The 121896-nt window shown below is 55.7% G+C and overlaps 5 protein-coding genes across 17 annotated transcripts; 1 reads left to right on the top strand and 4 right to left on the bottom strand.

The window, feature by feature from the left end:
- Window positions 1–6111: 6111 nt before the first annotated feature.
- HDAC3 (histone deacetylase 3) lies at window positions 6112–21252 on the bottom strand. Of its 2 annotated transcripts, XM_075102285.1 has the most exons (15): window positions 21119–21252; window positions 20858–20940; window positions 15519–15661; window positions 14056–14137; window positions 13206–13262; window positions 13056–13111; window positions 10811–10944; window positions 10447–10527; window positions 10281–10354; window positions 9979–10043; window positions 9482–9571; window positions 9308–9366; window positions 8795–8874; window positions 8242–8399; window positions 6112–7365 (listed from the first exon to the last, which is right to left on the bottom strand). In XM_075102285.1, the coding sequence occupies exons 1-15, from the start codon at window positions 21171–21173 to the stop codon at window positions 7296–7298; spliced, it is 1287 nt and encodes a 428-aa protein (XP_074958386.1). In that variant the 5' UTR covers window positions 21174–21252; the 3' UTR covers window positions 6112–7295. The 2 variants fall into 2 exon arrangements, with proteins under 2 accessions (XP_074958386.1, XP_074958387.1); XM_075102286.1 differs by lacking the exons at window positions 20858–20940; window positions 21119–21252 and adding an exon at window positions 17027–19031.
- A 1731-nt stretch (window positions 21253–22983) lies between these two features.
- RELL2 (RELT like 2) lies at window positions 22984–36993 on the top strand. 3 transcript variants are annotated; one of them, XM_075102281.1, is made up of 8 exons: window positions 22992–23500; window positions 26781–26994; window positions 28654–28719; window positions 28797–28863; window positions 29178–29366; window positions 33457–34027; window positions 35946–35988; window positions 36299–36993. In XM_075102281.1, the coding sequence occupies exons 1-7, from the start codon at window positions 23462–23464 to the stop codon at window positions 35985–35987; spliced, it is 1188 nt and encodes a 395-aa protein (XP_074958382.1). In that variant the 5' UTR covers window positions 22992–23461; the 3' UTR covers window position 35988; window positions 36299–36993. The 3 variants fall into 3 exon arrangements, with proteins under 3 accessions (XP_074958384.1, XP_074958382.1, XP_074958383.1); XM_075102282.1 differs by lacking the exon at window positions 22992–23500 and adding an exon at window positions 25950–26035; XM_075102283.1 differs by lacking the exon at window positions 26781–26994 and having other exon boundaries at window positions 22984–23500.
- Window positions 36994–36996: 3 nt separating this feature from the next.
- FCHSD1 (FCH and double SH3 domains 1) lies at window positions 36997–42793 on the bottom strand. Its single transcript, XM_075102280.1, has 19 exons — window positions 42688–42793; window positions 42273–42370; window positions 41978–42023; window positions 41047–41120; window positions 40653–40797; window positions 40439–40575; window positions 40302–40365; window positions 40073–40201; window positions 39740–39862; window positions 39565–39660; window positions 39375–39482; window positions 39167–39271; window positions 38719–38949; window positions 38554–38637; window positions 38287–38443; window positions 37964–38169; window positions 37749–37845; window positions 37605–37672; window positions 36997–37452 (listed from the first exon to the last, which is right to left on the bottom strand). Exons 1-19 carry the CDS (start codon window positions 42706–42708, stop codon window positions 37387–37389), a joined length of 2055 nt encoding a protein of 684 aa, XP_074958381.1. The 5' UTR covers window positions 42709–42793; the 3' UTR covers window positions 36997–37386.
- Window positions 42794–43577: 784 nt separating this feature from the next.
- Window positions 43578–65473, bottom strand: ARAP3 (ArfGAP with RhoGAP domain, ankyrin repeat and PH domain 3). Of its 10 annotated transcripts, none has more exons than XM_075102274.1 (34): window positions 65262–65470; window positions 62280–63386; window positions 61568–61629; window positions 61160–61233; window positions 60855–60925; window positions 56162–56446; window positions 55836–55905; window positions 54876–54996; window positions 54468–54655; window positions 53460–53566; window positions 53154–53353; window positions 52915–53000; window positions 52561–52743; window positions 52165–52327; window positions 51742–51888; window positions 51515–51668; window positions 51254–51356; window positions 50829–51027; window positions 50677–50722; window positions 50192–50355; window positions 49823–50035; window positions 49555–49660; window positions 48878–49025; window positions 48616–48684; window positions 48249–48323; window positions 48013–48127; window positions 47721–47849; window positions 47398–47531; window positions 47166–47248; window positions 46896–46931; window positions 46032–46095; window positions 45788–45925; window positions 45445–45483; window positions 43578–44739 (listed from the first exon to the last, which is right to left on the bottom strand). In XM_075102274.1, the coding sequence occupies exons 2-34, from the start codon at window positions 63344–63346 to the stop codon at window positions 44185–44187; spliced, it is 5394 nt and encodes a 1797-aa protein (XP_074958375.1). In that variant the 5' UTR covers window positions 63347–63386; window positions 65262–65470; the 3' UTR covers window positions 43578–44184. The 10 variants fall into 10 exon arrangements, with proteins under 10 accessions (XP_074958375.1, XP_074958370.1, XP_074958373.1 ...); XM_075102269.1 differs by having other exon boundaries at window positions 50677–50740; window positions 65262–65469; XM_075102272.1 differs by having other exon boundaries at window positions 50677–50740; window positions 51742–51873; window positions 65262–65469.
- Window positions 65474–71214: 5741 nt separating this feature from the next.
- On the bottom strand, window positions 71215–76362 carry LOC142060759 (START domain-containing protein 10-like). The gene is made up of 6 exons (XM_075100997.1): window positions 76175–76362; window positions 72650–72797; window positions 72436–72539; window positions 72201–72318; window positions 71894–71946; window positions 71215–71625 (listed from the first exon to the last, which is right to left on the bottom strand). Exons 1-6 carry the CDS (start codon window positions 76337–76339, stop codon window positions 71413–71415), a joined length of 801 nt encoding a protein of 266 aa, XP_074957098.1. The 5' UTR covers window positions 76340–76362; the 3' UTR covers window positions 71215–71412.
- Window positions 76363–121896: the final 45534 nt, after the last annotated feature.

The raw sequence follows: 121896 nt of genomic DNA, 5'->3' as shown, positions 1-121896 counted from the left end.
AATTTTCTCTCTTGCAAAGAGGCATTTTCAAATATATCAAGAGATACCCAAAACATTCAGAATGCATCAAGGTTTTCTTCATAGTAAAAACTCTACTCTGAATAACAAAGAGCATTTTCAAGAACTTTCAAAAAGTTGTATTCAAAGAAAAAGATGCCATCACTGGCTCCAGAACTCCATAGATCCCCCTGTTCCTGTAAAATCAAGCTATGGAAGTTGGCCAAATGGTGAAACAAGGGACAGCTGAATCTTTACTGCAATTGAAGGTTGGCTTAATTACTACATGATTAACCACCTCCCTGAAAGATTCCTGCAAGGCTTCCATAACCAACCACATAAAGAACCGTGGAGTGTTACACTACCACCAGTAAGATTTAACACTTACTGTCTAGATATGTACATTTCATTCAACTTATTCAAAGGACTCTCTTTTAGGTCCTGTTTTAAATTAAGAAGCTTCTGGATTTTCTATTTAGAAGCCAGGTTGGATTTTTTTCATTGCAGCCACTGCGGAGCCTGAAGCGTCTCCTCCTGTTGACCCAAGAGGCAGCAGCAGTGAGGGTCAGGAATACTCACAGCATTGGATGCAAGTAACAGCACACCATCTCCCCTGGATCATCAAGTCATCCTCTTTCAAAGGCTGCTGCTTCTCCTTGCTCACGTTCATCTCGAGCTGCTGAAGAAAAGCACGCCGGTTTTTACACACCTACAGTCATGGAATGAGCAAGTTCAGCAAGCAAAGCACCATTTCCAACAAAAGCTATTACACAACTGTGGTGGCAAATACTACTACTATTAAGCTTATCAAATACTCATCGGATTTTAGTCTCAGGAAACTACAATCCACTCTGAGAGAAACAAGAGATGTGGCAAAACCTGCTCTCAGCCCACTGAGAAAAGTTTATTTTTCTCTTTTCTCTAAATCCTGTCCTAAACAAATTGCTCCTCCTAAGCTGTTTACCAGGTTTCAAAGAAAGGGACATGTAGTTCACGTCCCATTAAACAAAAACACAAAGATATTCAGAGCTAAGAATGGAAAATATTTACAAGACACTGTAAAGGCAAATTAACCAAATAGCAAACACCAACGGGAAAACCCAGGAGCAGAATTAGAAAGCAAAGTTGTCCTCAGCAGTTCAGCTTACACCAAGGACCAAAAACCCTGAGGCTGATGACAGCTCGTAAATGAGTTTTTCCCTGCTCCAGATACCTCTCAGTAGCCCAGGCTGAGATCAAAAAAGGAAAAAGCAACACATTTCAAAGACATACAGATCTAGCTAAAGGCAATTTTTGATTTCGGTAAATGAACTGCCTGGACAGTTGTAATACCTGCTTACAGGACACCGACTTCATCCACCTCCACCCAGAAGTTTTGCCATGCTGAGTAAGAGTGGAGTCTTGTGGACTAATCAGGGGATCGGTTTGATGACCTGCGTACAATTACGCATGACTCTTGAGCTGCCCAAAAGCGTCCATGCCCTTGCTGCTGCAGGTACTTGCTCTGTGTAGGCAGAAAGGAAGGCGTTTCTGGTTATTTATTCTTTTAAACTGGTAAAGCACAGCAGGGTATACCATTTGTGACCTGCTGGAGATTATCCCCCAGGCAGACCAGGAACAATGGCAGAGCTTGTATATTTAAGAGGCATATGAGTTAAGTTACCATTAAACATATGTTAAATATTTCACTAGGCTGAAGGCTGACAATAGTCTGCAAGGACAGTTTTTTTCTGAACATCTAATCCTCAGGTAGAAATCCTAGATAAATTCCTTTATTTTAGTCCAGAAAATGCTACCTATGTTATTAACAGAAAACCGAAGAGCTACAATGACCTTTTAAAACACAGCACAGCAAATAAAAAGCAATTAAACAAAACTGAGATACCCCAGGTGAACCCCTAAGACACTAAAGAGGAATGAAAGGTCTCCCTTCAGTCCAAGCTCAATGAAAGGGACAAGAAGGAGAACAAGAAGGATGACAGAGTGACACCAGGGTCATGAAGGGCTGCTGGGGCTGAATGAAGCCAGGAGACCAAAGCTCTCCTGACATCACTGCACCCCTTGAGGCTTGCACAGACCCCTGAGTACCCCAGCCCCTCTCACCTCTGCTTGTGCAGCTGTAAGGGAAGGGCATCACCTAGCACAAACATTACTTAAAGGGTCTGCAATAGGAAAAGGTGCATTTTTAACACCTATTGGCCAAGCATGCTTAAAATGTGCCTTCCCCCACCACTGACACCACCTAATGGGGGTGTGTTTTGGCTGGAAGAGCTTGAGTTTGTTTTCCACATCCTGAAAAATGAAATTAGGAAAGAAGGAGGAAACCTGTCTTCCAGCCCATGTTAGGCTGCAGAGTGGAGACACAGAAAAATCCTCCCCCAGGTAGGAGTTGTGGCCCACATCAAAGGCTTCTGAGTGAGAGGGGAAAAAAAAAAAAGGCCGCATCCTTTGTCTGCATGCTGTTAGGAAAATTTACTCTGTAATGGTTAGCTTTTGTCCAATCCAGCAGTATCAGGGACTGGGAGGGAGATTTTACCATCTCAGTCATACACTCCAGAATCAATAAAAGCCATGGCACTCCCCAAATTCTGCACATGCCATCCAAGTTCAGGAGTCATGACCCTTGTGGGAAGACGATAATATTACTAGTAGTATCATTAATAGTAATATCATTAATAGTAATAATAATAGCAGCAAAGAAAAAACTCCTGCAAGAGATAGATATTTTCTCACTAATTAACAGGCCGAAAAGGAGACTACGGGAGATAAGACATTAACATTTCTTCCTCTCCTCAGAGGGGACAAAGGTTTAACAGTCAGCGCTGCCTGGAAAATCAGCAGCTTCAAAACAGGCTCATTAACTCTGAAAGCCCAACGCCTACGGGACAGCAAGAAGCACAAAGAAACCACAGACCTGTAATCAGGACCCTGCTTAGTCCTCGCTGAGCCAGGCTTTGCCTCTCCCTTTCCATCACAGAGGAGCTCCTGAAAGGCTTTGGATTACACACGCGGCCGTCCATCCACCAAACCCTGAAAATAGATGACGTTATTTGATTACCAAAATGAACAACTTCATGTACTACACGCACTCTGAGCATCATTTTGGATTTTTATGAACTCACAGGGGCAGATTTTCACCCCAACCATCAGCCGGGTGCTATAACAGGAGCATAAACTTATGTGCACAGAGCCTTGGGACCCCGGGCTGAGGTGTTAACGCAAACCAAGCAACACCGAGGACTAAATTCAATATTTTTGGAGCCTCCTGAAAATGCAAAATTAAAGGGTAAAAATTAAAACACATAATGGAAATATACGGGTTGGTTGTTGTTTTTTTTTTTTTCCAGAAAGGAAAGCGGCGCCACAGTTTGATAAGCCCCGGGGACCTGCATCAAGCACCCAAGAAGCAACTAAACCTGAACTAGCCCCCACAAACAGTACAATAAGTGCTTTTACATCGATCAGCGATAATTTAGGGGAAAAAGGTTATGTTAACTGCTCTAAAAGCTGGAAGCACAGGAGGAGAGGGCGGGACGGCCCGGCTGTGCCCGCCGCGCCGGGAGCCCGCGGCGGAGCGACCGCGACCCCGGGGCCCCCCCGGCCCCGCCCCCCGCGCTTACCGGCGCCGCGAGCCCGCCCAGGCAGCGTCAGACAGAACATGAATATTCATAAGCCCCCACTTCCGGCCCCGCCCACCCCGTCATGCGCTCCGCCCCCCGGACAGGGAGCGCATCTCCGGCGCCTCTCCCGGGCGTGCCCTGCCGCGGGCAGGAGCTCTTAGGGGGACTGTGGGCTGGGCTGCGGACAATGAAAAAAAGGCAAGAAAAAAAGAACAGCAAGAGAGCAAAAAACACGTTCTAACACCCAAAATCTCCTTCACCCTCCCCTGGCCCCTGCTGCACCTCTATCACTGCTACTCAGGGCAGTCCTGCACCCTAGAATCTACCCTTGCAGTACAGAGTGGTACAGGCGTGTGTTCTCAAACACTTTCTATGGGTAATTAAAATCAGGAGTAATTTAATTTCAGTTGTTGACAGCCTATCCACTGTTTTAGGGAGTAGCCTACCAATCCTTTGGCATCAGCTACGGATCATGACCCACTGGCCAGGAGGTGCAGGTTTGCCATCTCATCTGGGGTAACCGGGTTGGTGCAGGGGGTGGCAGGCTCACCCCGGTCTTACCCCTGCACCAGGCGTCCATGACTGGGTGATGCTAAGGGTAAACGCTGGTCCAATGCAGCACCAGCAGCCCTGCAAACACTGGACTGCAAGTGTTACTTGTTGGATTATGCAAGTTGAATAGCACAAAAGTGTTACCTTTGACAGCTCTGCTGCAGTGCAAAAATACAACTACAAGGTGGAAAAAAAAACTCCCTATAGACTGAACTTGTTTTCTAAAAGCAAACCAAATCCACCTTTAGAGACCCAGGTAAGATGACACTCCAGATTCCCAGCCCTGTTTCAAAACACAGGACACAGCAGGGCTCTGAAAAAAGAAAGCTAGGACAGCACTGAGGGGAAGAACTGGCTGGGAGGGCTGCCAATTCCCATCTTCACAGGTAAGAAAATTACAAAAGGAGGAATTCCTTCCACCCCCCCCCCAAAGCAAACACTGCCTGCTACCCAAGGTGGGAGCCTGAATTCCCCCTATAAATCACTTTTGCTACAGGGGGCAATGACAACAGCAGAGGGAAGGAGCCAGCTCTCTGACAGCAGGTGAGATGGCAAGCCAGAATAAAACAAGTTTATTTTCTATTTGGACACAAGCGTTTCTTTTTCACAAGTCTGGCTAGTGACTAGAGCAGCATTTTGTGACTTCTGATTTGCAAAGAACATTTTCTTGGCTGCAGAATACTAGAAACAAACACAGCTGACCATTGTCAGCTAGTGCCCACTCTGCAGCAGCCAAATAGCAAATGCAGGGATGGTACAAGCACAAAGTAAGCACAAAGCAATACTTCTGCAGAGTATTCACCCAGTCACCCAGAGTGTCTTTGTATTAACCACCTTAATTTCCCCCCCACCCCAGTCCCTTTTTGAAACCTCATTCACAGTAGCTGGCGGCAAAAGCTCGCACGGCTCAACTAGGTGCAGGCAAAGCAACCTCCTTTCTTTCGAGCTGGCCCCTTGTGAGTTTCATTTGATGCTCCTCTAATATCTACATATTTGGAGAAACCCTGTCAGACACTTGTGGTTTTATAGACCTTACAAATCCTTTCCCAGCTGAGGTCGGTCTCTCCAGCTGAAGAATCCTCATCCATCAAGTCATTCCTCATACAGGAGCAGCATCCTCCACACCTAGTCTAATTCTACCATAACTTATTTCTCTGGGCATGTAGTGGGATTAACACTGACTTACTGCCCACTTCATGCTGTAGTTACATGAACTGTAGCTCACTTGTGGCTAGGTTTCACCTCCTCCCCACAAAGCTGAAGCCTTGGGCTGCTGGTTGTGTAAATGCCCTAACAAGTACTGCCTGTGAACACAACAGACCTTGTCGGGTTGGTGTCTCCCTCTGGCCCTCACCTGCCATGTTAGATCGCTTTGGTTCAATACTTTTTTTCTTGGTTTTCTGCAGGTTTATTGATGGAGACTAGACCCAAGAAGAACGTCAATCCACACAGACTGGCATAAGCTTATTTGATAAAGGACAAGTCTCATGGACCTGGGGAAGGGGACTGAAGAGGGAGACAGCGTCTGGTCTGAAAAATGAAGAAAAACAGACACTAATACGGGCTTTAGGAAAGTCAGACTGTAAAGAGGAGACTCTTATGGAAACTACAACTCAAAGAAACCATGTTTAAAACATTGTAGGAGAGGTTTCTTGAATCAGCTCTGCAACTTTCTGCAAAGCTTCTACTGGAATCAGAGGCATAAAGCAGGAGTGTCCACCAGCCCACATGTCCTCTTGTAAGGGAATTCAGGGCTCTCTCCTCATTTTGCACTGATGCTCACAACTCACCAGCATACACTCTAAGGAGCTGAATGCCCTCCATTCATTCAGACAGGTCAGATGGCAGAGGACGCTACCCTGCCAGGGATGATATGCACATTCTCAATCCTTGGGAGGACAGGAGCCAAAAAGGTGTGAGTATTAAACAGATAAACAACAGGTCAGGTAAGAAAAATACTGCCTCTTCATTTAATGTTTAAAGACACCAGTAAACAAACAGAACAGTACAGACAGTCAGAGGCTAAACCCCTCCCGCCTCCCCAAATGGCACACTCCAAACCAAGCCAGGTACCAGGTGATGACTTGGGAGAAGGAGCAGCAAAGCCTGGGATTTAAGGGATGGCTGAGAGAAATCTCTGCTGTGTGAGGGCAAGATGACAGGACTTGGGAGGAAGCAGCTTCCCTCACTCACGAGCAGAGTGACGTCTCCTGGGTACAGTCAAGAGGGAATGGTTTCCGAGCAAGCAGCCCTAATCTCTAGCTAACACACAGAAGAGCCATGTGTGAACTTGGAAAACACAGCTGGAAGCTACATTAGAGGTGCAAGACACACTATATACTGACCTTGGCAGCCAAACCTCTGTTCCACAGCGATTTTAGCCTCTTGAAGAATAAAGAAAACAGGGGAGTTAGGTCCAACTCGGCAAAGTGTCACAGTACTCTTATGAACGCAAAACTGAGTACAGGGGGAATGAACAAGACTATGCTCTGCATACATTCTTCCATCCTGCTCCACCAAGCTGCTCCCTCCTCCGGGGACACTCCCGACCCCTATCCCACAACTGGCCTTGTCTTCTTGAATGGTTTTCCTTGAGCTGTGGAGTGTCAGATGGTTAGAAGGGACATCAGGAAGCCACCCTCAGTGCGGGCTTCAGAGGACAATTGACTGGGTACCTGAGTGGAGGGCCAGGGAGAACAGGATGTATCAGGTGTTGCTGCTGAAGAGAGGCAGAGATTGTAGGCACAACTGCTCTGGCTCCCACCTTGCCGGCAGAAGCCTGCATGGGAGTTAGGGGGGTGACTGAAGCAGCACAGGACAGGCTCTGAAGGCAGTTGCATGGCGGCCGGCCAGTACACAGCACAGATCTGAGCGTTACTTGAATTCCCATTTTCCAGATGCAGTGACAGCTGGAACTGTGACATGTGGTGGAAAGTAAGGAACACATGTCACTGCTCTCTGCCTCTCCAGGTAGCAGAAGCCTGCAGTGGTGTTGTTTCTGCTGCCACTGCATGCAGTCAAATACAAAGGGAGGGCTAACTGGCTTCTACGTGGCCCAGTTATCTGCTCCAAGTGCTCATGTCCAATGTGGGATCCCCCATAGTCCAGAGCTCAACACCAGAGCCCTCAGATCTCGACGTCACTCTCTTTGTCGTTATCGTGGTCACCATCATAAAACTCATTGGCAGCTTCAGGCCTGGGGGAAAGACAATCACCATCAGCAAGGAGACCCCTGGTACCCTTGGGGCCAGAGAAGAATGGTTAGGTCACACTGCTCAAGGTCACAAGATGCCCTGCTGTCAAGGTTTTAGCTGGGATAGAGTTAATTTTCTTCACTGTATCTGGCATAGTGCTGTGTTTTGGACTTAGCATGAGAATAATATTGATAACACACTGATGTTTTAGTTGTTGCTAGGTAGTGCTTGTACTAGCCAAGGACTTTTCGAGCCTCTCATGCTCTGCCAGGTGCACAAGAAGCTGGGAGCGGAGGGGACACAGCGAAGAGAGCTGATCCAAACTGACCAAAGGGGTATTCCATATCATACGACATCATGCACAGTATATCAACTGGGGGACTTGACCAGGGGAAGCAGCGATTGCAGCTCAGTGAACAGCAGCATCAGGTGGGTAGTGAGTGGTTGCATCACTTGTTATTTGGGTTTTTCCGCTCCTCCCAAGGTTTCACCTCTCTTTCATTATTTTCCTTTTCATTATATTACTACTATTATTATTATTGCTATTACTGTTTTATTTTAATTATTAAACTGTTCTTATCTCAACCCACAAGTTTCCTTACTTTTGTCCTTCTGATTCTCTCCCCCATCCCACAGAGGTGGAGGGAGTCAGTGAGTGGCTGGGTGATGTTTAGTTGCTGACCGGGGCTAAACCATGACAGCCCATGAAATGTTACGTGAGGAGACCACACATTTCTAGAGAAAGCCTCCCAGAATAAAACCAGGGACACAGAAATGACCTACTATGTGTTCTAGGAAACAGTCTCCAGTATAAAACCTGCTCATCCTAGCACAGATGAAAAGGGAAGCCCATTTCTCCAGAACAAGAGAGCTGGTACCTGCTGTAGTTTTCCTCAGAGCCTCTTTCCTCTGGATCAGGCTCATCTGTGCGATCATAGCTGAGCAAGTCAGAAGGGACATCATGTATCTGCACACTGGGAGCATGGTTCAGCATTTTCAGATTCTCAAATATTGTCTGCCTGATCTGATCCAAGTACTACATAATAAAAAAACAGAGAGGGATCACTGCAGTAAGATATGGCAGTTTGCAGAGTCAAAACTGTCAGCGTTGCTTCTTGCCTGCATCATCTATGTGGTGGCCATGAAAAACACATTTGTGCAAAAAGCTATTTATCAGAGCAGAGGAGGTGGGAGAATTAAATTAATCATTGACAATCAAGCACATAGAAAACAGTAAAACAACCCAGCAAGGTTCTCTAATGCTATGAGACTTTCTGACATCACAGAGGAAAGGCTCTGCTTGCTCTTCGTCAGCTTTCTGACCCACAAAAATTCCTTGCCTGGGCTCTACCTAGTTTCTCAGGACAGAGCAGCAACCACAGGGTTTTGCAAGTACATAGCTGATATTGCAATAAGGCTGCAAGCACTTACCTGCCTGGAGTTCTGATTTTCAATCCTCGTACTGACATCAGGATGAAGGGTGAAGTCTGGAGCAAAGTATTCAAAGTACTCTGTGACAGAATGAGCAAAAGAGTTACAGCACAGAGGCAAAGGGAGCCCAGCCAACAGCTGCTCTGCTCTGCAGGGAAGCAGAGCTCACCCTCCCACCACGCTATGGATGACCAGATCTTAAAAAGCACAGTGATGTACAGCTCTGCAACCACAAGGAATTATATGAAACAACAAAGCGAGCAAAAGTAACCCTCAGGTCACTGAATAGGAAACAATCCAAATTAAATGATATATGACACAGTAAGGGTGTGTCTGCTCAGCAAAGCCTACAAGTGGGTGGTAGGAGATGGCTAAGACCACCTCTAAGATCAGAAAGTGCTGTCACTTTGGCCCTGGTCTTATCTCTGCTCAATGCAGAACAGAAGTATTCTTCAGCCAATACCACAAATACTTTAGATCAGCTAATGAGGAAAAAACAGAACTCCAACTCACCACTGTACGGGAGCTCTTCACTAATTGCTTCATCTACAAGCAATGACGTTTCATAAGTCCTGAAAACATGGAATAATATGACCTCAGTCCACAGAAAGCTACATGGTGAATGCAGGGACAAAGACCACAGCAACTGCTAACCAGTGACCTTCAACAAGCAGAGAAGAGACTCACCAGCATCGTGCCACATTGCGGACTGTGTAACCACCTCCTCCCAGTACTAGCAAGGGGATGTTGAAGCTCTTTACATACTCCACACACTCCCTAGAAACCCCAAACAAAAAAATGCCACAGATGTTAACTGCATCACACATTCACGTCAGAAATGCCACCATACACTCAAACACCACCACAGCTGGTGTGATACACCTGGAGTTCAGAGCTTCCACCCAGAGATCCTGAACCATGTGTAACTCTGAACTACCACACTCTACAGTGCCTTGTACAAAGCCTCATTCTGAGATGCCCTCCTATCACACAAGAGATTTTTCTAAAAAAAAAAAACCAATCAAACCAAAACAAAACCCCCCGAAACAAACAAAAAATCCTGCTGGTGCTGCTGGAAGACCAAAGTCAAAGGTCAAGCCTCACAGCAGAAGAGTCATTAGAGCCCTTCAGACTAAAGGATGGTCTTTCAACTAACTGCCCTGCCCCAGCCCCACTGTACTTACCCATGTCCTCTTATACTGAGGTTAAAACAACCTAAACGGTCACAACCCAGAGAATCAGCACCACACTGGGGAACAGAAAAAACACAACTGAGTTTTTTGCTATGGAGGTACTGTTTTCCAGACACACATCAGCATCCCCACCCCTTGGCCACCTTCATTCACCAGAAGGTACAGACAGAAACTCAGCTAGGACACACCAACCCTGATACCCTGGGAACAGAAGGTAACACGTTGATAGCACACCCCTCCAACCTACAGTCTCTGAAAGGGATGGACATGTGCACAGAGGCTTGCTCTCTTACCTGCAGTACTATGCAGGTGGGCTGATAGTAATCTACCACCTGGTTAATGACTGGCTGGAAGAGGTGTTTATAACCTTTGGAGAGAAAGGCAGATTAGTCATGGCTCTGGAGCAGAAGGACGAGCAAATGTCTGGGCAAGGAGAAATGGCAAGAAACACCTACTTACTTTGGTCATCAATGCCATCTCGTAGAGGCACGTTGAGACAGTAATAGCGACCGCTCTCTGCACCAACTTCATACATGTCACCTGGCCAGAGAAAGACAGGAGAGTCACAACAGCTCTGAGACTTCAGAGCTGGTGTGGAAAGGCCAGATCTGGTCTGGGTTGAGATCTCTGTTAACCTAGCTAGGACCCCTCTGTCTTACAAATCACTATACTTCCGTTCCCCTCTAACTGCTTTTCCATGCCAGTTTTTCCATCATTTCTCCCCGCAGCCCTGATTTTGTGATTTCACACTTTTATACTCCAGCAGAGCTTTCAAAGGATTCTGAAGTAAGGCCATGTTCACACTGTAAGGGAAAATACATACCTGTACCAGGAAAGAAATAGTTCCCATATTTATGAAATGACACTGTCATGACACGGTCCGTCAAGTAGAAAGCCTCCTGCACGCCATCTCCATGATGGATATCAATATCAATATACAGAACACGGGGGTGATATCTATTGAATACAGAAGGAAAAAACAGCATTACTGTCTGCAGCGCAGCCAACCTCACTATTCCCCACATGCCTCCGTATCACCTAGGGCTCTGAAAACCACCACTGACATCTACCTGCAAGCCCATTTGCCAAAAGAACTCACCTGTCCCACCCCAGTCGTATCAAATGGCTTTAGATACGTGAGATTTGTATACAGTCAGACACACCCCCAACTAAAATATTTTCTTCTGATGTGCTCAGAAAGAGATGCTAGAATGAAAGGTTTTCACATGGGGTGAGAAATATCTTAGAAAGCACATGATAAAAAGAACCTATTTTAACCACCTGGGGGTTAGAAAGTTGTGGGGTTTTTGTTTCTTCTACAAACAACCTGATGTTAGATAATCTTTAAGAGCTCCAATGATTTTTAACCGTACATGTAAGTGAAAAGTAATCTAGCAAAGAAGGAGGTAGGAACACTTACTTCCTTCATATGCCAGATTACTGGCAGGATTATGTCTCAGCTGGCTACCACCAAGAACACCAGGCTGGACTAAATTTACTGGAGAAGCCGCCTGCTGGGTCACAAAGACAGAGGGTGAAGAAGGGGAGATCATCACAAGTAAATACATTGGGGTAATGGTCAAAGCTGACATGCTATCAAGCATTGGATACATGGCCCTAAGCCATCCCTGCCTTCCAGCTCTAAAGCTCCTGGCTGGAGAGAACTTCCACTTTTTGCAAGGAAACACTGCATCTGATCAATCCCCAAAGAACAGGGCATCTGGCATCCATGCCAAAATCCTAGGGGACTGGAAAGGGACATAAAAAAAAAACAGGACAATACCGAAAGCAGAGAAGAGGGGCATGTGGTTTGTGCCTTCTGCATTGGAACCATGGCCTTAAGCATGTCTGCAGTGATCTGATCAACTAGTTGGTTGATGGTGCTGACCCATGCTGGTTAGCAAACCAGTACTTGCCTCAGTCTCTCAAGAGATACATAAACTATTTAAAACAGCCTAGATTATTAGTCCCATAGACAAAAGACATCAAGGCGAAAAAGGGGATGTATACACACAGCCCTTGCACACTGGTAAAGGGAGAAAGGGACCTTCTAAAAGCAGGAACACCACATTACTCCCATGGTGGGAAGCAAACCCATGTATGCAGCTGCAGAAATGGTTCCTGAAAACAGTGAACAAAAGAATAGGGACATATTACAATCTCCCATGAAGGGTAACTGGGCTGTATTTGAAGCCTCTGGCATACGGGACTCATGAGAGACTAGAAAATGGGTGTGCAGTGATATACAGTGAAGACAAACACAAAGCAAGGGAGAATGGCAGAAAGGTACAAGAAACCCCAGTACATCCTGTAAATTTGACTTTGAGAGCAAGTAAGCTTGCCACCAGTCATGTAACTATTGTCTGGTCAGCCCCAAATCTTTTATAATTCCACAACATCTTGTCTCAGATTCAGTGACAAGGAGGGCATTTGAGAGTATTAAAAAAAAAAATAAATAACATCACAGATTAATCCAAGAAACAGAAGGCATTTCTGTAACTCTTCCTCCCATTCTGAATTCACTTTTCATTTTCTTAAAAAAACCAAATGAAACAAAAAAAACCAACACAAAAACCAAAATCAAACACCAACCAACAAAAACAACAACACTTGATGCTTTTCTACTCAAAGCACGTGTCCTTTGATCATCCATGTATTGCTCAAGTCCTGTTCTTAAGCCACTCAAGCAAATCAAGAAAGATTCAAGTCATTTAACTGCCTCCAGTGAACCATAATTTGTGTCTACCTACAAAAGGCTCACTGTGGCAAAAACTCTGAGACTCAAGAGACCCTGAAATGAGTATTTCACAGATGGACGAGAAATGGAATTGGAGAACTCTTCTGTATCCCTTAAGCTGCATGCCACAAAACAGGAGTCAGATATTCCAATTCTCAAGCCCCACTTCTTGTGCCTAAAGAAGAGTCCAGGCCAAAAATCAAGATGCTGGCCTACCTGGACTCTAGAAAGGCAAACAAGGAGGGTGAGACAGAGAGAGAGAGAACAGTGAAGTAGCAGAGGGAAACCACACATCAGCCAGGACAGTATTACACTTGCCCCATGCCCTTACTTGAGCAGCTCCAGGATGCCGATAACAATGTCATTAACATAACAAAACCCAGAAGCCTGCAAGACAGAGAAAACCAAACAGCATTAGAAGAGATCAACACAGAGCTTGGGCCTCAAAAAGACATAGGAATAAGCAGATTTGCCTCATTACCTCAAACTTTTTGGCATGATGCAGGCCCCCTGCCCAGTTTATTGCAATATCACAGATCTAATAAAGGAGAGATAAATTAATTTAAGGTGACAGCATGGTAACAACCTTGCACCCAACTCCCCAGTGCACCCACTTCAACCTGCCCAGCCCTATGGCCCACAAACACCCTTCTGGCCTTTCCTTCTCCTACAGAGGCCTTTCCAAAGCTCCATCTTGGTCATTAGCCCAGCCAACAGTTTTGGTTACATCATGTCCACACTGGATTAGTCCTGTGCTCTACATTCCCTGTTAGACCAGAAAAGACTGTCTTCCACCATTCCACTACCACTGCTCCCCCTCCAGCCAGCAGCAGTCAGAGCACCTGGCACACACAGTTTGTTCCTGTAGTTGTTCTTTACACTCATTAGGTCTCTAAAAGACTCAAACCTCTGTAGTTTGTTTTTGTTTTTTTTAATACCCTCTCGAGGGACCACCTTCTTCAGACCCTCAGCATGGTCTTGTTGAGTGCATTTCCACAGCAGAGACTCAGCAGCAATCCCAAGGTCTCCCAGCTGCCAGTTTCACTGAAGACTCAGGTCTCTTCTATGGTACTGAGAGTACTTTGTAACTTTAGTACGTGCAACATTAGTATCCTCTGACTCCCTCTGGATTAAACATATACTAAATGGCTGCCTCTGACAGTACAGGAATGGTCTCAAGCTTACTAGTCCTACAGCACTAGGCATTTACACTGCAACACAGCAGCACTTACCATGTTGTTTTACAAAACAAATCCATTAAGTTCTCCTTAAATTGAAAACCATTTGGCTTATGCCTGTGTTTCAAAAGATAAGCATATCAGCTCAGTTACCTTGTTGTTCAGCTGTGTTGCTCCCTGCAGAGAGGCCCCAGTATAGCGAGAGCAAAATTCAAAGAGGCCTGGAAACACTGGGCTGAAAAAGAAACCATGCTTCAAACACAGAAAATCTCATTCCTCCCGAGCAAAGTCAGGAATAAAACTGTCCCTGAACATTACCTGAGCAAGATCAAAACCCATTCTCTGTGAAAGAGTTAATTCAGGATCACACTGACCCCGGTTGTAACACACTGAGTACGAGCAGGCGAGCAATCTGTCTGCAGACACAATGGGAAACTGAGTGAATTTGGTAATGATTACCAAGGCTTCCAAGCTAGTCCCAAAAAGGCTCCCCTGCTCACAATGTGTGCCCGCATCTGCCCTGCAGCCCTGCTGACATGTGCTCAGAGTTAGGACATGATGTGAGACATGGCATCAGGAGAGGGGAGGCCTGGTCTGCTCCTGCACTATCTTCCCCTGGCTTTATCTGGAAGATCCTGCCCCACCTCTGCTTCCAAGCTCACAGCCCAGCATGCGGTGAACAGCAACCGGAGATGAACGCTGCTAAGACAGTGCTGAGGTCTGATCCATCCCACCATGCAGAGCCAGCCTCTCTCCATCAGAAACACAGGATGTGGAGCCCCTGTGTTACCAGCTTGCTGGCATCATGTCATGCATTTCATTCGTGGACAAGCAATGGCTTAAAGACTGTGGGGTTTTATTTCCCCTTTCGTTTCTGGTATGAAAATGGCGTCTGATCATGAGAGCAGAAAGATTACAGAACAGTCTTCTGATTCTCAGCCTGAATATCAAAAACCAGGCTATACTAGTATCTTCTTGGGATAACACTGTTCTCTAGCTAACATTAACTCCTCCCATACTAGTACTTACAGCCTTCCTCTCCACAGAACATGTAAGAATAATCTTGCTCTCTGACAGCCCTTACAATCCTCAACCAGACAAGGCATATTGCTGTTTCCTCACAGAGGCCTTCCACACATTTCTTTTGTTTCATCTCTCATGAGCACTGAAGACTGGAATGGAATATTCTCAGCAAGATCTCACATAGTTTTGTACAGAAGGATGAGTAACTCCTTAGTTCTACCTGAAAATCAGGCTCTCAAAGCTCTCTTGAATTTAACATGCACATATTAAGGTAGCTAAAATGGCAGGCAATTATTTAAAAAAAATAGTTAGCATGTTCCAGAAGAACTGGAGGCTCTACAAGAACAAGTACAGATACAGTCTCTAACCCAACAAGCTTACAGCCTAAATACAGATCTAAAAAGGAGGACTGCAAGACCTGAAGAGAAGGGAAGGAATCAAAAAGGTTCCAGTAATATACACAGGAGGGACACACACCTCATTTTGGTTAAAAACAAATACGGAATGGGACATTCTAAAAGAGGTCTCTGGACACGAGCAATGCAGGATCACTCTTTCTGACTGCAGGTTTACAGGCAGCAAACAGCACTCACCAGTCATCGCCCACATTGAAGGCATTGAGGCTCTTGGTGAATCCCTGCATGTTGTTGGGACTCACTCTCTGCAGGAAGTCTATGTAGTCCTCAGAGTGGAACCGGCACATGTCATGCTGGGATGCCTGGTACGGTTTGAAAACCTTAAGAGAAAAAGGCAAGAATTATTTCCCATCCAACTCATGTTTGCTGTGGCTGTAAGAAATATCAAGCTAATTGACAAATGAACTGCATGAGGTATATAAAAAAATATTCCAATACACTGGGTTCCTGAATTTTGTGTTCATTTAATTTCAGGAAGTTGCTCCAAGAAGCCTGCTTTCCTAACAATTTTTCTTTCAGCCATAAATCCATCTCCTGCCTCTCATAATAACTGCAGCTCTTGCCACATACTCTCTGATGCCTTCCTTCCCCCATTGCACACACACCCCTACTTGGGCAAGCCAGCAAAACAAAACTGCTGAGTTCAAACTACAGCTTTTTCTTCACTTGGGGCCACTATTCCCTTATCAGTCACCAGCTTTCATACAATATTAAGACCCTGATATAGGGGTCATTTCAGTCACTCTGTCAGATTTGCCTGTGATGGGCTGACAGGTTCAAAAGTTATTTGGAAGCTCACAAACAGATGGAAGAGTTGCATAAGCTTTGTTTCCTTTGGAAAAGTGGCAAAAAAATGGTCAGTGAACTGGATGGATTCAGATTAAAGATCTTGTGACAATACAGGCTTGCCAGTTGGGCACTTAACAAACATACCCCAAAATACAGAAAGTTAAAAATTAACACCACATACTTGGCGAGAGGAAATTAAAGTTGCACTGAAATCAATAACTTTTTTTGTGTTTTCCAATTTATATTAAAGCATGTACTTTGTACAAAAAGTGGAACATGAGAAAAACAGTCAGATGCACAAGCTTATCTCCAAAGGGAAAATTTATCCGGGCAATGCACCAACAGGCCTGTTTCCTGGGATAAGCAGGGAGCATGTTAATTTTCAGAGACACAATATACCCTAACAAACATGTCACCTCCTTTCCTGAATTGGTCTGCATGTGGTATGCTGTTTTCCACATGGATGAATGGGGCTCAGTGTTTCTCAGAGGCTGCTGCCTCTGACAACTCAAACAAGGAGGATGAGGTGACTCAAAACATGAGCCATTATTTCAGCTGCTAAAGGTGAAGGCAAGACCTTTTCCCCGTGAGGGCTCTGCATAAGTAACTCCCAGGAATCCAGATGGCTGATTAACTCAAACAAGACAAAAAACAATGCTAGAGAGTCACCATGGAAAAGAAATAGCTTTCACAGGATATCCAAAGGTTCTCTCGGACAACAAAAAGTAGGGACCCATGATTCAAAACAGAAAGGGAGGAAATAGAGACCAAAAGCCTCAAAATTGACTCAGCTGCTGGCAGAAGAAGAAATCTGCCTCTTTCCACCCTTCACCCTACGTCCAGCAATCCCACCCACCTTCCTAAGCAAGCTCTGGCACTCAGCCCCCTCTACTCACTGCCTCGTTTTGCTGGCTCTGCAGAAAACTATTTCAGCTTTCCTGAGTTATTCAGTTGCATCAGTTCATGCAGGTATCCAACAGCTTCCAGACACAGCACAAGAAAGGCAGCTGGAAGACGCAGCAGAGGAGCAGGGAAGGTAAGCAGCAGGACAACACTCTTTCAGCAACACTGAGCCTTGACTCACCACATTCTTCTGTGACACACAAGCTGGGAAAGGTGCGAAGAGGCAAACCCAGCTTGACAGGATAACAGCCTTTTATTTGGAGGAGGCAGAGATCGTGGATAATGTAACAACACAGAGTTAACAGGACCTTTTACAGTCACAACTGACCATAATCCCTGTTTTTATTTGCTCGTAACTTTGACAGTCACTGACTGTTCAGGATGAAGTTTCCTCTGTGGTTTTCAGCTTCATGATGGCATCTTGTAGAAAATATAACCCCCAGAAAAGGATTTCAAGACTAAAAATATGGCAAAGTGTACAGCTCTGCCTACTGCCTCGTTCACATGGATTTGACATTTAGAAGTATTATGTCAGAACATACTTTTTGTTGTTTCTGCAAGAAAAATCCCAACCCTAGGGAAGTTATTCATAGAAGTTCATACATTTACAGTAAAAATATGAAAGATAAATTCTGCAAAGATTTCATGTGCCCTGAGTGTACTCCAGCTGCATCCCCCCCGTGAGCACAACTGCAGGTCACCGCAGCTGGATGTGACTGTACTAGGGAATTATATTAATTACACAGGGAAGCTTTTCTAATGTTTAAATATATCAATTTATATATTGCATCAAGGAACTGTTCCAGTGGTCCATTTTAGCACCTTCCTTTAAAAATGGCTATTGTGCTTTAGCACAGCTTATTTTCTATCTGCTTTTGCTCAGTCTGCAAGTCTCCACCACAGAAGCCGATATGCTGGCAGTGGAGGAGCTTGAACTTGAGCCCCTGCCAAAGGCCAGGCACTTGTATAGTGCTAGAGGTAACAACAAAGTTGTGCACCATGACAGGCAGGTACAAAGCAGTCAAGATCTAGCTTTTCCCTCTGCCCCACCTGTATCAGTTTGGCTGTTTAGACTTTGCCCTCAAAAAATAAAAAGCACGATAACTATATTGCTATCACACTTGTAAGAATTTTGCACTTAGCCCTGCCCATATATTGGAGAAGACGCTGTAAACATGCCAAAATTAAAACCACTGGTCTAATCCTGCTCTCTTGTGCTCACAGTGATACAACTTTGATTTTAACATCACCCAGTTCTGAAGTGCTTGAGAAGCACCCTTAACGGCAGGCTTTTTTTGGTACCACAACAACAAAATATTTAGTCAGGTCTTTGAGGGCGCAAAGTTGGTTATGGTTATGCTTAATGTCTAATGGTGGGATGAGGGAATTTGGGAAGCTAATCTTAGTCTGGAGAAGTGCCTGGTCTAGCTGGAGAAGGACTGGAATTTGCATGTTTCTGTCTGACAGCTCTGCACAATCACCATGCTTTCACAGCAGCTCATGATTTATCCCTAGAGCATACTGCAGGTGTGAAAGCACATCACTGAGACGCTGATCACACTTTCTTCTCCGCAGCCTCAAAATAAGCCCAACTCTATTACCAGTCACTTGCAATCATCCGCAACTGCAAGCAGCAATCTATGATTGAGTTCTACAATAATTCTGAGATCATGTGCCTTTAAGTAACCTGCAGCATCATCCAGTTCAGGCTCACAAGTAACAGGGGAAGCAGCTGGTTTGCAGTGTGTCACATGGAGCAGAGCCTGATTGCAGAAGGGTGAGGAATGCACTTGGGATGCACGAGCGCAAAGAGGAAGTATGGGGAAAAGTCACAACATCCCTCACAGATTGGAGCAATGATGATTTTGTACCTGTTTTTCATCTCCCCTCCCTGTTTGCTAGTGATGCACGATGATCACTGTGATAGAAGCGCTCTTCACCTCTTTTAAAAACAAGGTAATTCCCATGAAAAGACACCATAAATGCATGTATGTCCCTATATGTACATATATAAATATATACATATATGCACATAAAACCAGAAGTGCCTGGAGCTGTAGCCTGCAATGCTTAGAATAACATTCTGGGTAAAGGCCTTTTCCCAGGGTACATCAAACAGATCACAGGCTGTGGAGACAATAGGCAACAGCTACACCTGGCCTCTGGATCAGATAGCACTACCTGGAACCAGGCCAGCCAGCCTAGGAATTAAATCGCTCAATGGACCGAAACAGCTTGAAGCAATCCCACTGCACTGAAAGCGAGACTGAGCCAACAGGAAACAAAACAAGTTGCCCCAAAATGATCGGCAGCTGCAGACGGCACGTTCTTCAAGTCAAAATGGGCAAAAGCCAACTCAAAAGGGTAGAAGATTTTTACCATTCCTGCCTTATCTTGTATCGTGAGGCATTAAGTAAGTTACATAAGTTACACTAAGAGGCATTAAGCCCCTGTGCTCCTGAGAACTTTTCATATGTGCCGCAAGAACAGGCAGAAAAGTGAAAAAGGATTCTAGGGAAAGGAGCATGGTTCAATCCCACTTGCATCAGGTGAAATAAAATACTTCAGAAGAAGGGTACCACACATGCGTAGTGATATTCCATCATCCCTAAACCAGTTCATTTCTTGAAAGATTAAAAAATTGTATGAGGAGCAGCTAAAGTCACTCGGTTTGTTCAGCCTAGAGGAGACTGAGGGGAGCCCTCATCGTGGTCTACAGCTTCCTCACAAGGGGAAGAGGAGGGGCAGGTGCTGATCTCCTCTCTGGTGATCAATGATAGGACCTGAAGGAATGGCAGGAAGATGTGCCAGGAGAGGTTTAGACTGGCTATTAGGAAAAGGTTCGTCACCCAGAGGGTGGTGGAGCACTGGAACAGGCTCCCCAGGGAGGCAGTCATGGCACCAAGCCTGACGCTATTCAAGAAGCACCTGGACAACACCCTCAGACAGATGGTGTGAATTTGGGGTTGTCCTGTGCAGGGACAGGAGTTGGACTTGATGATCCTTGTAGGTCCCTTCCAACTCAGGACATTCTATGATTTAAGTTTTCTTTTTGATTATTGCTACGTGCTGATCATGTTTTACAAGGTTTACACAGGCTAGACTTTAGGAAGAGAAAAATCTTTCTAACAATAACAACTGGAGTGCACTGAACTAGGCTGCTTGAGCTTGCTGGGCAACAAAGACCTCGAAAAGCAGGTTGGACAACCATTTATCAGGTATGATTAGTGGATTAGTGGACCCTGTTAAGGCATCAAGGTGAATTTGCAAGCCTTTTGACGTTTGACTTTTTTTTTTTTCCCCAGCTTTACTATTTTATGATCACACTGTCCATAGTGGTCACTGGGTCCTTCCTAGAAGGGGCAACAGAGACAGAAATTTCACATGTGGTCCCCAGCAGCACTGCTGCAGCTCCAGGCACAGCACGGTACACACAAGTTTGAACAAGACACTGACGGCCAACAACAGTGCCTTTCAAATCAGGTCTGGGTGGTACGGTGGGGGCTCAGGCTGAATGCCTGGGACTGCTTAAAGCCTTATCCGTAACAACTCTGTTATCTGCTATGCCAAAAGTGGCACTGAATGAGAGACAGCAACACAAGAATTCTATGAAGAACCTACTAGCACAGTCCGAGCCTTAATATGGAGGCCACGACTGAAGTCAGCAGGGCAGTGCACAGGTCTCCGGCACCTTTCACACATGCCGAAGCCTAAAACGACCACTCTGGCGGCTGCCCGCCCAAAGCCACCAGCCACAGCCCCCTCTTCCCCCGCCGCCTGGGTGGGGGGGGGCCCCGCCGGAACCCCGCAGAAGGGCAGCTTACGATCATCTTCTTGTAGAGCCCATAGTGCAGGACCAGGCTGTGGGTCAGCGCCAGGCGATGCGGCTTCATGGGGTGCCCCGCTCCTGGAAGGGAAACGACACGGGGAGTCATTGGGGGCGGGAGGGGGACCCCAGCCGCCCCCTCCGTGGGACCGGGCCCCGCCACACCGCCCCCCACAGGCCCGCACGGCCCCAGGGAGCGGTGAGGGGACCGTCCCCGGGCCCAGCCGCCTCGGTTCGCCCCCAGCACCGCCGCCCGCACCGTAGTGGAAGTTGCCCACGTCCGGGTCGTAGAAATAGGCCACGGTCTTCGCCATGGCGGAGAGGCCGGGACCCGCCGCGCGCTCCTACTGACGTCATCGCGCCACGACACGAACCCACGCCTGCGTGGCGCCGCCACCGACTGCGAACGACTGACGGCGCCGGGGGGCGTGGCCGAGGGCGGGACGATTGCCGCTGCGGCGCGCCCGCGGTCCTACTGCTCGCGCCAGCACCCCGGGCCGACCCCAGTTACCTCGATTCACACCCCGGTCACCTCTCGCCGCCCCCCAGCTACCTCCAGCTGTACCCCAGCCACCCCTAGTCATCCCCAGCTGCCCCCATTACTCCCAGCTGCTCCCAGTTTCCCACTGGATTCCCTCCCATAACCCTACATCTGCTCCCCAATCACCCTCAGCCGCCCCAGTCACTACTCTCTGCTCCTCACCTACCCCCAGTCACCCCCAGCTGCCCCCAGTTACTCATAGTTGTCCACTGGATTCTCTGCTGTAACTCTACAGCTGCCCCCCAGTCACCCCCAGTAGCCCCCCAGCTGCTGCAACCCACCTGCCGAGGGCACAGGGGATGGGGCAGTGGGGTCCCCGTAGGGCACCCACACTTTGCTGGGACTCGTCCCCTTCCGAGGAGCAGCCTCCTGAGCTGTGAAGGACAGGGACCACCACCACTGACTCTCACCTGGCCAAACAGCCCTCCCAGGTCCCACCCTGCCAGGGTGCAGGTCTTCCTGACCTCTGGCAGCCTCCAAAAATAACCTGCTGGGGTTGGCAGGGAGCAGGGACAGGGAGGCACCGCCAGGCAGGCAAAGAACAAAAGCCAGGTGGAAAATTGCCATGTATGAAAAAGCAGCCATGGAGAACAGGGGAAAAATCCTGAGCCTCACCTGGAGCTGGCGAGTGACAGGGATGGGGCTGTGCCACGGGTGACACCGGTGGCAAAAACCTGTTCCCTGTGGGCTGGAAAGAAGAAAGGATGACAGGAGCAGGTAGTCTTGCCCAAAGGCTTGGAAAATAATTTAGCCAAAATTGGTGCTTGGTAAGGACCTGGTCCTGCAAGCCTCCTGCCTGATTGCTTCCCGGATGCAGCAGGTGGGAGGTGAAGGATGCGTGCTGGAGGCAGGCTGCCCAAAATACCTGCAATAAAACAGGGTCTCATAGAGGAGGAGGCAAAGCGCAAGGACCCCCAAGGGGCATGCCAAGAGCCGGCTGAGGATGGGGACCATGGTAGGTTGGCACCTGAATTTTGGTGCTGGGTAATAAAAGTATGGGAGGGAAACCCCTTGGCATGCAGCAAGGGGAGCTTCAGGCATGGATGGCCCAGAGTGTGTGGGATACAGCTGGTGGGGTGGTAAGGCAACGGCAGGATGGTACAGGATTTTGGGTGCTGTGCTTGCCACAAGCAGGTGAGAGAACTAGTGTCAAGATGTGATTAAATTGTGAGATTATTAAATGGCTGGCTCTGCCACTTACTACTGGGATGCTGCTCTCTCCACACTGATCCTTGTGCATGTTTCCCTTTAGGATGCCAGCTCCCGAGCACACAGTGAGGATGCTCTGGTGGATGCTGGAATCCTCTGACTGTGACCCCACAGGGCACAGCTGTGGTTGGGGATGCTCAGAACTGCGATCTCTGGCACAGTATGCACTGAGCCCAGCACCCACCATCTTAGATAAATAGGCTTTAAACGTGCTGAACAACAAGGGTGTAGCAGCAAATGCATTGAGTGTGCTGACGTCTCAGTGAGGGCTGTTCACTCAGCATGACGACTGCCCGGTTGCTGCTCTGCAAGGTGCTGCCACCAGATAGCGTCTGGCTGGGGCCACCAAGCCACCTGAGGGGCACAGCCAAGCTGCCTGGCTGGGGGGAAGGGGCAAGAAGGGGAGAAACGTGTCCCTGCCTCCAGTGGGATTCACTTTGCTGGCTGAGCTTGCTCTCTGGAAGCTGGTTGCTGCTCTGGGCATCTTCACAGATCTTGGAGCAGTGCAAAGAAAGCATTGTAGAGAGATAGTTTTAGATGCTCTTTGTGCTCAGAGAGCAAAAACATGCTGTGGTTTGAAGGCCATAAGCTTGCTGGGATGTTTGAAAAACTTAAATAAGGGCTTAAGATTCACAGAGATGTTTGACATGATGGAATGTAGCATTTTTTCAGAGATTATGGCAGTTTTTGGGCCAAGCGTCGTAGTGGAGACCCCAGGAAGAGCCTGCCCATGGGACTACTGGAGCTGGGCAATCTGGCCTGTTTAGCTGCCACGTGGACAACCAGCGGGGCTGGGGCAGATGACCCCTGAGTGGGTGCGTTTGCATCGTTCGTGGGGTGACGTCTGTTGTAATGGCTGTGGAGGAGGCACCAGAAGAAAGCGGGCAAGAGGTAACGTGGCAATATGCTGGGACTGGAGCTGGTTGTGGGGTGGTGCGAGGGGGGACCGTGCTGTCCCTCCACCCTCTGCTTGCTTGCTCCGTCCCTTCCCTCCCCAGCCACCTCTTGGCCCGGCAGCTTAAAATTCAAGGGCTTCCAGGCAATGTCATGAGAAGTAGCAAAGCCTCCAAGGTCCCTCCAGGACTCACACCTGCACCTACTGAGGACCCCTGAGTGGGAGACCTGGAGAGGAAAGGCAAGGGGATGGCAGCAGCGAGTGGAGCAGGCAGGCAGGGAGTGAGTGGGCAGCTGCCTGTCCCAGAGCTGTGGCTGGGTTGCTGTTGTGTCTCAGCTTATGCTGCCTTGGCTGCTGGTGTTGCACAGGATGGGGACAGGAGCTGGGACAAGGTCAGGAGGGGACAGAGGATGCAGAACCCAGCCTCTGGAAGTGCCATGAACATCCAGTCCCAGAGCCATGTTTTCACCTCCCCAGCACAGTGTGGGGTTTAGCCCCATGTGGGGACCATCCCCACTGGTCAGGATGGACACGGCCAGCATATTTGGGAGGGAGAGCTTATCTGTGTGGATTTGTACCTGCAATGCTTGCTGGTCTCAGGGCAGAGAGGAGCTGTGGCCTCTTTTTTGGGTCACCTGTGAGGCACTTTGTGGGACGAGGCCATGGTCTGGCCATAAAAGTGCTAACAGGGTCCCACAGTGGGACAAGGACAGAGCAGCCTGGAGGGATGCTGAGGCTGGGGTGGTGGAAGCAGGATGGAGACTGGCGGCATGCAATGTCCAGGGAAAGCACTGGGAGGAGAAGTGTGATCAGCTGAGATAACCCAGCTGAAGAGCCAGGTGGGAGCATCTTGATGGTAATGGAGTCCCCTCCTCATCTTGGTTCACTCTATGCAGGGCCAGGATTTGTTCCCAGGTGGGCTCATATGCCATCCTCCCTCTCCCTGTCCTGTGCCCCCTGGGGTGTGGAAATGCTTTGACACCAGAGGCCATGGGAAAATGGGAATCTTCCCTCAAAGCAGGGAGGGCTGAGTGACCCGGGCTAGTTTCACCCAGCACGGCTGAAGGCTGGAAGGTGGGTAGGTTGCAGCAATGCATTGGGTGGGTGTGAATGCCTGGGGGGAGAAAGAGCAATTGATTGTGCAGGACAGAATGTGTGGGCACGAGGCAAAATGGGAATAAACTCACCATGACTGTATCTTCTTGAGGCTCCGCAGGAAACCAGACCTGCAAGGTCCCTCTCTTTGAAGAAACAAGGGCAAGGAGTAAACTGCCTTTATGGTCTTGATCAGCTGAGACTTGCATGATGTTGCAGTTTGTTGGTCCAGCACTAGGAGACCTGTCCTCTCCTGCAGCCCTAGCAATGCATGGCAGGAGCAATAAGTCTTGCTGCCCATGGTCTTTTCTTGCCATAGTTGGTCCACCTTAGGTCATGTCTCCCTGCTAGGACAGCAGACAGATGGGTGGCACCTGTGATATGGTGAACTCCTGAAGTCAGAGTCACAGTGGAGAGTCCTGGGGTCCTAAGAGATAACTCTTGGTCACTTGTGGAAAGTGGCAGGAGCCCTCATCATCATATAGTTGAAAGCCTGGAGGAGTTGCAGGTTGTCTCATGGCAACATGGACTGTGGTGGGATAATTCCCACAGATGAATGTTTATAGATAGACAGTTCAGTAGAGATGGGGTGGGAGGGATTTCAAGGGTTGCCTGGGCTTTTCAAGGTCTGGGTGGAAGACTGGCCACTGGTTGAAGGACCAAGAGGAGCAAGACTAATTTGCAGTAGCAAAGGAAGGTTGGGTGAAGCCTCCCAGAGTGAGGAAATTGTGGCAGAGAAAGAGGAGGTTTTAAATGGCTTATCCATAGCTGGAGATTTTAAATGGCTTATCCACACTTTTTTCAGCCAGGAGGGAGAGGCAGTTGGCCTGGGGCAGGGTGTTGGGCTGCGGAGTCTCCTGGGACCCTTTTTCCACCATCTCCTTGGTGCTGTGGTCACTATGCAGGTGCCTGCAGCCTTCTCCCCCTGCACACGCTGGTGTGGGAACGGTGCTGGTCTTGCTGAGACCCACTTCCACCCCTCTGCCCTCCCATTGCCACAGCTCAGTGCTTTAAAAATTGCCAAGAGCTTTAGAAAGGAGGGTGCCAGGGGAAATCGGGGCTGGCTTGCATTTGGGTGAGGTTATTCTCCCTGGGGTGGGCAGCAGCTTGCCAGTGCTGGCTTCCCTGAGTAGCACTCCTGCTTGCTCCCCACTGCAGCTGCCAGCATTCCCCTGAGCTTCTCTCTGCACCCTCATCTGCTGAAACTGCTTCGGAGAGATTTTTCCGGGGTTGGGACAGGCAGGTGCTCTTGCTGGCAGACAGCGGCACGCTGCCGCGGCAGCCAGAAGCAGCTTGGCTCCTTCCAGAGGAAGGAAGGCAGCCGGGAGCTGGGGGGCCGGAGGCTGCTCGCCACGGTCCCCAGCTGCAGGGATGCCGGGTTGCTAGGAGGCAGGTGAAGGTGAAGAGGAGAGCGCTGCAGAGGACCACAGGCCCAGGTACCGCTGCTGCAGCGGGGACAAGGGACAGCTTGGGGAGACCCTTCCTGTGCTGGGAAGCAGAGCCGAAGAGCGGGTGGCTGAGCACTGAGCCCCCGGGAAGGCAGATGGGAAAGCCCAAGGGAGCCGGGGCGGAGGGAGTGAGCTCGGTTCTGTGGGCGGACAATGCGGGAGCTGCCGGCCGGCTCGGCCCTCTGCCAGCCCGGCTGCCGCGGCTCCCTGCCTGCCCTGCCTTTGCCTTTGCCGGCGGAGGCCCTCGGCCGTGAGTAGCGAGGGATGCAGGGGGAGCGGGCTGGCATGGCTTGGGGAGGATGCTCATCCCCCCACAAGGGCAAGTGCGTTGATGCTGCCCGCTGCAGAGCCCGGGGGAGGCCGGGGAACCGGTGCCCTTGGGAAAGTCGCCTGCAAGGGACAGGGGAGCACCGCAGCCTGGGGCCGGGCGGGCCTGTGGGGATGCTGCTGCTGCCACCACTGCCCTTGGGATGCCTCTTGCTGGGTACGTGTGGGGCAGCGGTGTCCTTGGGAGACTGTGCTGAGCTGCCTACAGCCTGCTCTCACCTCAGTGGGGCTCCCCGTCATGCTGGACCTTGTGGGGTGAGAGATGAGTCGTTGGCAGCCCCCCCCTCAAGCTGGGAACTGGCTCTAGCCCAAGGTGGATGGGAAGAAGAGGAGGAAGAGGATGGGCATGGGGAGCCTGGTGGGGGTGAGCACTGGGGTCTCTGATCTGCCTTCCCCCTTCTTCTAGATCCGCATGTCAGACCAGAACAGCACCAACGATGGGGAGTCAGACCCCCAGCACAGCCTGTCTATGGTCTTTCTCCTTGTCCTTGTCTTCTTCATCATGGGGCTGGTGGGTTTCCTGATCTGCCATGTCCTGAAGAAGAAGGGTTACCGGTGCCGGACTTTTCGGGATGAGCTCGACCCAGATAACAAAGATGTGCTGGCGGAGCTCCAGGCCAGTGAGTGCTGGGGCGATGCGGGCTCAGATGCTACCTTTTGTTGGTGTGGACCAATGCTCCGTAAACACGCTTTTGGGATGTGGGCTATGTTGGAAGGAAGAGATGGGGCAGAGAGAGCAGCACGACATTCCCCAGGGACTAGAAGCATGCAGCCCAGAGACCCCTCTGATCTGCTGGCTCTGCAGGCTGGTGAAGACTGGTAGGAGCCAGAATCTGGCCCTTCCCAAAGTGGTGTTATCACCAAAAGATAATTGTGATCAACATCCAGGACCTGCTGAATCCCCAGTGCCTGAATTATAAACCATGTCCCCTACAAGGAAGGCATCCCCAGCCAGGGCATGAGCTGTCCCTCTGCCCCTTGGTGTTAGGAGGTTTGGCATGGGACCAGCATGGTGTTTGCTATCAGTCATGTGCTCTTCTAGTCCCTGTTGTGCTCATGCAGGCCAGAGGAATAGGGGTGTTTTCTTGGGATCTCTGCCCCATGCAGGAAGGGGACGTTTAGGGGTTTTTCCATCACTTCAGACCATTGTAAGTGGCTCTTGGTTAGTAGGATTGGGAAGTCACTACAGCATGGAGTATGTGTGCAAGTCAGAGCTCTGCCATTTAGTGTTTTCATGGGTCTCTGCTGAAATGGAGAAGACATGTTCCTCTGGCTGCTTCCTTGCCTGAAAACAGCCTAATGGTGCTGCATAACTCCTCTTGCTCCTCCATGCCATTGGTGGTGCTCAGGAGGGTCAGCACCTCCTGTTGCCACTTCTTGTGCATGGGAGGGAAACACATCTCCCTCAGCTTGCCCACAGATGGAGCAGGAGCTTCCAGGCATCCTTGGATATGCTCCTCTACTTCAATGACTTGACTGCACATGACATGGAGACACTGTCTGAACCTTCCAGAACTGGCTTTGCCCGCTGGAGTTGCCACAGCCCAGGGAAACATCTCTGTGGACTTCCAGGAGCGCAGCAGCAGTCCACGACCATGTCCTTTGAGGCAGCTGCCCACCAGACCACAACTCTGACCTGCTCACAGGAACATATGGCACTGCAGAGTGGGCTGAAGGTCCAGTCAGCCAAACCTCTTGCCTCTAACAGTGGCCAGAAGCAGGTTGCAATGAATGCTGTGGATCATGTCTCATCACAATGGACAGAGACGTGGTGTCTCATCCACAATGGAGCAGACTGAGCCAAGTTTCCCCAGCATGCGCTTTTAAGCTTCTAATAGCGTGTAGCCCTGGGGTTTTCTCCTTCAGAGATGGTTTCTCTGTATTTAATAGGCCCCAGATGGTTTCTTTTCTGTGAACTTGTCCTGTTTACTCTTGGGGACTTTTAGCACCTGCAGCATCCTGCACGCAGGGGCTCCAGGGCTGGACTGTCCCCACGAGAAGCCTTCTTTTTCAACCTGTTTCAAACCTGCTTCCCACTTGTTTCATGTGATGGTCCCCAATTCTGAAGGAGCTACCCCCCTCTCCCTGCACACATGGCTGCTCTTTTAGCCATTTCTTTTCCGGGGCGAAGGGTCTGGTGTTCCCCAGGGGCTTCCCAGGGTGATGGGGGACACAAGGCTTCTCTGACCTCTCTCTGTTGATATGGCTGCTCCTGGGGAGGGACTGGGAAGCTGAGTGGCTTGAATCCCAGCCCTCAGTGCCACATTTTCTCTTTTCAGATGAAGAGGAGGAGCTGAATGAGGACACTGTGGAGAAGATTGTGAGATGCATCATCCAAAATGAAGGTGAGCATTTCCTAGGGCTGTCCCGGAGACTTGCTGACTGTTTTGGTTAACACATTCCCTTTTTTCTCTCTCTTCAGCAAATGCAGAGGCCCTCAAGGAGATGCTGGGGGACAATGAAGGGGACATCCCAGTGCCAGTGCCCAGGTGAGGGAAGTGTATACCAGCTCTTGAAGAGTAAGGTAGAAGCAGCCTCGTGTATCACCTTGATCTGCAGACTCTGCAGGCAGCCCCCTTCCAACTTGTTATAAAGCATCTTTCCAACAAGAAATCCTGCTCCCCTGAGGGCTGTGACGAGTGCCTCACCCCACTGTCAAAGGGAATAGCCCTTCTCACTCCTGTCCTCACAGGAATTCCCCTCCAGAGCTGCTGCTTCTCAGGGCTTGCCGCAGTTAGGCTGTATCAAGCTTGGGAAGGCTCCTGCAGATAACATGACCCATCATGTCCTTCTCCTATTGCAGCCTTTGTCCTCATCGTAACAGCCAGGACGGGGGCCCACCACATCACCACACAGTGCATCTGGGCTCCACGCAGGCCCCCTGCATCCACTGCAGCAAGAGAAAGAGGCACCCACTGCATCGGCAAGGACGGTCCAAGGATGGCAAAGGCAGGATGCATCCTGGAGAGACCACCGTCTTCTCAGTGGGCAGGTACTTAAATGAGCTTTGCCAGATATGGCCCATGTGCTCTGATGGACCAAGCATTGCGGAGAGTCTTTCTCAGTTCCCCTATTCCCTTCCTGTTCCCCACTTGCCCCACACCAGGCACCTTCTTGCTCTTCCCTGTTTAGAAGCCCCAGTAGTAGCTCTGCAGCTGGGAGTCCTGAGGACCAAGGTGCCTCTTGCACCTGGAAATGACTGTGGTATGTGGCAGGCCGTGACACACCGGTGACCTCCCTCCTTATCCAGGAAGGTGACTCAAGCCTGGCTTGTCCTGCTGACTCAGTGCTGGGCAGAGCCCCAAATACACACCCCTTAGAAGCCTACTGTCCCAGCTACATGCAAGCAGGGGTCTTGCTGCCCAACAGGGGCAGTGACCTCAATTTTAGGGATCTTGATAGGTGGGGGAGGAGGTGACAGCAGGTCCCTGGTACAAGTTAGCAGCCACCGCCTTCAGAGTGAAAGAGTGGCTATGCTCCTTCAGGTTGCCTCCAATGATGACTGTAATTAGATGCCACAGGAGGAATATAAGAATAGGGGAGTGTACCCAATACTTCCCACAAACAGTCTCCAAGTCCACACCTGGTCTCACCTCAGGGGAATTCCTGAGTTGCCTGTGGTTTCTGTGTAGTCAGTAACCTTTAGTACAATCTGCAGGCTTGCCCATGTTGTCCCATTCCCCAGCAGAAAGCATGCACAAGACCTTTAGCCAGGTCTTCCAGGGCTCAGCTCTGTACCACCATGGTGACCAGGGCAGGGTGACCAAGCAACTGCTGGTCCTTGGATGGCCAGTCTGGCAAGACACAAAGCTCTACTGTGCTCAGATCCTGCAGCAGGTCTTCATGAAGTCCCTAAGCCTTGTTGAAGCTCCATGTTGTGTTCTAGAAAGACAGTCCTTTCAACAGTGATGTTGAGCCAGAGTGGGCATCAGGGGGTATGGGTTTTTCCAGCATCACAGCTAGGAGTCTCAGTAGGGAGGTGAACTGGGGGCTTTATGGGGAGATGGTAAATGGGAGAGACATGCTGGACCACCCCTTGCTGAACTCCAGCTAAGATCACACCTTCTGGAGACCAACAGCTTCTGGCTTCCTCTTTGCCCATTGCTGTCAGCTGTCCTTGTTTTAAGGGGTGGTGTTTGGCAAACCAGATCTCTGCACATGTGCCTATTCATGGTTAATCTCATTCCCTGACTGGCACCCAGCTCCATCCACTCCTCTATGCCCTTCGTCTATGTTCTTCTCAGGCTCCTCTCACTCACTTCTGAATGCTGGAGAAGGCACTTTCCCTCAAATCTTGGTTTCTTCTCTTTACACGTAATATCCCATATCACATCAGCCTTCTCCACTTGACAGTCACTACATTTTTCCAAGGTTATATTTTAAAAGTTTCTGCTTCCCAAATCTCCTTGGTGTGAGGTCCAACTGCCACGGGGCCTATGTGCCCATGAGGTACAAAACTACCTCCAAATTCTCATTCTCATTTCCCTCCCTTTGAAAGAGCAAAGCTTCCCCCTTTGCCATTTCAGATCCTGGATGACTTTTCTGGGACTGCCCTTGCTGTGTCTTATTTACTGTGATCATACATACATCTGATACATACCTAGAAAAGCTCATTTAACCCAGCTCTTCTGTTGCAACCCTTAGGTCTTGTTCTTTTCTATTTTTTGCTGTTCCTTTTGTTTTGGACACAGTGGTTGAGAGTCCATCCCCCACCCCTGTTACCTCCAGCTCATTGAGTGAGGCTGGTGCCCAGCTGGTAGGCATGGGCTCATTGGAAAAGGAGTGAGATTGGTGGAGGTCCACTAAGATCATCAGGGGCTGAAGCATGTGGCATGTGATGAGCTGCTGAGGCAACCGGGTTTCTTTAGCCTGGAGAAGTCTAAAGGGGGGGGTGGGGATCTAATTGCTCTGTAAAACTACTCAAAGGGGTAGGGGGAGTTTAAATTAACATAGAGCTAGGCTCTTCTCAGAGGTGCACAGGGAAGGGCAAGAGGGAATGGCCGCAAATTGCAACAAGAGAAATTTGGGTAAGACTTAAGGAAAAACTATCATCCTGAGAATGGTGCAGCCCTAGGACAGGACCCAGAGGAGAGGAGGGATCTCCATCCTTGGAGACTTCCAAAACCTGACTGGACAGGGACCTAGGCAACCTGATTGAGTGTGGGAGGTGGCCCAGTTTCGAGGAGAGGGTTGGACTGGAGACCTCCCAGGGGCTCTTCCCACCTAAAATATTCTATACTTCTGAGGTAATCAGGGTTATTAGCTGTACTTTCATATTATTGAATGATTTACCATCTATCTTAGGGCTTTCCCTAAACTAGTTGTCAGTGGCAGAGCTTGTCCACCAAAGCATCTGCATCCTTAGTCTCATCAGCTGCAGCGTGTCACGTCCTGTTGAACTAAACGCCTTAGCGATGCTGATCAGGCAGACAGCCAATGCTCTCCTGCCTTTCCCCTCATGATCCAGAGGTTTGTTATATTACCTCTTGTGCCCCCTCCAGTCCGAACCCTGTCTGCTCCTTTGAATCCATTCCTGGCTCATCCAGGCTGGCATTGCTCAATAGCATTACCACTATCCTGCCACTCATGCCTCCTCCCCATCCCTCTTCGGAACTGGAATGTTCTCTGGTCTTCCTGAATTGCAGTGCTGGTGCTATGTCTCCAAATATCTGGATAGACCTGAAAGGTCACATTCACTGCTGCTTGGCCTGACCCAAGCAGTCCTGTGGGTACCCTGTCCAGAGCTGGAACACTTATCTTCTTGACCCTTCCAGTCATGAGCAGCACTTCTGACTGCAATGCTAAGGGGTCTGTATTGTCCACGGAATGCAGCCCAGTTCTCAGTCTGGTGGTGGTCTCCTTCATCTCTGGCTTTTCATCTGGGATCTGTTCTTATCTCTTGGACTTTTCTTCTCAGCTTTTTCCTTCAGGTTGGTCATACTGCCATTTGCTTGACCTTTGAGCCTTGTTCTTCTTTCAGCCCCCGCAGTGCTGAAATTGCAGCTGAACCTGAGCAGAGCCAGGGCCATCTGCAGCTTTTTTGTGTGTGACTCAAGCACAGGGAGAGTGGTTGCTGGGTCAGTCATGGGATGCATGAAGTATCTGTGGTGGGATCTGTGTTCTATGGCTGCTGGACACCAGCTCACCATGGGAGAGATTTCCCGTCTGCTGGTCCAGCAGAGGCTTGCATTGCTTACAAAGAGGAATTGCAGCATTATTTACAACCAGCTCACTTGCAAATCAGTCTTTTAGGCTTTGCCTGCACATAACCCCTCACAAATCCTGAAGTTATGGTAGATCCCTAATTTCTCTCTTCTCCTCAGGTGCAATATTGCATCACCTCCCATTATAAATGCACCCTTTGTGCGTGTCAGACCAACTTCTGCAGTTATTTTCCTGCCTACCCTGGAGATCTGAGCTGTTACCTGGTACATAGTGGACCCCTAGTGAACCACCTAGGTACCATCCATCACTGCAGCGGACGGTGCGCAGGTGCTCTGGCAGATTTTAGCCAAACAATCCTTCCTGGCTTTTGATCCCTGTACCCAAATACAGCTTGCCCTACCAAAACCCCCTCCCTGCCTTCACTTAGGGTGCACTGCCTGCCAAAAACACTGGCTCCTGTTCCCCTGATGGTGGTTGCTCACTGGGCACAACATCCATATGGCTCTGCACAGTCATCCCTTCCTCACCAGGCTCAGACTGTTTGCATTTCACCTTCTGAATCAACACCTGAGTTTCTCCTGTTCGTCCAGGTTGCATCTCAGAACATTTCTAAAAGCTGCGACCCATCTTGCTGCATGGAGGACAGGCTGGCAGGGTCTGCACCAGCCAACATCTGGATTGACATTTTCATCCTTCTCTTTCTGTTTGTTTTGCCAAAAATGAAGGGAGAAATGGGGTTAAATAGTGGGCGCATGGCTAGAGTGGGGATCAGTGGTGTTGAATGTGTCTGAAAGGTTGGAGATCAGCACCAGTCCATGGCAAAGAGAGGAGTACTGAGGCTGGAGGTGCAGGCAAGCTGAAAATACAGCTGAGAGAGAGGAGGGAAGGGATTTTGATCCATCCTGTCCCCATTCCAGGTTTCGTGTCACACACATCGGGAAGAAACCCACTTTCCATGAGCAACAGGACAGTCCCCTGCCTGATGGCAGCAGGGAGCCAAGCATGGAGGAGCTGGAGCACAGCAGCGACAGGCTCCAGCGGGAGCGGGCTCACAATGGGACTGTCCCTGCAAGTGGCCTGCAGAATGGAGATGTCCAGAAGGGTGCCCAAAGCAGCAAGGGTGGGGAGCAGAGCCACTCCACCACCCCAGCCCTGAACACACCAGCCAGCTCCGGCACTCGCAACAGCAGGCGGGCGGGGAAGGGGTCTGGCGTGGCAGGCTCACTGCAGGATGCTGGCACTGCTCCTGGGAGTGCAAGCCGCCAGAGGAAGCTCCTGAGCCATCAGGTGCTGGGAGGGTCAAGTCCTAGCATCCCAAGAGAGCTGGTACAGGAAGAAGCCAGCATCTGCCTGGAGGAGACTGGACTGGGGTCAGCAGATGAAGTGTCTGATATTCACGGGAGCCTGAGTCTGCATGAACAGGCTGATGAGTTGGGAAGAGATGACAGCAGCAGAAAACAGCCTGGAGTGGAGGACATGGGGCAGCAGGTAGGTTCCTCTTCTTCCTTGTCCCTGTGTGGTCCCCTGGGACAGAGGGTTTGAAGGGTTGCGGCACAGCAACCCAAGTCCTGCTGCTGACAAGATCAACCAGCCCAAGCGCAGTGGAATGAGCTGTGCAGTGGGGACAGGTGAGCTGAGGCTTGCTCCTGCCCACCCTGTTTCTGCTTACCTTTTCTGATTGCATTTTCCTACCTGTTTTCTAATGTCTGGGGCATGTGGAATCACTGTGACAGTTCCCACCCTGCCAGTACCTGCGCTGCGGGGGAAAAGGCAGGTTACTGGTTGACTTGAATGGGGGATGCTGCAGACTCACTGCCGGCTGCCCCTTGAACAAGGGATGCATTTTCTTTTGTGGTTGGGCTCTTTGGTGACACCCATTGGGATCACTTTTTCTTGACCTGCTGGAGCTCTGCCACTGCACATAGCTCAGTCTCTCCAAAACTATAGCATCGCTTCAGTGATGGGGCTCAACCTGGCCAGCAGTGTACAGGCAGGGACAGATGTCTCCAGGAGCCTTTCTTGCCTTGAATTCTAGGAAATGGTGAAGCCAACTGGTTATTTCTTGGTTGTTCTTCCTTGCTCCAGAGGGGCTGGTGCTGGCTGTGCTCAGAAAGAAGGACAGCCCACCCTGGCTGGAGCTCCCAGCACCCTGTTATCTCCCAACCTTCCCACCTGACTACCTTGCTGGAGGTGCCAGAGAGCTCCAGGGCAGCACTGGCGAGGACATGATTTGCTTGGCCATTGATGGCCCCCAGTTAGGGGGATTTGCTCCTTGCCACTCTCTCCGGGATCTTACCACTAAGCAAATGATGCTGTTGGTGGTAGTAGCAGACACTCAACACGTTCACTCACTCACGGGCTCACCCATGGTTCTGCAGTTGGGGAAAGATGATTTTCATGGAAGGGATATGGGGGAAGGCACCTGGTGCAATGTCACCCCACTGGGGCTGCCTGCATTGAGCAGCCCCAAGAGCTGGCCTCAGCTCACCCCACAAAACCAGCACTGGGGCACGTGTGGCAAAGCCCACGGAAGAAAAAGGAAGCAAACCATCTGGGTAAAAATCCCTGCGTGATTCAAAGCCAGGGACATTATCTGGGACTGGCTTTGCTGGAGCTCCATGGGCCAGGCACTGCGCATGCCGGCAGCCCTCAGCAGGGAAGTGGGATGAGGCAGGACTGGGTCAGTGTGGGAGAGCCTGGGGAAAGGTGCCTAGCTGAACATAGGCTAATGAAAAGGCAGTAACCTGCTGTGTTTATTGTTTCCCTCTTTGCTTTCTGGTGGCTGGGCTGGAAGGTTTGAGCCATTTTGTGGAGAAGGGCAGCTCAAGCCAGCCATGCAGGACAGAGTTGATGGGCTGTAGCCCTTCTCTAGAGACCTGGTGAGAGGTCCTCCTTCCTCCTATGGCCCACTATGCCTTGGGTGACAGCTGTAGTCCCTCTGATCACTGGGGAAGCAGTTACGTGCAGGGCAAGCCCAGGGACATGGTGATATTTTCTCTTCATCTGTCCCCTCTGTGGCAGCAGGCTCTTGACTCAGACCCTGCACCAGCCTTTGGCGTGTTTTTTTGCTTTGGTGTGCTCGATGACATGGGGTCCCAGGAGAACAGTGATGGAACCTCACTGGGATGTTTGTCATCACACCCTGGCATTACTCAGACACTCCCTCATCCCCTAGGTCCCAGCCGGGGCCCCCATGAAGGCTGTTAGCTGCTGCTTAACATGTCTTGCAGGTGATGGGGAAAGGTAGAGGGATGGCACTTGGCCTGTAGTCAGCTCCTGGAGCCTCAGCGGGGTTCTGCCCACTGGCCCATGGGTCACTGCTATGGCCAACAGAGACCCAACCCCCCACCACAGCACTCTGCTTCTGCCAGAGTGCTGACATCCACATCCCTCCTCCTTTCCACAGGAGCCCAGCATCACAGTGCAGGACCGAGGAGCAACCGTGTGACGTGAGTGCTTGTCCCCAGCCACTGGGGCGATGTCCGGGGTGGGGTGGGAAGTACTGGCAGTATCCCTGCCCTGGCTGGCCACAGCCTGATGATGGAGAGAGGGTAAACCCCTTCTCCAGGAGGGTTGGTTCCCAATGCATCGGGTCCTGCACAGGCAGGTCCTCTTGCCCGCATGCCCAGCCACAGACAGTGATGCCTGTGGGCATCTGTGCCAGCTCTGGCCAGACATGGGGTCAGGACAGCCTGGTCACAGCTGGTGGGGGATGCCACAACTGTGGGCACAAGCCCCATCCTGCCCCTCTCCCTGCAGCTCTCTCCGCTCCTGGCTGGAGCATGGATGGGAGGCTCGTGGACCCCAGGCCCCATGCTGGACTGGGGGCTCTACTGTGGGGGGACCACAGGGCAGCCAGCCCCGGGCAAGCAGCTACGTGCTTGGCATGGCCAGAGCGACGCGCCGACGTTACAGACAACCACACTCGGCGCCAGACCTCATCCCATTGGCAATAGGTACCAGACTCCCACCCACCACACCTGCCCCAGAGACCCTCCTGGGAGACATTCGGGCCTGCAAGAGGCAGGACCGCACCCAGTCCCTGCTGCCCACCCGGTCCCCACAGCCCCCTGGCACCAGGGGAAGGATGCATCAGAGGGGGCTGCAGTGAGGGGCAGGGACAGAGGCAGCGGCTCAAGCCCCCTGGGGATAGGGACAGCACCCCCCACCCACCCGGCACGTTCACTGCAGAGCACAGTCCCCTGGGCACACCCGCCACAGAGTGGTCATGGGCACAAATCCTACACCGGCGAGGGACCTGCAGGTCCCCAGGAGATGCTGGCGGAGAGAGAAGCGTCCAATCCTGTTCAGGCACAGGAAGGGCCAGAGCCTGGCTCTGGGGGCACAATCGCACCCTGCCTGTGCCAGTGGGCAGCCCTGGTGCCCACGGGGAGCTTTGGTGTGTACTGCACTGTACATAGACAAGCTAAAACCATTAAAGCTGCTGAACCCCTCGGCAGAGTCAAGTGGCTTTATTGGGGCACAGTCCCCACCTGCCCACTCCTGCCTGCAAGGAGATGCCTGGGGGACAGGCAGGGCCCTGGGGCTGAGCCCTCCAGCGAACCAGGACTGCACCAGGGGTGCACAGGCAATGCCAGGCAGAAGGCTGGGTGAGATGGGGGATGAGGCATGACCATGGCACTGAGCACCCCAATAAAGGGGCTGCCAGAATGCCCTGTGCTCTATAGGAATGCAAGCAGTGCTGGGCGGGATGCAGCCCCTGGAGAGACCAGCTTGGGGCACAGGGCAGCGTCAGCCCCTGCTGCCAGGACAGTAGCCCGTGGGGGTGCAACGGTTTGCTCGGGTGAAGCTTCTTGGGAGTGGGGGTGGATAGGGCACCCACAGCGTCAGCTGAAGTGCAGCTCGGGGTTGGGCTCAGGGGCTCTGCCGGGCGGCGGGGGCGGGGCACGGAGCTGCGAAGACAGGAGAGGAGATGCTATGCTGACACGCCAGGCTGCTCACCCCTCTCCAGACCCTCTCAAAGCACATGGGTGGCATTGTTCCCAGTTACGGGTGGGCTGGGGGCAGGTTTGGGGGGACACAGCATTACTGTGATGGGGCTTACCGGCCGGAGGCGGGTGGCTGCCATGTCTGGAGAGCTCTGCCCACTGTCCATGCTGTCCTGCCTACGACCTGGAAGGACCTGGCAGCTCAGCCCAGCTCTCCACCTGTGCCCACAGCCCCTTTCCCAGTGCACCCTGGCACTCACCTCCAAGTGACATTTCGGGAGAGGGGCTGGGGGCCAGGCTGGTCCCAGGCACAAGGCCGGGAGGGGAGAAGGGCGGTGGGGAGGGTGATGGCAGCTCCTGTGAAGACAGAGACAAGACGGGTGAGAACAACAGGGAGGGCACCCACCAGCAGCCATGGCACAAGACGGGGAGCTGCCCCACACTGAGGGGATGCAGTGACCCCCCTACCACCAACCTGCCCGGCTGCCCCCTGGCCCCCAGTGAGCTCCTCCACCACCAGGGAGGGGAAGACGCCGATGCGGCCATCGAAGTCGCCTGTCCAGAAGCCATCGTCCACCTCACCGGGGGCGTGGGGCAGCACCCGGATGATGGCCCCCTCAGGAAAGCTCAGCTCCTCAGGGCTCTGCCCCTCATAGTCGTACAGGGCTCGCACCAGCCAGGCTGCGGGGAGAATGGGGCAGGGGGCTTAGCACCCCCCAGTGCTGCTGCTGCAGGGGCTCAGCATCCCCATGGCACATCTGTCCCCCTCCCCAGGGAAGGTGACACTCCAGCACCCACCTCCGGGCTCCAGCACCAGCTCTGCAGCCATGATGCTGGAGAGCTGGCGGTGCAGGGCAGAGGGTCCTGGGGGGCCAGCCCCAGCCCCCGGCTCGCTGCCCAGGGACAGCAGGTACTTTTCAGGGACATAACCGACCTGGCCCATCTTGTTCCGAGCCTGAAAGGGCAGAAACCGTGTGACTGTCCCAGCCCGCAGGGCAGGGACAGCCCTAGGGACCTCTGAAAAGTGTCTCCCCCAGCCTGGAGGCGGGGTCCACCCCATCCCACCTTCACCCACTCCTCTGCATCACCGTCCTCGATGACCTCCAGCTCCTCGCCCTGGGTGATGGACAGCTCGTCCGCCTGGCAGCCCTGCAGGGTACAAAGTGGCAGGGAGGCTGGGGGTGCTGGCACTGGGCAAGTGGGGTGAGGGGCAGGCAGCTGTGGCTGTACCTGGTACCTGAAGATCACCCGGCAGGTGTAGGGGTAGGTGCGGGCAGTGGGACCGGGCTCATCACCCTCATCCGGCTCATCGCTGTCCTCGTAGTCATCGAACTCGGCCAGATCCAGACCTGCAGGTGCCTCTTTGCCTGTCCCCACTATGGCCCCTGACAACCAAGCATCTACATCCAGCCCTGCTGCCCGCAGCAGTGCGAGCCGTGCCTCTGCCTTCACCCGGCTGACCTGGGGGAGCCGGGGGAAACATTGTCAAGGCCTAAGGGGACACCTGTGTGGTGGGGGGACAGCCCAGCCAGCGTGTCGCCCTGGTCCCCAATGAGGTTGCCACAGTGGCAGAGCATTCCCAGCATCCCCAGCCACCATACCTTCCCATCCCTGCATCCCCCACCCCAGGGGTGACAGACCTTGAGGCCACCCTGAGCCTCCTGCTTGGGGGACCCACCTCTGCCTTCCGGATGTTTTCCCTTGCTTCTTCCATCCGTCGCTCCATGGTGGCCACCTCTGTCTCTGGGACTTGCTGCCGCCTGGCCTCCAGCTGCTGCAGCACCTGGTGGGTACCCGCAGGTCAGTGGGGTGGTGGGAGCTGGGAGGGGCAGGGGAATCCCCTGCTTGAGCCCTCCCTGTGCTCCATGGGGGAGGACAGCAACCACCTCCTCACTGTGCGCCTTGTTCTTGCAGTCCCGAGCCACCCGTGTAGCCCAACGCCGTGCCTCCTTCTCCAGGCTGGCGCCATCGTCCCCTGGTGGCAGCAGGCACACCTGGGTGAGGACAGGGTGGCTAAGAAGGGGCTACGTGAGGGTGTGGACCACGACCTCTGTTGTAATGTTCCCCCCCACCTACCTCCTCCACCCCGGCAAGCTGGAAGCACTGCTCAGGGGCCAGGGCGAAGGTGGGGTGGTCCTGCAGGAAGAGGAGGAGATCCTGCTCCCGGCACACCTGCAGCATGGGAACAGTGTGGGGCCAGGTGGCTCTGTCATCCCTTCCTGCCCCCCACTCCTGGGATGGGTGCCATTACCTGCATGGATGCCTCTGCAACACCCTGGAACCAGTCCCGCGTGGCCTGGCAGGTCTCCACCTCTGTCCGGCTGGCCACTGACAAGTGCTCCCGCAGCCTCTCATAGAGGTCACCATCCAGCGCCTGGGGGAAAGTGAGGGGGAAAGCAGGTGGGAACCCCTCCCCTGGCACTGTCTGCATCCCATGGGGGAGCACCCCTGACCCCCCAGGGCAGCCAGTCCTGACCCCACACCAGTAGAACCCTCCCTGCTGTATCCCCTTGCTGCAGCACAGGGAAGATGCTTCTAGTAGGACCCCAGGGAGGGGATGCAGGGGGTTCTGGGCAGCTCCTACCTGCATGGCGGTGGGCAGCTCTACCCGCTGGTAATGCTCCAGGTGGGCAGTGGCAGACACCAGGGCAAAGGCATACTCATTCTGCACCCCTGCAAGCTGTCTCGAGTGCTCGGCCAACTGCGCTGAGAACTGTGGGGTCAGGAAGAGCAGGGCTTGGCAACAAGATAGGGGCCACCAACCCCCTGCATCCCTGTGCTTGGGGACCCCACCGGTCCCCTGCACTGCTGACCTTGGCACTGAGTTTTTGCAGGCTGGCCTTGGTGTGAAATATCCTTCGGTCGCTCTTCCGAAGCCTGTGGAGAATGGAGGGGGGATGTGAGACCAACCCGTGGCCACAGCAGTCCCACTGCCATCCCCTCTGCTCACCGAGCCTCTACATCGGCTGCCTTGTCCTTGGCCACCTCAATGCTCCGCTGGAGGTGAGTGAACTGCTTCTTTGCCTTGTCCAGCTCCTTCACTGTCTCCAGCAGCTCCGCCTGTGCCTTCTGCAGCCGCTCGGTGCTCTGCAGGGAGTGTCAGCTGCACGGGGACAGCCTGTCCCCACTGCCTGGACACAGGGGACATGTCCTTGCCCCAGTACCTTCTTGAGCATCCGCTCCTTGGAGAGGCGGGTGGTCCGGGTGGCCTCCGTGGCAAGGGCACGGTAGCTCTCTGAGGCAGCAACATGGAGCTGCCCTGCATGTGCAGTCCCCTCAATGATGCCCTTCCAGACAGCAACGGTGCTCCTGCAGGTGTGGGGTTAAGACAGGGCAGGGTATTCTCCTGCTTCCCTGCTTTCAGAGTTGCCAGCAGGACCACCAGCACCCCCAGCCACTGTGGTCCCCTCCAAGGTACATCCCTGGGGGCATCCCACCCAGAATTGCATCCCCAGGACACCCAAATCCTGACTGGCATTAGGCATCTCCCAGCTGGGAGGGACACAGATGGACGTAGCCAGCCCCAGCCCCTTGTCCCCATCCCTGTTCCTAGCCCACCTCGTGTCGCTGGCCTCGCCGCGGCCCCGCTGCCAGTCTCTCTTCACGAACTGGCTTGCCAGTCTCTGCAGTGCCTGCAGACAGACCCGTGATCACCAGCACCTCCCAACCCTACCAGGCACCCCAGCACCCCACTGTCCTGCTCTGGGACTGAAACTGGGCTCCCCGACACCAGCTGCCCACCCTATGGGTGTTCCCAGAGCAGGACACACATACACTCCACAGTGGCTCAGTGTCAGCAGGGCATCACCCTCCTCAGTGGAAAACCTTTTCGGGGAGCAGCTACCACCATGAGAGGACACCCACCCTCCCCCACTGTGGCTTTTGGGACAGAGGACTGTCAAGGGGACACCAGTGATGGACACTAGCTGCAGAGATCGAGTAGAGGACCCCCCCAGCAAAGCCAAACACAGCATGACCCCAACCCTGGGGGGATGGTCCCCCCCAGCCTGAGGGGGGAAAAGGGAGCGGGGTGGCATGGTGCCCAGCTGCAGGAAGGGGGGATGCATCTCTGCTGCAGGGTGTCCCCAAAGGACGCTGCAGGGATGTCTCATGGAGCAAAACTGGGCTCTGACATTTAATAGCAGAATCCTGCGATGACCCAGCAGACAGCAGAGCTGAGCAGTTTTCTCCCCTTGCAGGGTTTTCCCTCTGGGTCCCCACAACACCCGAGGTTCAGGCCATGCTGTGCCCAGCAAAGCACTCCAGTGGGTGCCCTAAGGTGGCCATCCCCTGCAGCAGGGAAGATGTTGAGCCCATCCGCCAGTGGCCTGAGCGGCCAGCACCGAGCAGCCAAGCCCCACTTTACTCATGCTGCCCATCATCTCCGTGGGGCTAGGTCCCACTCAGAAACACTCAATGTGGGACGGACAGGGCATGGTACTCGTGCCTCCCCAAGCCATTGGTTCTGAAACCGGCAGCACCTCCTTACCTGCCCATACTCCCTGTCAATGGTGGCCCTCTGCTTGCTGTAGGACCTGTGGGGAGAGGGCATGCAGGGCAGGCAAGGGCCCATGCAGGGGGGGAGGGACAGACCACCCTTGCCATCATCCCCTGCCACCACCCTGCACTGGGATGTCCCCATCTGGCCACCCCAGCGGGTGATGGAGCCTGCGACCTCATGCAGCAGGCTCAAGGTTGAGCTGGTCCTGGCAGGCTGGCCCCCGCCCCATGCGTGGGGATGAGCTGGCCAGTCTCAGTGGGGGGTACACGCGTGGGGCCCCTACCTGATGTCCTCCAGCAGCTCGGCGTCCCGCTGCTGCCTGCCCTGCAGGCCAGAGAGCTGCTCGAGGAGGTGGACCCGCACCTCCTGGGTGAGCTTCACCTGCGGGACGGCACCGCTCAGCGCCCGAGGACCGCGGCGGCTCCGGCCGGGCTGGGATGCGGGGGGCGTGCGCTGCCCCCGCCGGCCCGGGACCGGTCCCCGCTGGTCCCCCGTCCCCGGTGCCACTGCAGGTGCCGGCGGCCACCGCCCAGCAGCGGTCCTGCTTCCCCAGCCCCGGTCCAGGTCCGCCGGGGGCGACTCCCGATCTCCGATGCAGGACCCGGTCCCGGTCCGCCGGCACCGATGGAAGGACCCGGTCCCGATCGCTCGTCCCGCTGACGGCACCCGCCGGGATGCCTCCGCAGCCCCACACCCACCTTGCGAGGCGGCGGCTGCATGGCTGCACTCCCTCCCAGCACCGCTCCCAGTGCCCAGTGTCCAGCCCCCTGTCACCGGTCCCTGCCACCGCCCCTCTCGAACGGAGCCCGGAACTGCCAGGACCGGCCCCGCCCCGCCCTCCGCTCGGCCCCGCCCCGGCAAGCCCCGCCCCGGCAGAGGCACGGCCCTCTCTCCCCGCCCCTTCCCCTCGCGTCGCCCAAGCACCGCCCACCGCGCCAGGTAAGCCCCGCCCGCCGCGGTGCCCCGCGCACCCCCTAGTGGCCGGTGCTGGTCCTCCCTCCCGGTGTCCGTCCGCTGCCGCACCTCCGGCGACGTGCTGCTCTGCGTCCGCTGCACGCGGGGGGCTGCGGGGTGCCACAGTGTCGCCTGCACCCGTTACACCCAGGCCCTGGCGCTCGGCGCCTTCAACAACTGCTTCGATTCCTTCGTCTGCTTCTGCGCCTCCTGGGATTTTCGGGGCTGGGAGCGGGATGCAGGCAGCTGCTGCCCAGTGGGGCTCGAGACGTGGTGGGGAGGGCCTCGGAGAAGGCAGCCCTGCCCCTGAGGTCCAGCGAGCAGAGCCAGCTGTAGGCAGGGCTGAGGGGTACCAGGTGCTGTCCCCCTGCCCTGGCGAGGGGATTTCCTGCAGCTTGGTGCCCAGCACGAAGGGCCGCATGGTCCCAGGCTGCCAGCAGGATTGGGCAGAAAATCCCGCCCTGGATCTAAGGTTCGCTGGGACTTTGCCTCAGTTTTGCAGTTCCTCCGATGCTGCCAGTGCTTTCCCCATCCCATGGGCTCCCCAACTGGGTGCCTGGTCCTGGCACCCCCAGCTCCCTGCCCACCGGACTGTGGCATCCCTCACAGTTCCTCCTGCAGTAACCAAACCCTCCAGAGTACAAATAAACCTTTATTTCTCCCTGCTGGTGGCAGGAACAGGTATAAAAACCCCAGCTGAGCAGGACCTGTCCTCCATCGCCAGGACTACACTCTGGGCACACATGGCCAGCCCTGCTCCTGTGACCCCCCCCAAATATGCCATGGTAGATGCAAGAATGGAAGTGGGGAATGGCTTGGGTGTCCTGACCTTGCCTCATAGGCCCAGCGGTGGGGAGGGGGCACTGCGCTGTGTTCCTCTGTTCTGGCAGGCACCGTGTGCCCCCCCACTGGATACTGTGCCGTGCTGCTGAAACACACAGGCTGTCATTTCCCTTTTACTTGCTTTCCTTGGCACTGGGCCTGATGGCAGATGTGCCACCCATGAGTGAGAGCACATGTAGCAGTATCCTCAGCTCTCCTGAGAGGGGGTACTGTTCCTCAGCATCCCGGTCCCCACTAGTCCCCTGGTGCCCACCAGTCCCCACTCCCAGCCCAGCTCCAGGGTCAGAAGGAGGAGGAGGGCAAGGGCTTCATGGTGTGGGAGTGTGGGGTATCCATCGTCACTGACGCTGGGCATGACTTGACCCCCAGGTCGTTGGGCACCCCTTCAGCATGGCGAGTCATGTCACTGGCTGGCCTGGCCCTGGTGGCTGGCTCTCGTTCTTCCTGAGGATGACACTGCTGAGCTCCTGGATGAGTTTGTTGTTGATGTCTGAAGAAGTCTGCATGCTCTTCTTCCTGGGGATCTCCAGGGAGGTCTCTGTGCTGGGACTGCTCCCTGGCATGGCTGCCTGCTCCCAGTCCTTGGCCAGCGCCAGGGAAGACTCCACATCCCTCTCCAGAGAGGCCGTTTTGGTGGGTCTGAGCTTTGTTTGAGCTGGAGCTTTGTCGCTCTCCAGGTTCAAGCCCCTTTCGAGGGACAGGGCTTTGGTGACAGAGGGACCCACCACACTCTGGGCTGGACTGGAGGGCAGCGAGGAGCGCAATGCTGTGGATGGGGGCTGCTCGGGGAATGTGGGTGGCTTCTTGGACCTGTCCACAGGGGGCACGGCTGACAGGTCTGCCAGCTCCAGCGTGGCCAGCTCAGGGAAGTTGCCCACCTCCTCATAGACAGGATCAGCATCTGCCTCCTTCTCCTTCTGCTCCTCCAGGGAGTCCTGGTGCATCTTCATGGGCTGAGGGAGAGTGGGGAGTTGGGGTGAGGGGCGCTGTCTGCACTGCTCAGCCATACCCCCCTGTCCCCCCTCACCTTGCCCTCCCTGCATTCGGGCACTGCCCAGGGAGCCTTGCCCCCTTGATGTGGGGCTGATACCCATAAGGGACACACCCTCTGTCAGGTCTCTTGGTGCAGGCACTGTTGCCCTTTTTTCCACCATCGCCAATGGAGGGTGAGCATTTTTGTCACTGCTGAGGCATGGTCCATGCCACCAGACTGTGGCACCAGCCCAGCATCCCTTGGCAGAGGTGGTCTTGGTGGGGAGGGCAGATGGACACCCATGCAGAGCACAAAGCCAGGCAAGGTGAGGTCCAGCCGTATGGTCCCCACAGAAGTAACCTGAAGGCAAGGAGGACCCAAACCTATTTCCTTGCATTTCTTATGCTGAACCCCTCTGGGCAAGGCACACCCAATGGGAGGGCCTCTGGGAGCTGGGCTAGATTATTGTGGCTTGCACACACCAGGACCATGCAGAGATCCCCATCCGCAGGTATGGGACACACAGAGCAATGGGTACCCCCTCCTCTGCCACATAGTGTGACCAGGATGGTCTGGGCTTGTCTCTGAGTGCAGGTGGGATGCTGCAGGCAAGCTTTTGCTGCCATAGCCAGGAGCTAAGGTGCAAAGCCAGCAATGGACGTGCTCCACGTGTGCGGGTACTTACAAAGAACATGGACAAAGTCCTTCGTGTGTGCAGGCGGCGCTAGAAACAGAGGAGATGGGCAGAGGTAAGCACGTGATAGCACGGAACAGGGTCACAGATGCCTTGGCAGGCAGAAGATGGGCAGTGGGGTGCAGGACCCCACATGACCTTGCAGGGCACACATGGAGAGCTGCCACGGACACAAGCACAGCACACAGCATGCACATACCACCGAGCACAGGGACACACACCCAAAGCATCCATTGGTGCCAGGCAGCATGCACCCGCCTCCAGGGCCCTGGGGTGGGTGCATGGTCTTGGGATGGGTGCATGGACATGGGTAGGTGCAGCTGTGGGGCTTTACCAGGGTCTGGTTGGCAGAAAGCATGGTGGCGTCTGTGCTGTCCCCGTGCAGAGGCACCAGTGGCATGGTGCCAAACTTCTGCTTGGCTAGGTCAGAGGAGGAGCGCCGGCGCATGATCACTGGGTGCAGGTCATCGTGCTGTGCACAAGGACAGGGCAGGAAGGGGGGTCATGTCTGGCTGCCCTGCCAGCCCTCTCCTGTCCCAGCCCGGCCCAGCTGGGTGGCATGGCCAGCCTACACTTACCTGAGCCTTGAGGATGCTGGTGGTCCAGTCCCACAGCTCAGCCTGCCCCGAGCACACCAGGTACCTGCAGAGAAGTCAGCTGAGAAGCTGCTAGAGAGCAGGGCCAGCGGGGTCCATGTCGCCTTATCACCTTGCCTGTAAGCCTAGGCTGTCAGGCACAACTGTACCCAGTGGGGCTGCACCTCTGAAACTCTCCACATGCCCAAATCACTGCTTCAAGGGCAAGGCGAGAGCTTATTGGACACCCATGAGGTACTTCAGCTCAGCTGTCCCTGCTGCCCTTAGAACAACATCTCAGCCCCATTTCTGGGGCAGGTGATGTGCTCAGCTGCTGCCTCAGCATCGGTGGTATCAGGGAAACAGGGACAGAATCAGCAGGATGCATGGGTGTGCCAGGGTACCCAATGGTTCCAGGGAGGCTGGGGCAGGGAACCCAGCTCAGGGAGGGGCACAGGGTGCAGGAGCACCTGGTGTTCGGCACACAGAGACACAGAGCAGTGCTGGGTGAAGGCTGGCAGGCAGCACAGCCATGCAGGTGACACGCACACCTGGTCAGGGTGGGCAGGTCCCTCTGGAGCCTAGTGCTGCAAGCTTGGAAGACGCATCTCCATAGGGTACTAGTGTGGATGGTGAGGTAGGAAGGGTGTGTGGTATGGAGATAGATTGCCCCTGGAGCCTGGCCCCCACCTTGTACCAGGATCATGTGGCCCCGCCGCTCAGTCCCTCGAGCGGCCCAGCTAGGCACCAGCTCTGCTCAGACCCCTAGGGCCCTGTAGCACTGCCCCTAGCTGTCCCACTCCCACTAAAACTGTGGACAGATCTCAACATCCCCCCAGCCCCAGGACAGCAGGCGCAGATACTCACAGCTGCTGCTTGTCCAGGGTCAGTGTGAAACCCCACCTGGGGAAAGGAAGAGACAGGCTGTGGGGCAGCATTGCCAAGCTCAGACAGAGCCATGGGTCTGTTGGCAGCAGGCAGGGGGCTGAGGTCACCCCACAGGCCCAGTCTTGTCATGGCTTTGGGTCCCAGTGGGGCTTGGCATGCTCCCAGCGACTGGGTTTGTGTGTCAGGTGCTGGGAGCAGGGACCAAGGGATGCATGCCCCAGGGCTATGGCCAGAGAAGGTCCCACTTACTGGGCTGGTGGCTTCAGCTTCTTCCTAATGCCCATGTAAACCTTGGCTGCGTCCAGGGACCACTCACGCTCTGGCTTGGCACTCTGGGGAAGGAGATTCATCAGGTCAGCCCAGCTTGGTTCCTGCCTCCCTGCTAGGAAGACAGCCACTACCGTGCCACCACTGTTCCCAGGATCCCCCTCCCCACCCGCCCTCAGGGTGTGGGTCCATCCCCACAGCATCCCCTGGGTACCCGCTTCTCCTTGAGCAGCAGCAGCCTCCGGTCCCGGATGACAAAGTAGCGCTCTTGAAACTTGTTCCCCAGCAGCTTGGGGGGCTCCTCACGGCATTTCAGCAGCCCGCACTTGGGGGTCTCACGCTTGATGCCTGCCCAGTGTGGGGAGACAGGGATCAGGGGGGCTGGGAGCATGTGAGGCTGGCTGGGGTATTGCAGGGGTATCCCACTGTGTGTCTCAGGGATGTTACCCTGAAGTGGCCAGGACAAGGGGAAGCTCAGGCAGAGCTGTCCCCCTCTGGGGACACCCTGAGGGGCTGGACCCTTTGTGATTGCCTTACCTGTGAAGAGACAGCTGCCCTCGCCGATGGGGACCTTCCTCACCAGCAGGTATGCGGCGCTGGGCTCCGGGAGCTTGCACCACTGCAAAGCTTGCTCCAGCACTTTCTCCTTGGGGTGCAGGGGCCGCTCTGGGGAGGCAGAGACGCTCTTACTGCTGTGTCCTCTTCCTTGTGTCAATCCCCGTCCCCCCTGCCACCTTCAGCAAGCTGCTGCCCGCTGTACCCCACACCTCCTCCTCACCACCCTGGCCATGCCGAGAGCATCCCCCCATACCATCCCCACCATGCTCACCCAGCTCCCCATTCTCTAGTGCCTCGAAGGTCAGCCAGATGTCCAGGCTGGTCACCACGTTGCGCATCTCCAGCACCTGGTTGGTGAGCTCCTCTGCCGTCATTGTGGGGGACACCTGGGGCCAGACACATGGGGAACTGGGGCAGGTGGTGGCAGGATGTATGCCAGGGACAGACTGCACCAGGAGCCTGCATCTCTCCTCCCTTCCTCCAGCACAACCCTCCTTTGGGACTCACCTTCAGGGTGACACAGCAGTCAGGCAGCTTCTGCTCCAGGTAAACCTCAATGATGAGGTCCCCTGCCTGTGAGAGCTGGGGGAAGAGCAGGTGGTGTTGGTGCCATGCTGGCATGGGTGCTGTGCACATCCCCTCTCCCCAGGGGCTGGTGATGGTGTCCCAGGGAGCTGGGGCTGCTTCTCCCCTGGGCAGGAGCCTCAAGGTAATGGACAAGGGGGGACAAGTGGGGGAAGGTCCTTCCTCAAATATCTGGTGTGGGACAGCAGGGACCCAGGGTGGGCAGCTGGGAGTGACCTCATCCTCCAGGCAGTCCCACCAGCCCAGGGGTCCCTGATGTGATGGGTGCTGGCAAGCACGTCCCTAGTACCTGGGTGTCCTTCCAGGTGGTGATCAGACTGTTCTCAAGATCCATCTGGGATACCTGGTCCTCATCAATCTGCCGGAGGAAGGACACATGGGGTGAGAGGGGAGACACATGGAGTCAGTGTGGCATGGGATATGGCTTGAGGACACACAGCCAAGGTTGCGGGATGCAGGGGGAGGCAGAGGTGGGCATTGTCAGCGTATAAAAAGGAAGACAGACAGAGCCAGCATAGAGGGGGCTGGCAATGCCCCTGAAGTAAGCTTACATTGAAGATGCTGACATAGTTGTCAATGAGGTCTTCCATCACCTTAACCTCGTGCTCCCCTTTGCCATCAGTCTGGAAAAGGCTGGGCGCAAAGAGTAGTGCCAGGTTCTTGGTGCTCATCTGATTGAGGTCTGCACATTTCTGCACCCTGGGACAAGGAGAACAGAGGTGAGGGGCTGGTTCTACTCTGGATGGGGTTTCAGTCCCAGCCACCCTCCTCTGCCTCATACAAAGTCTCCTGAAAAACAGCCTGTTTTTCCCCTTCTCCCCAGTTCCCCAGCAGTGGGAGCTTCAAGCCAGGCGGTTCGTTTCCAGGACTTCCAGCTGCCGTCAAACCAGACAACAGCTCCACCTCATACTCTGAGTCAGGGATGGGAATTTGTTTTTTTCCTTTTTTTTTGGGCACTGGGTGAAGTTTATGTCCTACAGAGGGGTGTCTCCTACTCCCAAATCTCCTGTCACTCCCCCTTGCTGCAGGATGACTTTGGGAACATTTGAGTTGTCCCAGAGCAGTGTGCTCCAGCACACCCCAGCATCAGCTGGAGGCTGGTGGGGCAGGACACAGGTGCTGGGCTCTTCCTGGCTCACAGGGATGGGAGCCAGCATTTCCTAGGCAGGGGGGAGACCCCACAGTACTGACTGGCCTTGGGGACCCTGGCTGGAGGTGGCCCACTGACCGGTAGAGGTGCCCAATCAGCGCAGCCAGGGTCTTGTGGTTGAGGCGAGGCAGGTGATGAATGAGCTCCTTGTACCGTTCTAGGCGCTGGGGCTTTGAGGAGATTTCTGGAGGGAGGAAAACAAGTTGTGGACCATTGCTGAGTCTGGTGGACACAGAGCTGATAAGGCACCAGGGCTGGTACTGGGACCCCAACCTGAGGGACACCAGCCCTAGGGGTCCCTGGCAGACAGCCCAGTGTGGGAGCAGAGGTTGGGTGAAGGAGGTACCTGCAGCCTCCTTCCACTGTGGGTGCAGCTCCAGGGTGAAGACAGGGTCCTCGAGCTCACGGAAGAACCTCTTCAGCACATCGGTGACGTCCTCGATGAAGTTGTCATTGATGCGCAGCTTGACGTTGCGGGCGTCCCGCCGAAACTCCTCCATCAGTACCTTGATCCGGGACTTGGCTCCATTCTTGCGGTAAATACCCTCATGCCGCAGGCCTGAGGAAGGGACATAGGGTCATGGGGACCCAATCCTGCCCAGAGAGTCCCCAACAGGGCAGGTGCCCCAAGATCAGTGCCTCTTGGCTGGACCCCTTGACTGCCCTGTGTGTGCCAAAGGATGCTCTGGCTGTGCTGCTGCCACGCTGGGCTCACCGTACTGTGTGATGAAGGCAATGCAGCTGTCCACAATGATGGGGATGTCCCCCCGACTCAGCTGCTGGTCCCGCAGTGCATTACCCCAGCCCCCTGCAGATGCCTGGATGTCAGCATACCATGCCGCTGAGTCTGCCCGTGTCAAGCCCTGCAGGTAAAATGTCCTGAGAACAACAAGGGCAGAGAAGAGGGAATGAAGGTTGCTGGAGGGGGTGGATTATCCCCTCCTGCCTGTATGCACAGCCTGGTTCTGGAACAGAGAGCAAGGCACAGCCGGGCTGAGCCAAGGGACATCCTACCACAATGAGAGACCCCAGAATGGGGTGATGACCTCTGTAAGCCCCTTGGCCACAGCCCTGCTATCCCAGTAGTGTCCCCACCGTGGGTTTGGGATCAGCATCAACCCATGCATGAGTGCCTTTATTATGGTCAGCCTGTTGAGGTTGCTTGGGTCATTCCCCATCTTTCCTGTGGCCAGGACTCACCTCCCCATCTCCACAAGGATCAGCAGCTCCTTCTTTTCTGGGGTCTCTGTGGGGGGAACCAGACCTGCATTGGGGTGAGAAGCAGAGGGGTCAGAGCCCTGCACACCCACCCGCCATGAGGTGCCTGTCCCAGGGTGCAGCACGGCACTCACTGAGCTCCTGCAGCCGCCGGAGGTTGATGCTGTCCTCAGTCCCGTCATCCTCGGCGGGGCAGATGAAGAGATGGGCTTTCTGCAGGATGAAGAAGGCCTGCTGCCACCGCTCAGGGTTGAGCATGCACTTGTAGCGCATCTGGCCCACGCGCTGGAACTCATAGCCCAGCAGGCAGTGACAGCTCACGGGCGTGAACCACTGTGGGATGGAGCAAGAGAGGAGCTGGGTAAAGACAGGGCTCAGCCCCCTAGTGCAGACCCCCACAAGTATTGGGGCAGGTTTCGGGGGGGGATGGGGACACCTGCAAAAAGAAGGAGAGTGCTTGCCACACAGGATGAAGCTGGGAGGAATCATAACAGGGAAGCTGGGACACAGCCCAGGGAACCACCAGCGGCACAGGGTGCTGGGGCTGGGGCTGGCTCACCTTGCCAATAGCACTGGCCCAGGCTTGCAACATCTCAGGCCCATCAGTTCCCAGCTGCTGCGCTTTTTCCCCAGTGAGGAAGAGCTCGAGGGTGAAGCGAAACCTGCACAGGACAAACCAGTCCATCAGGGCATCCTCCACCCCAAACATGCACTCAGAGCCAGACCAGATCATCGCGCCAAACAGGGAGCAATGCCTGTCCTTGCCCTCTGTGTGCCCACAGGGTCTCTGGGCTTGCAGCTGATGAACAGCTGGGGGTACCTTTCGGTGGGGCTGGGGCTGGCAAGTGCCTGGGCTCTGCTTACGCCCAGGGAGATGAGGTCCCTGCTCTCGATACGGCCCAGGGGTTCAGTGGATTTCTCCATCTCAAAGAAGAGCAGGGCTCTCTCCAGGGAGCACCACGTGCGCTGGAAGTCTGTGGGACGAGGGGGTCAGCAGCACTGGGGTGGGCGCCCCACCAGCTGCCCTCCCGTGCTCCCCACACTTACCCTCTTTGGTCTTCTTGGTGCCCGGAAGCTTTGAGGGGGCCATGGCTCGGTACAGGTACCCGCTGTGTGTCACCGGCTGTGTGATCTCATTGTAGATGCCCTCTGGACCCAATTCCTGTGCACAGGGGCTCCCTGCGGGGAACGGCACTGAGAGCGGAATGGGAGCAGGCAGCACAAAAGCATGGGTACCAGGGCGGCAGGGAAACCCCACTCATGCAAGTGCAGGCAAGGGGGTGTGCCAGGCATGGGGTTCCTTGTAAAGGGGCTTCGGAGAAACCTGCTGCCTTTCCCATGGCAAAAGACTGTCACAGTGCCTGATGCCCTGGCTGTCCCCAGCCTTGGGGCATGCTGTGGGGGGCAGGGGCCGTAGCAAGGAAGAAGCCCCCCCATCACAGACAGTTGGGACTCGAGGGTCCTCATTACCTGAATGGTTCCTGGGCCTTTTATTCTCTGGTCCCCACCAAAGGTCAGCCCCAGGGGCCACCTCACAGGCAGTGGAGTCAGCTGCCAGCCCAGCCTCTGAGGATGAGAAGAACTGCAGGATGGTCTTGAGCAGGGCTGGTCCTGCCACTGCAGCACACAGTGCCTGGGATGAGACAGGAGCCTTTAGGGACCATGTACTGGCTCATGGAGACCCCCAGCCAACTGCCAGGGTTGCTTGAAGGCAGGCAAAGTGGGACACAACCTCCCACCTGAGCTGCCTGGCACAGGGGTGCAGGCGCACACAGCCAAGCAGGAGGTGTTGGTATCTCAGGCCCAGAGCTCTGGGGTGCTTGCCAGCACCCCAGCATCCTGCCTGCACCCTGAGGTGGCCCCTACCTGAAGCACGTCTTCCTGAGTGGCGTAGTGGGGATGGGGCAGGCGGTACCGACCCTCTCGGTACTTGCAGGAGATGAAGTCCCTTCTCTGCTCAGCACTGGCATCCGGGTAGAGGGCCTCGGCAGCAGGGAGGCGAGCGGCCCAAAACCGATTGGCTCGGTCATTTCCCAGCACGATGAAGAGCTGCAGAAGAGTCCCATGGTCATGGTGAACACCAGGGCCAGACGGGAGGAGCAGGATGCCTTGTGTCCCTCCATCCCAGGGGAGACCGTGGGGCTGCTGCCCCATGTGGGGAAGGAGCCTGGCCCTGAGCATGCTGTGCCAGCCCCAGTGCCCTGCCCTGAGTGCCTCTACCTGTACGATTTCATTGGACCAGACGCTGGTGTCAAGCTTCAGACTTTGCACCTTGGAAATGTTGGATCCCAGGCTGCGGTGCTGCCCTGTGGGTAGCAGGAGAGTGAGCTCCCCTTGCTCCTGCCAGGATAACTGGCATCCAAGTCGCACCCATACCCCAGCCAGTACCCCGCCTGCCCAGGCAGGCCCAGCCCACACCTGCTGGGACCCCCATGTGCCCCCCAGGGAGATGTACTGGCCTGCACACTGCTTGCAGATGACCACACACAAGTTGATGGATGCCCAGTCAGGACTCTGAGCCAAGCAGTCTGCACAGTATTTGTTGGCTTTGTTGGACCAGATCTTTTCTGCCACCTCGTAGTCATAGAGAGTCTCGGCTATGGCCTCCTGCAGGGCCTCCATCCACTCCCGCTTCTCCCGCTCTGACTCTGCCATGAAGCTATGAGTGCCAACACAACCAAAACTCAGGGGCCTGGTGCAACCAGTACCCGCGTCCAGCACCCAGCTGCTCCCCCCACCTCATCCCACCTGGACACCTGGGATACCTGAATATTTTGAATGGGGTGATGAGCTCAAAGCTGCGGTTCTTGGCTTCACGGATGGTGGAGCCGCGCATCTCAATCAAGCAGATGGCAATGCCCATTTTAAAGAACTGCAATTCAGAGTGACACTGGTGTTGGCTCTGCAGCACTGCAGCTGTGGTGGACACACCATCCTCAACATGCCCATGATGCTGGGGCTGGAGCCAGGAAGCTGTGCCTGGTACCCCCACTCCTATCACTGCTCTTCTTGGACCAGTCAGACCTGGTACCCTGCCACATCTCTCAGCCATCCCATGTAGGCTGACATAAAGCATTCAGCAAGTGTGTTATGCCTTAAAATGAAAGGCAAGTTCTGCCCACAGCCTCTGAAACCCAGCCATTCAAATCCCTCTGTTTTGGGCATTTGAGTCCACGTTGACTCAGGCACATTGAGAAAGCAAATATCAACTTGAACAAAACCCACAGCGGTTTGACGCTGCTTAGTGCATGCCAGGCAAACTGGAAATGAGGTGACCAGAAAAAAAATAGGGATGCTGAGAAAATTCAGCAGGCAGAAGGTGGGGGTTTCTGTGGGCAGCAGGCAGGGTGCAATGGGTCGGCAAAGACATGCTGCCTCCCATAGGGCAAGCCCACACTGCAGCGGGTATGTTTGCTGGTGATTTCATGGTCATTGATCCACCTGTCCTGTGATGGGTTTGGATTACTTTGGTGCGACTAAGACCTAAGTGCCGGGCAGGGATGAAGATAATTTGGTGGTAGTTAAGAGATTGGGAAGGGGGCCTGCTCCTGGAAGTCCCTGCGTTTCCAAGCCCAGGCTCCCACTACAGCTGCACAGTGCAGGATCTCCAGTTTCCCACTCCACCATTCCCTTTTTCCTGCCTGTCCTTTTCCTCTTTGCTCTCCCTTTGGCACTGACCCTGGCTAAGCGCCTTCCATCCCTCCATTGCTCTCACCCCATCCACCATTGGCACAGCCCTCTGTGCCAGTGGAGTGTCTGGTCTGGCCACAAACCTGCTCGCTCTTGTACAGCCACATCTCAGGCACGCTCAGGGCTGCAAACACCTTGGACTTCTGGCCCTTCAGCTCCAGGGTACCTGACTTCTGGCAGTGAGCGGCGTTGGTGGGCCGGGGCTGGGACCCCAGCAGGCGCTGTTCCGTCACCTTCTTCTGCAGCGTGGAGCACCACCCATTCCTCTGAGCTGGGGACCAGGCATGAGGGAGCAGGTCTGAGCCCCTCCCAACAGCCCTGGCATGGAGCAGAGCACCCAGCAGGCAAGGCAGGGGAGAGGTCCCCTTGCTCATCATGGCCAGATGTTTTGGGGATAGGATGTGAGCTGCCTCCAGGGTGCTCTGGCTGAAGGCGGGAGGCAAGGACAGTTGCTTGGGGACTGGTGGGCCCTGGCCTGGGTCTTCGCTTACCCTCATTCTCTGCACGGAAGACAAAGATCCGGTGGCTGGTGAAGACCTGGAACTTGTTGTCCTTGGTGGAGCGAGCCATCTCAATCACAGACAGCGGGATCACCCCCTTAGGGTAGGGCTCCTGGAACAAATCCCAGGTTACCTCCCTTTGCCCTTTCTGCAGGGTACATCCATAATCCAGCCTCCCCAGCACCTGCCTTGCTGAGCATGCTGGTGCCATAACCATAGGAGTGAGGGGATGTGGCAGGGACACCTGCAAGCTCCTGCAATAGTGGCTACTCTGGAGCCATGCATAGTACCTGTTTCCGCATGGGTGCCACTGACGTGAGGCCAGCCCGGCTGCCTGTGCCGCAGGACTGGGGCAGCAGTGCCCGTCACCCCAGGTGGTGTGGCAGCCACCAGCACACTACAGCTGGCCTAACGGGGCCATGCAGAGACCCCACAGAAGGATGAGAGGATGTAGGACAGGAAAAGGTTGTTGACTCATCACACGCACCTAACCCGCAGCACCAGCACCCACAGTGAGAAAAACTCCATGCAGCACATTCTTCACATCCCCCAGGTGCTTGGCTGGGTGGTAACTCATAGCACAGCCCGGGGGAGACCAGCACCCAGGCAGAAGCTGAGGATTCAGGTAGGGATGGGTCCGTGGCTGGAACCCAGTGATACCCCATTTGCAGTCTGCCCCAGTGTTTGTGAGCCAGCAGGATCCCCCTCGCCTGCTCCCTGTTCGCAAAGGAACCTTCGCTACCCTGTGCTTCCTGTGGCATGAAGCTGCGTTCAGAGACCCAGGCACAAGGGCCACCGCTCCTCCACCCTGGTGTTGGTAAAGCGGTGCTGGGTCCTTACAGAAGGACAAGGGGAGGCAAAGGGGTTATGGCAGCTCATGTGGTGTTAAGGCACCCTGTTTAAGCAGCATGATGCGGCCTTCCCACCCTGCCCACATCCTGCCCCTTGTACCTTCTCACTGCTGAAGTACATCAGGTTCTTCCCGTCGAAACGGACATAGCGTCTCTGGAAGACATAGTTCCTATTGGGATGGCAGAAAAATTGGGCTGTTGGGGAAGGGATGATCCCCAAAGGACACCAAATCTGCTCACAGACCCACCCTCCCCCCAAGGATGGCTGCACAGAAACCCTTGCAGCATATCTGGGGCACCCAAGAGGGTCCTTCTCCTGTGGGGAAGTCTGGCTACCCCAGTAGCATGGTGACTAGTGTGCCCACCTCACTAGCCTTGCCCAAGGGGGCTTTACATATGGGGACTGTCCCACAGGTGGACACATACCCCTGTGGGGAGAGCTTGTCCAGCCAGCCGCTGAGCATGGTGGGTCGAGGCTCGGAGAGGGATGTGAAGCTGGCGTAAGGGGAGATGGTGAGGTCATCCAGGACCTCATCTGGGTAGAGGTAGGCTGGCAGGCTGAACAGAGCGCCCTCAGCCCGCGGTGCCTCCACGGTGGAGTACCCCTCTGTGTCGTTCTGGATGATGCGGTTGATGAGCTGGGACCGGGTCTCCTCATCGTCACTCCTTCCCTCGCTGCTGCACCCACTGCTCATCCTGTGAGATATGGGGCTGTGAGGGAGCCCAGTTGCAGCACCACGGCTGCTCACCATGCAGGGTCCTGGTCAATGCCATCCCATTTGGGGATGTCTTGCACTGGTCCTGGCTCCATCCTGAGCTCCTTGGGGCACCCAGTGACACGAGTGTTTGCATCTCCATGAGCAGGGTGGGACAAGGGCTCAGTACTCATAAGACCCATGGTCACCAGCAGCCCGCGGCTCAGCCAGTCCTATATGATGCCAAGGCTAGGGACAGCTGGCAAAATTGGCTTCCCCACCTTGGGTAATACCGCAAAGGCCACCATACAACTCCAAACCCCTGGCATTACCTCCTTCCCCTCTTCATACCACAGGCAGCAAAGCCAGGCAGTTCCCCAGTCCCATGTCCTGCTCTACACACACCCCAGATACCTCTTCACCAGGGGTCTCAGCTGCCCGCTTCCTCTGCCTCTCCAGTGTTCACAGCACCAGGAAGGTCTTTCTACCACAACACCCTCCCGCCTGCTCTTGTGTCCACCTGAAATGTTTTGCAAAGGAATTGGGATGGACAGATGGGCAAGCGGAGCACCTGCATCAATCTCCTTTTCTTGGGAAGCCATGGTAAAACCCCTGGTGAAACTATCCAGCCATAACAATAAAAGGAAATTATAAACTGCTAAGCCTGCCCCTTCCCCTCAGCCCTCTCAGCCAGATATTTTTCTTTTCCTGAAAGGGAAATGTGCTGGGAAATGTCTGGTGGTCCCAGGAGCTCATAGGGGAGCTGCCCAGGTGCAATGGTGATGGGGCGGGAAGGCAGCTGGGGCACCCAGCACCAGCAGGAGAGCACCCATGCCACTGCGCTGCTTGTGCCAGGATGAAGAAAAGGCTCCAAGAAACGCAAAAAGGATGGTCCAAGCCCTGTCACAGCTTCTTTCTGAGGAGCACCTGAGCAAACTGGGCATCTCCAGTGGGGAAAGGGTGAGTGATGGGGGTAGGTTTCTGAAGTCATGGGCAGCATCTCCCTGCCACCACTGCTTCAGTCACAGGATCTGGGTGACATCAGATAAAACCAGCAGGAGCAAGGTGCAAAACTACGTGGGAAAGGAGCAACTGACCTGTGGGAATCCTTGCCATGGGATGTTGTAGGAGAAATTTATGAAGGAAAAACCCACTGGGAGGTACTGAATATGAGGAACCACCTCCAGCACAAGTCCATGTGCTAGAAATGCTTTTGGATGAGGAGAATTACCCCAAACACCTTCCTTCATCATAAATTCTCCAAACTCCTTGTTTTGAGTACTGCCTCATTGTAGGAGCCAAGGCAGTGCACGGACCTGTGCTTTGACCCTGGACAGGTGCCTTATGAGGCCATCAGACATTAGATGTCCCTGAACCATGTGGAACAGAAACAAGACCTGATGTCTGCCTGGGAGGATATTAGGCTGGAGCCACCCAGGCTAGGGGTTGGCTGTGGAGAAGTGGGTTGATGTATGGGACTGAGGAGGTGGGTGGAGAGGGAAAATGGCCTGTCTGGCTCCAGTGTCTGCAAGCAAAATGAGAAATGGCCACGGGTGGCTTGGAGGCTCAGAGCACAATGAAAATTGTTATTTAATTAGCATAACAGAGCCTTGGCAGGGTGATTCGTCTGGCTGGAGTCCCAGCCCAGTGTTCAGCTTCTTCAGGAGCGACTGGCCAGGGAGTGAGGTGGCTGGAGGACTCTGCATGTCATAGGCAGACATCAGCCTTGAGTGTCAGAGCTGAGCGGGATACAGACACTCTGAATGGGTCAGGGCAAGAGAAAAAGGGGAAAAATCCATGACAGCCCCTTCCTGAGCAATGTTTTACAACCACTGAAACCACGAAGAGCTGGAGGACAAGCAGCATCTGGCAGGAACAAAACCCACAGCCTGGCTGGACTGGGGTCTCTCAGCATTCCAGGAGCACGCCAAGACCCAGGCCATCTCCCAGCTCTGCCCTTGAGGACAGAGATGGTGGAGGAAGCCTCAAAAAAACATGTCTGCAAAGTCCAAGTCATCTCCCTTTTCAGCTGGTGTCAGGCAGTGAAGACAACTAACCTTAGGGCCAAATAATTCCCCAGGGCAAGGAAAGGGTATTTCCAGGTCAGCTGAGCCTGGAGGGTGATGCCTGAAGTGCACCAAGTTGGGGCAGTCTTAGCCTGTCAGTGCTCACATGGGAGAGCTGGTGGAGGATGGAGGACGGGTGATGGAAGAAAGGGATCTGCTAGTGGTGAGGGGACCAAGGAGATGATGGATCTTGTTACTTCAGCTGGGGGTCATGGGCCACAGAATCAACCTGTGTGTAGGCACCTGGAGGTAGGTAGGGAGATAAGGAATAAACTGTCAAGGACACACCGTTCCTAGAATTTCTTTTCCTGCAGGGAAGATGCCTTGAGGTGTGGGGAGAAGCAGTCCAGGTAGGTATCTGTCTGAGGATCATCTCATAGTGGGTTTTGATGCAAACCAGGGCAGGGTGCACCATCCTCACTACGATGCCTGATGAGTCACTGTCTGACGCAGTCTCCTGAGCTCCGTGGGTGACATAGGCACTGCTGTGCCACTGTCTCTCTCCTGCTGAGACTATTGTCTGTAGTAGGGCAGATGCTGTCCTCCACACCAGCATTTCAGGGGGATGAGCACCACCAGCTTGGATAAAGGTGCTCAGTGTCAAAGCAGGTGAATCCCACCCTACGCTCCAGACTCCGCTAGACCCTCAGAAACCCAGCTCCCAGATTTAAGGGGAATTTCACATCCCTCTTCCTCTTTGCTGAGGATATCTCATTGCTGGCCAAGGTACTTCTGCCCATCTCTAACACTGACACTCACTGCCCAGATTCCCAAACCAGAGAGCAGTGTGGTCCAGGTGAAACTCTCTCAGAACAGGACAAGAGGAGGTATCTCAGGTAGGAGAAAGGTACCATGCCAAAGGGGTGGGAGGGGCCCTCTGAAGTTTGGAGGGGGAAATGTTTCCCATAAAGAGCAGGATGGTGGGCTACATGAAATACCTACAATGTCCCCAGTGACCAGGTGCCAGTCAGCAGGATGAGGAACTAGCTGAACTGGAGAAACACTAGTGTTGAAGAGGAGAATCAGGAGGTCCTACAGAGGCAGGGGCAGGCCCCCGGGCTGGCCAGCGTTGGCTCAGCAGCTGAACAGGAGCCCACAGCTCTGCTCCAGGGAGATGGTGGTTGGACTGGTGGGACTGGTCTGAAGAGGAAAACATTGGAGCAGCTGGCCAACAGGGTCCATGAGCACAATGCAAAAGGTCTTCAAAGGCTTTTCTGTCTCTTGTTCAACTCCCCACACCCCAACTACCTTAGTGGTCAGGCTGGGAGAAAAAAACCCTGTGAACCACTGCCTCTGACACTCTGCTGTTGGTTGCACCCTGTCTCTTCTCAGCAAGACCGGGCTGCAAAGTGTTTGGTGGGTCCAGGGCTGTGAATGCCTGGCTGATGCCCTCAGGATGCTCTGGATCCCAGATCCCTGTAAGCCTCTGGACGGAGGCTGTGACCCGCAGGGCAGCACTCAGCCTCGTTCTGAACTGCTGGTTCAGAGGTTCCATGGCAGATTGTAGTATTTCTGTTTACAAAACTGTTCCCAGGTATTTGCAGTTCCCCACCCATGGCCTGTGTTGGCTCTCATCTAGGTGCAGCGTCTGGCTAACTGTGACACTGGGTCAGGCCACACTGCAGTGACTTGCTCCCAGAGCAGGAGAGATGAGCTGGACCAACCAATACTGGGGCCAGAAAGGTAGGGGTATGGGAATGCACTGGCTGGCAAGGCCATGGGCAGAGCTGAAGGACAGAGAGTTGCAGCTCGCCTCCTCCTCTCTAAGCAACACAGGAAAAGGAACCCTCCCCATCTGAAATGGGAAGAGCAGCTTTCCTTCCTCTTTCTGAGATGCTATCAGGAGTTATGGAAAGTACATTTCAAAAACATTTTAAAGGTGTCTCTCACAATCTCACTGTCTGCCAGTGTGACAGATCAGCAAATGCTGATCTAATGATGCTGGAGCCTTTGGAAGTTGCACATCCCTTCATCTGGAGCTTAGAGCCACCCCATTTCTGAGCAATCCCTGTCCCCATGGTGTTTTCCGGCTCCCAGTGGCCAAATCCAGGCTCCATCCAGTGTACAGACGCCCAGTGCCACTGGCACTGCCCCGGCTGTACACACGGAGCATCTGTTGGCAAGCACTGTCCTCCCAGGAGCCACTCACCAACATGGCTCCTTCTCATCTCTGAGCCCATTGGCTCTTCTTGAGGCTGCTGACCTGATCCCAAATGCTCCTGATCAGCTCTACAGTGGGGAGAAAAGCTCCCACAGCCTTCCAGGCTGTCCCCAGGGGTGTCCCCTGTCCCCCTGGCATGCAAACCCGAGACCCTGAGCCCAGCCCAGCCCCTGCAGCCTCGAGGAGGTGATGCCTACCTGCACGCTTCTGGCTTCAGATCCAGCTCGGACACTGCCTCGTAGCTCTGATCGGAGGAGATGCCAACACCCTGGGAGGAGAGATCGGTTATGTCCTCTCCCTCTGCCCTTTCCCATCCCAGACCTCAACCTGCCTGGACCACTGTGCAGGTGGCCCAGCCTGTGACTCCCACCCCAGCAGTGATGCTCAGCCAGGCCCTGCTGGGCACCATGGTCTCACCAGCTGCAGCTCCCTACATTGCAGCAGCTGGTGGGAAGCAGAGTGATGGCAGGGGACAGTCACGATCCCCACAGTCTCCTCGCACCTTCTGCTCCTGGGGTGGGGCTATGTGCCCAAAGATGGTCTCGCTGTAGGGGCTGACAGGCTGCTCGCTGACCTCTGTGGGCAGAGACGTGGGAAGGAAAAGCAGTCAGTAGTGCCTGCTGCAGCACAGCAACCAGTCAGGACTGCCAACCCTGGAGGGGGACCCCCCACACCGAGCCCACCACAGCGCACCCCAACATCCAGGGCATCTGGCACAAAAGAGATGCCATCCCAAATATGTGTGGGGCTGGGCCCTGCCTTGGCCCAGGGCCACCCTGGTCCCTAAGCAAGGCAGGAGCACTGGGCAGGACCTGGGGGAAAGGCAGGGTGTGCAGATGTCCCCCTCACCCCCGTTTCTTGGGGACACTGGAAAGTCCCTGCTGTGCACCAGTGCCCTGGAGGCTCTCACCTGGCTTGCTGGTGGGTCTCTGTGGGATGAGGAACAGGCTCCCACTGGGCCAGCTGTGACTGCTGGAAAACAGGAAAGGGGTTATTGCACTGTGGCCAGGATTGGGTGGGAGCCTGCAGGGTTTTTCCACGTTGTTTTCCTGCCTAGCTTACATGGGCTGGAGTCTGCAGCTGACTGGGGCTGAGCCCAGCTTTGTTCTCCAGGATGTGCAGCATCCCCTCCCTGCTCCCAGTACCTTCCTTGCTCCCTTCTCCTCCCCACACTGGTACATAACAGGCTGTGTTTCCTGGGGCTGCTGGGCATTGCCCATCCCAGCTCGCCCCTCTCTAACATCTCCCACCTTGCTTCCAGCATGAGCCAGCCGCAGCACCCTCACTCAGCCACCCCTTCACCATGCTGGGGAGCTCCATCCCGGATGCCTGGCAGGGCAGAGGAGGGGCAGCATCTTCTCCCCCCAACTAGATTAAGCCACCCGGGGGTCCAGGGCCACCCTGTCAGCTTAGAGGGATCCCAGCTGCCCTCTGGGACTGCTCCATATAAAGCCTGGGGAAGGCATGGGGAGAGTGGTGAAAGGGGCTTTGTCAGCACCTGGAGACAGGCAGGGCCAGGCTGGGGATGGGGTCCTTGGGGTGGGGGGCTCTCTGGATCCTCAGGTCTGACTGCTCTGCACCCCCACCTCCACTCCCTGGGGTGAGGGAAAGCATCTACTTACTCAGGCTTGTCATCTGGCTGGGTCAGCTCCTGTGGGGACAGAGCCTGACCCTGGGGACCATCCTCCACTCCCAAGTCCTCGGCAGGTGCTGACAGGGTCTTGAGTCCTTCATAGATAACGTTGGACACCATCTCCAGCCTGCCCTGCCCTGAACCTGGCTGCGAGGCTGTCCTGGGACATTGCCAGGCATCTCTCCTGGCTGGAGTGGCTGTGGTGCGCAGTGGAGGGTTGGGTGTGGGATGAATCCCCAGCATGCTCCCAGTGCTTGGCTCAGGTGCCAGGACCCTGTGGCTGTGCCGTGGTGGGACAGATGGGACTGATGGGGGAGATTTCTCCGATGCCTCCAGGGTTTGTCCATGATCTGGAGCTGGGGGGGTCCGTGTTTCCTCCCGAGTGCTCTCCAGTGCTTGCAGCCGGGATGCTCCCATGCCCATAACCACAGCTGCCCCTGGGCCAGCTGATGGCACTGGCCTGGGCTCTGGGCTCTCCAAATCCGTGGAGCTCTCCCCTGGCACAAACCCCTCCAGTACCACAAAAGCTGCAGGCACCCTCTTGCTCTCTGGGCCTTGTGCTGGCACAGTGGTGCGTGCCAGTGGTGTGGGTACCAGGCCCTGCTCTGGCTTTGAACGAGGGAAAACTGTCCTTGGCTTGGGAACTGGCTTCACAAGGGGAGGAGCAGGGTCCTTCTCTAGAGATGACACCCGGGCAGGTGCAGTGATATGCTGCTGCATCCCAAAGGCATCAGTAGCCCCTCCTGGCTCTGCTTTCATGGCATTCTCGCCTGCCTGGAGGGCATCTAGGACCTCCGTTGCTTGGAGATGGGGGTCTTCTGCTGCAGGTCCCCCCTGGGATTGACTGAACATTCGCGTCTGCTGCACCAAGTTCAGGATCCTTTTGCGGTGCCCAGTGGCAGTGATGCCAATTTGCTGCAGGTGGTTGCCATCCAGTGAGGCAGTATCTCTGGCCATGTGGTACCCATGCTGCTTGAAGACATCCCGGTACCTCTCCAAGTGGATGGTGGCCAGCCAGTCTGCAATATTGGAGTCAGGACCGCACGGGGAGCTCATGGCCCTGGGGTGCCTCTGCAACGGATGCTCAGCCCATCATCTGTGGAAGGAGGAGAGAAAGGGAGTGAGGAGGCAGCAGGAAAGGAGAGGGGGGTTCAGCTGCCATGAAGGGCACAGATCCTGTGGGTGGGAGTGCAGGAAGCTGCCAAAGGTCCCCCGCCTCACTGTTCTCCCCAGAGCTGCTCACCTCCCAGATCAAGAAGCCAGCATCCTGTTGTTCCTCAGCCCCAAGCCTCTCTCCTCCTCCCCGGAGCTGCTGGATCCTGGCCCCGCTTTGTCGGTGGGGCTGTATCCGAGCCCAGACAGGATCCAAGCAGCTGGGGGCTCACAGGGGAGTGGGTGGGTGAGCAGATGCTGGACACTGGGGCATTCTGGGCTCCACCGCATGTGGGGCTGGGGGAGAGAACAAGAGCCAGAGCAGCCGGGGGGGTGTCCCGGTGGAGGCGGCTGCCTGAGGTGGATAACAGGGAAGCAGCTGGGCCCCTCCCAGGGGATGAGCGCCTGTGCCGGCCAGCTCAGGGAGCACTCTGCAGCCGGAAGGGCTAGACCATAATCTCTCTCTCTCATTGCTGGTGAGGGCATGGGAGAGGTCAGCATGACTCACGGGCAGGCAGAAGGGGAACAGCCTCCCTCCCTCCCACCCCCAGCTGGGACAGGCTCCCATGCATCCCCTTGCCAGCACCCACAGTTCAAGACAGAGTGGGACAGCCCAGGGCTCACGCTCAGCACAGTGCCCGCTCACCAGGTCCTGCTCTGCTGGGGACCCGCATCCCCAAATTATTTGCTGGCACAGCCCCGGGACAGAGCTGTGGGCTCTCTGCGGAGAGCTGAGGGCCCTTTTCCCATGAATCATGCTGCTTCACACTAAACCATCTGTGCTGACTGTGCTGCCACTGGGTCTTTTTCCAGTTCCTCCATTTCCCTCTATTGTTCAGCATAGGCTTCCTTCCTGCTGCCTGCATGCTCCCACGCATCCCCTGCCCCCTCCCGCGGGAGCTGCATCCCGACCTGCTGAGGGACAGCCAGGCCAGGCACCATTAGCCCCCACGCCCCTGCACAGGCATCTGCCTGCTTCCCACCACTGTCTGCACAGGCAAGGGCTGCATGAGTGGCATGGGGAAGTGCGGGCAGGTTGGTGTGCTGGCAGAAGAGGTGGTGTCCCTGGGAGCACGTGACGGGGGATGCTGTCAGAAAGCATGCATGAACAGCAAGGGCACTCTGCTCACGTGCGTGGGTGTGGGGTGTGTGTGGTGTGTATGCATGTGCATGGGGTGGGGGCTCCCCATGGGGTGAGCGGCTGCATACTGACATGCATTGAGGAGGGACAGTCATGGCAGGAGCTGGCCGAGAAGCTGGGGGATCCGGGCACAGCAAGCAGGGTATGAGGACATAGCAGACGGAAGGCTGCCTGTTGGTTTAGGACCTACACAAAGGGCTGGGCAGAGGGGTGTGGAGTGTGATGTCCCATACCGTTGTGGGCTGGGTGTCGCTGCCACAGGGATAAAGGGCTGTACCCACTTCTGCCCAGCAGCCTGGTGCTGAAATAGGGCGACTTCCCCCTTTCTTTTGCCTGTATTGCCCCAAGGGATCTGCAGCCAGCTTTCCCCACTGCCTGCCTTGCCTCGGTCTTCAGCAGGCAGCCTCCTGTGGGAACCCGGCTCCTGAGACCTCCCCATGCGTGGGCAGTGGGCACTGGCACCATGCCGAGCAGTGGGCTGTGGTGTTGCACTTTGGAGCAGTCCAGCTGTGCCTGCAGGCAGTGGTGCTTCACAGGGAGGTGGACACCATCCCTGCCCCTACAAACCTGTGCAGACCAGCCCGTACAGTGGGCATGGACTGCCCAGGTCCTGGCGCTTCCCCCCCATCCCCAAGTCTGCCCCATCCATCCCCTGCCACCCTCAGGGTTCTCCCTCACCTCTTGCCCTGCAGCGCAGTCCACAGCCCCCCAGGGCTGGCTCTGACGGAACAGGACGGTGGCAGTGCTGCTGCGGGCTCCACAGCTGCCCCGCTCTGGGCTCCAGGGTGATGCCAAAGCGTCCCTGCTGGGCACAGGGCTCAGCCTGTGGGCACAGGCAGGCAGCCCTGCAGGAACTGCTATGGGCGCAGGCAGGAAGGCTTTGCAGCACCCAGCGTGCACCTCCCACTGCTGGTCCCTCCTCCAGGCCAACCCTCTGGTCCCCATCCCTGTCCCACCCTCCTGTCCTGCCCCTTCCCAGACATGACCCTGCCCTGCACTTGGCCCCTGGCCTGGCTGGTCCCCGGTTCTGCCCCTCAGCCAGGCTCTGCCATCCTTTGGAGGCTGCGCCCCACCCTCCCTGCTCACCCCCTCATGCTCCTTCTCTCGCCTTTCCAGCAAGAGTCCTGCTCCCCACCATGAGTCCTCAGACATGCATTGCCATGGGAGGACCAGGCTTCCCTGAGATCCTCACGCCAAGGCTGTGCTGCTGAGGGAGATCTTTGAAGTTCTTGGGTGCATTTGGTGCTCTCTGCTGTTTCTGCCTCTGGCCTCAGGCAAGAGGAGATATTCACTATATCCACCATGGCCAAGGACTGGGCAGGGTGCAGGTGCTAGGAAGGTGTTGCCAAATTGGAGAAAGCAGGCTAAAATGTTCGTGCTGATGAGGGGACTTGGCACTGAGGCTGGTTGGGTGAAATGTTTGGAACACAAAAACCTCCCCTGTGCTGCAGGGATGCTGGGATGCAGCACCCCAGCCCACTGCTGGTGCCCCACGGCGAGGGGGATGTGGAGTGAGCCAAGGGGTAGGATGGCAGCAGGGTCCGGGGTGGCAGGGAGATATCAGAAGGGTTTCTCGCCTGCAAGGAGCCTGTGCTTTCATCACCAGCTGACCTGGCTGCATTTAACGCAATGCTTTTCGCAAGAGCCCCTGTGGGGCTGGCAGTCTGGCTATCAGCCAGGTTACCCAACCTTGCACACGGAGGATGTCCGAGGCTGATAACTTGCAACACTCCTCAGCCCCCCTCTACTCCTGATGCCAAAGCTGATAACCACTCCCTGCCCTGTGAGCGTCCAGCTCCCTGGGGACCTCGTTGCTCCAACTCAGACAGGTCTATCCCTGCCCCAACAATGCCCCTAAAGCTATTCCAGGGGGCTGGGAGCAGCAGAAGCCCCTGGTGTGGTAGGGCAAGTCTCTGCATTCAGCTAGGTGTGTAAAGGCAGCTTCTCCTTATCACAGGCTTGCTCCTACAAAGCAGAAGCAGAACTCAGCATAAGCCAGGCACAGCTTTTGCTTTCTTCTCACTTCCCCACCAGCTGCTCCAGTGGCTGGTGATGTGTCCCTGGGGCTGGTGATAGCACAGATGGTTCCATGGACTACCCTGTGGGTGGGGTGCAGAGACAGGATGCATGGGGACCCTCAGGATGTGCAGGGACCCTCTGGCCTTCCACTGCAGACCACGCCATCCCACTGGGCTCCTGCCTTTGCATCTTAGAGGAAGCTGTTCAGCTAAACATAAGCACTGCTGCTCGTGGAAAGGTTGCTGAGGTCTGCGGTGTGAGCGGCTGGAGAGGCAGAGCAAAGAGCGCTGATGGCAGACAGCATGCCATTGATTCCATCCTGCCATGCTGGAGGCATTAGCACCAGTGAAGCACACTCCTGCGTGGGGCCAGATCCTGTCTCACCACTGTTTGTCACCCTGCAGCATCTCTATAGACCCCTCATAACCTGCTGCTGGGAGTGGTGCTCCTCCCTGTGTGCCTGGAAGGCAGAGATGGGCTGTTGGGGAGGAAACATTATCTAAGGGTAGAAGGGATGCCCTGGGACATACCCAGAGTGGCAGGTTGCAGTCCCATCTGGGGTGGCCTGGTGTGACCAAAAGCAGGGCCCAGCCCCTACAACCCGCATTCTGATGGCTGCTTACAGCACAATTTGGTGCAGAAAACTTTCTTCCCTGCTCCCTTCTGCTTTCACAGTCAGCTAAGTGCCAGGACTGGGGCTTGGTTCCCTTGGCAGGGGGGAAACCCCTGCTCAAGCACCTCTGCTGAGCCCCAGCACCCAGCTCCCAATGGGGACTGCCCATTCCCAGAGCCCAGCCAGGAGGACGGCCTGAACCGAGGCATCTCCCAGCCATGGGACCACCCTGGAGCCAGACAGAAGGTACAGGGCCATGTCAGAGTGGAGCAGCAGAGTGCTAGAGCAAGGCACTGGCAGCCGTAACGTGTGTGCTGTGGCTGCGTTGTTTCCTGAGGAAACATTTTCCATTTTCTACAGCGCAGGTTTCAAAGCCTCCACTTGATCTGTTTGGTGTCTGCCAACCTGCTGATGCAATCTATATTTAGATGCTAGCCTCGGGCTGAAGCAGAGAGCCCCATTGTGTCTAAGGGTTCATGCAACAGGAAGGTTTTTCCTGATCCCTGGAGGAGGCAGAAGGGCAGGATTGGAAAACATGACGCAGGCTGGGGGATTGGGCTTCCGGAAGATGCTGGCAAGGGCTGAAGGAAGCAAAGCTCAAAGTGAAGGTTGTATCCTTCCAACACATTTGCCTGTGTGGTCCTTCCCGTTTCCGGGCAGCGCCCATGATGACACTAATCCTCAAGGTTCATGTGTCCAGCTTCCCATCCATCCATCCATCCATCCATCCATCCATCCATCCATCCGTCCTTCCCTCCCTCCCTCCCTCCCTCCCTAGCCATCAGCCTTTGCTGCACCCTGGGGCAGCCTTTGCTCTACCATCAGCTGTACCCATGCTGGATCATGCTGGGGGATGTGTGTAGTGATGGTGGGAGTATCTCTTTGGAGCAGGACAAAGTGCGGGGCATTTAAGGCATGTACCTAGAGGGCAAATGCCATGTTAGGCAGCTGGAAATGTGGGGTTGGGACTGAGCCTGGAGGTTTTACTGGGGCACTGGCAGCCATGCTGAGAGCTGAGCCCCTGGGAGGGCTTGGCAGAGGAGTGGGGAGGGGGAAGCTAGAGGCTGTTGGCCTTGGAAACCTGCTGGACCTCTCCAGGCAAGAGCCCTGCTGAAGGCCAGTCCATGAGATAAGATAGGCTGCTGCAGGATCCCTGCTGAGTTCAGGGTCCTGGTGTGGGTGGTAGGGGTGAGAGCTGCTCAAGACCTATCCATGAGCTCAGGAGATGCAAAGCATGACATCCCAGGGATGGGGTCACATCCTACCCCAGCTGGGGCACGTTTAACACTGGGAGCACTGGAGTGGGCTGGGGAGTTGTGTGTGAGCAGGATGGGGTGGCCCATGCCACAGTCCCCCTGCCCCCCATCCATCAAGGCACCAGCTGACATCACTACCTCCAGGCTAATCTCTTGTCCAGCAGCAACTTCCTGTTTCCTTTCCAATCTCTGCGCTGTGGGGCGGCTCCTCTCTGCTCATGGCCAGGCAGGAAAAGCCATCCAGCTGGGCTCTTGTGCAGGGCTGCAGCCTGCATGTCTGACTTGCCCCACTGGGCTGTGGGCCACTGGCTCCCCCAGCATCCCAGTGAGGGTACCCAGGGAGCTCTGGTCCCCCTACACCCTGTCTGCCCACTCCCTCACTCAGATGCTTGGGGATGCCAGTGCATGGCCCCCTTCCTGTTTGTGCCTCAGGAAACCCAGCAGTGGCACACCATTCAATAAGAAATTACCACTCTGGGGCTCCTGGCACCCCACGGCAACCCCCCTCCCCAGCCCCACAGGTTTCACCCTGCTCCCTGTCCAAGGCGATGCTGGCGGCCAGGAGCTCTGCTACTGGATGTGGACCAGTGTCCCTGCCACCACAGCAGCCCTTGTATTCCCTATGCATGTGATGCCACCACTGCCCTGACCTTTATGGGCAGCATCCTGGCCTGTCACCCACCCCAGCACAGCCTTCTCAGGGGCTGCCTGCAGGGTGGGGACTCCCCACTGGTGTCTCGGTGCTCAGGCAGCAGCTCCTCACACCTACTTAAGGCTGGCTAAAAATAGCCCTACAGCAGAGCTGCAGCCTGGCTGCTGCAGAGAAACATCCGTGGAATGAGAAGAGATGAGGCTGCTTCCTGCAGAACTGAGGCCATGCAGGGTGGTCTTCACCCCAACACCCTGCAAGCTCAGGGTGCCAGTGGGCTCTACCCTATCAGAGCAGCACCCCAGGGGTGTTTGTCCCCCTTGCTCAGTCCACAGTTCCCTGCCCAGCTCCACCATGATTATTGCATAATGTTCTTGGGACAATTTGGGGCTGGGATGTGTTTTTTCTCAGGTAAAATCCTCCTTGCTGTGGGTGCCTTCTGTCTGCTGATGTGGTGGGAGCAGGACGGGCAGGCAGGGACTGCTCCCCTTCCTGTGAGCCCTGTGTGCTGTGAAGGGGAGTTTTTTGCATTTTTCCTGCAGAGGTAGCTTCTTGACCCTGCTCTGCTGGTGCAGCCAGCCCAGCTACAAACTGTGGGAGCCAGCTGCCCCAACGGTCAGGACATCCTCTCCCCTCCCCAGGACTCTCTGCAGTGAGGCACACATGTGTGATGTCCCCCTGGAGCAGCACAGAGGACATACCTGACCTAATGGGGAGGCTAAAGGGGGACAGTGAGCATCTGTGCCTGGGATGCTGGTGTAGGTGTCCAGATCAACTGGGGAGGAGAAGCGCAAGGTGTCAGGGAAGCAAGCACAGGGCATCAGCACTCACAGCTCAGGGTGGGACCACGGGGGCTCAGGGTTGGACCATGGGTGCTCAGGGTCACCAGGGAGTGTGAGGCTGGGCAGGTCAGAGGGGCCCCAAAAGCCACAGTAGCCTCTGAGCAGCCTCCAAGACCTGGGTGCTGCCAGGGGGTTGTACCCCAACACAGCCTAGGCAGAGCTCTGGCTGTGAGAGCAGATGCCATGTCCTGGCCTTGTCACCTAGTCTTTGCCTTGCTGGGACAGGTCTGGAGCTGAGTGCCCCAGCATCGTCAGCAGAGATGGGGCCATATGCATTGGCCTTGCACAGATCAGGCTTAAGCCCCATCTGGGGCAGGAGCCAGCAGCTGCAGGCAGCCTCACAGTGTGGGGGTGAATGGGTGGATGGAAAATCCAGCATTTGTCAGCATATACCCCCAGTGGTGTTTGTCTAGACTAACTTCCCATTGTCCAAAGGAAGCTTCCTCATTCCCATGCAGCTCACCCGCACGTGTGTGGCTGTGCCGAGCCCAACATCTGCCTCTCCTGCTGCGCTGCTGGATGCATTGCTCCCTGATGAGGATCACCCCTGGGCATTGGGACTGCATGGCTGGACTGGCCCTCCTGTCTGATCCAGAACTTAGCTCATGGACAGCCTCAGGATGGGCTCAGTGCCAGCTTCCTTGCTATCCCATGCCAGCCCAAAGATCTCTTGCTCACACACCAACCCCTTTATTATTGTGCCAGAAACCACAGCAGCAGCAAACACTGAGACAGTGGGAACAGAGGCTGCCTAGGACCCCTCTGCCAGGACAAGCTCCCCAAACACCCCCTAGGAAAGGGGTCCCCAGAGCCAGCTGGGCTAGAGCCAGCCTGCAGAGGTGAGTCTGATGCACAGGAGAGGACCTGTGAGGGCTCTCTGAGATGGGAGGGGGATCACACAAAGCCTAGGGGGTTTGGTGGGCTGGAGTGGGTCCAGCCTGATTGCGGGGCTGGCAGAGCCAGCCTTTGGGCCACAGAGAGTCAGTCAAAGCCCTGTGCTGCTGCAAAGCCTGGACAGGACCTCCATAGATGCCCCACTTCTGGACCTTTGAAGGACACCCTTAGAAGGTCTTACAGTGGCAAAGGGATATGCTGGTGCCAGGAAAGCTCCTACCCACCCCATGAAGGGTTCCCCACCTCTTGCCCTCCCCAGCCTCTCCTTGGGGCACCTGCTTCCACTGTCAGCTCTACCTCCTGCATGGGGACACATCTCCATGGGCCACCATGACTGCAGGGGGGACCAGGGTGCTTGTCCTCCCTCTTTCCAGCACCCATGCTGCAGGTTCCCATGGGACAGTACCCTGCTGTCTGGGTAGGGGGGTCTATGATGAAGGAATTGGGGAGCAGACATGACTATTGGGGTGCAGGGGGCCAAATTCCCACCCAAGCCCCCTGGATGCCAAGTCCCAGTCATGAGGGTGTCCTCCCATGAAAGGGCTGTGGTGAGGGCTCAGGTCTCATGGTCACTGGTGCTCAGGTGGTCCTCAGGCAGCCCTGTCTCATCTATGTTCTCCAGCGAGTCGGCATGCTGTACCGAGAGCTCGGCCAGGCTGACACTGGGCAGCGTATTCTGCTCTGGGTACACCCAGGGCTTGTATCCAGGGTCGTGCTTGCGTTTCCACTCTGGGTACTTCAGTCCAGCCTTGTAGATCTTCTTCATCGCCTGTGGGCACAGGGGGTCCACCCTGTAATGGTGCCCCAAGTCCCCATTGGGGTTGGAGTCACTCTGGTCTGTTGGCACAGTTCCCAGCTGCCCCATTGCTTGCCTTTTGGGGCTGCTGGGAGGGCATGGGGGCATGTCCCATGCCCAGTGCATGCCCTATGAGCCCTGGGTCACCCAGCACCCATCCTGTCCCTACCTAAACAGCTACTTCAGGGCAGCTCATCCCTGATGCCTGTTCATCCCACCACCGGCCTTGCACTCTGCTTACCTTTGGTGCCACAAACTGGGAGACGCGGTTCACCACCCACTTTGGCAGCGACCCTGCAAGAGCCCAAAGTCCCGTCAATTAGTCAATATGGGCCAGCCCCTGAGGAGGCACCATGAGTCTGCAGTGCCCTGTGCCAGACTGAGCCCCACCAGGGTCTATGGTACCCCTTCTTCCCTGGGTTGTCCCCACTTCCCAGTACCCTTTGGACCGCCGGGTGATGGAGAGCCATGGTGGATGAGCTCTGGGAGTACAATGGGACCCATCCCTAAGGAGGCATGCAGCACCCTCCCCTCCTGCTAACACTCACCACGAGGGTCCACCTGGGTGAGATAATAGAGGATGCAGGCACCAGCACCATTCGCCTTGATCAGGTAACCTGTCTGCAGGGACACGGCTCTCACAAAATCCTTCCGGGGTGGGTATTTCTGCAGGGAGATGCCATGCACCTCAGAGCCTGCCCAAGCTGCTGCCCAGCCCTGCCTGTTCCTGCTGTCCCATGGGGTCAGCACCCCTACCAGGGCTGTGGCCAGCTGGGGGCTCACCGGGTGCTTGACGCTGTAGTTGATGATCATGTAGTCATTGCCAAGGGGCAGCCAGGAGCGCAGCGTGACAAAATCCCGGTTCTTCAGGGGACTCGGGCATTTCCCTGTGGACAGAACCTGTTACCCCCAACCCATTGTCCCATGGCCCCATGCATGGGGCTGTGGGGTCATGGATGGGGGCCCTGAGGGTCCCCAGGGGCTGGGGGCTGCTCACAGGAGTAGTATCCCACGTCAGCATTAACAGTCAGGCGCCCGATGTCATAGGTCTCAATCATGTTTGAGTCCCATTTCTTGCGGTAGCGGGTGTCATGCAGCACGTCATAGAGTGTCTCAGCAGGCACATCCTTACATGAGATGCAAGTCTGTGGGGAGACAGGCAGTCAGGCAAGGGGGCAGTACCAACCCCCAGATCACAGAGCTTTGCCCATCTGGGGATGAGGACTTTAAGCTGTTCCTGTGTGTGGTGGTGTGCCCCTGTGCTGCTATAAAGCCACGTGCACACGTGCCATGGAGGATGCTCTGCACACATGGTGCAGGGCATATCCCTGCTTCAGCTCAGCCCAGGCAAAGCCACCGGCCCCGCTGCTGACATGCAGCACAGTGCAAAGGCAGGAGGGCAGTGGAAGTAGAAGGACCCTCTGCCCTCAGAGTTCCCTGGTGGTCCAGGCTCTGGTGCCTGGGTAGCCTGAGCCCAGCCTTGTCCCCTCACCCCATGTTCCTGCAAGGCATGCAAAGGGATGCTCCTGTCCTGGCACAATGCTCTCAGGCACAGGATCCAGACCGGGGAGGCTGGTGTGGCCCCAGGTGTAACTGGAGATGTGGAGCTGCCTGACCACACTGGCAAGTGCATTATTGATAAAGCCAGCTGACCCACTCCTCACAATGCCAGGAGGAAGGAGATGTCATCTGCTCCTTGTTAGAGGCCTTGCATCTTTGATTAGGTGTTTGGCAGTGCTGTGTAATTGGAGATGGCCCTCTGAACATGGCAGGTCCCATCAATCTCGGGAGAAGCTTTCCCTGATGGCCTGGGTGATGGTTTCTGCCTGGTATGCTGGATTCATGCCCAGGACAGGCTTGGAGATGTGCTGGACTCCCTGGGGCAACATGGAGGAGAGTGTAGGAGTACCCAGCCAGCTCCTCCTGCTCTCCCTCCCCAGCTACCTCCTCTCAGCTGGGTCTGGAGGTGCTGCTGCTGCAGGGTGAAAGATGCCTCCATCTGGAGGTGGAGCTCATGGTCCTCCTGGGCTCCTGGAAGCTCCAGTTATCACAGCAGGACCATTGCAGCCTTGCACCCCCAAAATCCCCCACTAAAGACTGTCCACCACCCCTCACTAGCCATGGATGATCAGAGGCTGTGTAACGGCTGCACCAGATGCAGCAGGCAGTCAGCTGGGATGGGAAAAGCACAGAGCCCAAAACCAGACCATCCACAGTGAATTCAGGTTGAAAAAATCCAAAGCTTCAGCTGCTCAGGGACCCTCCAGGTTACCCTTGCATTAATGGAAAGACTGGGGCTCTTCTGACACCCCCTCCCCCCCCGAGCCCCAGCCTATGCAGCTCAGCTCTCCCACACAGACTGTGTGGCATCCTTCATCCCACATTTCAGGAAGGGTCCCTGGTGCTAACCCCTGCACCATACCCAGGCCCCCTCCAGAGCAGGGAAGAAATACATCAAGGAGATATTACCTGCAACAAACCAGGCTGGGCAACACTGCTCGGGCAACACTGCTCAGACCCTACCGAACCTGTCTAGGGTCCCCTCTCTGTGGGGCTCAGTGGTGGCAAAGGGGGATATAACTGCATTCCCTCTGCCCGGCTGTGCTTGTTTGAACCTGGCTGGGCTTCACAAGGTTCCTGCCAGCCTGTCCTTCCAGCCTGTCCAGGTCACCCTGAGCAGCATCACTGTCTCTAGCACGTCAAATGCTCTCCACACTTCAGTGCTTCCTGTGGACTTGCTGAGAGGGCACTCAATCCCATCATCCCAGTAACAGGGTGGGACCCAGCAGCTGGACACCATCTGGACTCTGCACTGCTGACTACCATGCCACAAGGCTGATGGTAAGATGGTTTTCCACCCACCACATCGCCCACTTCTCCAGCCCAGATCTCACCAATCTGGTGGCGAGGAGACTCTGAGAAACCCTGTCGAAAGCTTTACTAAAGTCAAGGTATGTGGCTTTCACTGTTCTCCGCATACCCACACAGCCAGTCCTCTCACTGCAGGAGGCAACCAGGCTGGTCAGGTATGATTTGCCCATGGTAGGTCCCTGCCGCTGTTCCCACTGCCCTTGTCCTTCAGGACATGGCTTCCAGGAGGATGTTTGTTCTCCATCACCTTTCCAGGAATGGAGGTGACACAACAGCCCATAGTGCCCTGGAGTGCCCTTCTTGCCTTTCTGGAAGATGGATGTGAGGTTTGCTTCTTCCCAGTTATCGGAACTTTTCAAAGAGATGTTGGCCAGCCCCCTCAGCACCCCCATGTGTATCCTGCCTGGTCCTGTGGTCTTGTGCATGCCCAACTGGCTTAAGTGCTCCATGGTCCTAGCCCAGAAGCTCTGCCCTGGCTCACCATGGCAAAGCAGCATGTATTGCAGCTGCATGTCTGCAGAGAGTGCTGATCCTCCTCCTCACCTTGGCACTGAAGAGCCTCCATCCATGCCAGTATTGCAGTCATTGTGTGCCCAGCTCCTCCTGGTGTCTCCTCAGCTGTATGAGCTGCTGTGCAAGCACCCGAGACACACTGCTGGTTACTCTGTGTTCAGCAGAGCAGTGCAAAAGCCTCCTCCAGTGTACTGTATGTACTGTACCCCAGGCACCTCCTCACCACCTCCTCACACCTCTCCTGCTCTTCAGGTCATAGTAACCCTTCTCTGACACTACTAGTTGAAAGCCCTTCTTACCAGGTTGGCCAGACTGTTGGTAAGTGCTCTGGCTCTGCTCGCTCAGGTAGATCCTATCACTGTCCGGCAGTCCTGATCCTTGGTGGCCAGGAAAGCCAAAGCCCTGCCCGCGACACCAGCCACAAAGCCAAGTGTCCCACAAGATGCTCCCGTGCAGAGCTTACCCTGTGATGGGGCTCCCCCGCCCCTTGCCCCCAGCACCCCATAACCACTCTTGATGTACTCAGAGTCACCTGGCAGTGCCATGTGGATAAGCAACAAGGTATAACAGCCTGAGGGATGGTTGAGCTTCACTAGTCCCTCTGTAGCGTACTACATCTGGCCCCTGCCAAGTAACAAACCTCCTGAGACAGCACATGGGGGCTCTGAAACTCTCTGGGATGCTCATCCAGTGCAGGATGAGAGGCAATGTGCCTCAGGATGGTGTGGCTGAGGGAGAGGCACCAGGGAGGCATCTCCCGCCAGCCTGTCCAATGCCTGGCGGCTCCCAGCAAGGACATCTCCATAATGTAATTGATTCCAGGGCCTTCTCACCTGTGTCTGGATCAAGAGCAGCCACAACATGAGCCCACATGCGTGTGTGCATGCAGGATGCTGCAGCGGGCATCCCAGCAGGTTGAAAGGCTAAAGCTGTGGGGCAGGCAGGGAGAGCCTGCACACCAGCTTGCCAGCTGGGGAGGTACCTCTCGGGGACTAACCCTGCCAGCATTTGGAGCAGAAACACCCCCAGGCAGGCTTGACCAGGCTCCTGTGCACCTCCAGGACTGGCCAGCACCCCAGGGACCCTGAGGAGCAGCTGGGCATGCAGCTGGGGCAGGGAAGGGCTGGTGCCCGCTTACCTTGATTTTCTGCACAGCACAGCTTTCCTCCTGGCTCTGACTCCACACGGTCACACCAGCCTTGTTATACCGACAGTGCCAGCCCTCCAGGCTCTCGCACTGATCCCTGAAGGAGCTGAAGTCGGAATCATCTGGAATATAAACCATGTCCCCTCCTCTGGACATGGGGCTGAGCTGCCAGACCCAGGGCACAGGCACCCGCTGCAGGCAGACTCCTTCTGCCTCACCTCCCAGGAAATGCAGCTCTGCCCTTGAGCTCTGCCTTGCTGCAGCTCACATCATCCTCCAAGCCCTGAGCCTGTGACCCCAGAGTGGGCACCGGCCACCCAGGCACAGCGGGATGGGCAGAGACCTCCAGCTACCCCGGCCACGCTGCGCAGCACAGAGCAGGGGGGAGGACGGCTCCTTCACTGCAGTTGCTACTGCAGCTGCTGAGAGCTCAGATGTCTTCCCTGGCTGGCTAACCACGATCGCATTTCTCTCCGGCTGGCTATCAGCTCCTCTATTATTCAGCAGGTAGCAGCACACAGGTGGCTTGGCTTTCAGGGCAGAGCTGCCCCTGGCTCCTGAGCCCCATGTCCTTGACGGCCCTGCTCTCCCCTTGGTGGCACGCTGGCAATCTCTGTGCCTGACTTTGCAGTACCAGCTTGCTGGCGGGATCAGCTGATCACCTGCCAGGAGCAGTGGCCAGGCCTCCCAGCAGTGCAGTAGAAGCAATAAGCTTCACCATCAGAGGGATGCAGGTCCTGGTGTGCCTGGGATGGGGCTGTGGTCCAGTGCACAAGACCTTGGCTGTCAAGGTGTCCTGGGTCTGTGGGGTGGGGAAGGGAAAGAATTTACAGGTGGAGAGGTTGCCCCTCACTGGACTCACAGGATCCTGGTGATGCTGGCGGGAAGGGACCCCTGGGGGTCTCTAGCCCACCCTCCTGTTTGGAGCAGAAACACCACCAGCGCAGGGTAAGGTCATCCCTGGCCTTGGTGTGGCCTTGGGGTTGTGGAGCAGGGAGTGAGCGAGGCCTGACGGATTTATGGTCTAGAGCTCTCTAATGCCATTGTTGTACTGTTCCCTGGGGTGCATGGGAGCATGTGTGTGCACACCTGTGTATCCACGTGGAAGATTGTGCGGTCACTCCAGCCCCTGCAAGAGCCAGACACAGCCTGTAGGCCCCATGTGTGAGTGTGGGGGGAAGGTGGGACCCAAGCCTGGGGGCTTTCTGGCTCCAAAGTGCGTCCAGGGGATGAAGAAAGGGAGGACAGTGCAGTCCTAGGGACAGAGGAGCTCGGACCAGCTGTGTGGGAAGGAGCAGACTGCTTGTCCAGCATCACTGAAGCAGAAACCAGCCCTACCTGGCCATGTTTCTCTCTGCACCTGAGGGATGGAAGCATTTCTCTGCCTGGTGGGTTAAGCTGGAAACTTGAGCAAAAAGAGCTTTCTTTTCTTCTGAAGCAGCCCTTGGGCTCAGTGTTCTAGTTGGCCAACAGTGCAGCCACCCAAAAGCTCACTGGCCACCATCACATATCCCCAGCCACCAGTTGAGCTGAGATGCGTTCCTATGACCCATTTGCTTTTGCACACACTTAGGGCTCAAACCAACCCCATTTACCACTGCCCTTGGCTCTTTTGGACCCAAGGTCTGGATTCTGGATGATGCTGCTGGGAGCTGGCACACCCCAAAGGGGAGATGAAGGTAACTCTAGCAAATGTAAAACAACACATTAATGTGACCTTGCCTCTGTCACATCTTGTTTAACTTCTCTTCATAAGCATTGAGTATCAAATGTCCTGTGGCTGGAGCTACTTTGAGTTCCCAGCTAGGCCGTAGCTATCTTAGGAGCAATGTGACACTGTTTTGTGGGGTGTCCCCAAGGTATGACAGCCCCATCTTTCCCATCCTCCATGGAGAAAGTGGCAGGAGCTCAGCAGCGAGGACGGAGGAAATAAGGGATGCTTCTCTGTGAGGCATCAGTGCTAAGCCCAAGGAAGATGGACTTTATGGGCTCATTTTGCACTGGTGCCTGTTAGCAGGGAGCTGGGCTAGGGTCTGGGTGCGTTGCCATTGCAGGTGCCTTCCAGGCACTGCTGTCGGGGCTGGCTGAACCTGCACTCTGGTGTTAGTGGTGTAACCCCACTGTCCTGCAGCTTCCAGTAGCTGGTGATGGCTCGTCATGCCTTGTTTAGTTGGACGCTGGCTGTCACTAGCTACAGGGCTCCGGCAGCTTGTGGTGTCCCAATGGCTGGCATGGAGTTACATTCCCTGGGCTGACAGCATAGCTGTGCTTCATGTCTGTGTCTTCACAAGCAAGAAATACATTATCAGGAGACAGGCTTGCCCTCCACAAGGTTGTCCTGTCTATGATATGCTATCCCAGGCCACTGCTGAGATGAGTCTATCTGCTGTGAGCATGCAGGGTCCTGCTCTTGGTGGGACTCTCCATCCATGCTTTGTCACTGTGCACAAGCAGTGGGGCATGACCCGGGGGACCATCAAGCCAGCAGCCACCAAGACACTCCTACATGCTCCATGGGCATTGACTCCATGAGCAAGGGCCTCTCCAGAGCCCTGTGGGGCCAGGGCATGCAGGGGGTCCTAGTGACGGTACAGTGAGAAGGACCCAGCTCCCATCCTGGCTGTGTCCAAACAAGGATTTCTGGTCCTTTCCTCCTTCTCCTTCCATTTTCCATGTCAAATTTCTAAACTTGCCAGGTGACTTACAGACTCTAGAGCTGGGATGTGGGACTTACACACCAGGAGTGGAGTTGCAGGGCTTTGTTTGTGGGGGTTCATAGCTCTGTTAACAAGCTCAGATACCTCAGCAGGGCAAGCTTCCAGCCTCTCCAGAGCTGGAGAAGAGCATCAATTCCCTCTGCATCATCCTTTCCTGCTCCTCTGAGAATCGACTTTGAAAGGCTTTGCAAATTGACATGAAAAATGCTTTTCCTACAGGAAATGGTTGTGCTTTGGCTTTATGTGAACCACAGTGCTGGCTCCCCTCAGATCCTTGTTCCACTGTGGTTTATCTCCTCAGGAATGAACAAGAGAGTTATGAGGAAAAGCTAAGATGGGCTGAGAGTTTCCTGGCCCAGAGAAACCCAGCCGGAGCAGTTTGGAAGGATTAAAGCTACCACACAGCATTAGGAGATAGTGGCTGGGGGGGGTGAAGCTTGAACCAGAATGGGAACAGGAAGACATTAAGTCCCTGAGAACCATCAGAGCATGCTAGCTCTGGCCAGGCTGCCTCCCTTTTGGGGGACACAGCAAGAAGCAGAAAAACCAGGGAAAAGTGAGATCCTGGCCCAGGAACAGCGCAAGGCATGAAACACCCTGAGTCGGCAGGAGAGACCCCAGAGTCCCAGCCCTGCAGGGACCCCTAGATACCAAGCGTGGTCCCAGAGTCCCAGGACTGCAGGGACTACCCCAGAGTCCTGGGGCTGCAGGGACCCACAGAGGCATAAGACACCAGACCTCTGAGGCTTCAGAGACACCTGGGGCCCTAGGGAGACCTCAGAGTCCCAGTGACACCAGACCCCTGGGGCTGCAGTAACCCCCAGGGCCTCAGAGGGACTCCCAAAGCCGCAGAGCTGCAGAGACCCCCAGGGTCTTGGTGAGACCCCAGAGCCGCAGTGAGAGCCCAGAGCCCCAGACTCACAGGGGCCTCGGTGAGACGGCAGAGCCCTAAGGCTGCAGGAACCCCTGGGTGCCTGAAAAGAACCCAGAGCCTCGGGGCTGCAGGGACCCCTGCAGCCATGCGTCCATCCAACCCAACCAAGTCTAAACTCAGCTGCAGCTCCATCGGGCAGTGCCACGCCATTCCCCCCAGGAAGGCAGTGTCCCCCCACATCGGTGACATCCCCGGGTCAGGGCCACTGTGCCCGGGGACCCCGCTCCGGGCTGTGCCGCTCGCCTGGCTTGTGCAGTCTGGTGCTCGCCCACTGGGTGTCACGCGTGCTCCACGGACGGCAGCGACACCGACAGGATACGGACAGCGCCAGGGAGAGGCCAGGGAAAGGGACAAGCAGAGGGACAGCGAGAGGAGCCCCTAGGGCTATGCGTCTAGCGGGGACAGCCGCAGCTCCCCGGCAGCCACCAGACGCAGCAGCGATGTGTCCCCTGCTCCACGCTGATGCCACCAACTCGCCCACGGAGGTGGAGGTGATGGCTGGGGCTGTTTCTGACCTGGGTCCCCCACCCCAGTGCCTGGTGGGTGCCAGCTGCTCCCCCACATACTCTCCCAGGGTGGCATCAGTGGTGGCTTTGCCCCACTATGCTTGGTGTGCCCCACTGCTCTGAGCTGTTTTGTGGCACCCTGGGAACAGCCTAATCTTGCCAACTCAAAGCCGGGAAATTGAGGTGCTTTGCACCTCCGTTTCAGGCTCTTGGCACACTTGGTATTACTGGACCCAGTTAAAGAGCCCCAGGACAGTGGGCATGCTGGGGGCCTGATCGCCTCAGTGCCAGGGAGCCCAGACAGAGCCCCCCCCCCCCATATATTTTGCCATTAAGGAAAGGATGGGATGAAGACCCAGAAACTCTCCTCTTCCTCCTTGCTCCTACCCTGTGCTGCTGTTGCATCCTTCCTGCTCTTGGCAGGGTCTGAAAAGCTGAGCCCATTAACTGTAGCATCCTTGGCCACCCAGAGACCAGCCAGAGAGGGAGACAGGGCAGGGACAGCATTAGTACCTTGCACCTGGGGACGAGCAGATCCTGCAAGTTTCAGTGCAGAGCTTTTCCTACCACTTTGGGAGCTTCTGGTGTCAGGGAGAGGTATGGGGTGGGGGACATGATCCCCCACACCCCCTTAAATGTTGGGACCCAGGACAGCCGGGCTACGTGTGCACGGACATGGTGTCACATCTGGCAGCATTTCACAGGGAGGCTGGCAGAGGGCAGCACCATCTCCATCAGACAAAGGCAGGGCAGGGGGTTCAGAGCATCCACACTGGGAAAATCGAGTGGCACCGATGGCAAAGCACGGGTAGGTGGGGAGAAGGCTGCCAGGCACATTCCCAGGGGCTGGCACAGCGAAAAAGGGCATGGAGAGGTGAGAGTTCCCTGTTCACCCTCTCCATGAGTTTTGGCCTCAGCGCTGCCCTCAAGAAACCCATGTGGAGGGTAGGGCATAGAGTGTGCTCTCTGGGATGCAGAGACTAGGGAGGCAGGTCCCATAGCAGGCCTGCCCCATTGTACATGGGTCAGAAGGCCCCTTGGCTGATGTGACTCCATATATCTCCTGAATACCTGTGTACCTCTCTGCCACTCAGAATAACAGAATCACAGAATGGTAGGTGTTGGAAGGGACCCCTGGAGATCATCTTGTCCAACCCCCCTGCTTGAGGAGGTACACCTAGAGCAGGGTACACAGGACTCTGTCCAGGCAGGTTTTGAATGTTTCCAGGGAAGAAGACTCCACTGAGGACTCATCGGTGTCATCCGACAACTGGGGTCATGCCAGGGCAGTGTTCTGCCCCAGGATGCTCCTCCAGCTACATGCCTACCCACGTATCTATGTAACATGCCTACCCAGGACACTCTGCAGTGACACGCATCTGCCTGACACACAGCACAGAAATGGCAGCACATTGCATCCATGACAGAGTCAGGTGGAGCACATGCATGCATGGATGTAGCCATGAGCAGCGGTGTGCCCACGGGATCCTGCCACATGCATGGACAACCAGCAGGCACCTGCAACTCCTCCATCCAGCTAGTGGCACAGAAGCTGTCACTGACACAGAGACCACACAGCAGTGACATGTCTGGACATGCGTGTCAGCCACTCATATGTGCCCAGTTTGCCAGCACACATGTGGCAGGGCACATACCCTGCAGCTCAGCAGTGTACCAGCCAGGGGCCCAGGGGAGCCCACAGGCCCTAAGCACACACCCACCTATGCACTTACATGTGCATGCACACAAAGAGTGGTGCAAATGTGCTCTATATGTGTGCAGACACATGCGTGAGCACTGCAGCTGCTTTGGTGTGTTTTCTGATGCTCCTCAAAGGCCTCTCCATAAGTCCCCCACTCCCATCTTCCTAAACCTCCTTGCTGCATCTTGCCTCCCCACTTGCCTCCTGCCACCATCTCTGTACTGTGGCACTGTGTTCCCCCTTCCCCAGCTCTCCCTCCACCTCATGCTGCCTGTTTTAGCTTAACCCTTCTGCTTAGAGCTGCTTGGGTGGGCCCCTGCCTTGTTTGCTCTGGAGCATCCGTCCCTCCCCACACTGCCTGCTGCCAGCCCAGGACCCTGCTCACAGCTCTGCTCCACTGCACTTTTCCCAGCCTGGGCAACAGGGCTGTGGTGGCCACAGCCCCACAGATGCCAGACCAGGGCTTGTTTGCACAGTGCCCCAGCCGGGCATCAGGATGATTTAAAAGGACTGTGAAAAATGTAGTTATTTTTCCTTCTTTCAGCTGCAAGTCAATACTTGGGGAAGGATGTTTAATTATCTTTGTCACCCTCCTAAATCTCTTTATGAGAGGGTTTGGCTGCAAATCTCCACATCATTTCAAAGTTATTGGCTAGCACTGTGCACAGTGGCACAGTAAATTAGCCGGTTGGAGCAGGCATGGGTGTCCCCCCAGTGCTGCCTGTGCTGTGCACGGCCGATCCTGCCGACCCTGGGGCTGTGCCAGGGCAGGTGGCAGCAGCAAAGCCCCCTGCTACCTTGGGGGTTAAGGCTGGTGTCGCCTCAGGCTTTGGCACTGCCCTGCCATCATGCACTGGTACATGCCCCATCCCTGGGGCCTTGCTGAGCAGGTAATGCCACAGGCTGGCAGCTCCTGTGTGGTCCAGGACCAGGCAGGATCCAGGGGACATGAAATGGCCAGGACCACCCCAGGGTGACCTCCTGCACCATGAGCTCCATCCTTCTCTCTGTGGCATGGTACTGCCACCGCAGCCTTGCTGCATGCCCTTCCAGATTCTCTCTCCAGCTATGGGGACACCCTCCCCAAATCCAGGCCTGTGGTTACCAGGTGCCCAGCACCCCCCTGACTGTCAGGATCCCCCCACAGTGACACAGTCTCACCCCTGGCTGAGGGATGGACCAGGATGGGGCTGAGGCATCTGCACACCAAAGATGCCAGGTCTAGCCAGCTTCTCTGAGCCCCCCAGACTCCCCAGCCCTCCACCTCACACCTCCTCAAAGGCAGACAGGATAGCAGGAGGGTGTGCTGAGATCCAGCGTGGTTGGTGCCAGGTGCTGCTGCCATCCCTGGGGCAGGAGATACCCTGCCCATGGGTGCAGGTCTGGGTGCTGCGTGACGGGTGGCTGCGGGCCAGCAAAGGCACAGGATGAAGAGCAGGCACTGACGTGCTCCCCAACCCCTCCTCTGCTCAGGGGCATAGAGAGTGGTGTGCAGCCCCCCCACCCAGCAGCATCCCTTGCAGGCAGCACCCAGCACCCAGTGTGCCCTAAGCCTTCCGTTCTCATGCAAAGCCAGCAGAGCAGGGGCTGGGCTGGAGGCCTGAGATACGCCATAAAAAAATGCCACCTTCCCGATAATGCCTTTTATTGGACTGTGTGACACGCAGGCTTTAGGGACTAGCAGGAGAATCCTCTCGGCTCATCCGCAGAACGGATTTCCACAGCCCTCCCGGCAGCTTGTCAGCGCTCGGCTGTGAGTCCCTGAAGACTTATTACCTCCTGATGCACGGCTGTGTCTGCTGGGATCTGAATGGCATCCCTGCCCCCTGTTTGCTGCTTAGAAAGATTATGCCGCCTTTGAATAAGCTCCGTGGAGCGCTGCTGCCGACGCATCAGACAGGGGCTAATCAGAAAATTAGCAGGGAAAGAAAACTTTGTGGCAGGAACTTATCTCTGGTGCAGGTGTGTGCTGCTCCAGTTGCTGCTGCCGCCACTGCTTCCACTCCCAGCCCTGTCCTTTACTCGGGCTTAAGCAAAACTTCCCCGTGATTGCAGTGATGAAACCTGCTACAAATGCATAGTATGTGGAGGGGTGTGTGTGTACACTACCTCCTCATACTATGTGTGAAAACACACTTGCATGCACAAGCAAACATGCACAGTCTTATACACATGTACATCTGTCTGTGTATCCTTGGCACAGGCATTTCTGTACATGAGTGCACGGTTATACACATGCACACACACACAGAGGCATGCCTACACTCATGCACATGCACGCACACACATGCAGATATACATATCATACATGTACACATATACAGATATGCACATGCATCCCTGTATACGCAGATGCATGATTACACACTTGCATGTGTACTCACTCACATGCACTTACAAGCATGGACTTGCACACACATGCACCTTCACACACATATTCCTACACATGTGAACATACATGTATATGTGCATATATGCACATCTGGCCACATATGGGCACTTTGGGACCTCTCCCATTGCTAGCTGAGAAGCGAGCGGGGGACAGATGCTGCACTGAGCCCACATTGCACCGCTGGTGCTGTGCCCACTCAGGACAGAGGTGTGTCCCACTTCTGCACTGGCGTGACATTAGTCCCCGTGCTGCAGTGCCATCCCAGGGGCAGCCCTGAAGAGCATTGCTGGACACCCTTGGGTGGTCCCCCAGCCATCCTGACCTGTGCCCAGGGAAGGGCATAGGATGGGGCCCGTGGCGTGCAGGGGGGCAGTGAGCAGTGCTGGGGGCAAGGAATAGCGCCTGGGAGTGGCATGTGGGGGTGATTAAAATGCATCGTTTGTTTTATTTGAGCACAACTGTCAGAGAGACTTTCAGGGCACTGAGCTAGAAAATAGCATTTACAGAAACTGCCTCCTGACACGCGGAGCCCTGACCTTTGCAAACTTCATTAGCACCATGTAGATATGTGCATGTCCAGCCCAGCCCAGGGCGCACACAGAGGGGGAGGGCAGGGATCCCTCCCTACCTCCCCCAGCCCTGGTAGCCCGCTGCCAGCACAGCCCCTCCATGGGACCCCCAAATGCAGCCATGTCCCAGCACGGTGCCTCTCTGGGATGCCTGAGCCCCATGTGACTCAGCACTGTGGCACAGTGGCATTGGTGGCACTGAGGGCGGTGGGAGACGGACTGTGCTGGGATCCCCATGCTCCTGGTGCTGCTTCCCCCAGGGCTGTGGGTGGTGCCAGGCAATACTGCCAGCCCCACTCTGCCACTGCCATATTTTAGGTATGGCCGGTCCAGCCATAGCAACAGTTGCTATGATTCCCTTTTCCCATTCCCTTTTCCCAACTCCAGCGACTTCCCATGGCAGCTCTGGCACTGCTGGGGATATGTTTACAGGCAATTAAAGCTCATTAATTGTGCAGAAGCAACAGAGGCCCTGCGGCAATGTGTGGGGGTGAGTCCCGCAGGGGAGAGAGCCAGACCTGGCTGTCTCTGGCACATCCAGGGTGGCATGGGGGGCAAGTGCACCTACTGCACCTACCTGGGGTGATGCAGGGCTGAGCTTGGCCTGGAGGGATCCCAGAGCTGGCAGCAAAACCTGGGGGATGGGGGACATGCATGGGCATTGTGATGGATCTCACCCACCCAGCAGCCCCACGTGGACATTAACTCCTGCTGGTGCTGAGTGCTGCCAACACCAAACTCTGAGTATTGGAAGGAGGTTCAAGCCCCCAGCTGCTTCCTCCCTTGGGGTTTGCCAGCCCCAGCTTCCCCACTACAGCTTGATGCTTTGCCATGGGGATGAAATCAGCTCTGCTCTCAGCAGGCGGGCGCTTGCTAGAGGATCTTGCCTGTATGTGTCTGAGCAGAGTTGGTGTGGGCAGGTGCCGAGCTGCTGCTCCCAAGCTGCTGCACCTTGGAAAAAGAATAGAATTTGGTAGCTATTGGGAAGGGGAGAAAAACCTTCTTCCAAATGGATTGAAATGATGCTTTGATTGGGAACAGATGCAAGAGATAAGCAGGGGGAGACAGGTACATGCACGGTTACGGCATGGGGCCAGCCGCCAGCCTGCTCGTGGTTCCTTGCTGCAGGGAAGGGAAGAGTCCCCAGAGGCGGCTGGTGCTCTGCTTCCCACTGTTCTGCCTGTTCCAGGGCTGCCGGGATGCATGCAGGCCTGCTCTGGCAGGCAGTGGTGACAGTGCTGGGCATGGGAGCAGGTGGAGGATGCACTGGTGCACAGAATGCTCCCAGCTGCACTGGCTGCTACCATGGTGGGGTGAGGGCAGGGGACCTCACGTCACTCCTGGGGGGACAAGCTGTCCCCTGGCTGGGTGGGGGGTCACTGGCAGTGGGGATTCATGGGGAGGGTGCTCTGGTATCCTGGGAGGAGCTGCAAATCTGGGACTTATCCTGCCATGAAGGATGTGGGACTGCCTGTGTGAGGCAGAGCTCTACACTCCACACACTGCTGCCCAAGCCCAGCTTGGTGTCCTGCAGGACTAGCACAAGAAGTACTGTGGGGAGCATGGTGTGGTCTCCCCCTCCTCTTCCTATTCCTCCTCCTGCAGGGCTAGCAGAGGGGCCCAGCAAGACAAGCCACAGCTCCCCCAGGCTGAGGTGGAGGCCACAGCTGAAAATAAAGACCATTCATACTGCTGCTGGAATTCAGTGCCCCCTGCCATCCTGTCTGCACAGAGGCTGGTGTGCATGGGTGCTGGCAGAGATGCTCGGGGGCATGCTGCTGTCAGTGGGAGATGGAGAGTGCCTTGACAGGGCCTGACCCCTGCCTGGCTTTCCCTCCATCCCCTCTGGCTCTCACACTCACCTGTGGGGCCATGGCCTCCTGGCTTCCCTCCGTGCCTGGCAGAGGCTTGTGTGGGGAGCAGGAGGGTGCAGGAGGGGCGTGGAGCTTCCCACTGGTGGGTCTGGGCTTGGATGGGCAAGGATGTACTGCCACATATGTTGGGGGAAGAGGGCACTCACCCGCTCTTTGGAGGCCCCCAGATTCACCAAGCAAGTGCCTGAGTGGCAGGCAGCACCAGTGATAGTGGAAGACACTTGGCCCATTTTAACCCCCACCATGGCACTGCTGCCTCTGCTGAATGACTGCCTCCGGTCTGGGTCCCCGCGCTCCCCGTCAGCTGCAGAAGATCCAGCGGGAGGCAATCTGCAGGCGCACGCTGCGGAGCGGCGCTTTTCTTCTCTAATCTTCTTATTTCATTTTAGCATTTACAATACACCCAGCCGGTAATCCTGACATCAAACACGCCACGCGCACTTTCAAGCTGCACCGACGCCAGGCTGTGTGAGCACTGGCAGGAGCTGGCAGCTCCGACGTCTTGAGATAACATGCAGAAGAAAGACAAGGAAAGCTGCTCTGCCAGTGCGACAAGCAGGCGTCGGATTCTGTGTCCTCCAGAGCCCTTTCCCAGGGGCCACTCACAAGGTGCCCCCTCAGGGCCACAGGGTCTCTCCATTAGGGTGCACTGGGTGCAGGACCCGTGGGGTGCCTCTGTAGCTGCTACAGCTGGGTTGAGATGGGTGTCCATGCTGTTCAGGGCAGGTTTTGTTTCTAGTGAGAGGTTGGAGTCAAAGTCATTCAAGCTGGCAGCCCAGGGGGCAGCGGCAGAGCTGGGTGACCCTGCTGGTGCCCACTCGGCAGTCTATCCTCTCCCCCCTCCCCCCCCGCAGCTGCACACACCTCTGGAGCAGTCCAGAATATCCTGGAGGCTCTTCCCAGCATTCCTCTTGCTGGGGCATCATTTGGTGACTGGGCATGGCAGCTGGACCTTGGCTGGGATACCTGGGTGATCCATCCCCAATGCAGGAATGCATCCCCTCCCCAGCGAGAGGGCAGGCAGGGGGCAGCTGCATGCTTTGGGTTGGGGGGGGACAGTGTCTGATATCTGCTATCCACAGGCATCACCAGCAATGGAGCTGTGCAGTGCGATGGCACCATGACCCACATGGGGCTGCACCAGAGCTGGCTGCGGAAACCCAAGGATCAGGCAGCCAGCGATGCTCATGAGTCCCTTTGCTCCCCTGTCACTGGCTCTTCTCTGTCAGACACCAGCTGTTGGGACAGAAATTTAGGCGGCAAACTGCCAGGGAAACATTTCCCTGCTCCTACCAGGTGCAGTGCAACACCCTTCTCGCTGTGGTAGACAGACCTGCCAGCGTTTGCTGAGTCCCTGGGGTGGCTTTTTTTCCCCAGCTTGGTGTCCAGCACTGAGTTTCCAGCTGCTGGGGAATTCCTAGAGGTTTCTGGGAGCTGAAAGTCTCAGTGGGTCTGGATCAGGGAGAGGGGGATGAAGGGCTGAGAGAAGCAGAAAAGCCTGAGAAACCATTTAATCCACCCTCAGGCCCCAGCAAGGATGGGATTCCTGCCCAGCTCCCTCTCATGGGTGGTTTCAGTGGGCACCCCGAGACCTAGGAGCTTTCACCATGACAGAGCATCCTAACACCCTGTGCCCATGCAGTGCCCTACACCCATGCAGCTTTACCATCACCTTCCTCAGCCCACACAGGAGGTATGAGCCCAGCTAACATGCGCTCTACCCGGCACTGGCACTGCCAGGGGACATGAGGAATGACAGCCCATCGAGGATGGCAATGGCTCGTGTCCCTGTGCAAACCTGTGCAAAAAAAAAAGAGGTCATGCCAGCCTCTTCCTCAGTGTGCCTGCACAGTGCCAGGCAGGCACTTGCTGGGAGCAGCCCTGGCCCTGCTCTGCATGGTGGGGGGCACCCCCCGAGGAATAGTCTCAGCTCTAATCCTTGTCTCAATATTTGGGATTTAATCAGCACTGAAGTAAGTAGCTTTTTTTTTTCTTCTAAGGCAGAGAAGAGCTGTGACTCAATAGGAATTAATTTGCCTAATTAGCGTCTTTGGGAAGCTCTCCTTCCTGCGCATGCCCCAGCAGGGGGATTTCAGGGCTTAGGGACCCATTGTGAAGACTGTGCCTGTGGTGTGCTGCCCAGCATGCTGCCATTGCCCCCCTGCCTGCCTGGCTGAGGCAGCATTGCCCCCATGTACCTGTAGGATCCAACCTGGTATGCAGCTGTAGAGCATCAGCTGGATGCCCAATGCCACGGCGACACCCAGCAGCCCCATGCAGTGCTTAGCCTGGCTGGCTGCGGCGGGCACAGGCAGTTTGGGGTGGGGGGCCAGCCAGAGGGGTGCGGGAGCGGGCAACTGACAGGGAAGATGAATGGTTTTAATCACACTGCTTACAGGGCACCATCTGAAGTTTTGTGTAAGTTATGATAGCGACAGTTTGCACGAAAATTGTATTTCCAGGCTTCATTGACTGGCTTAATGAGAATCTTTACGTGTCAGATATTAAATTAAGAAATTAAAGAGCTGTTTCGGTGTGTATAGACTCCTTCCCTCGCACTGAGCTGCTTCTTCCAGATCAATCAGGAACGCACCTCTAGAAAAGATGGGAGAAGCCTTTGATTTTCTGTCACTGGGGAGGTGAGTCTAATACACTTTGGCACCTAATTCATGTTTTATTAAAAGGCATGAGGTGGATGCTGCTGGCCCCTACCTCTGCCCACTGCCCTCTCTCCACCTGCACCATTCCAGGAGGAGGGACTATCCCTGTTCTACCATCTTTGGGTCTCCATGCCACCCAGCTGTCACACTGTGTCCCAAATGCCAGTATCCTGAGTCTCAGGTGATGCTGAGCACTGAGAAGGTGCAGGGCACTGTGTGCCTGGCTGGTGAGTTTTGCTCTGCTAGCCAGAGATGAGGGTCAGTTTGGAAAAAACCATGTTGGAATCACTAGGTTGGAAAATACTGCTGCTCTCCTGTGCTGCATCCCTGCTTTCATTTCTGTACTGGCTAAGTTTGACCTGAATTGTTTTGGTCTTCCCTCAGAATTTGCTGGAAATATGTACTTGGCCAACAACTCACCAGCTGGTGGGGAGCGGGGAAGATGTCACGGCCATAGGGAGGGACTTAAATGGCTGGGGGACATGGAGTGTGCTGTGTTCACCAGCAGGTTCTTGGGCATGGTGAGCAGGAGTCATGAACCAGAGCAAGATGGCAGCAGTGAATCACTTAATGCCACACCACAGGCACTGGAGATAAACACCAGGCCCAAGGATGCTAGAGAGTAACACCTGGGACAGGGACACCAAGGATAAATGCCCCAGGGTGAGGGCATCCAGGGACACCAAGGATAAATATCCCCATTCAGAAGCACCCAGGGTCACTGGAGATAACCCCTGGGGCAGGTACATGCTGGGACAGTGCAGATAAGCTGGGGACACCAGGCAGCTCAGTGTGGTCAGGGAGGGAGTCCAGCTGGGATGTCTCCCTCCTTCTTGATTCACCTGGTCCCTGCAACATGTCACAGAGGAGTCTGGGGGCACTGTGGCCCCTGCCACCATCTCAGATGTCCCCAGAAGGGTGACAGGGCATTGGGCTCTTTCTGGCTGGGAGGATGCTCAAGTGAGCCCCAAGCCCGGGCCATCAGCATACCTGGATGGGGTCCTGAGCCCCCTTGCCACATGTCCACCTTCTAAAGTTGAAGGCAAGAAGGGGAGGGTCATTGCTGTTGCAAACTATCTGTCATGGCAAGAGAAATCACACCTCCAGGCCCCTGAGCATGCTATCCATCTTTGACTACCTGCGTTAGCCCCGTCTTCTCCTTGTGTGGGGAAAGTTTGAGTAAACAGCTTAATTTGGCACTAATATGAGTGCAGACATTGTTTGCAGTGTCAACTATTGATTTGCGTCCTCGCGGCCCCATCAGTCATTTAGGCTTTTTCATTTTTTGATATTACAGTCGGAAGGGATAAACCTCCCAGCAGCCCTGGGCTGGCTCGCCATGTCCATCCCTGAGCCCAGTGGCCAGGGACCCCGTGTCATCACAGGAGGCTGGTCATGGTGCCATCAGCCCTCTCCCCACTGCTGCTCGCAGTGTTGCTCCCACGGGACATACATGGGTGCAAAAGGGGAAGTGGGGGGGAGCTGGTGCCATGGTGCTCCCTGCAACAAGGACTTGCTACTGGGATGCCAGCTGGGCTGGTGCCCAGAGGACCTTTGCCCAGCCAGGGTCAGGAGCAGGACAGGGATGGGGTCAGGACTGGGATCCACTGGTGTCATCCCTAAGCGATGGCCACGCTGGCCAAGAAACCCCATGCTGTCCCCACTTCCATCACCACTGTGGCGAGGCGTGGGTGCCAGCCCACCCTGGCAGCTGGGCACCCTGCAGGCCCTGCCTAAATGTCTCATTAAAGGGATTTGCGGGGCTTCCAAGCTAGGCTGTAATCTGGCGCTTACCGTTCATTTGTTCCACCGTCTCAGGCAGCCGGCAAAGGTCGTTGGATCTTTAATTACACAGAGGCAAACGGCGGGCGCAGCGGGGAGGAGGAACGGCTGCGGGCATCCGGCAGGCAGCCCGAGAACGGCAAGTGTGCTCTTGCTAAAGAGGAAAACACTTTCTGCCCCCGGGGGCCCTGGCAGATCCAACAAGACTTCCCTGTGCAGAGTTGTTGTGGTCAGCCAACCTATCCCTTGCTGCACAGTGACGGCCACCTCAGCTAGCATTGCCCCCTTCCTCCTCCTCCTTGGCAGTGCGTTGCCTGCCCTGCAGCCCCAACCCAGCCCAGCCCCACTCTCCTTCTTCCGGCTCCTCCTGTGCTGAGGGACATGGTGGGAGCCCAGCCTTGGGCTGGGCACACACCTGTGCACTCTTACGTATGCTCAGTGCATGCAGTGTGCATGTTTTGGGGGCACACACCCCCTCCCTGGGCAGGTTTTGGGGCCACAGCTGTGCCTGTGCCCTGCTGAGCAGGGTGGCTGGAGCTCAGCTAGGGCAAGTAAAGCCCCTGACTGGGAAGAACACTGGGATATGCTGGTACCTAGCATGCCCAACCAAGGGCGTGCATGTGCTCCCTGCCTGCAAATGCATGTAGGACGGAGGTGATGAGTGTAGGAGTGCTGCGTGGGTGTGTTTGTGTGCCTTGGTACTGAATATGAATATAGGCTGTGTGTGCATGTACCTATATCTCCCACATATGCATATATGTTTAATATGCATATGTGCATGTGCATACTGAACAGGCAGTGTGTTCGACCATGTGGGTGTGTTTCTTAGTGCTGAATGCCCCCAAAGTATATGTGTATGTTGTGCATGTGTGGGCAGTGACATGCATGCCAGATATAGCCTGTGTTTCCATGTGGATGTGCATGCACCTCACTGCTGTGTGCAGGCAGGCTAAGCAATATGTGTGCACACTGCGTGTTCATATATGTATGTGAGCTCCCATGTGTGAGCTCAATGCTTGCAGGATACAGTGTGCGTGTGTGTGTGTGTGTGTGCATGCCAAGCCATGTGGTGCTTGTTTGTGCTGTGGGAGGGGGCTGGAGGATGCTGCATGGTTGACAGGGCTCCAAAGACTAAGTGACAGCAGGATGGGAAGTAAAGAAAGTCAAACAATTATCCCTCCCCTGCGCACAGAGCCATCCTGCTCTGTGACGGTCATTAATGGACTGTCATCCTGCACTGACAGGTGGGGATCAGCACCTAACACAGATTGGCAGGCAACAAGGTACTCTAGGGTTGCCATCTTGGGGCAACAGGCAGGGACCATGGCAGCCACTGCTGCCTCCCACTGCCCACGTACTCTGCCTGGACCAGCCCCACCAGGTTCCCCACAGCCTGCAGGGCGACACGGTGCCTGGGTGCCCAAGGAGGCGTGCAACTCTCCCCGCTGTCCCCACACGATGCAAAGTGTGCTGGAGGGATGCAAAGCCTTTGTCACCTGCCCTATGCTGGTGGGGGTCCCTCTGGCCCCAGGTGTGCCCCAGGGTTGGCTGCAGCCTGAGTGACAGCCTGTCGGGTTAATGAGCCCTGATACCAGGCAGGATGGCTGACACCCGCGGCTGCCTCCTCAGGCCATCCCTTGGGGCTTGCCACGATCAGGCACTGCTGGAGGAGGTCTGGGGTGAGCAGGGGACTGGCACTGATACCATCGTTTCTCCTGAATGGCAGTGGAAAGCTGTGTGAGTTTGCCCGACCCCAGCAGTTTTGGGCCACCAATTGTCCTAGAAAACACAAGGGCTTCAGGAGGTGCAGCCATGCTGCCCATGCTCCACCCAGTGTGCAGGGTCACACTGCCTGCTGCCTGCCCAGACCCATGGTCCACGAGGACTGGTGGCACCCAGGATCCTCCCCTGACTGGCCCCAGCCGTTGTGGGCAGGTCAGAAGGGGATGGAGAAAGGATGAGCCTGGCCACGGCTGCAGACTATGGTGGGCACTGGGCACTCAGGACTGCTTCTGGAGCATCCTTGTCATGCTGCAGCATCATCCTCCTGCCACAGCACCATTTCTGGACCATCCTTCTGCTTCAGCACCAGTATTTCTGAAGCATCCTCCTGCCTCAGCCCTACCATTTCTAGAGCACCCCCGTTCCTAAGCACTAGCATTTCCGGAGCATCCTCCTGCCTTGGCCCATCATTTCTGGAGCATCCTTTGTCTCAGCAACACTGTTTCTGGAGCATCCTCTGCACAGTGCCTCTGCATCGCTGCAGCTGTGTCCCCCGTGCCAGCTCCAGCTCCTGGCTCTAGCCTTTGCAATAGCAAGGGGCCCTTATTCTACATTTGCCTATCTCCTATCTCTCTTCCTTCCTCCCACGCCTGTGCTCACTCACTCCCTTGAAGACACACACGCCTAATCCGCTTGTTAGCCTATCCCTTCATCTAAAACCAATATGCAGCTGAATGCCGGAGATAATTAATTGATCAATTAGATAGAGAACTGCCTGTGCTCATGGCACTGCACACACATGGTGGGGGAGGCTATGCCAGCACACCTGCCAGTGTGATTCCCCAGCACACGTCCTGTGCCTGTGCAAGCAGATGCTGCAATTCCCACCTAGTCGTGTTCAGTGTGTGCACACCCAGCTGCATTCAGCATGCACACCCAGCTATGCACACCCAGCCACACATACTATATGTCTGCACACTGCTGTTTGAAGGGTGCTGAGCACTGGTGCTGAGCTTGGGGTGGCACACACCACTCCTGCATTCCCTCCCATCTCCCACACCCTGCTTCCTGCACCAATTTGCTCAACAGCTGGAGGGGCACATCTGCAGGGGTACCACTGGAGGGGACAGGCCACCAGTCAAGGTGACCCCAGGGCAGCTCATGGGGCTGGGACCAGCCTGCCTGCCCCAGCTCAGGGACATAGTCAGTTAGTGAGTGCTGCCATGCAGTGGGGAGCCTGGGCTGCAGACCCACTGACCTGCACTTGTCCATCCTGGACGTGGGCAGGGGATGGGCCACCTTGTCACTATGCCATGTGCCCCAGAGCCATGTGACACTGCAATTCTGGGGGGTGCCTGCTCTGCTCCCTGGCAGGGTATGAGTGCTCCAAATCCTACCCAGGGGCTCCTGCCTGGCTGAGCAGGACACTCTGACTGCTGGGCACAGTGTCGGTGTCCCCCAAGCCCCGCCACTCCTCCTGGGTGCTGCTGTGCTTGGGTGCCCCCAACCACCCCAGAGCATGGGGTGGGATGCTGAGTAGTCGGGGGGTCCCAGCTAGCAGGGTGGGTGCCCCAGCATCCCGGGGGTAACAGGCAGGGCTGCTGGGGAGGCAGGGAGCTGCAGGGAAGTAAATAATGCAGCAAACCCATGTCTACCAACCCCCTCCTCCACAGGCTTTGAAAAGCAACACATTACCCTGATCTCCAGACATGAGTTTTTGTCACCAAACAGGGTGATGAGGAGACTTTGAAGCAAATACAAACACTGGGAAAGGGAATACATAAGAAGAGAATTGCGTGTTCTCTTCAGAAAACAATTGCAGTGTCAACTACATGGAGCAGCTCCGTGGAGGGGGAGCTGCTAACCAGGAACCTGACAGCCCCAAACGATGGGAAATTATCATCAAAATAAAGAAATCCTCTGTCCGCTGTCAGCACTTCAGTGCCTTCCCCACTTCCCCTCCTGCCCTTGCACCCTGCATTGCCCCAGGTACTGCCTGTGCCACTGCCCTGTGCCCCAGTGGGTCCCCTGTGGTGGCATCACCGTTCTACCTGGGGACACAGTGCCCTGAGCCCCTCTGCACCCACTTGTGCTTTGCACACATGCTTGTCACCTGCAAACACATGCCTTGCATGCATGCACCTGCCTTGCATGTGCACACTTGTGCCCTGCATGCAGATACTTTGCACACCTTGCATGAGTGTTCACACCCTGCACACACCTCCTGCTTTATGCGTGTGTTCACACCTTGCACAGGCATTCACACCTTGTACACACACTGCACACACATGCACATGTACTTGTGCCCCGCACATGTGTTCACACCTTGCACACCTTACACGCTTCACCCCTGCAGTCCTACACATGCCCTACCTGCGTGTTCCCCTTCTCCCTGACATCCTCCTTGAAGCAGCATAAATAAATATATATCTGTATAGGTATATAAAGGCAGCGCTATATATAGCAGGGAAGATGTTATCATTTTGTGGCAGGTCCCTCTCTGTGGCTGCCAGCTTCTGCCAGATTTCACTTGGGCATTTAAGGTGCCTCGGTAATTTGAGCAGAATGTGGTGGGGGTCTCCCTTTGAGCTGGGCCCTGCTGGCATGCCCTGTGAAGGAAGGGCCACCGGCCACGTGTCCTTGTGGAGCTCAGGGCAGCCCTAGGGAGTCTGGCGCATGTGCTGCCCCTGCACCCCCTCAGGTGCTGCCCCTGCACTCCCCCTCTTGCCACAAGGACCCCTGGGAGCTTGGGGGAAGGGGGGGGCATCTTCGTGCCACACAGAGTCACCCTCTCACTTTCAGATGAATGAGCACTAATGCTCTGCACGTGTACACCCACCCTGTGTACACTTGCAGCATGTGCACGCTCACCCCCTGCATGAGCACTTGCACCCTGCTCACCCTCATGTCCTTCGCAAGCACTCCTGCCCTGCTCATACTCACCCACCGCACAACTGCTCCCATCCTGTTTACACACACTGTGTACACACCCTACAGCTCTGCATGCTTTGTACACTTATTCATGCCTTGCACAGACACTGACCTTTCAGGCCTGCACTCATGGCCTGTGTGTGCACTCACACCCACCTTGCACTTTCAGACCCTGCACGTGTGCTCAGCCACTGCACATGTGATCACACCCTGCCCACAAACTCTCCCTCATGTTCCCACTTGTGCCTTGCACATGCGAATCCCGGTGCACGCTCAGGGGTGCCTCCCACGCATGACCACACTTCAACAGCCCCCAAACACACCTCTTCCCATCCCTGTGGCTCCAGGCACTCCTCACCCCTTCCTGCACACCAGACCCCAAACCTTGCTCATGCCCCTCCACTGTGGGGGCACACTGTAGACCTGGACATGCTGATGCACTCCCCCCACATCCCTGCAAACACCTCTCCTTGGTCCCTCTTTCCCACTCTGTTCATTCCCCATCCATCCGTCCATCCACCCCTCCATCCACCTGTCTGTCTGTCACCTTCTTGGGCTCAGTGCCGGGCACCCTTCTCCCTCTTTATCTCTGGCTCCCAGCTGCTTCTTGCTCCTCCCTGCCGCTCCCTCCATCCCTCCTTCTCCTCATCTCTCGCTCCTGCAGCCTCCTGCCACGGTTATCACTCTCTTGCACACATTCCTCCTCCCTCCCTCCCTTCTGCTCATCCTTTTGCCCCTCTCACACAGTCCCCTTCTTCCTTTTCATCTCCATTGTCCATCCCCTCCATCCCCAGATTTGTCTCCTTCCCATGCCTCCCTCCTTCCACCTCCGTGCCCAAGCACCTTGAGGTCCACACTCAGAGCCACAACCCCACCCGGCCGTGTGTGTTCCCCACATCCCCCTTGCTCACGTGCCCCCTGGGCCCTTCCACGTCCCCACGACGCCCAGTTTTATTTCGCTGCTGCAGCCTTTAAAGTTTCAATCAGCGCTTAGCTGGGAGAGGCGGGGAAGTCTGCGCCTCCCGCTCCCAGCCCCGCGACGCTGTGCTGCCACTCTGAGCGCTCCCGCCTTATAAATTTTACATTATTACCCTCTTTAAAGTATATAAAATAACTATTCATAAATTATTGAGGGGAAATTTAAAATACTACAAATGTTTATAAATGTTTATCAAGAGGTCTTCTGAAGTGAGCGAGCGGAGCCTGAGTGACTTCCCACGGCTGGCAAGAGCATGGCAGCTGCCCTGCCCCTGCCTGTGGGGGGATTTTTGTGGGACCGCCAGCAGGAGATCAGCTTGGGCTCCCACAACCTCTTTAATTCATGTCCCAATGGATGGCAAGGAACAAATTACCATCCGTGCACTGTCTCATTCTGCCAGCAGCACTCTGCGTTCGGGCATCCCCGGCCCTTCCCATCATCAGCTGCTGCTGTGTGACCCTGCTCTGGGGCTGCCACTGGGTAAGGGCAGATGGCCTGTCATGCTGGCGACACATCCTGCCCCTCTGGGGACATATCCTGCTCTACAGGGAGATGTCCTGTTCATCCTGGGGAGACGCCCTGTCCTGCTGTGGACTTGTCCTGTCCCCCAGCCAATGCCCTTTGTGTGTCCAAGTTCCAGTCTGGCTCGGGGTCCCCAGTGAGGGACTGAGCAGTGCATGCACACAAACACCTCTATGCACACATGCATGGACACATGTGCACGTGCATTGCCAGCTGGCTCAGCCTTGGCACAACTGCCAGCACTGCCTGGCCAGCACTGGTGCTTCCAGGGCTGCTGGAACCCCGCAGTGCTGTGGGAGCAGCAGTGTGGTGGCACCAAGCCATGCCAGGATGCTGGTGGCAGGCAGACAGGAGCGTGTTGGATGCAATGAGCAGGATCTGGCCAGGGCTGGCCGAGTTGTGTGGCAAACAGATGGACTATGGCTCAGACACTGGCTTCATCACCTGCCAATACGGCACCTGGCACTGACACACACACACACACACATGTGGTAGCTCCCTGGCAAGCACAGCACCTCCAAGACTGGGCAGCTGACATGGCATGACATGGCACAGCCCTGCAGGATTGGCACTGCCAAGCCTGGGCAGCCTGCTTGGCATGGCATGGCATGGCATGGCATGGCATGGCATGGCATGGCAGAGTGCTGCAGGGATGGCACAGCTGAGCCTGAGCAGGCTGCACAGCATGTCACAGCATGACACTGCAGGGATGGCATCAATAAGCCTGAGCAGCCTGCTTGTCATGGACAGCATGGCACAGCACATACCAGCAGAGAAGGCTCTGTTGAGCCCAGGCAGCTGGCATGGCACAGCCCTGGAATAGCCATGGCACAGTCTTAGCATGACAGCTGGTGCAGCGCAGCTGCAGCACAGTGATCCTGCACACCCTCTGCTCCTCTTCTCAAGGAGCTCCAGGAGCCAGGATTTGCCTGCAGGCAGGGTGTCACAGCCAGCTCGGTGCAGTGCAGGAGGGTGCTGGAGGTGGGATCTGCCAAACCACCTGCCCAGGGAAAGACCAGTGACCAGGACAGCTGCACTGCTGTGCAAGACACAAGTGTGTGCAACACGCATGCTGCAAGACATAGACACAATCGAGGCTTCTGGAAAGGCACAAGACTCTGGAGATGTCTGCTGTGGCCATGTCGGGAAGCCCAGCTTAGCATAAACACCATACCCACCACAATGGGAGCTGTGCCCACTGCAGGGTGGCAAAGGAGCTCTGCTGCAGCCCCAGTGAGTGGGTCTGCCAAGTGTGCACAACTTGTGCTTGGATGCTCAGTGATCCTATAGCTTCCAATAGGAGCTGCCTGCAGGGATTGTGTTTAAAGCGCTGGCTGATTGGGGTAATCATGGGAGCACAGAGTGCATTAGCTGTGAAGGTTTATAAAGGGAAATTAAAATAAAATTGGATGTGACAGAAAAGTACATGGAAAATTAGTATAAGAATATGAATATTTATGGCTGCAGGAGCATGCTCTGGGAAAATACTCCTCTCTGTTCCCTGCTACCCACCCTGCCAAGGGTCTTGGGCATGTCCCGGGGCAGCACCCAGCCATGGGGCCAGGCTGCGGGGCTGGGCCAGCTGCGGTGGGCATGCTATGCTCCCATCACTGCTGACCTGCCTTTGGGAGGACTTTGGGGATGATGGAGGCTGTGGTGTCCCAGCTGCATGCCCATGTGCCCCTGGCAGCCCAGCGGGTATTCACAGGGCTGGAGCGTCCCGGTGGCGGTGGTGGCACTGGTGCCAGGGCACATGGGTGCTTCCATCGCTGTGATGGCATGACGGCATAGGGATGGGGACAGGCACAGCTCGGGAACATCGCTGGTGGCAGGGAGGAGGGGGTTGGCACCATGCGCTGCTGGCATACGCTGGGGCCGCTCATGCAGGAATTAGGGCACTAGGACAGAGCTCAGCCTGCCAGGACTGCAGGGCACAGCTCTCCTTCTGCCCACTGGGGCTCTGCCTGCCCATTCGAGCTCCAGCAGGGTTCACACTGGAAGCTGGCAGCACTCGGCACTGGCAGCTCCTCAGCAGCGCACTGAAGATGCCACCACCCTGCTGGGGATGACATGCTTTCCCCCACATCACCCAGGGCAGGGGGCTGCCCACAGCACCCCTGCCTGCCTGCCCTGCTGGAGGCCCCATGCTGGACGTGGGGCAAGCCATCCCCCTGTCCCCTCCTGCTGTCACACTTAGAAGCCATTAAAGTAATTGAATGCTTTAAATATTCAGCGCTCAGCTTAAATATTCATCAGCAAAGTTATTCTGATTGCTAAACTGCATCAGCAAAGGCTGGGAAACAGTTCCTCTCAACAGAGCTCCCCCCATGTGTGTGCACAGCCATGTGCACCCCAACCCTCACGTACGCATGCACACACACACACGCACGTAGACATGTATGCACACATGTGTATGCATACGCATGCATGAGTACCTGAGTATGCCTCTGCATAGATCTGCATATGCATACATACATGCAGAAAGATGCACACAAACCCTCCCAAGAGTGGGTGGGTGTGGGCATTGGGAGTAGTGGGGGCACTGGGAGCACATTTAGGTGACTGGTTTGTACCCCGAACCTGAGCTATGCTCCCCTAGCAAGGCTGTGGGGAGGCTCCCAGGCCAGCACCACCTGCAGCATCCCCATCACTGTCCACCCTGGCACCAGCAGTCTAGATCCCACCCCAGGACCACTCAAGGGTTGTCCCCTGCACCACTGTGTCACCCAGGGTCCTGGCACGGTCTGTGCCCCTCCACCCCACAAAGGCTCTGGGTGGTGGTCTTGCAGTGGAGCATCCTTGAGCTGGTGCTTGCATTATTTACATATTTTTACAAGGGGAAAAGACAGATTAAGGATTGATTAATAAAAAAGTAGTAGTGAGAGACTGTCCTGAGATGAGCTCATGGGAAAGCATTGCTTTGAACACCCCCTGGCCAATCCTGCTGCTCCCCACCGGTACCCCAGCCATTGCGGTAGTGCCAGGCCATTGCAGTCTGGGAACAGGCAACAAAGAGGTGCCTTTGAACACAAAAGGAGGGTTTGATGCTATCTCTGCCAGGCTGATCCAGCCAACTGGGTCTGTTATAGCCACATATTATTCTTCTTAAGTGCCCGTTGCATAATCCTATCCCTTAGGCTGGCTCTTGGTGGGGATGATCTCCCCCAGCGTTGCAGATGCAGCACTGCATGTCGCTTGCCAGGTTGATGGCAAGATGTGCCCAGTCTCAGCCATACCACCCTGCCCTTGGCTCTGACAAGGAGGTGATACTCCACTTTACCTGCTGCTATGTATTTTCTTGGCCCTCAAACGCTGACCAGGATGGCCTGAACCAGGGTGTGAAGGAGAGCACCAGAGGAGCATCCCCTGCAGGACTGGGGGACAAGGCAGGACCTGCCAAGAGTCCTGAGACGGGCAAGAGCTCCCCACCATGCCAGGGCTCTAGAGCTCCTCTTGTCTTCTGCTGGCTTTGACAGCACTCTGGTATTTTCTTCCATTAGGAGACAAAATATCATTGCTCAACACCTTTGTTTCTGGAACAGAGCAACTTGGCTAAGAGAAGAGCAAGAGGAGGAGAATCAAAAGATTATATAACCCATGGCTGGGAGCAAAGGATGCCCTGAAAAGAGAAAAACAACTTGCCAGAAGTAGCGACCCTCTGCCACCCTCTGAAGGCAGGTGAAACCAGAACCAATACCAGCTTTTAAAAGGATTTTGCATCTTCACTGAGATGTGGCAGCATTGTGGGAGCCTGTAGGGATCCTGCATATCCCCGGCCAGGCAGGCACACTGGTGCTTTCTCCACTTTCCAATGTGGAGTCTTGCAAAAGGCAAGATCTGAGGTTCAACATCTGCAGGAACCAGGGAACAAGTTCATCATGTGAAGCCTCAGAACCACCAGGTCCTCTAGTGAATGTCTTCAGCCGCCTGGCACCTTCCTGGATGAAACCTGCCAGCAGACCTACGCCCACAGCCCTTGCCACAGGTGTCATCAGTCAATAAAGACCTTTTGCCTTTCACATGGAATGCATTTTTCCTCCAGCAACTGGCTGGCAGGGAGGGTATTACATGTCGGTGCTGGTGCACAAGTGCATTCCTGCATGCACAGGGGTGCTGGCATGTGCAGGCACATGAAGAGGTGGAAACAGCCTCAGCAAAGCTCTGCAAAAGGCACCGATAAAATTGTTTCTCAAATACCTAAAGCAGGCTTAGGTTTAAGCAATCTTGCTCCAAAGACGGCTCCTGCATACATTTCACACACTACAGCTTCATCTTTAATCTCGAGGAATCATGTACTTTGCATCCACATTTGCCATTCAGATTTGCACCACAGAAGGCTGTGCTGTCCTGTGCAGCTCCAGGGAGAGGGGGCTCAGTGCTCCACGCAGTGCCAGGGCTGCTGGTGTGCTGCCAGCCCCGGGTGGCTGGACCCTGCCCATGCCATGGCTCAGCCAGACTCAAAAGCAGAACAGAGGAGGGCTGTCTGCCTCCCTGCATGGCTGTTAAGCCCTGGGAAGGAGTCGCTGGTTTATCTGATACGATTTAATCAGCCCTATAATTAGATTAATTTGTTGATTTGATAGCAACCCATTTCTCGCCGTTAGATTTGTTTATGTGTGTTTTATGCTTCAGTTTGGCAATAAAATAGGAACCGAGGAGGTGGGAAAGTCCCTCTGTGTGCCTGTGCTCTGCACCTACAGAGTGCCCGGGCTGCCGACGCGTGTCCTGGGGCCCTGCCAGCTCCTTGTGTAGGGCAGGAACAGGCAGGATGGGCAGCTGCAGGGGCTGCTGGGAATAGCCTGCTACGGGGAGGGTGTATCCCTGCAGGGGCAGGCGGGGGGAATGGAGGCACCGGGGATGGTCCCTGCGGGAGGCACCACGTGCCCTGGTCTGGGCTCAGGGGAGCAGCTGCAGGAGCTGAGGGGCTGCAGCCCTTGGCTCACTCCCATCTGTCTGGGGTCTTTTGCACAGACCGGTTCTGGTTGCTGAAGCAGGTTACAATTCGTTTTGATGAATGGGCATGCAGCTGACCTGAACCTGCTGCATCATTTCCCCTCTGTTGGCAGAGGAGCTCTGGTCAGTCCCACCCCAGCCACCTCCCTGCATCTTAAAGCATCATCCCCTTAAAGGAAAAAAACTCCAAAACTTGCTTGTTCAATGGGGGAGTAGATCGCTGCAGAGTGTGTTGCAAAACAGTATGGTCATGCTGACTTGGTGAGGCAGAAGGAAGAGAAGCCTTTAGGAAGGCTTTGCTCACCCCTCTGGGCTCTGCTGCCAGCTCGTCCACCCAGGCAGCGCAGCATGGCAGCCAGCAGCTGCTGCTGATGGATGCAGATGGACGTGGCCCTTGCGATGCCTTCAGCTATGGGCTATGTACAGTCCTGAGCTGCCGTATGGCCTGCGTGCCCCCTGCCAGGCTTTTCCCATGAAGGAGCAAGCAGCTTAAATGGGATGGGAGCAGTATAAGGGTGTGCACGGGGGCAGGATCAGTCCCAAACCTCCTCCTCTTCCTCACTGCTTTCCCCATGGCTGCAGCAGGATGAGAGGTGCATCTTGTCACAGCACCCAAGGTGGCTGCTGGCATCTCTGCCAGACAGATGCAGCCTGCTCCCAGGGGTAGGACAGCCATGGCACCTGCTGCTACCAGCCCAGGGCCCACCTCTGCGGCAGGTCATTCCTTCACCTTGCTGGCAGCTAACATGGCATCACCATTTGCCAGGCTGGCAGCTGCCCCAGCAGCCCTTCCTGGACACTTCGCAAAGGGAATAGGCTGAATAATTAAAATTAAAAATAATTATTTCGGGGAGGGGTGTGGAAGGCTGGAGGAAGGCAGGCAGAGAAAGGAAGGCAGGAGAGACGTGGAGAGACGTGGAGCGAGCATGAAGGTTTGCTGGAGAAGCCAGTGCGAGGAGCTCTTTGATGGGCAGCTCCTTTGATCAGAGATCTGAATATAGCCCTCACGTTTCCCCTGTGTGAGCCCGCTGCCTAATTACCAAACGGCAGGGCTGCTTTGAGTCCTCGGCATGTTGCTGTAATAGATTTCACCACGTCCAGCCTGGAGAAGGACATTGATTCTCCCTGCAGCCGCAGCCTCATGCTAAACATCGCGTTATATCGATTTCCTACCCCCCCAGCTTTTTCCTTCTTATTTTTTTTTTAAGAATTTTCTTTATTTTCATTAAATCATTAATCAGGAAGAAATCTACATTTTTATCATTTCTATGGCTGGAGAGGAAGAGAGGAAAGTTATATTGCCATAGAAACCGTTCCCTACCATTCTCAGCCTCGGAGCAGTCCCTCTTGTGCTGTCTCTTGTCAAAAGGCGTAATTGTTGCTCCTGATCTTCACTGCTCAATTAGCAGTGATGTCTCCCTTCAAGTTAATTGCTGGAGATGGGAGGAAGTAGGACAAATGTAACCTTTTAGATGAAAAGATCTCTCCCCCCGCCTTCCCCGCCTTTCCTTGCCTGCATGTACTCGAGGGCCCCTCTGCAGCAAGCTGTGGCGGGGGGGAGCCCCACCAGCCCAGGCAGGAGTCTCTGCATGCTCCATCACTCCTGCACAGTGCTGGGCTGAGGACCCCTCCCCATCTTCCTCATTCCTTTATCCATGCCAGAACCGCTCTGTATCCCCCTTCAGTTCCCTCTGCCTCTTCCAGCAGCATCACTGCCAGCTCAGCCTCTCCCCAGTCACCTTCATGCTGCAGCTGTCACCCACCCCAGCATCTCCTGGGCTGGGGCAACCCTCATAGATGCTTCGGGATTGCTGATCCAGCTCTCATGGCATGGTCCCATGCTGCAGCAGAGCGAGGCTGGCCCCTCCACACCAGCAACAGTTCTTGGTGTGTTCATGGTGGTAAGGTGGCCGTGGTTTCAGGAGCAGGGTCACCCCTGCACATGATTCAGGACTAAAAGCTGCTGGAAAAACAGTGCTGAGTGTGGAGGGTATAGATGGGAAAACAAACGTGAGGCTTTCTTCCTGAAGAAATAAAACCGAGAACACCAGTGCAGCTCACAAATATGTTTGATGGAAGCAGTGACCCTGGGCAGGAAGAGAGCTCAGAAATGCTGTCTGGGCAGAGGGTTTTTTCAGCCTTGAGGGAAGACAGACAATCCAGACAATACATTAAGGAGTGGAGAAGTGTGGCAGCTGCTTCTACTTTCATAGTCCAAAGAAGAGCCCTTAAACAACTACTAGAGTGTTTGTAAGACACAAACCACCCTAACCAGGCATGATGTGGATGGCACAGACCCATGTGGTGCTGCCAAGCATGCGCAGAAGCCCAGGTGGGCAACAGGAGCAGCGGGGACAGGCAGGGATGCAGCCCCAAGGGTCACCCAAAGCTGGGACAAGACAACCTGGCCAAACCTGTGGCACTGGACCGCCTCCTCATGTACCAGCTCACAAAACAAATGAGCTCTTTAAGCTTAGGATGGTGGTGAAGGCAATGTGGACAGCTGGTTAACAGCAGCAGATGGAGGGCATCCAAAGAGTTGTCCAGCATCCAGGAGCTGGACGCAAAGAAAGAAGGTATCACCACCCACGGGGGATGCTGGGGCACCCTGTCAAACCCAGAAGACCACCAAGAAGGTCCAGGACAGATCCAGCTAGCAGAGGCTGACAGCAAGGAGAGCTGATACTGCCTCATGACAGTCCTTTGCCCTAGACTTGCTGTCCCCAGCTCCATGCTAAGACAAGGGGCATCTCCTGCAGACCATCTCCCCACAGGGACCGTGGCTGACTGTTTTGGGTAATAATCCCTTTGGATAATAATCCCTTGCAATGTTCCCAGCCCTCTTCACTCTGGGGTTTTCTTGGTGGTGGCAGGATTGCTACAGCTACATGTGCCTTTGAGGCCTTGGCCCCTTCTGTAGCAGTGACAGGGGAGATGTGTCACCGATGTCCTTGGGCACCTTTTTGCCTTTCTGTGACATCTCCCCTGCAAGGATACTGCTGCTCTGAGCAGTAAGAGCCCTCACATCCTGCACTGCCTCCACCTGAGCTGCACCACAGGAGGTCTTACCTAACCAAGAACCACGGCTGCGCAGCCAGGACAGAGGGGACTGGGTGGAAGGGGCTTTTTGTCCAACCTCTTTTTTAGTGCAGCTCTGTCTCCAGTGCTAGATCCAGACAGAACCACAGCTAGAAACTCCCCATGGATGCTCTAAGGAAGAGCCTGTGTCACTCCCAGAAGGTCGTGAGCTCAGCAGAGAGACACTCCCCTCCTTCAGCAAGCCCAGGGCAGCAGGAGACAAACCAAACCTTGCTCAGCATAATCAGCCCTTGTAAAAAGCAAAACCTTGCTCTCGCACAGCAAATCACTTGCAAGACGACCCTATGGAGAGGCAGATGAGTGCACTGTTCATCCCTGCTCCTGCTCTTGGGGTTACAGACAGCTTCAGGCTCATTACTATTTGGGTTGACTGGTTGGACAGCAGAAAGGTTGGGAGCAAGGTGTGACAGTGGTGAGGCCAGCAGACATCATGAAGCAAAGGGAGCTCTCACCTTGAGGTGATGGCAAGGGACATGAGCACCGCTGTTCACACCTTGAGCAGGGGCAAGAGGCACTTACCAGCCTGCAAAGTGATGGTCCTGACCGCTGGCAGGCTTGGCCCCTCTGGCTGATCTTCTCCTTTGCTGTTCTGCCGAGTCAGACAGTAATTACTTACTTTCATCTCCCAGAGTGGGGATTGGGGGAGCCAATCTCATAAAGCCAGAACTAGGTTACTCTCCTGGCTCCCGTCACTCACAGCACATATTGCTGAGCTGATCCATGCTCAGTCCCTGCTCCATGGCAATCTCCACCTTACTGACCCAAGGCCACGCATCTCTGCCTGGTTACTGCTAGCCTGAGCTCCTCCTGCTCCAGTGCCACGTGCCCTGGCTCCTCCTGGGCTTGGCTCCCAGGTCTGAGAAAAGGACCCACCCCATCACTATGCATCAGCCCTGGGGCCACCTTGCAAATGCTGCCCTGGCCACACATGCATCTTCTCTAATGCCTGGGGTGCTCCTTCTGTAACGCTTGGGATGCTCTGGAAGGTCTTTAAGCCAGAAAAAGATCAGCCACGTGAGGCTGAAAAGAGGCATTTTGGGGGCTGAGCACATAGAGGAATCACTCGAGGATGCTTCCCTGTGTGGATGAGCACTCCCCCAGCCGCTTGGCTCCGGAAGGCATGGAGGAGCAATTGGCAAGCTGGGGCTCAGCTCCCGCTTCCCTTCTGCTGGATGCAAACAAGCCCTTAACATTTAAGCAAGTGCCTCTGCTTGTGGAAACACGCGGGGTGCCGAGTGCTCACTTCAGTGTGCCTCGTGACTCATGCCCTCTGCAAGAAGGTCAGGGAGGAGGATGGCAGCACCCAAAGGCACCTGGCAGCTCTCCTCCCAGCAGTGGAGGTGGAGGAGGTGAGGGCGCCCGTCACCCTGCTGCCTGGGCTCTGCTGCCATCCCCTCGCTCTGCCACTCCTGCCACAGCTGCAATTAAAGCTCACCCTGAGCATTGCATTAATGTCAGGTTTGCATCTGATTTCCCCTGCGCCAGGTAAGGAGGGGCTGGCAGGCTTGGAGAAGGATCACACGTGGCAGCTTTTAATAGAAACCCGCCCGCCTGTCACTGGCTTCTCATCATTCCTCTTGAAATGTTTGCTAATTACCAACAAGCTGGTGTTTGTGTTTCAGGTGTGATGTTCCCCTCTGCAGCCCGACTCACCCTCACTCAAGCTGGCAGAAGCACTCGGGGGGCTTCAGGGAAGGTGGGATTTGCAGGGTGGGCTTCAGAAGAGTTGTAAGGACCTGGTTCCTCCTGGAGCTGAACCCAGGGGTGGGTAGAAAATGGCTCTCTCCAGTTGATCTCTCCTCTGGGGCACATCTCTTCCCATTTTCAGGGAAGGATACTTCCTCTGGAAGTGTCTGGAGAGCTAAACTTGATGAGTTAGGGCTTTGAGATCACACCAGCCACCCCCTCCCACCCTGGTGATGCTCTGCTGAACCAGGATGCCATTCCCACCAGTTCTGCCAGGGTAGGATGTGCACCCACGCGCCAGGGTCAGTCTGCCCTACGTAAAACCCCTTTAGGGTCTTACCATGGGTTGTGCCCAAGCTCCCAGGGACACTGGGATTTGAAAAATGGCACACGCACCAGCAGCATTGCATGGCTTTGCAAGGCTTTTCTAGCTGAGCTCCTGGGAGGCTGGAGCAGCTCTCATCTCCCAGCTGCTTCCCAGGGTCATGCAACCTTTCTCTCCCATGCTCGGGAGGGCTGGGGGAAGGCATGCATGGTGGGACAGGGATGGGATGGGGACCTGCTGCCAGTGACGCTCTGCAGTGACCGTGGGAGCCAGTCCTCAGGGGCTCCAACCCCATGTCCATCTCCTTCACCTCTCACCCTCTGTTTGGGATACCTTCTGGGGCAGTGTGAGCTAAGGGGCTGGGGAGAGGCACCAGAGGGGAATACAGGGTTGGAAAAGGGCTTGTTTAGAAGTGTGTCCCAGGGAGGTGCAATGCTGGTCCCCCTGAACAGCCTCCTGCCCCTCTGTTACCCCAGGTACTGGGTCTCGTGTGCTTCCCCATGCCAGCCGCCCCTTCCTCATGCCCGGTTTGCCGTGGCAGTGAGTGCTCAAATATCGCTGCATTGTATGCACAGCCCGGAGAGGGGGAATATTTTCTGAGCCCAGTTCCAGCCATTCCTAGTGCACAGATGCCACCCAGAACCGACTGATGTGGGAGACCCCTGCGAGGGCTCCTTCTGGTCCCTGCCAGCCCTGGCAGCTCTCTGCTACCCAACATGTCCCAGCTGCACACAGAGCCCTGCGTTTCTCCAGTGGGTCACTATACATGGGGTCTCTGGTGGCTCAGAAATGCTCCTTTTACCCTGGTGCAATCAGTTTCCCTCCTCTTGCTGGTACTGGGGATGTTAGCAGAGAGGGAGAAGCAGGAGAGCTGTACTGGAAACCCTACCATACCCACCTACTGAATGTTGAGGATGCTGTGGTTTCAGTGGTTGGGAAGGGGCCAAGACAGGTCCCTCACTGGCTGGGGAGTCCACCCAGCATGGAGAGAGGCATCCCAAGGCACCCAGATCCCTGGGGGCTGACTGGCTCCTGCTGCTACCTAGGTGAGTGACAGCTCCCAGCCCTCCAGCCCACCTCCCACCTTGTCAATCCACTGGGGAATTATTTATCCTGACAATAGCAATTGTCTGCATGGGCCCTTCCCCCTCCCTAGCACCTACCCCAACAAAGGAAATCATCCTGATATGAAAGGGAAAATTAAATTACCCCAATAAAGACTTAGTGCTGCTTTAATGACATCACTAGACTCAGGCGCTAATTAGCTGAGTACAAAGGAAGCTAAATGTGAAAACGTGAATTTTTGTTCCCTTTTCTCCTGTCGTAGAGTCTCAGGAGTGGGAGTCCTGGCAGGCATGCCAGGAGGAGATGCTCCCGCCCAGCTGGGCAGCTGCAAGCGCGTGCCGGGCTCCAGCAGCCAGGTGCTGCCACTGCCGAGTGGCACCAGAGGGAAGAGCTCCCTAAGGTTTTGTGAGACGAGAATAGCAGCTGGAGCCCCTCTGGATCCAGCCAGAGATCCCCGGGGTGCCAATTCTTGAATCCTGCTCTGTGCCATTCCTGGCCACTGCACTCTGCCCCTCTGCCTTGGGCATGCAGCCACACACCGTGCTCCTCTTGCCACATTCATGCATCCATGCGCCTCTCACGGCATACTGCACTGCACAGCTCACACCTCCCACAGTGAGCATAGACGACTTGCACGCACCTCCCTGCATTGCACAGCTCGCACCTCCCAAGGCGAGCATGCACTGCACACACACACCTCGCATTGCATGCTGCCGTAGATGCAGCTCACTGCGTACATGCAACACTGCAGGCATGCACATGCACCACATTACACACACAAACTGCACGGCTGTACACCGCTCACCCTGTACCTGTGCTGAATGCACACACATCTCATGCTTAGTGCACCCACATCTCCCACGCACTTTGCACGTCCACACACCTTCACTGCACACCTGCACTGCATGAACAGACCTCTCACTGCACATACTATGTGTACACATCTCACACCACGTGCAAGGCACAGCCTGTTGCCCCAGGTCCATGTCCGCTTGCTCTGGGCAAGCATCTGCCAGGGGACCATGTCCTTGAGCCCTGCCTGCATGATCCTGACACCCAGGACAGTGCCGGCACCTCCCTCTGAGCCATGCCGAAGCCGGCTGCCCTCATTCCTCCCCACACCCCATCAAGGCATCATTTCTTTTTGCAGCTTGCAGGCTTGGCTGCCTCCTGTGCAGGCAGCATGCACTGCGATGTCCCCCCCGTTGCTGCAGACCCCTGCCCTGGGCACCCTGGCCTGCAGCACTTGCAGCCACCTTGGCACCCAGCATCCTCCTGGACATTGACTTACCACCGCAGCTATGCCGGTTTTCTTCCAGTCCCATCTGAACAGCAGCAGCGCTGAGCAGCACGACAGCCCTGGGGAGAGCTAGCAGCATCACAGAGCTGCTCAACCTCAGGGTGCTGGTGCTGTATGGGACCCCGCAAAGGGCCAAGGGATGGCTGGCCAAGGGGAACTACAGCAAACACTCAGCAAGCAGTGAACCCTGGCCCTAGGGCTGCCCGATGGGACCAGAGCACGCCTGAACGCCCTCCTGGGCAGGAGGAGTGAGGAGGGGTGGGGCATCTTTCCATCCCTTTATTTGCCTCCATATTTGGGGCTGTTTTTTCCTGTTGGGAGTGCTGCTACATCTAACACCCCCCTGGACAGCTTCTCCCTCATGTGAACAGCTGGTGGGGCTGTGGCAATGTGGAGGGGACTCCAGCAGAGGCACCAGAGCTGCCCACAGGTGCCAGGAGGCCAAGAAGCAGCACTCCTGCTCCTGCTGGTTGCGGGGAAGGGGGGCTGCTAATATGTAAAGCCTCATTTTAATTAAATCTTAAATTATCTAGAAAGCCAGGATATTGGTGCCTTCACCCTGAACCTCACCCCAACCCCTTGGTCGGCAATTGCAGCCCCTCCCCAGCACATGGGACCATCTCAGGAAAATTTGGCAGGGGCACGTATTGACCTTTGCTCCTTGCAGGCTGTTCCCTGTCGCCTGCTCAGGCTGGGCTGGCAGCAGAGTAACTCTGCCCCGGTGCCACCAGTTGCTGCCATCTGTCCCTGAGAGAGGCTGGCCCCTGGGCACATCCTGTGCAGGCAACCCTGCCAGCAGTCTCTCTGCTGGCTCCAGCATGGGGTGGTGCTGCTGGGGACCAGCTGACCCACCTGGGATTTAAGGGGATGCTGGTCACTACTACCCTGCTCCCCTTACCTGTCACTGCTGGGGTTCATCCAAGAGCGATGGGCACGAATGCCTCCGTGCCACCTTAAAATGACATAGCTGGTCTCCATGGCAACTCTTCTCTGCCTTTTGCCTCAGACCAAGAGCATCATCTGCTCCATCATCCCTGCAGGCCAGGGTCTGGCCTCCCCTGAAAGGGGCTGAAGAGGTGCTGAGGCTGTGGGACCCACACCTGCCCCATGCCTCTGCCCTGCTGGCAGTGCCAGCTTGTGTGGTTCCCTGGCATCTGGTCTGTGGCTGGCTGGAGGGGACCCACCTGGCTGCAGCACCCCTGGTCCCCAGCTGCCTCCACCCTCCTCCAGCAACTGCCTCCACCCCTTCCCATTGCGGCCAGTGCCGTGGGATGACCGGTACAGCGATGGCACAGCCTGACAGGGCTGCAGGAGCAGCGGGGCTGTGTCTGGATGGAGCTGGGACCACTAGTGAACCTGTGTGACCCCTGCCCACCCCAAAAGCTTGCAATATCACAGCAAAGCCCCTTGCACCATGTCCACTTCCTCCTGCGAACAAGCAGGCACACGCCGGGCAGGATGGGACGCAGGCAAGCATCACTGGAGGAGCAGAGGGGGACTGTGCCAGTGATACCAACCTGCCCATCAACCACTCAGACCCCACCGTGAAAATGAGAGGGCAGAGCAGAGCGGCAGGGAAATTGCCCAGCATTCCAGCAAATCCTACCACCCCCCGCCTGGCGCAGTGGGGCTGGCCTCAGCCTCTGACCTGGCATGTCCCCGCCTTTCCCTTAAAGCTCTCTAAGCCGTGGTGTGACAGCAGCCAACCGGGAGAAGCCGGGCTGGCAGAACTGTTGGTGGCACAGATCCAGATCTTCTGCCCCAGGGAGGAAGGGCCCCAGGGACATGGGCTGCCAGCCCTGGGCACTGTGAGGGTGATATTTGGTGAGAATACACATGGGGAGGAGGGAGAGGCATGCATGCAGAGGTGCACAAGTGCTAAGACATGTGCAGGAGGGATGGAGGTGTGTGTGCATGGGCCACACAAGTGAGGGTGCGTGTTCATTGGGGGGACATGGCAGGTTGAAGTGGCATGCACACACCGGGGTGAATGCAGAGGTAAAGGGGAGTTTGCATGCAGGGTTGGAGGTGTGTGTGTGCACTGACATGGTGGGGATGTACGTGTGCATGTGCGCGTGTGTGTGTGTGTGCAGTGGGGTGCGGAGGCGTGCATGTCCCCTAATGGCACATTTTCCCCTCCGGACTGCACAGGCATTGTTACTTCAGACACCCTCCTGCCGGGGGGCTCCAGGGCCGCCCCAGCCCTGCCCATGCCCTGCAGAGCAGGCAGCATACTCGGCTCCCCTGGGGACCTGCCTTCCTCCCTGTCGCTCCTTTGGCAGGTGGCGTTTCCTAATGCCTGCATGGCATTTCCCCGTGCTTGGTCTTGTCCCATTACTCCCCACTGCCCACCAGGAGCCGCACGCAATTGCCTTCCTTCAGCATCCCGGCGTGTGTGCCGCGGCATGTAGGTGTGTTTATTTATAGGGCTGCTGCAGAGACAGCGTGCCGCGTGGGGGCTCACCGCCCCCCCAGCCTGGCTGGGCTCCCTTCCCTGCTACCCAGGCTGGGCACATGCCTGCTGTGATGCCCCATGCCTGCTGGTGTGCAAATCTACTTGCAGAGGGAGTTTATAATTAGGGCCAGGCTGGCTCCAGCGCTCTCTGCAATGCTCTTTTCTGGCAGCACCATCCTCACCCATCAACCTGCTTTTCTGGACCTTGTTTCCAGCTTGCTAGGCCCCCTTGCAGCCTCCAGCCTTGCCTGAGGCCCTGCTGTAGGGTTAAACTTCCCTCTCCAGAGGCACATGTATCCTGAGGTCGTCTTCTGCAGCTCTTCCTCAAGACTCACTGAGGTTTTCGGAGCACACCCAGTGCTCCCAACTTGTCCTGGCCACCCTGCACATCCAGTTCCCTGCTCTAACAAGGGAACCTGCCTGTGCCCAGGGGCTCAGGGTACAGGGATGTGCTGCTGCAGACTGCTGCATGCTCAACCCAGGACACTGGTCTGTTTGCTGTTAGATTACAGGGAGACATGGAAGAGTCACATGGGGATCTTGAAGACAGTGTGTTGCAAACACACTCCCTGCCTGCGCACGGACTTTAAAGTACCCGAGCAAGTACTTTTGAGTCCTGTGGTGCAGCTGGGTTGGTGCTGCCAGGGCAAGGGTATGGAGGTGGCAATCCACATGCCATGGGATGCCCCATGGGGCACTGGCAGCTATCGAACTGATGAGAAGGTAACTGGAGGATCAGTCTATGCAGGCAGATCCACCTGGTGTCAAGCTCCCCTCTTTGCAACGAGGTGGGTGATGGGGCAGATGGCAGGGTAGGGCAGGACCTTGCTTTAGAGGCACACCGCAGTGATGGAGCACCAAGACCGAGCTCCTAAGAGGAGTCGGTGAAGGGGCAAAGGGATGGGGTTGGGTCAGGGGCTGCCAGGAGGGTGCATGCAGGGTGGTACCCGGTGCCCTGCTGGATGCAGTCTTCTGCAGATGGGTGTGGTGGGGCCAGGCAAACTCTGCTCTGATGCCAGGACTCCCGAGCACAGGGGACTGAGCTGCTGCAGCACCCCCCCATGCCCCAATGAGAGCGGCCACCGGATCTCTGAGGGCACCGGCCCAGAGCCAGCATGTGGGACAGGGTCCGGATGCTGTGGCCCAGGCCCACACTGGATGGCCTCTCATTTGTTCTCATTAAAGTCTGGCAGGGTGTCTAATTAGGCGGTGTGAGTGCCAGCGCCCTGCTGACAGACACCTGTGCAGACAGACCTCCTCCTCAGCCTGCCTCGTAATTAGCTTGCAGGATGCTGCCGTGCCGCCCGGCAGGACCTGCTCAGGCACCGGGAAACAAAGCTCTTCTTTGCTGGGACATGGCATGGCTCCAAGCCCCACCAACTGCTGCCAGGGCTGACAGCATGTCTGACGCTGCAGCCCCACGGCATGCAAACCCCGTGGCCGTGGCATCCTCAGGGGCATCCCCCTGCATTCCACTTCTACAGGCACACCAGTCACATGCCAGCACCTCCGGATGCCCAAAACACAGGGCAGAGTCAGCCCACCATAAGCACCCAGCTTTTTTGCCCCTGTATTCATTCCAGGGCAGTGCCTCAGGGCATCTTGGATCCATGGAGAGAGAGAGCCATGGCTCTCTGCGCCCACCCGTATGCACCCGTATGCACCTACCGGAGCAGCTTGTGGGTGGGGTGTGGTGAGGATAGGGCGCCTTTGTAGCATTGTGAACTATGCAGGGATAACGAGCCAGCGGCCACTTTAATTAGATTAATTGGCTCCCATTCGACTCCAGAAGAGCTGTCAGGCTGCAAGTGTGTTCCTGCTGTACCTGGCTAATTATGGCACCACGGCCGCCACTCTGCAGTGCTTACAGCCACAGAGAGCCAGCACTGGGCAAAACTGTGCTGGGGAGATGCCGCCAGGCAAGGAGCGCTTGGGGAGGTATGGTTACTAAAGTAAATTGGAGAACAAGAGGAGGAGGAACATCAGGGGGTCCTGAGGATGCTCCAGGCCCTGGGGAAGGGGCAGAGCTGCAGGAGAGCAAGGGTTCAGGGAGCCCAGGAGCAAAGAATGGGGATCAGGGCTGGGGAAGGTGTTGGGACAGGAGCCAGGATGCAGGGGCAGCAGCCAGAGGATGAGTGCCCCAGGTGGGGGGACAGTGTCTGGAGCACCTAGGTGAGCACAGGTGATGGGGGGAATCTGTGCCTGAGCCCCAAGGGCTGGCAGGGAAGGGTGAGTGATGGGATTGGACTCTGCCCCTGCCTGGAGGTAGAGGAGGCAGGCTGATGGCCGCAAGCAGGCAGGGCTGGGCAGTCGATGGGCATGTGAGGCAGGGTCTTTCCCAGCTCTGCTGGGCATGGGCACATCAAGCTCCTGCCCAGCCCTGGAGCTACTCAGAGGCACCAGCTATTTAAAAAAGCAACCCACGAGAGAAGCAAGGAGGTGACAGACTGAAAATAACCACCTGGGCTGGGGTGGCAAGGTGCCACCTCCCCACAGACTGGAGAGTGGGAGGCAGTACCAGGGGCTATTTTTATCCCTCTTGTCCTCAGCCTGTTATTAAAGTGCTGGCCTGCAGTGCCCACTGCAGCTGGAGCTGCAGCCTTTGTCCACACGGATGGCCTGTGCTCCAGGACACTGCATTTTCCTGGAGTCACAACCCACCAATGGCCAACGCTGGGAGTGCAAAAAGGCTGATGAGCAGGACCTTAGCAGCAAATAGCATGCCAGACACCCCTACACATCTCCAACAGACACTCCACAACCCCTTTGGGGACCAGGGCTACTGAAGGTGGGTGGTACCCTGAGGATTTGCCCAGCCATGGGATGCCAGCAGCTCCCCAGCGTGTCTCCCAGGAGAGAGGCAGCAACTGTGCAGATGGGTTGGGAAGGCACACCTGCACACATGTATGTGCAGAGCATCCAGCTGATCCTACACACTGCCTCGCGCTGCAACACCAGTGCATGGCATAGGGACAGACAGGTCCCTGCATGCGCCAGGGACACCCACCCGCTGCAGAGGAGGGGAAGAGCTTGCAGGTACAGGTGGCTACCCCTGTCTGCCTGCTGTGCATGCCACCTGCGCCAGAGCTGTCCTGGTATCCTGGCATGGAGGGCACACATTGCCCACATCCATGGGGGATTGTGTGTGTGTGTGGTTCATCACGCAGCTCAGCAACGAGCCCCCAAGCGCCATCATAGCTCCCCAGGATACTCTGAGCACTTGTATGGATACCAAGCCCCCAAACCCCGTGTGGCCCTATAAGATACCAACCTCCAAACCTCCTAACCACAAAGCAGGTCACCACCCGTCCCTGACTGTCAGTGCAATACCCCGGGATGCCTGCCCAGCCTCTGAGCCCCAGCACACATTCTCATCATGCCTGCATGTCCCCAGGTAATGCCTGCACAGACCCCATGCACCAGCACTGGTCCCCACATGGGGTGGCTGGAGGAGGTGATGGCACTGTCAGGAGATGGGCAGAGGACAGTAGCTGGGAGAAGGGCGGGGAGGAGGCAAAGGTGGCTGTCTCCATCCTCAGGTGTGCATAGGACACATTCAGCTGGGAGCTTGTTAGCCAAGACATTAGCAGCCCTTGCAAAGAGCTGACGCAGCTGCAGCACACACATCCCCGGGGCTCCCAGGGGAGCCTGCTCTTCGATTCGTGCCGCACACAAGGCCCCCAGAACAGACGCAGCTTGGATGGAGTTATTTTTTCACTGGTGAATGTTAATCCCGGCTCAGCTAATGCCTCTGCAGCAGCTTGCCTGGGCCCCCCTCCAGGCTGGCTGCCACCCGCGCTTGCTGGCAGGCAGGCGAGTGGGGATGAGTGGGGCAGCCTCATCCTGTGGCTCACTCCGGGATGCTGCTGTGCCATGCCCAGCATGGGGGACAAAGGGAGGAGGGTGGGTGAGCTGCCCACGCCCGGCACCTAAGGGGCTGGTGTGTCCCCAGGCCTGCCATGCATTGGGAGATACTCTCAGTATGGGGCCAACGGGGTGTCCCCAGGGCTTCTCTGTACCCAGCCTGGTACCCCAGGTACCAGGTACAGGGGTCTGGTACCCCCAGCTCTGGTCCCATGGGGGATGCAGAAAAGAGCGGGCTGGTGGGAGTGGAGAAAGGGCTTCCCCAGCTGGCGAGGAGGATGTAATTGTACGGTACAGATTGAGCCTGTCAGGCGTCCCTCCGATAGCACATCCCGGGGCGCCTTCACCATAAATAATAAATAACAGGCCAGAGTGGAGGGGATTAACAAGGACAGGCAAGGCAGTTATTTCCTAATTGATGGTTTTGCATTCCTGTGGAGGCTGGAACCACAGCCACCCTGATGCCATCACGGGGAGCAGGTACCTCCTCCCCACAGCTGCACCAGGGGAATGCAGGCAGGGGAAACACAGGCAGCTCTAGGGCAGAGAGGGCTGCTGGGGTGCAGCACAGCCAGGCGGAGGAGTAGCAGCAGCCCATTCCTGCAGGACCCACCTTCCCGTGATGGGAGAAAGACTCGGGGTCCAGCCAGGGCTCATGCTTTTCCTCTCATCCTCTATTTAATTTCATTTCTACTAAACTTTTAAAGGAAGGACCAAAATCCCAGTGTACTGCCCCAACCTCTGCTAAGAGAGGCTGGGATGCAGGTTGTTCCATCTCCTGCCTTGCCCAGGATTTGGGGCTTCCCAGCCGGGCAGGAGAGGGGAGAGGGATGGGGTCCCTGGGCATCCCAGACAGCTTGAATTTCCATGTGGGTTTAACCATGCTAAAACCAGATCTGGGAGGAGGCTGGGCCAGTTTTGGAGATATAATTATGTATAAAAAAAGCTTGGCCTTGTCCCTGTGGGGAGGAGCTGCATCCAGCTCTGCTGCTCAGGACATGCTGGGACCCAACGGGACCATGCCAGCCTTTGGGGACTCCACACCCTAGCTTGGCCACGGTGGGGGTCTTTCCCCTCTGCCCAGCCACCCTGTGGACAGGGGGATGCCTGGCCACTGCCATACACAAGGCTGGTGGCTGACTCCTGCAGCATGGCCTGGTTCCCGTCCCAGATTACCCTCTCCTCACTGACAGGAGAGGGAAGAGCTCACGGAGTGTCAGATGGTGCCATTTTTTTTTTTTCTGGGTGAGGCTTGAAACTGTTTGTGCCTGTAAGCAGGACCCTGGGAGACCGATGCAGGCAGCACCAGGCTGAGAGTCCTCCTGCCTTTGAGCGCAGCTATTTTTTGTCTAGAAACAGGAGCTTTGCAGCAAGGACCATTCCCCGGATCATCTTCCAAGGCTTTTCAATACTTAGCAAACATCCCTTGCTGTACAGGGCAGTGCAGCCATGGAGACCCCAGCCCCCTTCAGGGTGATTTTGCCCAGTGATTCAGGCTTCCCCTTCCTGGAGTCTTGCCATCTTGCCTGCCTTTCCCAAGAGCCAAGGAACCAGGTTGGCTTGAGGGACCTGAGGAAGAGGGGGTGAGAAAGGCAGGGAGATGTCTGCGGAGGCAGCACTTTCTCCAGTGCTGGGGTGGCACCATAGGTGCTGCCTGCCAGATTGCTGCCCATGGCCTCTGCTCAGCTACAATTATCTGGGGTAATGGCAGGGGAGGGTGACCCAGGTAGCATGGGGAGGAGGATAATAAGAAAGATGTAAGTGAGGCTTTGGGAATGGGAAATAGGGGTGGGAAAGAGAGAGAGTAAAGGAGCTCCAGGATGAACCCTGAACTGGGATGTTGACCCAGCACAGCCCAGAGCATCGCTGTGGTGCGTGTCATCCCTGATCTAGGCAATACACCCTTGGTAACCTAAAAGGTCCCCTCCTGAATCTATGACCCTGTATGGTTTGGGGTGAAAAAAGGGGTAGGCAGAGGACAGGACTGCCAGCAGTGTCTCCCAAAAAAATTTTCCTTTCCTGGTGAGCACTCCTGGCTGGGATGAGCAGAGAGGCTCAGAGAAAGCTCTGCTAGAGGGGCTGCACATCACCATGCTGCCATAATGAGCTCTGCTTGGCTTGCAGAAGGGGTAAGGCTCCTGACATGGGGCTATCCACTGTCCCCTGGGCCAGGTGTTGCACAACTATGGGGACTTTGCTGGAGGGCACCTTGCAGGAGAACACAATACTTTGTTATAAATTTCTCAGCCCTCTCCCATCATCTCTTCTCCTTGAGGAGCTGAGGAAGCAGAGGTCCGAGCCAGTGCTCATCCATCACCACGGAGAGGTGTCCCGTGCTGCCACCACCTGCTCCAGCCACCTTGGCAATCAGCTGTGGCCACTTCCCTGGGGGAAATGCTGCCTTTTTGCTGCCTCTGGGCTGCAGCTCCTCTCTGTGACTTGCCTTCCCCTCTGGCCCACCCTGAGCAGGGGGAAAGCTCATGTCTGTCCTCTCCAGTTGGGCTTCGAGGCTGATTTTCTGAGTCCAGCAATGAAGAGGACCAAAAGTGGGGACCACCCATCTGAGCAGGATGATGATGACTTGCTAGAAGTGCAGGGCTCTTGATTTAAAATAAAGGAAGCCGGGAGTGGTGTTGGGGTCAGGCCAGCACTCCTAGATCCCATGGTGGGAGGACAACCCCTGAGCTGCCCCAGCCAGGGGCGCTTGTCTCCAGCCTGGTGGCCAGCCATGCTTGAAGTGAAAGCCAAGGGTCTTTGTCCCAGCACAGTGAGCATGTCCTGGTGGTGACATGTCCACAGCACAGAGCAAGGGTTCAGGTTCAGTTGGTGCTTGGCTCTGAGTTGCTGACCTCAGCAGGGCACAGCGTCTCATTCAAGGCTTTACTTGGGGGAGCAGAGTTTGCCCTGACCCTGCAGCGGGTGCAGGAGGAGTAGTCCCAGGGTGGGGGGAGCTGCAGAAAAGGGACGTTCTGCTCCATCAGTGGGTTGTGGGGGTGCTGCCAGGTGACCCCACATGAACATTTTGGCCAGGAGGATGTTTGCTGTTGAAGGAGAGCAATGCTCTGGGCACTGGCAAGGAGCCAGGGAACAAGACCCAGTGGAGCAGCACCAGTATTTCCAAGCAATCCTGGCTCATTGTAGCATGATATTTTAAGTGGCAGAAAAGAAAATAAAACAGACAAGGGAGGGTGGGAGAGAGGATGTGCTGGAGGGAGGGGAGGAGCTGCCCCTCTTCCTTCCCACACAGCCCCACGGCTTCAGGGGACCAGGTGGGCTGGGGAGATGCTGGCAGGGGGCCGGGGTGTGGGGCTTTTTACAAGCTGGGTTTTGATGGGGAGGCTTGCTGGCAAAGTGAGCACGACATCTTCCGTGACAGGCTCGAACGTGACTCAACATCACCTACTTTCACCACGACGACTTCTGCCGCTTCATCTTCTCAATGCAAATCTGGGGCTCAGGGTGCTCAAAATGTGGCTGTGGAGGGGGTCTAAGGGGAGGAGGCCATGGTGATGAGGAGGATGCACTTCTTCCTTCTTTGCTCCCCTCCCAAGCTGTTCCCAAGGGTGCCTCCATCCCAGGGAAGGGAGCACCGAGAGCCCTACAAAGCCATTCTTTCATTAATTGAATATTCAATTTTCAAAATAACCTTGAGGAACTAAATGAAGAGGCTGCGAAGAGATAGCTAATTGTCAGCTGCACCTGCTTGGCACACAACCACAAAAATGCTGCTTCTAGCTTCCTTCCAGCCCACTCACACAATTTGTATTTTTTTTTCCCCAAGCTGTTACGTCAATGCAGAGGGCACGGCAGTCTTGCAGGACACAAGAAGTATGCTGGTCCCCGGCATGTGGGGTGTGACAGGGGGATCGGGGCTGTAAAAGCTCAGCGCCTGGCCCCCGTCCATCACTGCCCGTAGTGCTGATGCTGGCTTCTCTCTCCTTCCTTCAGGCAACCCCCTGCCCCTGCATCAGAGCCACATTTTGCGCCTGCTCTCACCTTGGAAAAGCCCCAGTGCCCCTCTGTGCCAGCTTCCCCTCTCCATGGACCATTTTACCCAGCAGGAGCAGGATGACTTACTTTTCCCAGGGGTGCTGAGCCCCTCAGCTTGGGCATCCTGGGGCAGAGGCTGTCCTGCATATTTGAGCCAGGAGCTGTAGGTGCAGGCAGGAGCATGGGGCACTTCTGCAGCAGTGGCTGCCTGCATGCATGAGGGGCAGGCAGGGCTCTGCTATTACCATGGCAGGGAGTAGGCAGCATCCTGCAGGCAGCGACCTCACCACAGGGGCAGCCAGACTGGGCCATATGCTGCCTTTCACCAGCACTAGCCGGGCCCATCTCTCCAAATTGCTTGCTGCCTCCACACTTGGCTGCATTAATAATCAGCCGGCTGATGGGGAAGGATTTACCAGCTGTTTTTCATGACTCCATTGGCCTCAGATAAATCAGGGAGGGGGTGTCACATGGCGTTTGCCAGGGGCCTGATGGATGGTGCTGAGCGAGTGGATCGCTCACATGCCGACACTTACAGACTCTGTCAGGTTGGTGGAGAGTGCAGGATTAATGGCCCCAATCAAGCAGGAAGGAATCGCTGGGGTGGTACCCAGCACAGCCCCCACTGCAGCATCACAGCTGCCCTGGCCCTGTGCTGCACAGGGGCTGCCGATGGGGCCCCCTCCCCTTCCCCAGCTTCCCTGCCAGCCAGGGTAGCATGGCCAACTCCCCCAGCCTGGCTGCAGATTAGAGATTAGCTCTGAAGAGCTGAACACACACAGTATTTCCAAAGCAATTGCAAGTGAAGCAGGGAGCAGATGTGGGCTGAGCAGCCTGCCTCCCACAATACTGGCAACATCTGGACGTGGCAGCTGTGCAGGCAAGTGAAACCTGTTTGGGGCGAGGGGGAAGGGCATGGGACGGCATTGCTCCACGTGGTGTGTGCTGCAGGGCTGGTGATGAGAAAGTTTCCTCCAGCTTCAGGTCACTGCTCATGGGCTAATTCTCTGGAGGCAGCATCCCTGCCCTTTACCGTAGGGCAGGGTGCTGGGGCCCCCCCCGTGCACCCACTGCCCTGGGAGGGCACTCATCCCAATTCCCTGGGGTATAGGGGAGCCTTTTCCCTAGGACCATGGCACGTTGCAGAGTGCTACTCCCCATCACCCTGCTGGTGGTCCCTGTTGTGCAGGACCCCTCCATAGCATGGGTGCCTGGGAACATGTGTGCCCCAGGAGGGGCTGGGTGCCTGAGTGGGGACCCCAGCTCTGCTCCAACCATCTTGGCAGAATTGCTAGAGCTGGAGCATATTTTAAAAGCGAGGTTTCAACTGAGCCAAAACCCTAGGGGGCTGTAGCTTGGGGGTTGCAGTTGGCTACTAGGGGCTGCTGTAACCCACTCTGGGGAGTGAGGGAGGCCCCAGCAAGCAGGGTCCCCAGCACAGCCCTCCCTGCCCATGGGGGTCTGCTGTCCCCTTGCGCTGCTACCTGGCCCACTGCTGACACACACAGTCCCACCGCACATACAGCCCCGCTGCACACACACAGCTCTGCACAGCCCTACAGCTCCAATGGACACACACACAGAGCAGCCCTGGAAACACCTGCCAACACAAAGATGCGTGCATGCACAGCCTGTGTCACCCTACCACTGCCCCCAGCACACTCTCCCCACCTGGCCGCCCTTTAC

Source organism: Phalacrocorax aristotelis, chromosome 8, assembly GCF_949628215.1.
Source record: "Phalacrocorax aristotelis chromosome 8, bGulAri2.1, whole genome shotgun sequence".
NCBI classification, from domain to species: domain Eukaryota; kingdom Metazoa; phylum Chordata; class Aves; order Suliformes; family Phalacrocoracidae; genus Phalacrocorax; species Phalacrocorax aristotelis.
The sequence above is the reverse complement of the archived record's forward strand: the minus strand, read 5'-3'. Positions and strand labels throughout refer to the sequence as shown.

What these genes read in the sequence shown, in the direction of transcription:
- RELL2 (XM_075102281.1), top strand. Translation starts at nt 23,462, where the DNA reads ATGGCTGTGGAGGAGGCACCAGAAGAAAGCGGGCAAGAG. An exon ending in GCTGGCGGAGCTCCAGGCCA is followed by an intron (nt 26,995 to 28,653) that starts GTGAGTGCTGGG and finishes TTCTCTTTTCAG; the next exon opens with ATGAAGAGGAGGAGCTGAAT. An exon ending in TGGAGGACATGGGGCAGCAG is followed by an intron (nt 34,028 to 35,945) that starts GTAGGTTCCTCT and finishes TCCTTTCCACAG; the next exon opens with GAGCCCAGCATCACAGTGCA.
- LOC142060759 (XM_075100997.1), bottom strand. Translation starts at nt 76,339, where the DNA reads ATGTCCAGAGGAGGGGACATGGTTTATATTCCAGATGATTCCGACTTC. An exon ending in CACCCAGGTGGACCCTCGTG is followed by an intron (nt 71,947 to 72,200) that starts GTGAGTGTTAGC and finishes GGGCTCTTGCAG; the next exon opens with GGTCGCTGCCAAAGTGGGTG. An exon ending in CCCAGTTTGTGGCACCAAAG is followed by an intron (nt 71,626 to 71,893) that starts GTAAGCAGAGTG and finishes CTGTGCCCACAG; the next exon opens with GCGATGAAGAAGATCTACAA.
- FCHSD1 (XM_075102280.1), bottom strand. Translation starts at nt 42,708, where the DNA reads ATGCAGCCGCCGCCTCGCAAG. An exon ending in AGCTTGCCGGGGTGGAGGAG is followed by an intron (nt 39,483 to 39,564) that starts GTAGGTGGGGGG and finishes GTCCTCACCCAG; the next exon opens with GTGTGCCTGCTGCCACCAGG. An exon ending in GGGTGATCTTCAGGTACCAG is followed by an intron (nt 38,638 to 38,718) that starts GTACAGCCACAG and finishes TGTACCCTGCAG; the next exon opens with GGCTGCCAGGCGGACGAGCT.
- HDAC3 (XM_075102285.1), bottom strand. Translation starts at nt 21,173, where the DNA reads ATGGCGAAGACCGTGGCCTATTTCTACGACCCGGACGTGGGCAACTTC. An exon ending in CGTGGGCAACTTCCACTACG is followed by an intron (nt 20,941 to 21,118) that starts GTGCGGGCGGCG and finishes TTTCCCTTCCAG; the next exon opens with GAGCGGGGCACCCCATGAAG. An exon ending in GGCATCCTGGAGCTGCTCAA is followed by an intron (nt 10,945 to 13,055) that starts GTAAGGGCATGG and finishes TGTATTCAATAG; the next exon opens with ATATCACCCCCGTGTTCTGT.
- ARAP3 (XM_075102269.1), bottom strand. Translation starts at nt 63,346, where the DNA reads ATGAGCTCCCCGTGCGGTCCTGACTCCAATATTGCAGACTGGCTGGCC. An exon ending in CTTCCGTGCAGAGAATGAGG is followed by an intron (nt 54,656 to 54,875) that starts GTAAGCGAAGAC and finishes CCTGGTCCCCAG; the next exon opens with CTCAGAGGAATGGGTGGTGC. An exon ending in CACCAAGAAGACCAAAGAGG is followed by an intron (nt 51,669 to 51,741) that starts GTAAGTGTGGGG and finishes CTCGTCCCACAG; the next exon opens with ACTTCCAGCGCACGTGGTGC.